This window comes from Colius striatus, chromosome W (genome assembly GCF_028858725.1).
Source record: "Colius striatus isolate bColStr4 chromosome W, bColStr4.1.hap1, whole genome shotgun sequence".
Lineage (NCBI taxonomy): Eukaryota > Metazoa > Chordata > Aves > Coliiformes > Coliidae > Colius > Colius striatus.
Window position 1 is genome coordinate 9,157,604 of NC_084789.1, and position 141,521 is coordinate 9,299,124.

Here is a 141,521-nt window from a genome sequence, read left to right on the forward strand (position 1 = left end):
TTTTTCAGGCTTCGAGCCTGGGTTTTTCAGACTTTGAGTCTGGTTCATTTTTCAGGCTCAAAGCCTGGTTTCAGGCTTTGAGCCTGGTTTGCAGACTTCGAGTCTGGTTCATTTTTCAGGCTTCGAGCCTGGTTTCAGTCTTCGAGCCTGGTTGGCAGACTTCGAGTCTGGTTTTTCAGGCCAAGAGCCGAAAACTTCGCGGCACCTGATCATCTTGGTGGCCCTGCGCTGGACTCTCTCCAGCACTTCCCTATCCCTCTTGAGCTGATGAGCCCAGAACTGGACACAGGGCTCCAGATGAGGCCTCACCAGGGCAGAGTAGAGGGAGAGAAGAACCTCCCTTGACCTGCTGGCCACACTCTTCTTGATGCATCCCAGGATGCCAATGGCCTTCTTGGCCACGAGGCCACACTGCTGGCTAATATTTAGTTTATTATCAATCAGGACTCCCAGGTCTCTCTCTGCAGAGCTGCTCTTCAGCAGATAAACCGCTAGCCTGTCTTGGTGCATGGAGTTGTTCCTCCCCAGATGCAGGATTCTGCACTTGTCCTTATTGAACCTCATGAGGTTCCTCTCTGCCCAACTCTCAAGTTGGTCAAGATCCCGCTGAATGGCAGCATAGCCTTCTGGGGAAACAGCCAGTCCTCCCAGTTTTGTGTCATCAGGGAACTTGCTGAGGGTACACTCTGTCCCCTCATCCAGGTCCTTGATGAAGGTATTGAACAAGACTGGCCCCAGAACTGATCCCCGTAGAACTTCACTGGCCAGAGGCCTCCAACTTCATTCTGTGCCATTGATTACCACCCTCTGGGCTCTGTCATTTAGCCAGCTCTCGATCTACCTCACCGTCCACTCAGCCAAGCCACACTGCCTGAGCTTTCTGAGGAGGATGTTATGGGAGACAGTGTCAAAAGCCTTGCTGAAGTCAAGGTAGATGACATCTGCTACTCTCCCCTCATCTAGCCATTCGGTTATGCACTCATAGAAGGATATCAGGTTAGTCAAACAGGATTTCCCCTTGGTGAAGCCATGTTGACTCCCCCTGATAAACACCTTATCCTTCATATGTTCAGTGATAACATTCAGGATGAGTTTTTCCATCCCCTTTCCAGGGATGGAGGTGAGGCTGATCAGCCTGTAATTTTCTGGGTCATTCTTCCTGCCCTTTTTGAAGACTGGCGTGACATTGGCCTTTCTCCAGTCCTCAGGCACCTCACCTGTCCTCCATGGTTGTTCAAAAATGATGGAGAGAGGCTTAGCAATCATATCAGCCAGCTCTCTCAGCACTCTAGGATGCATCCCATCAGGACCCATTGACTTACGAGCCTTAAGCTTGGCCAACAAGTCTTTAACCTCTTCCACCCAGGGCAAGTCCTCTGCTGTCCTGGCCATCCTTTTATCCTTGCTGGACTGGGCTTCCCGAGGGTCAGCCTTGGCCGTAAAGACTGTAGCAAAGAAGGCATTCAGTACTTCAGCCTTCTCTGCATCCTCAGACACCAGGGCACCCTCAGCATTTACCAGCAGGCCCACATTATCCCTTGCCATCCTTCTGCTGCTAATGTACTTGAAAAATGCCTTATTACTGTTCTTAGCATCACTGGCTAAATTTAGTTCTAGAAGGGCTCTAGCCTTTCTAGTTGCACCCCTGCATGCCCTGGCAATGTTCCTGTACTCTTCCCAAGAAGTCAGCCCCTGTTTCCACCTCTCATAGATGGCTGCTTTCTGCCTGTGTTGTCCCAGCAGATCCTTGCTCATCCATGGAGGCCTCCTACCTCCTTTTCCTCCTTTCTTGTGTGTTGGGACACACTGATCCTGGGCTTGGAGGAAGTGGTGCTTGAAGATTGACCAGCTCTCTTGGGAACTTCTACCTTCTAGGATCTTATCCCATGAGATCTGTCCAAGCAGGTCTTTGAAGAGGTCAAAGTCAGCTCGCCTGAAATCCAGAGTCACGGTCCTGCTTTGTGTCCTGCCTCTTCCACATGGCATCTTGAACTCTACCATCTTATGGTCACTGCAGCCGAGGTTGCCTCCAACCTTCACATCCCAAACCAGGCCCTCTCTATTCGTCAGTACCAGGTCCAGCAGCACACCCCTCCCTGTTGGTTCCTCGATCATCTGTGACAGGAAGGTGTCGTCAACAATCTGTAGGAACCTCCTGGACTGCATGTGCTTGGCTGTGTGGCTATCCCTGCAAATATCAGGGTGGTTGAAGTCCCCCATGAGGACCAGGGACTGTGATCGTGAGGCAGCTCTTAGCTGTTTGTAGAAGGCCTCATCCACTTCCCCCTCCTGATCAGGTGGTCTGTAGCAGACTCCTACAACAATATCACCTGCCTTGCCCTGCCCATTAATTTTTACTCATAAGCACTCTACTCTCTCCTCATTCCCACCCAGGTACAGTTCAGTACACATTAATTGCTTCCTCACATAGAGAGCAACTCCACCTCCTCACCTTGTCAGTCTGTCTTTCCTGAACAATCCATAGCTCTCCATGTCTGTGCTCCAGTCATGGCAGCTGTCCCACCACGTCTCTGTGACTGCAATGAGGTCGTAGCCCCGCATTCGCATCCGCATCACCAGTTCCTCCTGCTTGTTCCCCAGGCTGCGTGCATTGGTGTAGAGGCAGTGCAGGGGCTTACTCAAACACACAGGTTTCCCTGGGTGGGTGCAGGAGGTTCCTCCTCAGTTTGGCTCTTTCTCAGGGTGGTCAACCTTCCGTATCTCAGCCCAGTGTGCAGATGAAGGGCACTTATCATTGCATTCCCTGTCCTGCCCTGTTTCCCAGCTAGAGGGGACAGCGTGTTCTGTTTTGCTTCTCCCCCCACCCCCAAAGTCCCTTAAAGACCTCTTCATTAAAGTTACTAATCTACTGCCAAATATTCCAGTGCCTTTACGGGAGAGATGAATCCCATCTCGTCCTATGAAGCTGTAGTCCCCAAGGAAGGATCCATTGTCAAAGTACCCAAAGCCTTCCTGCTGGCACCAGCCTCTCAGCCAGGCGTTCACTTGGCTGATTTTTCCATTACAAACTCCTCCTTTATCACCAGTGAACAGGATAGAGGAGAAAATAACCTGAGCCCCTCTACCTTTTACCTGCTCCCATAAGGATTTAAAATCCATCTGAATCCTGGAGATGTCATGCCTCATGACATCATTCATACCTACATGGAACACAAGTAGGGGATTGTGGAGAAAAAATGAGGGAGCATGGACTTGGATCCCGGGGTATAATGTTAGGCCTGATGGGGCAATGCAATCTGAGTTCTAGTTATATGAATTTAATGCACAATCAAGACCAGAGTCGGAGCCATGGTTAAAGCAGTTGCTGTCACGTAGTCAGCGCAGATAGCAGGCCACTTTCTGCTCCTTCAAGGTCGGGCTGTTTTCAGCTAACGAGCTAACAGCTCAAGGTGGAAAACAACTTCGGAGAAAAACAAGATGGGAAAATGTGAGGGAGCTTGCTTATTGCAGAAACCGCAAGTAGGATGAACATGAGAATGTAATCTATTAGCTGCTGTTGCTGAGCTAGCTTTGAAGCTGCTGGGTATATAAGTTAGAGCCTGCTCTCAATAAAGAAGAAGATTTCTGCTATCACTCACATTGAGTAGGACTGATTTCTTCCCACCCAGCTGAGAATCGGACCCTGGGTTGATCGCCGCATGAAGTAGACTTGGAGCTGGTTTTTCAGGCTTCGAGTCTGGCTCATTTTTCAGGCTTCGAGCCTGGTTTCAGGCTTTGAGCCTGGTTTTCAGACTTCGAGTCTGGTTCATTTTTCAGGCTTCGAGCCTGGTTTCAGGCTTTGAGCCTGGTTTGCAGACTTCGAGTCTGGTTATTTCAGGCCAAGAGCCGAAAACATCGCGGCAGGGGATAGTAGCCTGCATCCCTAATGAGCCGTGGCACTCTCTTGGCCACATCCCTGATCTTGGCCCCAGGCAGGTGACGTGCGGAACGAACTCTATAACATGGTTAAAGGTTATAAAGCAGGTATGTATTGTGCTGGCGGGTGCGAGGGAGATAATTCTGCCCAGCTCGCACACACTATTGTCTAACAAAGGGCTACTTATAGGGTACAGGTAGGAGTGTGCATAAGTGCCTATTGCATATTCATGACCTATCCCCGCTCTGCATTGTAGTAAGTCCTCTTCTTCCTCTTCTACCAGTGTCTCTCGTAGATTTCCGTGCCATGGAGCAGGATGCAAACAATTCTGTTTTCCACATTCCAACTCCTTCTTATCTGCAGCTGTCTGCACACCAGCTTCTTAGTTATCTGCTTTCAGGGTCTTCAAGGCCTTTACTAACAAGCGGTTCGAATTCCAGTGAGATGAGGTTTCTTATCATGGTGTTAGTTTACAGTGAATCGCGTCTTTCTTTCTCAGGCCTTTCCCTTCTGTATGTCTGCTTTTGCTCATCACAGGCAGCACACCTCTCTTGACTCCCTACCTGCTCCACAGATGGGTCTCTCAGTGCCCCTTAGCAGCGAGTCACCCACAAGCACCCTTCGCCTCTTCCTGCAATGTCCATTACCTACTGCAGGTGGAGCAGCTGATGGGTTGTTTAGTGGGTTTTCCCCTTTTGGAGCTTGCTCGTCGAAGTCCCTTGTCGCCAGTGCCTCATACTTATTTGTAGTGGACACTCTGGAAGGAGGGCTTTGAAGACGAGCCTTTGCCTTTCTTTCTTTTGTAACCAGGGTCCATGACTTATTGGATTCACTGGAGGCTTGCACATGATTGTTGATGTCTCCATCTATCTCCACTTCTTCTCCTCTAATACTACAGAGCCTACTCACAGTTTCCTGCAGCTCTTTCACCAGGCACTGCAGTTCTTGAACTTGAGGGCACCTATGACACATTGTTGCCTCTGAGGCGTAGGTCCCTAAGCAGCCTAAACACTCCCTGCATTCCACTTAGACCGAAGCTTCTCTACTAACCGGCTCTGTCTGGGTGGATGCATTGACCTTCACCTGAGTTTTGTCCACCTGAGCCCTGGCTTTAGTCCTTAGGCGAGTGCTCACCATTTTGCTAGGTTGAAGCTGAAGCTGGGGCACTTCTCTGACTTCTGCTTCTCTAAAAGGGCCGCGGGGTTGTTCCCTGCTCGCCTTGCCTGCACAAACTGCCGCATCACTCCCTAGTCGCTCTCGTTCCCTGGGGGACGATTAAATCCCCCGCGGTTGCTGCGGCTCCGCCTCCCGGCAAGACCGTCCCCCTCACGAGAGCTGCCTGGTCCTGGCGACTTTCCTCGCTTATCCTCTACTCCCCGTGCTCCAGGAACCCCCGGATTACCTCAATCGGCCGCACAGCCGCGAATAAACGAGCCTTGCCTCCGCTTTGTTTACCGCTGTTAAAAAAAAAAAAAAAAAATTGACAGAACTTACTCTCGTTTATCTAGGTACTGCATAACATCCAGAATATTCCTGTGCAAAGTAATCTTTAACCACTGCTGGCAAGTCATACTTTGCTTATTTGAAGAAGGAAGCATTCTGTGGCAGCATGGGCACCTGTATACAGTTTAGAGGTTTTCAGGAATTAAAGCACAGTACCCAGGTTCTCTACCAGCAGTCTGGGCTTTTTTTTTTTTTTTTTTTTCAGACATTCTTCAATTTATTAGAAGACTGCAAACCTAATTAAACAAAGATGACTACCTGGGTTGGTTTTAGTCCTGTGTGTTTGATCTGTCTTTTTTGCAGCTGTAAACAAGTAACAGTTTTGTGATAATGACATATTTTCCAAAATTAAAAGGTTTTGCAAAGTGTAAAACATCACCCCTTGTAGCCAAGATGATGGGTGCTTTGGACACCACTGTGTACTGGTTTGGGTTTGGACTGACTTGCCAAGGAGTTACAGAGGGGAACACCTGTGGGTTGCAGCTTCCTTAACAGATGTGACTGGTCTTTCTCTGAGCAAAAGGGAAGGGAAATCAGTCGAGTAGGACATTATTTGAAGTGCCTTAGAGCCCTGCAAGAGCAAAGCATGACTGAGAGATTATGAAGAGATTCCATCTTCCTCCGTGCTGCGTCTTGCTGGCTCCGGAGGCGCAGCCCTGCGGCCGGTTGCCAACAGGGGGAACTCGCGGTCCAGTCGCGTTCCAGGAGAATAAGGAGGAAAATAACAAAAAGCAGCACCTCTTCAATTAACTGTAACTGTACTAGAGTCTCTGTGCCTACAGCACAAACGTAACGTGGAAATTGAAGTCTTCCTGTGGTTTTATTCTGATCAATTTTTTCTAATGACTGGCAGAGACCACATGAAAGGGAAGTCGTTAGAAGCTTTAAGGCAATCATTGTCTCTTCATTACTAAGAGCAGGAGTACAAACAAGTATGTGCACACCTCCATGGTTTGAGCTAAGATAGAGTTAATTCCCATGAGGAACCAGGAAAGGGTACTGCCTGAACAGCTGACCCAGGCTGGCCAGCAGGTATTCGATACCATCCTATCGTCATGCCCAGTATATAAGTGGGGAGCCAGCCGGAAGAAGCTCTCTGCCGGGGTCGTGGTTTCTCAGTTGCAGGTCTGGAGCGGTCGCTTAGGTCGGGTCCCGGGTGGTGAGCAACTGCATCACTCACCAGTTTTCTTTGTAATATTCCCTTGTCTTTGTTATAGTTGTTTCTCTTCAATTTTCCCTAGTAAATTGTTCTTATTTCAACTTACACGGGCTCTTTTAATTTTTTTTTTTCCTCTCTGATCCCCTCCACGTTCCGCCAGGAGGGAGAGGAGTCGTGGATTTTTTATTCCCTTTGCTCCGGCTGGGCAAAACCACAACATTAATTGACGCCCAACGTGGGGCCCATGAGGTTGAAATAGAACAGAGTGGGTTTAAACAAACTCCTTGTGTACACTCCTAACACTAATTAACTGATTGCTGGTCGCAATGTTGGTTGATATGCTTGTATGGTGGTATTACATGTCCTCTTATCTGCATCATGTATGTCCTGTGATAGTATTTCTTGTCTGTGGAAAATGTATGAAAATTCTCATGCTACTGCACTGGATGGGATTGGCTTATGATATGATTGTGTCATGAGTTATTAAGTTGGGTTGGAATGTGTACATATCTTTTTTGTCTCTTCTGCATTTTCTCCCAGAACTTAATAATGGCACTCAATTTATGGGAAAAAACGAAATGTATAATTCTTCCCACTATGTTACTTACCCTCATTTCTTCAAGGTGCTTCTAATGGATTCTAACAATAATATTTGGAATGTTCTAATTACTGTGTTTGTATTATTTTCCCTCATTTTCACCTCAGCTTGGATTGTAAAAATTGTCTTTTGGAGAATTTTGAGGTTGGGTAGCTATGTGAGGAGAGGCATATGGAATATGGGCAGGTGTCCAAGGAGCTGTAAAGATTTGGAGAACACATGAACCCACTCCTAACTCATCTGTGCCAGAACCAGTTGCTGTTCCAACTCCAGCAGTGGATGTCCCTGTTGCAGCTGTGAACACTCACACCTGTAGAGAAGTTTCTTACTGATGCAGGGCATGGAGTTTTGTTAAAAGCATATTTGCACAATCCAAGCTTTCACACAGATAGCGAGCTCAGCTTGACTTTGGGCACATGCCAGGAGGAGACTGCCTGAAAACAGTGAGCAGCTGAGAAGAAGTAAAAGCAGGATATTTTTAACCACAGCTATGCTGAGATTTTGCTTAAACTAAGTGTTGAGCTTTAGCAATTAACCAATTAACTTGTGCCATAGCATATTGCTTTGCAGATGTAACCAATTAATGTTATGTTACTATCACCTGAATTCTGTACTAATGTATAAATATCAGTGTGTATTACTAATAAACGAGCACTGACTCTACCTCCATGAGGATACGTCTTTGACTCCGGAAAGCTCCTGTGCAACAATTGGCGCCTGAACAGGGACCCAGATTGCCTGGATGCAAATCGCCTGAACATGGATCACCTAAACGTGGACAGATGCAAACAGCCTGTTGATTCCACGGCTGCACCACAGAGGAAGGCTGAAGGGGAGCTGGACAATGGAACTTGGCACCAGGGTCTTCTGTCCGAGGTAGGAAGGGCTGCTACCTTCCCCCAGTCTGTGTCGTGTAAAAATGGAAGATGAATATTCAGCGGCACAAACGCTGCTACTTCATATACTCTCTAAGAGAGGGAAAGTAGTTGCCGAAAAGGCGGTGACAAAGCTCGTTAAATGACCTAGGGAGCAGGGTTTCTTTAAAGATCCCTCACTGCTTTTTATGACAGACGAATGGCACCTGGTTGGGAATTAAATGTGGGAACGCACTATCTCGGGGAAAGATAAGGATTGCCGCTCTCTCGGGGATACGTGGCGGACAATTATTAATGCCTTAAAACAGATGAAAACAGGATCACAGGTTGCCAAGGTTGCTATGCAGGCACTATCTGGGTCTGATCAGACTGATATGGGTGAACAGGCAGTGTGGCCAAAAACCAGTCGGCTCAGAATGTTTGTCAGAACTGACCAGTCACGCCTGATTAAAGGAATAAAGGGACAGACTTGTCAATCGCTGAAGGAGTTGGTGGTACAAGAGAAAGATTTGACTCAAGAGAAAGTTTTAACTGACCACTTGAAAACAATTAAGTCTGTGATAGAATCTGACCCAAAAATTCAGCAAATTGAAACCATTCAAGGAGGATCCATCTGTAAGCCACTAGAGCTGGTTCTGACCTCACCCATGCAGCTGCTCCTGGCTCTCCTAGTGCCGACCCCACCGGTGCAACCAGCCCCGGTTCTCCCGGTTCCAACTCCACCCGTGCAACTGGCCCCGGCTCTCTCAGTTCCGATTCCACCTGTGCAACTGGCCCTGACTCTCCCCCTAGAGGTGATCCCACTTCCAGATAATGATAGTGAGTCAGAATTAGAGAAGAATGTTTCCGAAATGATTAAGCAAGTTAGAGATTTGTTGCAAGCTTTGGAGCGATGCATGGAGGCATCTGTATCAAATGTTGAAAAATCCTTACCGAAAAATTCATCTGAAAGATCCATTCAACAAATGTTAACAGGGATGGGTCAAAACCATTCCTCTGCAGAGCTGCCTGCCCCCCCACTGGAGACAATGCAATCTGAAGCCCCGAGATCAGAATCTTTCAAATGGTGGTCAGGGATAATTCGTGATGTGATAGTCGAGGGGGATTGGCACCAGGCAGGAGTAATAGCATGCCCGGTGGTGCAAGGGCCTGCCGGACCACACTACGAGCAGCATGAGTGGAAAGTTTTGAAACAAGTAAAAGAGACAATTCAAAAGAATGAGTTGAGATCTGAGACTGCTCAGGCTGCTTTAGATTGGATTTACATTGCTGATCTGAACTCTCCCAAAGACTGTCAAAACCTGGCAAAGCTATTTTTAATGACAGCCCAATATATCGTGTGGCTCAAGGAATGGAATAGGCTGGCAGAGCTTGAAGCTGCTAGGCCAAGGGACCCAAATGACCCTCTGTATGGGCTTAGGCCAGAAATAATCACTGGGAGTGGTCCTTTTTCAAATATGACTATGCAAATAAACTACCTGATGAGCCTTTTCCATCTCTCAGCTTCAACAGCTCATCAGGCTTTTTATGGGGTCCCAGACAAAAACCCCACTCCATCGTTTACTAGCATTAAGCAGGGCCTAATGGAGAACCATGCTCATTTTATTAACCGGCTTTCTGAAGCCATTGGTGCCCAAGGGGATATGGAGGAAGCAGCAAAGCAGACTATGTTTAAAATGCTGGCTTTCAAAAATGCCAATCCAAAAGCAAGGCAAATATTAACAACTTTCCCTAGATCTGCCAAAGTTGTGGACATGATAGAAATGATGGACCGGGCATCACAGAATCAACAAGGGAAAACTTTAGCCTCAGCGTTTGCAGCAGCCATGCACCCATCTACTGATCTCCTTGCCGCAGCTGTCCAAAAATTAGACAGACCAACATACCAAAGAAGACAAGACAATAATTTGGCCCTGATTCCCTCCGGATTCTGTTATCGTTGTGGAGGAAAAGGACATTTTAAAAGAGCATGCACAGTAGCAGTTTGGTGTGATCGTTGCCAGAAGGATAATCATGTTGGCATCGTTTGAAGAATGGGAAAAAAATGGAAGCAGAACGCGAGAAACCGCCGCACTCTGATACAAATTGCGGCTCCTGTTTCACCCAGCAGCTACAGTCTCCAGCCCCCAGCTACCGTTTCGCCCAACAGCTACAGTCTCCAGCCACCAGAGGGAGCTTGGGATTCGATCTGGCAACAACAATAGACATAACACACTGATAACCGAGTGGTAAAAATTCCAACAGGGATTAACGGACCTATAACTGAGAGTAAAGACTTGATAGGTGCATTGCTGTTGGGGAGATCATCTGCTGGGACTGCAGGATTGATTATATTACCGGGGGTTATTGATGCTGATTTTACTGGTGAAATAATGATTACAGCGTATACTATTGCTCCCCCACTAGTTATACTTAAAGGAACACGAATTGCCCAGTTGATTTTATACAAAAGGGTCATGTTGACGGGGAAAAGATTAATAGAGGTCCTGTTCGAGGAGACAGAGGTTTTGGTTCTACTGGAGGAACTTTGGTTACCTTAGTCCAACAGATGAAATACAGGCCTCATAGTAGTCCAAATGGCTTGGAACGGGAATTCAGGTCAGATTGATGGCTGACACTGGTGCTGATCTAGCTATTATAAACAGATCAGCTTGGCCCAAGAAGTGGCCTACTGTAAAAAGTTGTGATTCAGTCCTAGGGGTGGGAGGAGGCACTGTACAGGTCTGCTAGCTGCCAGATCTGTAACATTTACGTTCCCAGAAGATAAAAAAGCTGCAGTGCTTCCTTATGTGATGCCATTGCCTGGGGACTTGGAAGGTCTCTTAGGCAGAGACGTGCTGACTCAATTGGGAGCCACCATTAATATACCAGTTCAGAATAAAGTTTTTTAACGCAGGTCACTGCTGAGCAGCCACCAACTCCACCAATTCAGTGGAAGACGGATGATCCTGTATGGGTTGAGCAGTGGCCATTGTCAAAAGACAAGCTGCAACACACTAGACAGCTTATACAAGAACAGTTACAGGCAGGTCATATAAAGCCCTCAATAAGCCCTTGGAATAGTCCAATTTTTGTCATTCAGAAAAAATCGGGCAAGTGGCATCTTTTGCATGACTTACAGAAAGTGAATGATCAAATGTGGGCCATGGGAGCTTTGCAACCAGACTTACCCTTACCCACTATGCTTCCAGCTGATTGGCACATATTGGTCATAGACCTGAAAGATTGGTTTTTCACCATCCCATTACAACCACAGGATACTGTAAGATTTGCGTTCATAGTGCCCTCTATAAATAAACAAAGCCCTGCAAATCGGTATGAATGGACAGTTTTGCCTCAAGGCATGAAAAACTCTCCTACGATGTGTCAAATGTTTGTAGCCTGGACACTGCAACCCCTACGAGAAAAACTGACCGAGACACTCATATATCACTACATGGATGACATACTCTTTTGCCAACAGAAACCATTTGGGAATACCATTGTCCACCAAATTACAGCTGTTTTGAATACAAAAGGCCTTGTAGTGGCCCCAGAAAAAGTTCAAACTAAAGATCCCTGGATATATCTGGGGTGGAAGCTTTCTTCCGCCACGGTGTGACCGCTAACTGCTGAGTTAAAACTTGGGGGGCAAACATTGCATGATGTTCAAAAATTAGTAGGAGAAATTCAGTGGATTGGAAATATAGTTGGGATTCACAATGATGAACTTTGGCCCCTTTTAACCCTCTTGCGGGGGACTGATCCTGCGGCACCAGTAGCCTGGGGTAGAGAACAAGATCAGTGTTTGACTTCCATTCGTCATATATTGATTATAGCAATGGATGATTGCTGGAATCCTGAACTGCCGTTATCTTTAACAATTGTTAATCACTCTACGGCACCTTTTGCTCTCCTGAGTCAGATTGCTCGGCAAAAAGAAAAAGGGGGAAGACAGAGTTGTTTCACCCAGGAATATGCCGAGCAACAACCAGTGAAAGAGACGTGTAAACAAGTGGTAAGAATATTGGAATGGGTTTTTCCACCTGCCACACCCATAAAGAGTATTTGGCAGAGGACAGAGGTGGTAGGATATTTGATCCAAAAAGGGCGTATGTGTGTGGCAAGAAGAGGGTCAATGGAAAAGTCATGTATTTCAGGGAACAATCAGAGATAGCTTACAAACATTAGAACTAGCTAGTATTGTCTGGGCATTGTTAAATTGGAAAAATTAAAAGCTTAACATTGTTTCAATTCATTGTATGCTGTTGGAGTAACTCAACAGATAGAGCAAGCATTAATTAAGCCTCCAATTAACCCTAGGCTATATGAAATATTTTTACAGTTGCAGAGGGCACCTTTGTTAAAGTCCGTAATAGTCATGAAATGTTTCACCAGTCTGTGAAGGTTTTAAAGTGACAATTTGATCTATCTTGAATTGATGCTCAGAATATAGTAAAATCATGCTCACAATGTAGTCAACATGGAGTGCCATTGGGATTGGGAGTAAATCCTAAAGTTTTGCAAGCCTGTGAATTATGGCAAATGGATGTTACCCACATGCCTGACTTTGGGAGACTAAAATATGTGCATATAACCATTGACACCTTTTCACATTATATCTGGGCCACTGCGCAAACAGGTGAAAAAGGTACACACGTGATCAGACATTTAAATGTTTGTTTTGCAGTCATGGGAATTCCACAATGTATCAAAACAGATAATGGCCCAGCTTATGTTGGTGCAAAAGTTGCACGTTTTTTGCAGAAATGGGGAGTTAAACATATAACAGGAATCCCTCATAACCCTACTGGCCAGGCTATAGTTGAAAGAGTGAATAGAACCTTGAAAGAATATTTAAAGAATCGAAAGGACATATCTGATCTTGATCCTCACAACAGATTAAATAAGGTACTATTTACTCTGAATTTTTTAAGCCTGGCTAATAATGCAGAACAACCTCCTGTTGCGATTCATCATGGCCAGGTAAAAATGCAAGCATCACCTAATGTTAAGGTGATGTACAAAGATCCATGTTCTGGGGAATGGAAAGGCCTGCAAGAATTACTGTTCATGGGTCAGGGATATAGTTGTGTTTCCACAGACTGCAGACCACAGTGGATACCTAGTAAATGGACACAGCCTGTAGTCAAGAAGACACAAGCCCTGCAGAGGAGTGCAGACGAAGAGTCATAGAAGTACTGTCACGTGAGGTAGCTCGACAGGCTAATGTATCCGGCCTAACTCAAGTCTCTCCTTATTCTGTAACCAGAAATGTTTTGGATGATATTGGTCCAGGAGGAGTGTGGGAATTGAATGAGCAGTTGTATATAAATAGAAATTTAAGATGTCCATTGTGTAATCTAATAGAGCTTAGATTGTTATTGAAGTGTGGTAAATGTAATTGTTTATTCGAAGATCTTGGTCCATTGTTCTCGCTGGAGGTTTATGTGATCTTTGTTACAGAACTAACTTTGATGACTTTAGGCGAGATGCGGAGATCATCTATGGACCAAATGTAGAAGCTACTGTGTCTGAAGATCCATGAGCATTCGCACAAGCTTGTCAAATTTGTAGCTTGAAGTGAGCAATACGCTAAATCCAAAATGTAAAATGACCGTTGTGCTAAGTGCATCATGTGGACTTTGTGGGGTTTTATGTCCATTGTTATCTGCTTAAGTAACTGTATAATTGATGTAAGAGAGAATGTATGGGTCTCTTTAGCTCGTAGCTTGAATACCACCACCTCTTGTGCCAGCCTTGCTACACCTAGTACCCCTTTTATGACATGTTCCTGTTAACATTACCACATGGGGAGCTTTTGCTCAGGCAGCAAACAAAATTAAACCCAAAATTATTAATATAGCCTTAAATGCATCCAGCGCAGCTGATGCTTTTTACAGGTATGATGTCTGGGACGACAGGCTGCCTATTGGTCCTGAACCTCAACAGATCGAATTATTAGATTCTTTGAATGCTTCTTTTTGTGTTTTTATTAATGCATCACAACCATATTGTAATGAAGGCCAAGGGCACCATTGTAGCTATAATTTTCCAACATTTTTGTATCCTACTGGGAATCTAAGTAAGTGAGAATCATGGTGTAAAACCATAAGTAGAAGTAAGTTTGATCCTGCCCCAGGTACAAATTTTCCTAGACAACTTCCCCCAGGGTATTTTTTAATGTGGCAATCGAGCATGGGCTGGGACTCCCTCACATCCAGTCAGAGGACCATGTACTATTGGGCAACTGAGTCTTGACTTACCCCATCATCATCCTAATGTCATTCATCCTACCCGATGGAAAAGAAATCTGGTGCAAACAATTACTCCTGGTTGTGATGATGATATGGAATTGTGGAATAGGTGGAAGGTCATCTTTTTGTCTATTTTTGTGCCAGGTGTGGCTGCAGCTAAAGCCCATCGAAATCTAGAAAAATTATCCTGCTGGATTGTAAAGCAAGCTAATGGCACTAGTAAGATTTTGTCAGAATTAGTAGAAGATTTAGCAAGTACACAATACGTTGTTTCAAAACAGAGCTGCTATAGATTTTTTTACTTCTGGCCCATGGTCATGGTTGTGAAGATTTGAAGGCATGTGCTGTATGGATCTAAATGATCATTCAAAAGCAATTCACAAACAAATACAGCAACTTATGGACCACACTTCTAATATCAAGCAAGATGTGGGATTTTTCGGCCTAGATGGTTTAATGTCCTGGATGGGCCTTGAAGGATGGATACGAAGTTTGTTGAAAACTGGATTGCTTATATTGATCCTAATAATTGCAGGCTTATATGTATTTAGCTGTGTGCTCTCTTGCGTAAAGAAACTAATTTTGCGGATAACCAGTGAAGCATGGATTGTGCAAAAAGAAAAAGGGGGAATTGTAGAGAAGTTTCTTTACTGATGCAGGGCATGGAGTTTTGTTAGAAGCATGTTTGCACAATCCAAGCTTTCAAAAAGATAGCCAGGTCAGCTTGACCTTGGGCGCATGCCAGGAGGAGACTGCCTGAAAACAGTGAGCAGCTGAGAAGTAAAAGCAGGATATTTTTAACCACAGCTGTACTGAGATTTTGCTTAAACTAAGAGTGTGAGCTTTAGCAATTAACCAATTAGCTTGTGCCAAGTAGCATATTGCTTTGCAGATGTAACCAATAAATGTTATGTTACTATCACCTGAATTCTGTACTAATGTATAAATATCAGTATGTATTACTAATAAATGAGCACTGACTCTACCTCCATGAGGATATGTCTTTGACTCTGGAAAGCTCCCGTGCAACACACACCCAGACAGCAGACTCCATTGCTGTTACCACTGTTGACACTCATACCCAGACATCAGACACTGTTGCTGTGTCCACTCAAACTCAGACTGCTGCTGCTACAACTGTGGATGCTCAAACCCAGACAGTTGCTGTTACAACTGCAGCTACTCAAACACAGACAACTGATACAATTGCTGTTGAATCAGAGTATCATTTTGTGCCACTATCATTTGCTCCTGTACAGAAAAGGAAATACACAAAAAAATCAGTTCGCAGGATGAAGGATGAAGATGAACAAGGGATATCACAGAGGGAAGAAGAGTTGGAGTCAGAGATAAGGCCAATGGCATCCTACATCACAACATCCTACCCCTACCATTCTATGATTCTAAGATAATCAACTGATCCTTGTCCCTGAGTGAATTGCGAGATGTGCGGAAAGATTACAGCTGTCACCCGGGTGAGCACATTATCACCTGGATGCTCCAATGCTGGGAAAATGGAGCCCACAGTTTGGACTTAGAGGGCAAGAAAGCCAGGCAATTGGGCTCCTTGTCCCAGGACAGGGGCATTGATAAGGCTATGGGAAGGCCGTCACAAACCCTCAGCCTCTGGAGACGACTTCTGTTGTGGAAAGAAACCCCTTCAAGGAAGATATTGCAAACCCCCAAGAAAGTGGACCACCATGGAGAAAGGTATCCAGTATTTGAAGGAGTTAGCTGTGCTGGAGATTATTTATAATGACTATGTGCCCACAGACCCAGAAGTTCAATGCACATGAGTTATGTGGTGAAAGTTCCTACGAAGTGCACCACCAAACTATGCCAGTTCGTTGGCAGTTGTCTCCTGGAAAGAAGATGAGAGGCAAACAGTGGAACAACTAGCTGCTCAATTTCAGCAATATGAAGAAAATGTGTCTTTTCCCCTACAGGCTGTTGTTTCAGCTGTAGAGAAAATGTCACAGAAGATTGACCAATTCATGTCTTGTTCTCCACCTGCCAGTACTCCAGCTGTTAAGAATAAGCGTCCCCATGCTCAAGAGCAGGAACGTAAGGAGTATACACCCCAGGATGTTTCATGGTCCCATCCACAAGACCAAGGAGAGAATATGAGCAAGTAGGATAGGTCACCTACCCCATCTACTCCAAGATCACCCACTCCAAAAGCACAGGCTCAGGAGTTGCGGAAAGGAAGGGTTAAAAGAAGTAACTTTCCTTGGAGGAATTCCGCTACAGTTTCCAGTGAGAAACCCCCTAGACAAGCTAGGAGGGTTGATCTCAATTTTGATTCCCTCGTGGGGACCTCTGGTGTTTCCTGGGAAACAGTAAATGATGACTGCGATGACCAGTATTAGGGGGGCCCTGCCTCCAGCCAGGTGAAGGAAAGGGATCACATGGGTGATCACATGGGCAGAAGCAACATATAAGGAGGTAGCTAGCAAAGGAAGGGTGGCTTTGAGTCAACTTCGAGTTGGTTGTGCTACGTTGCCCGTGTACGTCACTGCACGTGCATTACCTAGATTCTCTACGTCTTTGAATGAATATTGCTTGCACCACTACAACAGGGATAATCGAGTTTATTGGACTGTGTGGATTCGTTGGCCTGGCACATCAGATGCACAAGAATACAAGGCTTTAGTGGACACCGGTGCACAATGTACTCTGATGCCATCAAATTTTAAAGGGACAGAATCCATTTGTATTTCTGGAGTGACAGGGGGATCTCAACAGCTAAATGTATTAGAAGCTGAAGCGAGTCTGACTGGCACAAATTGGCACAAGCATCCCATTGCAACAGGCCCCAAAGCTCCATGCATTTTAGGCATAGATTATCTTAAGAGAGAGTATTTTAAGGACCCTAAAGGATACCGGTGGGCCTTTGGTGTGGCTGCAGTGGAGGCAGAAGAGACTGAACAATTACCCACCATGCTCAGTCTCTCAGAGGATCCTTCTGTTGTGGGGTTGCTGAAGGTTGAGGAGCAACAGGTACCAATTGCAGCCACAATAGTGCACTGTCGGCAATACCACACCAACAGAGATTCTGTGATTTCCATTCATAAGTTGATTCGCCAATTGGAGAGCCAAGGGGTGATCAGCAAAACTCACTCACCCTTTAACAGCCCCATATGGCCAGTACAAAAGTCGAGTGGAGAGTGGAGACTGACAGTAGACTATTGTGGCCTGAATGAAGTCACGCCACCGCTGAGCGTGGCTGTGCCAGACATGTTGGAACTCCAATACAAATTGGAGTCCAAGGCAGCCAAATGGTATGCCACCATTGATATTGCCAATGCATTCTTCTCAATCCCTTTAGCAAAAGAGTGCAGGCCTCAGTTTGCTTTCACTTGGAGAGGAGTGCAGTATACTTGGAATCGACTGCCCCAGGGGTGGAAACACAGCCCCACCATTTGCCATGAGCTGATCCAGGCCACACTGGAGGAGGGTGAGTGCCCAGAACAACTGCAATACATAGATGATATTGTGGTGTGGGGTGACTCAGCAATGGAAGTCCCTGATATTTGCTGGGATAGCCATACAGCCAACCACACGCAGTGCAGGAGGTTCCTACAATTTATTGATGACAACTTCCTGTCGCAGGTGATAGAGGAACCAACAAAGAGGGGTGTGCTGCTGGACCTGGTACTGACGAATAAGGAGGGCCTGGTTGGGGATGTGAAGGTTGGAGGCAACCTTGGCTGCAGCGACCATGAGATGGTAGAGTTCAAGACCCTGTGTGGAAGAGGCAGGACACAAAGCAGGACTGTGACCTTGGATTTCAGGTGAGTCAACTTTGGCCTCTTCAAAGATCTACTTGGATGGATCTTATGGGATATGATTCTAGAAGACAGAAGTGCCAATGAGAGCTGGTCAATCTTCAAGCACCACTTCCTCCAAGCCCAGGATCAGTGTGTCCCCAGATGTAGGAAAGCAGGAAAAGGAGGCAGGAGGCCTCTATGGATGAGAAAAGATCTGCTGGAACAACTCAGGCAGAAAGCAGCCATCTATGAGAGGTGGAAACAGGGGCTGGCTTCTTGGGAAGAGTATAGGAACATTGCCAGAGCATGCAGGGGTGCAACTAGGAAGGCTAGAGCCCTTCTAGAATTAAATTTAGCCAGGGACGTTAAGGCATTTTTCAGCCTGATAGCCTTCTATGAGTGCATAACCGGCTGAGTAGATGAGGGGAGAGCAGCGGATGTCATCTACCTTGACTTCAGCAAGGCTTTTGACACTGTCTCCCACAACATCCTCATCAGAAAACTCAGGCAGTGTGGCTTGGATGAGTGGACAGTGAGGTGAATCGAGGGGTGGCTGAATGACAGAGCCCAGAGGGTGGTAATCAGTGACAAAGAATCAAGTTGGAGGCCTGTGGCCAGTGGAGTTCCACAGGGATCGGTTCTGAGGCCACTCTCGTTCAACATCTTCATCAATGACCTGGATGAGGGGACAGAGTGTGCCCTCAGCAAGTTCCCTGATGACACCTGTGGTAGTTTGAGCCTGGCTGGATGCCAGGTGCCCACCACACCGCTCTATCACCCACCTCCTCAGCAAGCCAGGGAAGGGGAGAAAATAAGATGAGAGTCTCGTGGGTTGAGATAAAAGCAGTTTAATAAAGAAATAGCAAAGGTGTGTGCGCAGGAAGCAAAGCAAAAGCAGATAAAGCTGTTACTCTCTACTTCCCATCAGCAGCGATGTCCGGCCACCTCCCGAGAAGAAGGGCTGCGGTATGTGTAGCGGTTGCTTTGGGAAGGCCAGAAATGAATCTCGCCTCCCCTTCCTGCTCCTCTCCCCCAGTTTATATTATTGAGCTGATGCCGTATGATGTGGAATATCTCCTTTGTCAGTCTGTGTCAGCTGTTCTGGCCGTGGTCCCTCCCAAGATTGCACCCAGCCACAGCTATTGGTGAAGGTGGAGGAAGGAATGCTGGAGGGACAGCCCTGATGCTGTGCGAGCAGTAGTCATAATATTGATACCAACAGTAAGCACAGCACTGCAAGAGCTGCTGTGGAAAATCACTACCATCCCAGACCCACTACACACCAAACTGGGAGGACTGACTGATTCCCCAGAAGACTGTGCTGCCATTCAGCGGGATCTCAATCGGCTTGAGAGTTGGGCAGAGAGGAATCTCATGAGGTTCAATAAGGACAAGTGCAGAGTCCTGCATCTGGGAAGGAACAACCCCATGCACCAGGACAGGCTGGGGGTGACCTGCTGAAGAGCAGCTCTGCAGAGAGACCTGGGAGTCCTGATTGATAATAAGCGACCCATGAGCCAGCAATGTGGCCTTGTGGCCAAAAAGGCCAATGGCATCCTGGGATGCATCAAGAAGAATGTGGCCAGCAGGTCGAGGGAGGTTCTTTTCCCCCTCTACTCTGCCCTGGTGAGGCCTCATCTGGAGTCCTGTGTCCGGTTCTGGGCTCCTCAGCTCAAGAGGGACAAGGAAGTGCTGGAGAGAGTCCAGCGCAGGGCCACCAAGATGATCAGGGGACTGGAACATCTTTCATATGAGGAAAGACTGCGGGAACTGGGGCTGTTTAGTCTGGAGAAGAAGAGATTGAGGGGTGATCTTATTAACATTTATAAATATCTAAAGGGTGGGTGTCAGGAGGTTGGGACATCCGTCTTTTCTATAGTAGAAAGAAACAGAACAAGGGGTAATGGGATGAAGCTGGAACACAAAAAGTTCCACTTAAACATAAAAAAAAATATTTCCCCGTGAGAGTGATGGAGCAGTGGCACAAGCTGCCCAAGGAGGCTGTGGAGTCTCCTTCCTTGGAGGTCTTCAAGACCCGCCTGGATATGTTCCTATGTGAACTGATCTAGGTGACCCTGCTTCTGCAGGGGGTTTGGACTAGATGATCTCTAAAGGTCCCTTCCAACCCTACCATTCTATGATTCTATGATTCTAAGATGAGAAGCAGTGTGCCCTGTTTACCGATGGGTCCTGCTGCCTTGTGGGAAGGCATTGGAGATGGAAGGCAGCTGTATGGAGTCCCCTATGCAAAATTTCAGAAGCTGCAGAAGGAGAGGGTGAATCGAGTCAGTTTGCAGAGGTAAAAGTCATCCAATTGGCTTTATTCATTGCTGAATGGTGTTGTGGTTTGGCCCAGCTAGCACAGCAGCACCACAACAGTCTCTCGCTCAGTGCCCCCATTCATCCCCCACCATCGTTAGGATGGCCGAGGCCCCAGCAAAATGGGAGTAAAAAGATAAACAAGGTTGTTGTGGATTGAGACAAGGACAGGGAGGGCTCACTGCCAATTATGGTTCCAGACAAAACAGACTCCAGTACTCAACTTAGAAAGGAAAGTGGGAAAGTTTATTCTACAAGAAACAGAACGGAATAAAAGCAAAAAAGGGAGTAGGATGATGAGAAAATTACAACCAGCACTTTAAGATCTCCCTCCCCCATCCCTCCTTTCTTCTCAGGCCCACTTCACTGCTCCCGATATCTCTACCTCCTTCCCCCTCAACAGCTCAGAGGGGCAGGGAGTGGGGGATGTGGTCAGTCTCTCACAGATGGGCTCTGCCGCTTCTGTCTTCTCAGATGAGGATGACTCCTGGCATTCTTCCCCTGCTCCAACACGGGGTTCCTTCCCCGGAACACAGTCCTTAACAAACTTCTCTGGTGTGGGTTGTTCCCAGCAGCTGCGACTTCTGCCGATACAGGGTCCCTCACATGGGACACAGTCCTTGGTGAATATCTCAGGCGTGGATTCTTCACTACAGTTGCAGTTTCTGGAGGTACAAGGTCCCTCTCTCGGGACAAGGCCTCTTCTGGGCATAAGTTTAATGAGCTGCTTTGTTCTGGGTTCCTCCCCAAAGTTACAGCTGTGGATATTGGGTCCCTCCTTCAGGACACAGCCTCTTCCGGCCATATTCACTGTCCCTGACTTGGGGCCTTTAATGAAGTAAATCACTGCCCCTGGTCTGGGGCCAGCTTTAGCAGAATGAGTGTCTGCCTCTGATATGGGCTCATTATCAAAATGAGTCTCTACCATTGATGCAGGGTCTTTAAAGAAATTAAAATAAATCTCAGCTTCACCAGTTCTCTCTGTAGAATGCAGGGGAGTCTCTGCTCCAGCACACCTCCTCCTCTCTTTCATCACTGACCTTGGAGTCCACATGGTTGTTTCTCTCACTGTTCCTACTCCTTGCACCACCACCAGCCAGAAGGAAAAGAAGGGGCAGAAGAAGAAAGAAGGTGGAGGAAGATGGAAGAAGAAACCTCCTCTTCTGTGTTCTTCTTCAAAAGTGATTGTGGAGGCGTCTAATTGGCTCAGCCCCAGAAGTGGGTCTGACTCTGAGCTGGGGAGAGTTGTGAGCAACTTCTTACAGGAGCCATCTTTATAGCCCCTTCCCCCTTACCAGAAAAGGCTATCATGTCAAGCCATGACATTGGGAAAAACAGCCAAGGATCTACCTCTACACTGATTCGTGGATGGTGGCAAATGCTCTGTGGGGATGGCTACAGCAGTGGAGACAGAACAACTGGTAACAACAGGGCAAACCCGTCTGGGCTGCTCCACTATGGAACGACATTGCTGCTTGAGTGGAGAAACTAGTTGTGAAGGTGCGCCATGTAGATGCTCACGTACCCAAAAAGCGGGCCACGGAAGAACATCTGCATAACCAGCAAGTTGACAAGGCTGCTAAGATTTCTCAGATAGATCTGGATTGGCAACATAAGGGGGAGTTATTTTTAGCTCGATGGGCCCATGATACCTCAGGTCATCAAGGCAGAGATGCTACCTATAAATGAGCTCGTGATCGAGGGGTGGACTTAACCTTGGACACTATTGCACAGATTATCCATGAGTGTGAGACGTGCTACAATTAAACAAGCAAAACGGTTGAAGCCCATATGGTATGGAGGACGATGGCAGAAATATAAATACGGAGAGGCCTGGCAGATTGATTACATCACACTGCCACAGACTCACCAAGGCAAACACCATGTGCTCACAATGGTGGAGGCAACCACAGGATGGTTGGAAACATATCCTGTGGCTCATGCCACCGCCCGGAACACTATTCAGGGCCTTGAAAGGAAAGTCCTCTGGCGACATGACACCCCAGAAAGAATTGAATCAGACAATGGGACACACTTCAGAAACAACTTCATAGATGCCTGGGCCAAAGAGCATGGCACTGAATGGGTTTATCATATTCCCTATCATGCACCAGCCTCGGGAAAAGTCAAGCGATACAATGGGTTATTGAAAACCACACTGAAAGCAATGGGAGATGGAACTTTTAAGTATTGGGATACACACTTGGAAAAGGCCACCTGGTTAGTCAACTCCAGAGGATCTGTCAATCGAGCTGGCCCTGCCCAATCAGAACCCTTACATATTGTAGAAGGTGACAAAGTCCCTGTGGTACATATAAAAGACATGTTAGGGAAGGCAGTCTGGGTGTGTCCTGCCTCAGGTAAAGGCAAACCCATCCATGGGATTATTTTTGCTCAGGGACCTGGGTGCACTTGGTGGGTGATGTGCAAGGATGGGGAGACTTAATGTGTGCCTCAAGGGAATATGATTCTGGGTGAGAATAACCCGTGAATTAAATTGTATAATGATAGCTGTTGAATGTCATTATTCCTATAGTTGCTCTACGCTATGTATGTGTAGATGATTATGATGTGTAAACCTAGACATGACGTGTAGATGGTATAGAATAAGGGGTGGAATGTCCTGGTTTGAGCTAGGATAGAGTTAATTCCCGTGAGGAACCAGGAAAGGGTACCGCCTGAACAGCTGACCCAGGCTGGCCAGCAGGTATTCGTTACCATCCTAACGTCATGCCCAGGGTATAGGTGGGGAGCCAGCCGGAAGGAGCTCTCTGCCAGGGTCGTGATTTCTCGGTCGCGGGCCCGGAGCGGTCGCTTAGGTCGGGTCCTGTCTAGTAAGCAACTGTGTCACTCATCAGTTTTCTTTGTAATATCCCCTTGTCTTTGTTATAGTTGTTTCTCTTCAATTTTTCCCTAGTAAATTGTTCTTATTTCAACTTATGCGGGCTCTTTTTTTTTTCCTCTCTGATCCCCTCCGCGTTCTGCCGGGAGGGGGAGGAGTCGCGGGTTTTTTTTTTTTCTTTGCTCCGGCTGGGCAAAACCACGACACCAGGATAGTAAAGACTTGTGCTCAAATGACAGCAGTTTAAGGGATAAGGAAGTTATTGTTACTGCTTGGAAATGAATTGCTAGTCTTGAAGGTACCACTTTAAAAAAACAATCCCCAATGGTCATTCTTCAAGAACAAGTAGGATTCATGCTGTAGGATTATCCTGTGGGATTCCACACTCTCTTGCAAAGGAAATAGGAATTCTTGTCAGATACCATGGACTGAAAAGTACATGAGAATCAAAATAGCACCTGTTGGGGAAGATATGTGCTAGCTTTAGAGTCCCACTTCAGCATATAGTAAGTTTATGCTGACTAGCAGTAGGAAGTTTGTAAGGCTTATACAATAAACAATTTCACACTTCAATTTACAGTTCATAACTAATAGAAATTCAGCAACAGTGAGCCAAGGATGCATCTGCCTCAGACTGAAATTGAGACAGCTGGATGTCACACTGCAATAACTTATTGAAGGTTTTAAATATTTTAAGGGGAAGAAAATAAGATGAAAACTGCATTTAAGTCTTCAGAATTAAATTAGCAAAAAATGGTCAATATGGTGTGTGAGCCGATGCAGGAACAACCACAGAACCACAAATAAAATGCCAAGAGCAAATTTATTCTCATACCTCATGATCCAGGGGCTCTGTGAAACTGCACCCAGGCAGAGGCATGTAAGCGGGGACGCAGCAACACAGAGCTTGGTCCTGACAGTAGCAGAGCAGAAAAGCAAAGACTTTGAACCTGCTGCTTTTTCCTATAAATCAGGGACTGGTTTTCAGGTGTAATTTTCCACTGTGCTTTGATCCTTCCCACAGCAAGACAGGAATCTTGAGAATGTCTGATAGGCGCCTCTGAGTCCATCATAGGTCTGAGTTATCTAAACAAGGATGTTCTACTTGCCAAGCACACAGGGCTAAGCAACAATTAGCATCATTGATATATGTGCTTTTTGACACTCCAGCTGCAGGTCACTTGAGTGTGTTTACAATCCTCTTCACTGATCTTTTATGTTCCCACATATGGCTTTTCCTTTTCTCTTGCTATGCTTTTCTGCAGTGCTTGCAATGTCACTTTCATCCTTTTTTAATTTATGCACATACAGGATCCTTTTTTAAAAGAAAAAAAAACCAGTCCTGTTCAGAAGACAGTGTGGTTTTCATAGTTAGGACTTGTTGAAATGTTGACTCATTCAGTAGGGGCGTTTTGGGAGGAGAAAGAAAAAAAAAAAAAGACTGCCAGAGACAGTGGACTCTGTTTCTCCCTGGAGTGTTCAGGTTATTTTTCTGGGCCTTCAGCTTCCCCAAGAGCAGCACTGTAGTGGGTCTGGGATGGTAATGATTTTCCACAGCAGCTCCTGCAGTGCTGTGCTTACTGTTGATATCAATATTATGACTACCGCTTGCACAGCATCAGGGCTGTCCCTCCAGCATTCCTTCCTCCACCTTCACCAATAGCTGTGGCTGGGTGCAATCTTGGGAGGGACCACGGCCAGGACAGCTGACCCAGGCTGACCAAGGAAATATTCCATACCATATGACGTCAGCTCAGTAATATAAACTGGGGGAGAGGAGCAGGAAGGGGAGGCGAGATTCATTTCTGGCCTTCCCAAAGCAACCGCTACGCGTACTGAAGCCCTGCTTCTCGGGAGGTGGCCGGACATCGCTGCTGATGGGAAGTAGAGAGTAACAGCTTTATCTGCTTTTGCTTTGCTTCCCGCGCGCGCGGCTTTGCTGCTTCTTTATTAAACTGCTTTTATCTCAACCCACGAGACTCCCATCTTATTTTCTCCCCTTCCCTGGCTTGCTGAGGAGGTGGGGGATAAAGCGGTGTGGTGGGCATCTGGCATCCAGCCAGGCTCAAACTACCACAGGGCCACTAGAGGAAGACTACTGACTTCATCCCAGCGACCACCCTACGACCACCAGGAGGCAGAAGAAGACCCCTTAGTAACAAGACAGGCACATGCGCAGAGTGCACCAGGGAGCGATGCACCCGACCTATAAGGACTGTATAAAAGGACTGTGATACGGGGGGAGTCGTGAGCCGTTGGTGGAGCAGAGTCTCCCGGCTGCCCAGTGCAGTTTTGCTTATTTGCCGCTTGCTTAATAAATTTGATCTATGAGTCACTTAAATTGGCCTGTGAACTTTTTCACAGCAACTTATAACAATTTGGTGCCGTGACTCAGATACAGGTAGATTTGGTATTGGATTCCCGGACTAGGGGGGCGCCCCATCTGCGGATGGTCCTGGTGTGGGAAATTCCCTTGCCAAACTCTGTATTCCGAACCCCCTCAAAATTTGGCAAATAAGCAAATAAACCTGCAGTACCCCATAATTTTTGTGCACGAAGATCCAAACGAAGACTCTGGATTAGGTAAGTATTTGCGTGGTTCTGTTCAGTTCGGGTGGGTATCCTAGAGTGCGGGTGACTGAGAGGTCTCAAGGAGACCAAGTGAGTGCAGACCCTCCAGTAGTGCAGTTCCCATTGCCCGCGAGGGCGTGGGTCACGACCGAGGGGAACGATTGTGAGAATGAGTCAAGGGCACTCTGGAAGATGGGACAGAGGAAGAGCAAGCCCTCTGACCCCATGGGTGGCATAAGGATAGGCTGCCAGATATTCCCCCAGAAAGTCCTCTGGGGATGATAAAATTTTTGAATGATTCTCCCCGTAGAAGACAAAAGAGTAAGGAAAAGATGGTACATTACTGTATGGAAGTTTGGGGGGGAAGAGTCATTAGGAAATCCCCGTATTATTTGGCCCATATTTGGGTCTTTTGAGGACTGGTTATGAGCAGACCTCAATTTGTGGGTAAATGATAAGAAGACCGTTACCCAAGAGGAGATTGAATATGCGAGTCTCTGGATACCCCAACCTTCTGATAAGGTGTCCTTGTTCACTCTTAAGGAAAAGAAAGCTAAGAGCCCACCCGAAGAGGAGATTTGGTGGAGAATCCTCTGGGTGTGTCTGAGAGATTAGATCAGTTCTTAGGGCCGAATCTCTATACCTGGGATGAACTATATTATTCACAATGGAGGAAAAGGGAAATGACTCGAAGAGCAGGAATGAGAATCTGGGATCAACAGCACCAGGCAGGACCAGACGCAGATGTGAAATGGCCCTTGCAAAGGCCCAATTGGAATAATCAGATGGCGGAGCACAGAGCCCATATGGCAGACCTCCGAGCCATCATTGTCCAGGGAATCAGAGAGTCTGTTCCCCGAGGACAGAATATTAACAAAGCATTCAATGAGAGACAGAGAAAAGACGAAACCCCGACTGATTGGCTTGAGAGATTATGTAAAAGCCTCCAACTGTATTCTGGAGTAGATCCAGCAGCTCCAGTGGGACAGGCATTATTAAAAACCCAGTTTGTAGCAAAATCATGGGTAGATATCCAAAAGAAACTAGAAAAATTAGAAGATTGGCAAGAAAAAGGGCTAGAAAGGGAAACAAAAGCCTGGGAGACAGGTGCATTCATCAGAGAAAAAAAAAAAAGAATCAAAGGACGATGGAATGTTTTTATTGTAAACAGAAGGGACACCTAAAAAGGAATTGTAGAAGGAGATTCCAGGATGAACAGATGTTTAAGGAAGAATAGGAGGAGTCAGGGGCTCTATTTGCTGAGGACCACAAGAGTAACCGAGCCCTTGATAAACCTGAAGTTAGGTCCTCAGCGTCAGGAAGTAGAATTTTTAGTGGACTCTGGGGCTGAGAGATCTACAATCCAGCGATTGCCCCAGGGGTGTAAGATATCTTCAGAGAAAACACAAGTCGTAGGGGCAAAAGGGGAAACATTTAAAGTACCTCTTGTGAAGGAGGTACTGATAGAATCTGAAGCAGCAAAAATATGCTGTAGGATGGTTTTTGTTAGTTCCAGAGGCTGATCATAATTTATTAGGGAGAGACTTAATTATAGACTTAGGAAAAACCCTGGGCTGCCGGTAAGGGTAAAGCAGTACCCCTTGTCACAAGAAGGTAGACAAGGATTAACCAGACTAATATCTAAGGGACTACTTGAGCCCTGTATGCCCCCTTACAATACTCCCATATTACCAGTAAAGAAATTTGATGGGACATAAAGATTAGTACATGACCTCCGGGAGATAAACAAGAGAACTATTACTAGGTTCCCTGTGGTAGCTAACCCGCACACCTTATTGAGTCAATTGAGTCCAGAGTACCAGTGGTATAGTGTGATAGACCTTAAGGATGCCTTTTGGGCATGTTCCCTGAAAGAGGAGTGCAGGGATTATTTTACTTTTGAATGGGAAGATCCTGACACACATAGAAAACAACAGTTGAGATGGACTGTATTACCACAGGGATTTACAGAGTCCCCCAATCTTTTTGGACAAGCACTAGAACAGATCTTGAGAAATTATGAGTTAGGCAAACAAGCTATTTTAGTTCAATATGTGGACGATTTATCATTAGCAGGGAGAGATGAAGAAGCTGTTAGACAGGAAAGTATTAAATTGCTTAATTTCCTGAGTTTACAAGGGTTGAAAGTGTCTAAATCTAAATTACTGTTTGCTGAAGAAAAGGTAAAATATTTGGGACACTGTTTTATAAAGGGAAGTAAGAAACTTGATCCAGATTGAGTAAATGGGATACTGTCCCTACAAGCTCCAAAGAGTGAGACAAGTTAGACAGCTTTTAGGTCTATTGGGATATTGCAGGCAATGGATTGAAAATTTTAGTAAGAAAGTAAAGTTTTTGTACCAGAAATTAACTCGAGATGGATTAGTTAAATGGATCGAAGAAGATGAAAGAGACTTTGAGAATTTAAAAGTGGATTTGATTAATGCTCCTGTGCTTAGCCTGCCTGATGTTAGAAAACCTTTTATTTGTTACCTTTGGAGAGGAGTTAAAAGTGTTTTCTCCCCATAACATTCGGGGGGGTATTACAACAAAAGGCAGAAAAATGGATAACTGATGCTAGGCTCTTAAAATATGAAGGTATATTAATCCACTCTCCGAAATTAGAAATAGAAACCACTAGTATGGGGAGCCAAATGATACCATACACCGTGGCATCCCCAAAGTTCCGGAAGAGTGGAGAGAATGAATGGAGAAATTAAGAAACAGCTAATGAAATTAATGTTAGAAACAAAAATGTCCTGGATTAAAGGTTTCTGTTGTAAAAAGGGAATGGTGGTACAGAGACCACACTTAGATATTGCTATCCACATGGTTAATCCTTGGGACAAAGTCTTGACCAATTTCCCAGGATCAGTGGGAAGCTGCAGAGGTCCCAGGAGTACTGAAACTTAAGCTGTGTAAAAAGTGACATGTTGACTGAGGAGCGGAGTGGAGTGATTTCCTTTTTGTAAAATATTGGAGTTTAATGTTTAAATTGTGATCATCAGAAAGGTGTAAGATAATTGGTGGGGCTGTAATACCTATTTTAAAGTAACAGATCGTGGAACAGAAATACCTTAGAAGCATAAAGCAATCTGAGTCAAGTGGGGATTGTAATTTAAGTTTATAAAAGGGTGCTTTATACGCAGAAGGCCCGTAGAACTGAGACCTGGATGTGAAAGCCAGTGTTTCAGGCACCCCGTGGGTGCTGGAGGAAAAGGCAAAAGGAAAGAGGCCTATAAGGAGACAGAGAATACCCTTGAAGATTACGACTGCTGCCGAGAAGATCATAAACCTCACTGCTCTAAGCAACAGAGTAGGTGAAGGAGGCAGAGGCGTTCTGGGAGTGGGGTATAGAGTCTCTCAAAGCCTCAAATTGGGAATCCTAAGATCCCAAGCCTACCTCTAAGAGGGGCAAAAACGTTGCACCTAAAAGAATGTGGGGTGAAAAACTAAAAAGGAAAGTACCATTTTATTTGATAAAGGCCCCACCCATTATCCGGGGATGGTATGTTGTTATCTGGCAGATGTTATCCTGCTGCTGGCTATGTTATAGCATGAACTCCTCATTTTATGAGGCAATCGGACTGAACCAATCAGACCTGTGAACGGCTCCAAGTGGGTTTGTTCGAGAATCGGTGTAACCCCATGCCTCTCTTTAAAGGTATTTAATGCTAGCAGTGAATACTGTATTCAGGTAACCATTGTTCCATACATTTTATATCACCCTGAAGAGTTTGTCTATAATCATTGGAATACCAGGGTGCTCTGGCACAAGCCGGAGCCTTTCACAGCCCTAACTATAGCTACCTTGATGGCAATTGGGGCAGCGGGAGCAGGGATCGGGATTACATCTCTAGTGCAGCAGAACCAGAAATTCCAAGCTTTATAAAATTACCGGGGGTTGGATCTGCTGTTTTTACAACAAGAGGAACTGTGTCTAGCCCTAGGGGAAGAATGCTGTTTTTATGCAGATGATACCAGTATAGTGAGAGACACGATGACAAAATTACGGGAGGGCTTGGAGAAATGAAAACAAGAAAGGGAACAGCAATAAGTTTGGTATAAGTCATGGTTCAACTATTCTCCTTGGCTCACGAGACGTTATTGTCAGCTATAGCTGGGCACATCATTCTACTGGTATTAGTGCTGACGACTGGGCCTTGTGTATTCAATGAGATAATTGAGATTGTAAAAACCAGGCTAGAAGCAGCCCACTTAAGGCTGGTTAGGAAGCAATACAAGCAGTTAGCCAACAGAGAGGATTAAATAAGTGAAACACCTATTTTGGAAATGGCTAAAGATGTTATTAGGAGATTTGATGAACGAAATGAGGAAAAGAAAATGGGGGATTGTAATGGAAAAGGTCCTGTTCGTTAATCAAATCATGAAAGAATAGTTGTGCAAGGAACCGTTTAAAGTCATTATAAAAGTCTTGCTTACTTTAACCGTAAAGTTTCTACAATAGGCACAGGTGCAGTTGGCTAAGATGCTTATAGCAGGTATAATAGGTTGCACATGAGCTGATAAGAGCCAAGAGAAGAGTTCATGAGCGGGCCACTAGTGGAAGACTACTGACTTCATCCCAGCGACCACCCTACGATCACCAGGAGGCAGAAGAAGACCCCTTAGTAACAAGACAGGCACATGTGCAGAGTGCACCAGGGAGCGATGCACCCAACCAATAAGGACTGTATAAAAGGACTGTGATACGGGGGGAGTCGCGAGCCGTTGGTGGAGCAGAGTCTCCCGGCCACTCAGTGCAGTTTTGCTTATTTGCCGCTTGCTTAATAAATTTGATCTATGAGTCACTTAAATTGGCCTGTGAACTTTTTCACAGCAACTTATAACAGGGGCTACAGGGGTGGCTTCTTTAAACAAAGAGTTGCCAGAAGCTTCCCCTGTAGCTCATAGGGTTAGGGCCAGTCAATTCTAAGCTGGACTCTTCACTTGACCCATGCCTAGCCAATTAGTGATGGAGGTAACGCCTCTGTGGATAATATATTTGAGAAGAAGAAGTTGTTGCACAGTTGCTAAACTGCAGCAGCAACAGGGAGTGAGAATGTGAAAACATCTCTGCAGACACCAAGGTCAGTGGAGAAGGATGGGGAGGAGGGTGCTTAGGACCTGGAAGAAAGGCTCCCCTGTGATATGTGGTGAGGACCATGGTAAAGCAGGTTGTCCCCCTGCAGTCCATGGAGGACCACCGGGAAGTAGAGAACCCCTCACAGCCCATGGAGGAGCCCACGCCGGAGCGGGCGGATGCCTGAAGGAGGCTGTGACTCTGTGGAAAGTCCACCCTGGAGCAAGTTCCTGGCAGGACCTGGTAATCTGGGGAGAGAGGAGCCCACATCAGAGCAGATTTTCTGTCAGGACTTGTGATCCTGTGAGGGACTCACGCAGGAGCAGTCTGTCCCTGAAGGACTGTTGTCCCTGTGGATGACTCACTTTGGGGCAGGGTGTGAGGAGCTGCCCCCGTGGGAGGCCCCATGCTGGAGCGGTTCGTGAGGAGCTGCAGCCCATGGGTAGGACCCACGCTGGAGAAGTTTGTGAGGGACTGTCTCCCATGGGGAGGGACCCCACAGTGTAGCAGTGGGAAGTGTGAGAAGGCCTCACCGTGAAAAGAAGTAGCAGCAAAGTCCATCTGTAATGAACTGACCGTAACTCCCATCTCCCATCCCCTGTGCTGCTGGGGGGGAAGGAAGGAGAGTACTGGGAAGAGGAGGGGTGGGGGAGGTGTTTTTAAGACAGTTTTATTTCTCATCTCCCTGCTCTTATTGTTCCTTTAATAAATCAAACCTTTTTCTCCCTAAGTTGAGTCTGTTTTGCCCGTGATGCTAATTGTTGAGTGATCTCTCCGTCCTTATCTTGGCTCACAATAACCGTTTGTTATATTTCTCTCTCTCTCCTGTCCAGTTTAGGAGGGGGAGTGATTTTATGACTTGGTGGACACTGGGCTAAACCACCACAGGTGTAAAAATAAGTTTCTAGGAGAAATGTTTAGTCAGAACAGGAACTCTAATACCAACACTTTACTTCCCAAGCAGCCGTTTTATGGCATTTCTTCATTACAATGCAGCATTACTTGCTATTTTGTCACCATGGGCAGCAGTTTGTGAAGAGGGAACGAAGTGGGGTCCAAGAATAGGTCATGACTTTGAAGAGATACTTGCCAGGAAAACCCAGAATACTGCAGAAGAAGTTAGCAATAAAAGAGGCAATATTCACTGAGTCAGTAGCAGACAAGTGTGGCAGCTGAGTGTACAGGACCAATTGTGCTGTGAGAATGAGCATTTTTCATCTGAGAAAGTGCGATATGAGATAAAAAGAGTTTGCATCTTTCATTTTAAAAAGTGTAGCTGTGATAGGTATTGTGTAACCTGACTAATTTGTCTGTTGGAATGTTTGCATGTAATTGTGTTAATTCACTATAACACGAGACTCAAACTGGCAGGAAAGAAAGAATCATAGAATCACAGAATGGTAGGGGTTGGAAGGGACCTTTAGAGATCATCTAGTCCAACCCCCCTGCAGAAGCAGGTTCACCTAGATCAGGTCACACAGGAATGTGTGCAGGTTGGTTTTGAAAACCTCCAGAAAAGGAGCCTCCATATTCTCCCTGGGCAGTCTGGGGCAGGGCTCCCTCACCTCAACAGTGAAATAGTTTTTCCTTGTGTTTAAATGGAACTTTTTGTGTTCCCACTTCTTTCCATTACCCCTTGCCCCATCCCCGGTTACAACACCCCACCATTTAGATATCTGTAAATATTAAGGAGATCCCTCCTCAGTCTCCTCTTAACCATATTAAACAGCCCCAGTTCCCGCAGCATTTCATAGAATCATAGAATGGTAGGGGTTGGAAGGGACCTTTAGAAATCATCTAGTCCAATACTCCTGCAGAAGTAGGGTCACCTAGATCAGGTCACATAGGAACATGTCCAGGCGGGTCTTGAAGACCTCCAAGGAAGGAGACTCCACAACCCCTCTGGGCAGCCTGTTCCACTGCTCTGTCACTCTCACAGTGAAATAGTTTTTTCTTATGTTTAAATGGAACTTTTTGTGTTCCAGCTTCATCCCATTACCCCTTGTTCTGTTACTATCTACTATAGAAAAGAGGGATGTCCCAACCTCCTGACACCCACCCTTTAGATATTTATAAATGTTAATAAGATCATCCCTCAGTCTCCTCTTCTCCAGACTAAACAGCCCCAGTTCCCGCAGCCTTTCCTCATATGAAAGATGTTCTATACCCTTGAACATCTTGGTGACCCTGCACTGGATTGTCTCCAGACGTTCTCTGTCCCTCTTGAGCTGAGGAGCCCAGAACTGGACACGGGACTCCAGATGAGGCCTCACCAGAAAAGAGCAGAGGAGGAGAAGAACCTCCCTCGACCTGCTGGCCACACTCTTCTTGATGCAACCCAGGATGCCATTGGCCTTCTTGGCCACGAGGCCACATTGCTGGCTCATATTTAGCTTATTATCAACCAGGACTCCCACATTTCTCTCTGCAGAGCTGCTCTCCAGCAGATCAACCCCCAGCCTGTCCTGGTGCATGGGGTTGTTCCTTCCCAGATGCAGGACTCTGCACTTGTCCTTATTGAACCTCATGAGGTTCTTCTCTGCCCAACTCTCAAGCTGGTCAAGATCACGCTAAATTGCACAGCCTTCTGGGGGATCAGACAGTCCTCTCATTTTGGTGTCATCAGCAAACTTGCTGAGGGTACACTCTGTCCCCTCATCCGGGTCATTGATGAAGATGTTGAACATGACTGGCCCCAGAACCGATCCCTGTGGAACTCCACTGGCCACAGGCCTCCAACTTGATTCTGTGCCATTGATTACCACCCTCTGGGCTCTGCCATTCAGCCAGCTCTCAATCCACCTCACCGTCCAGTCATCCAAGCCACACTGCTTGAGCTTTCTGGCGAGGATGTTATGGGAGACAGTGTCAAAAGCCTTGCTAAAGTCAAGGTAGATGACATCCACTGCTCTCTGCTCATCTAGCCAGCCGGTTATGAACTCATAGAAGGTTATCAGGCTGGTCAAACAGGATTTCCCCTTGGTGAATCCAGGCTGACTCCCCCTGATAGCCATCTTTTCCTTCATATGTTTAGTGACAACATTCAGGATGAGTTTTTCCATCACCTTTCCAGGGATGGAAGTGAGGCTGATCGACCTGTAGTACTTCACTCTTATCTGCATCCTCTGTCACCGTGGCACCCTCTGTGTTCAGCAGTGGGCCCATATTCTCCCTCATCTTCCTTCTGCTGCTGATGTACCTGAAAAATAGATACCTGCTGCTGATGTACCTGAAAAAGAATAACTCTGGATAAACTTCTTCACAAACATTTAAGTAATTAGTGACTATTAGGAATGAAAATATTTCTTCCTCTGGTTGCAAACTGTAGGCACAAATGTGGCTTGGACCAGCCAGCTTGAATAAAGATGGTAGGGACAAGTTAATGCAGCTGAAAAGCTACTTCCAATTATCAGAAACAGGTGCTGCAAGTTAATCAATTGGACTCTGGGTGATCACATGGGCAGAAGCAGCATATAAGGAAGTAGCTAGCAAAGGAAGGGTAGCTTCAAGTCAACTCTGTTGGTTTTACTATGTTTCTTGTGTATGTCTCTGTATGTTCATTACCTAGAGTCTCTACATTTTTGAATGAATATAGCTTGCACTGCTACAACGTAAACCATTACAAATTAGAAGATAAGACTCATACATAGATGAGATTTTTATATTACAGGATAATTTGAGTTGGAAGGGACTTTAGGTTGTTATCTGGTCCAACCTGTGCAAAGAAGGGTTACCTGTGAGATCTGATAAGTTTGCCAAAACTTTATTTAATCAAGCCCTAAGATCTACTGATCTACAGTCATGCTGAAAAAAAGTTTAACATCCAGTCTCGATCTTTTGGTTTTACTTTAGTTTCTCATTCTCCTGTCATGTACCACTATGAAGTGTCTGCTCCGCTTGCTTGATAATGACTTTGTAGGTACTGAGTGGTCTGTAAGGTCTCCTTTCTTTAAGCATTTGATCTAGACCCCTGAATGACTGACATAAAGCATATTTGCTTTACTGTTCTTACTCAAAAGGTTAAAATAAATGCTGTGCTTTGATAAAAACCTCACCAATCACACTCAAACTTGGCAAGAAATTTCCATTGTGCACAGTGTGGGGAGCTATTCTTCAGAAGCACTGGTGACCCTCACACGGAAGTGACCTACAACCCATCCTGAAGTGGAGAAAGGAGAACTGTTTGCATTTTTCTCTGTGTGACATTAAGCCCAATCCTAAAAGGAATCGAGAGACCCGGGTATACAACCACAGCAAGATAAACATACACCCTCTCACCTCTCCTAACACATCCTCCTTGGGTGAAGGAGGTGTTCATTTTTGGCCCCTCACTACAAGAAAGACATTGAGGTGCTGCAGTGTGTCCAGAGATAGGCAGTGAAGCTGGTGAAGGGTCTGAAGCACAAATCTGATGAGGAGCAGCTGAGGGAACTGGAGGTATTTATTTAGCCTGAAGGAAGCTGACAGGAGACATGCTCACTCTCTATAGCGGCCTGAAAGGTTGTAGTGAGGTGGAGGTCTCTTCTCCCCAGTAATGAGTGATAGGACAAGAGGAAATGGGATCAATTTGCACCAGGGGAGGTTTAGATTGGAAATGAGGAAGAACTTTTTCACTGAGAGGGTTGTTGGACACCAAAACAGGCTGCCCAGGGAGGTAGGGGACTCCTAATTTCTGAAGGTATTGAAAAGATGCATAGATGAGTTGCTGAGAGACACAGGTTAGTGATTACAGTGTGAGGTTAGTGGCTGGATTTAATGATCTTAAAAGTCTTTTATAACCAAAATGATTCTAAGGGATTGAAAAATAAAACCTGCAGCAGCAGCGCGGCATCACCCCAGGCGGTCTTTTCCCACCCGCGCCATGAGACAGCAACCACGGCCGAACACACACTCCCTCTCTCGACGCCTTTCGTGCCTTTTCGCCCGCCTCCCCGGCGCAGGCGCAGGCGCAGTGCCGCGCCCCAGCTCCCGTGGCGACGGGGCGGATGTTGTGGCGAGCCCGGATGTGTCAGTGTAGGGCGGTGTGAGGAGACCGCACAGGCAGCGCGGGCAGCGGTAGCCTTCTCAGGTGAGGTGGGAGGGGCTGTGCGGGGTAAAGAAGCAAAAGGAATTGGGCGAGGACCGCCAGCCTCCGCAGGGACGGGGGGAAGGTAGCATCGTCGTCTCCCCCGCCGCTTGCCTCTACGAGGTGTATGTGGGGCAGGTCTGCTCTATTCCTGTGGCGGCCCTGCCACACGACTGGAAAGTGAAAAACCCACATGGGCCTGTCCCCTTCCTCCGGCGGCTGTTTCAATGGCACTGCGACAGGAGTAGCTCTTTGCCAAAAAGTGAACTACGACCCTTGAGGGGGCCCCGAGGCACAAGGCGCATGCTCCACAGCGCTGACAGAAATTGAGCAAGCGGGCGGGGCCGAGCGCGCATGCGCACGGGAGGGATGCTCGGAGGCAGCGGCGCATGCGCAGCAGCCGGGCTGGCGGCAGAGGGCGCCTGCACAAGAGGGGAGGGAGATGGAGGCGGCGGGTGGGCCTTGAGTGAAGGGCTATGCGCGTGCGGACTGGGGAGGCGGTGTCAGGGGCGCGCTGCGCGTGCGCGGCCCGGAGGGGAGCGCTGGGAACAGCCATATCCTGTCTGTTTGTCATCTTAGCGCTTGCGTAGAGTGCTGTTGCGGGGGACTTGCGGGATAATGAGCTTCTGCATCGGCTTTGGGGGAATCGGAGCAGGAGGACATGCTGCCAAATAGTGGTCTCCAGCTGCTGGTGTTCTTATAGAGGGTCCGCCTGCGTAGTAGGGGACAGAGTCTGGGGCGCCATCCCCACCTGCCGCACCTGACAGGGGCTTTTCGGGCGTCCCAGCCTCCCACTGAGCGGGGCTTCCTCACTCGTCGGGCCGGGAGGTAAGAGCTGTAGGGAGAGGGTCAAGAGTTGAGAGAGGGATCAGTGTCTCGGCCGGAGAGACGGGTGCGAGGGAGGGAGCAAGGAGAGATGCGGTGGGGAGAAGTTGGGGGGAGGCCTGGTTATGGGATTCCTGGAGATAGGTACCCAGTCAGGGGTAGGGATTCAACGGGGCGTCTGGAACTGAGTATGGAAACACGAGTGGGAGAAAGGAAACGAGGGCTGGAGTGGTAAAGTTGAGATGACTGACAGCATAACCAAATAAGGGATGATAGGTTGTGGCCTTGCCACCGAGGACCGTGAGGCACATTGCTAAATCAAGAGGGAACTTGGTCTCTGTATGAATTAGACCTCGGGGTGTCTGGGGTCAGTGCTGGCATTTCTTACTTGTGTCTCAGGCCTGTAGTGATGTTTAAAGGAAATGGTGCATCATCATGTAGTATGGAAAGGCAAAAGGATTCCCTTTCACAGTTAAGTGTGTCATTAATGCAATTTGATAGGGGAGTGCGAGTACTAGTGCATGCTACAAACATTGTCTTGATTAGTGATAGATGGTGTTATAAAGGTAAAATATAATTCCTGTAGTGTTTCCTAAGCTACTTGTGAAAGGAAATTGTCTTTTATATGACAGGAGGTTTTAGAGGGGAGAAAAATGTAGAAGGTAACATTATTTGTTGTCATTTTTGTGTAACTTGGCCTTATTAAATGTGTTTACATTTGTGATTGTAGAGCATCATTGTGGCATCATGTGAAAGAGTACTCTTTCTTGATTTCTTTTTTTTTTTTTTTTCCTTTGCCCTTAGAGTTCTCAGTGATGATGTTTGGGGTGGCTTGATGTGAAGCCCTATAAAAGTCTGAAGAATTACGCTACTCTTTATGCTTTATAAAATAGAACTCTGACTATAAAAAAATCCCTCAATTAGCTAAGTAAAACATATCACTGGCTTCTTTTTCAGTGACATTTTCTAACCAGATGCCCAGAATGATTTGGTTTCATTATGTCACTTGTTTCATTGTGACCTAGAGGAAAAACAGTTTATTATTTTTTTTCCTTAATGATACTTTTTCATGAATTGACATCAAGATCAAAACAAGATCATGACAGAAGTACACTGCAAGCTGTCATCCTGTCACTGTATCAGTAGAGAATAGTAATACAAAGTTGTACCTACCTAGTAGATCTTAAAAACTACTATAAAATCTGGTATCCTGATTTACTTGTGTATAGGTACCACTATTATAAAACTAATTGTGTTTCCTGCCTGAAACTTCCTAGATTTACACATAGGTACAGATCAGGGTGGGAGTTAAAATGGAAAGGATTTTGGTTTGACATACGATCTCATTGAGCAGCACCATCACTGATGGCACAGAACACAGTGAAGTACTTAAAAAATACCATTTCATGTCTAATTTGACTGGAACATCTTTCATACGAGGAAAGGCTGCGGGAACTGGGGCTGTTTAGTCTAGAAAAGAGGAGACTGAGGGGAGATCTCATTAATATTTACAAATATCTAAATGGTAGGTATCAGGAGGTTGAGGCATCCCTTTTTTTTATAGTAGCTAGCAACAGGACAAAGGGTAATGGGATGAAGCTGGAACACAAAAAGTTCCATTTAAATATAAGAAAAAACTATTTCACTGTAAGGATGATGGAGCAGTGGCACAGGCTGCCCAGAGGGGTTGTGGAGTCTCCTTCCTTGGAGGTCTTCAAGACCCGTCTGGACATGTTCCTATGTGACCTGATCTAGGTGGACCTGCTTCTGCAGGGGATTTGGACTAGATGATCTCTAAAGGTCCCTTCCAACCCCTACCATTCTATGATTCTAATTGATCTTTCAGTTTGCTGACGGAGAGAGTACCAGTGCTGACAATAGTTTTAGATTGATAGACCTGATAAATGTTAAAAACATTTCCATTCACCAGAGTTCTCTCTCAGTTTCCACTGAGCCAGCCTGAGCAATGTAGGGGAAGTTTTAGGGTTAATCTCTGAACTGTAGTTAAGCCTCTAGATGGACCTAGTATTCAGTATGTACTGTGAACTGAATTTGTTGCCCTATGTGATTTTTTTTTTTTTGTCCTAGTTACCAGTCCAGTTTACAATAAGATGGACTTACCAGCTTTATTCTTGGCACACTCTTTTTTTCAGCTTTTTACTCATAGGATTTCATTGCTGTCCCACTGCCTTGCTCACTATGGACCTGTAAACTTGAAATCATCTTGCTTTATTTCTTCCTGGACATTATTTTTGCAAAATTTGACATAAAGCTGGTAGACTTATCTATTTCTTGTATGATCAGGAGCTGCTGCTATGTTATTGATGGCATTCTTAGTTCCATGCTCAGAAATATCCACAGTAGTTTTGTAAAATTCTTTCTCCCCTCCTGACTTTGGCTCGATTTTCTACACAATTGGAGTATTACGTAAGATTTTGCTGTATTCCTCCAACCTCTGACTGCTCATGTTTCCTACTTGACACAGAGAGGAAATACAAGAAAAACGTGGGGTTTTTTTGTTTTGTTTTTGTTTTGTTTTTTTTTTAAAGCAAATGCAAACCAACAAACAAAACTCCCCCCAAAAAATCTTTATTGAAAGTGTTGCTGATTGATTCTCAGTCCATAAGCTGCTACTGTATTCTGCCTTGTACTTTGTACTTGAGACACCTCTTAAAGCATGTGTCCCAAGTTCCAGAAATGCACAACAAGAAACTAGAGTGACACTAAAGTATTTATACTTTTGAGAAGGCAAAGAAGCTGTTGTTTTTCAGAAACTATATCTCTAAATATATTAGAACCTCTTTCCTCAGTGTCATGTTGTTAAGTGTCCCTCTACTGAACTCTGTAGCAGTGTTTTGGGAGGAAGGAGTTGAGTGATTCTGGAGGTCTCTTCCTTTTTGCTGATGTGCATAGCTGAGAATTCAAGAAAATATGTAGCACACATGGAATGTAACTCGTAGGGGTTTTGTTTGGTTTTACCAAAAGAATGCAGAACCACTGACTGTGTAGCAAATGCCTGGAAAAGGCTTGTGATTTCATTTTTATACCGTGAGTAAATCCTTTGGCTGCAGTCAGGAGTTGCACTGTTGTGTTCTGTGAGGTATAGCTGGCCTGACAACTCCATGGATCATTAGACATCCACAGAGATAGTGAAGTCAGGATCATGGGAGGGATTAAACACTCTAACAATAAATCTGTTAACTGGAGTCAGTAGGATACTGGTGACTTTAGATACACTGACTAGAGAAAATAGTGTTAAAATTTTCATATTGAAATCAAATTTCAACCCTTGGCCTGCATTACAAGTCTTATTCAGTAGGGTATATTGTATGACTGTTGACTTGAAAAATGGCTTTTGCTAGAAATATATATGTTGTGCATTTGGGCTGTGAATCATATACAGCAATGTTAATGCTTTAAAAAATGGATTGAACTTCTGATAACAGAAATAATTTCCCAGCAAAAAAGGATGCCCTTGCACAAACCTTTAAGAGACAGACCTACATAAAAAGTCAGAATATAAATTTGAAAGCATGCTAATTTTTAGTAGGAATCTCATAAATAATCTCAGTAACATTGCTTATGAAAACTACTGCAAGGTTTAAAATTTTAAACAATTCTTACATATTCAGAAATATTTCATGTCGTATCGTGTGAACTTACAGGGTGTGGTTGGACAGTAGGGTATTTAAATTGCTGACTGATAGTTTAAGGTACCCTGAATCACTATTTTTGTTTTGGAGTTAGCAAGCCACCCTTTGAGTTAATAGAGCTAGAGTTGACACCCTTTCATATCCGTGACATCAGACATGCCATTGACATCTATATAGCATCAATCTGAAAAAGTTGATGTGGTATTCTAAAAATGAAGATGTCTTCTGATGTCAAACAGAACTTAAAGAATTACACTTCTTAAACTAAGAATATGCAGGAATGGTACTTGTAGAGGTCACAAGATGATAAACATGGAACAGGGCTTAAACAGCACTGTGTAGTTCAGGTTTTTTTCTTCCTTTCCATAAAGTCTGAGTCCTCGTATTTACCAATAAACAGCTATCATCAAAATGAGTATAAAGTGGCAATATCTCTGTTAGGGCTGTGACAAGAATGGATGCTTAGGCAAAATAGCATTGGGCAGAGAAGATGGTCTATAAAAACTTGCTGGTTTGGGGTTTTTTTTCAAACAAGTAGGAGTTTGCATACGGGACTTGATCAGATGAGGAAGTAATTTTATAGAATCATAGAACGGTAGGGGTTGGAAGGGACCTTTAGAGATCATCTAGTCCAACCGCCCTGCAGAAGCAGGTCCACCTAGATCGGGAACTTTTTGTGCTCCAGCTTCATCCCGTTACTCCTTGTCCTGTTGCTAGCTACTATAGAAAAAAGGGATGCCCCAACCTCTTGATACCCACCATTTAGATATTTGTAAATATTAATGAGATCCCCCCTCAGTCTCCTCTTTTCTAGACTAAACAGCCCCGGTTCCCGCATCCTTTCCTCGTATGAAAGATGTTCCAGTCCCCTGATCATCTTGGTGGCTCTGCACTAGACCCTCTCCAGAAGTTCTCTGTCCCTCTTGAGCTGAGGAGCCCAGAACTGAACACAGGACTCCAGATGAGGCCTCACCAGGGCAGAGTAGAGGGGGAGAAGAACCTCCCTTGACCTGCTGGCCACACCCTTCTTGATGCATCCCAGGATACCATTGGCCACAAGGGCACATTGCTGGCTTATAGTTAGTGTATTATCAACCAGGACTCCCAGGTCTCTCTCTGCAGAGCTGCTCTTCAGCAGTTCAACCCCCAGCCTGTATTGGTGCATGGGGTCGTTCCTTCCCAGATGCAGATGATTATAGCCCAAAGCAATGTGCTAGGCACCACTACTTTCCTTTGTGGTGTTGTAGCCCAACCATTTTTCTCTGTTTTCCCCCCTAAATCTTTAATCAATTTTTGATCTTCTTTCAAATAGTTGGGAATTTGATTGATTGGGATTTTTCCATCTGGAATCAAAGACTGTATCTCTGCCGTACCTTTTTTAGCTGCCCTCTTTGCTTCCTGTTCTGCCATGGAATTGCCTACCTCTTGTGCAGTTGTTCCCTTTTGGTGAGCTTTGCAGTGCATAATCGCTACTTCTTTTGGTAACTGTACAGCTTCTAACAGTTTGAGTATTTCCTCTGCATGTTTTATGTGCTTCCCTTGGGTGGATAAGAGTCCTCTTTCTCTCCAGATCGCTCCATGGGCATGAAACACTCCAAAGGCATATTTGGAATCTGTCCAAACATTAATCTTCCTGTCTTTAGCAAGCTCTAGCAAGTTAAAGCTATTATTTCAGCCTTTTGTGCAGAGGTGCCTGAGGCGAGGGGCCCAGACTCTATTACCTTGTCTGTAGCGGTCACTGCGTACCCTGCTTTGCGCTGTCCATTTTTGTCAAAGGTGCTGCTGTCTGTATACCATGTGTCCTCAGCATCATCCAGCGGTTGTTCCTTCAGATCTGGTCAGCTGGAGTAGACTGCCTCAATGGTTTCCAGGCAATCGTGAGTCACTGGTTCCCCTGTCACTTCACCAAGGAAATGCTGGGTTGACAATGTTAGTTACTGTTATCTGGACATCATCCTGTTCTACCATAATGGCCTGATATTTGAGGAATCTTTGTGGGGATAACCAGTGCCCCCCTTTTGCCTCCAGTACGGTGGACACTGTATGAGACACCAACACTGTGATCTGCTGACCCATCGTGAATTCACGAGCTTCCTGGATTAATTACTACTGCTGCCACTGCTCTTAGGCAGCTCGGCCATCCTCTGCTTACTTCATCCAATTGTTTTGAGAAGTATGCCACTGCCTTTCGGTCTGGGCCAAGCTCCTGAGCCAGTATTCCCAGCGCAATTCCTTGCTTTTCATGAGAGAATAACCAAAAGGGTTTTGTAGGGTCTGGCAGGCCCAAGGCCGGTGCCTGCATTAGCTCTCGCTTTAATTTGTAAAAAGCCTGAGCGGCTTCCCCAGTCCAGGTGAGATTCTTTGAGTCACTCTTTAAAAGTTCATAGAGTGGCTTCACCAATAGTCCATAATTATGAATCCATAATCGACACCAACCTGTCATTCCCAGGGAAGTATGGAGCTCCTTAACTGTCTGTAGTCTGGGAGTCTCCTTCCGTGCTGCTCCCAGGGTCCGTTCGCCAGCCATGACTTCATATCCTAGATATGTCACCTTTTGCCGGGCTATTTGAGCTTTCTGTGGAGAAACTCAATAACCACTTAGTCTGAGAAAATTCAATAACCTTACAGTCCATGCTATATTTTGCTCCTCTGTTTCTGTGGCTACCAAGATGTCATCCACATACTGCAACAGTGCTCCAACCCCCGATGGTTGCTCCCATTGCTCTAAGTCTTTAGCCAACTGGTTGCAAAAGAGACTTGGGTTGTTTTTAAAGCCTTGTGGGAGTACAGTCCATGTAAGTGTCATGGTTTGGCCCAGCTAGCACAGCAGCACCACGACAGTCTCTCGCTCTGTGCCCCCATTCACCCCCACCCTCGTTAGGAAGGTGGAGGCCCCAGCAAAATGGGAGTAAAAAGATAAGCAAGATTGTTATAGATTAAGACAAGGGCAGGGGGGGCTCGCTGCCAATTACAGTTCTGGGCAAAACAGACTCCAGTACTTGATTTAGAGAGGAAAGTAGGAAAGTTTATTCTACAAGAAACAGAACGGAATAAAAACAGAAAGGGAGTAGAATGATGAGAAAATTACAACCAGCACTTTAAGATCTCCCTCCCCCACCCCTCCTTTCTTCTCGGGCCCAGCTCACTGCTCCTGATATCTCTACCTCCTCCCCCCTCAACGGCTCAGAGGGGCAAGGAGTGGGGGATATGGTCAGTCTCTCACAGATGGGCTCTGCCGCTTCTGTCTTCTCAGATGAGGATGACTCCTGGCATTCTTCCCCTGCTCCAACATGGGATTCCTCCCCCGGAACACAGTCCTTAAACTTCTCTGCTGTGGGTTGTTCCCAACAGCTGCGGCTTCAGCCAATACAGGTTCCCTCACATGGGACGCAGTCCTTGGTGAATATCTCTGGCTTGGATTCTTCACCGCGGTTGCAGTTTCTGGAGTTACAGGGTCCCTTTCTTGGGACAAGGCATAAGTTTAGTGAGCTGCTTTGTCATGGGTTCCTCCCCACAGTTACAGCTGTGGATATTGGGTCCCTTCCTCGGGACACGACCTGCTCCGGCCATAGTGATAAAGGGTCCCTCCTTTGGGACATGGCCTCTTCCGGCCATAGTTTTAAAGGAGAAAATCACTGCCCCTGGCTCGGGGTCTGCAGTGAAGTGGTTGGATCTCCCCCACAGGACATGGTCTCCTCTGGCCATGGTCAACGTCCCTGGCTCGGGGCCTTTAATGAAGTGAATCGCTGCCCCTGGTCTGGGGCCAGCTTTAGCAAAATGAGCCCCTGATATGGGCTCATTATCAAAATGAGTCTCTACCGCTGATGCAGGGTCTTTAAAGAAATTAAAATAAATCTCAGCTTCACCAGTTCTCTCCATAGAATGCAGGGGAGTCTATGCTCCAGCACACCTCCTCCTCTCTTTCATCACTGACCTTGGAGTCCACATGGTTGTTTCTCTCACTGTTCCTACTCCTTGCACCACCACCAGCCAGAAGGAAAAGAAGGGGCAGAAGAAGAAAGAAGATGGAGAAAGATGGAAGAAGAAACCTCCTCTTCCGAGTTCTTCTTCAAAAGTGATTGTGGAGGTGTCTAATTGGCTCAGCCCCAGAAGTGGGTTTGGCTCAGAGCTGGGGAGAGTTGTGAGCAACTTCTTACAGGAGCCATCTTTACAGCCCCTTCCCACTTACCAGAAAAGGCTATCATGTCAAACCATGACAAAGTTGTGTCCTTCTCCCACTCAAAGGCAAACAGCAGTTGACTCTCAGGGCTCAAAGGTAGGCATCTTTTAAATCCAGTACAGTAAACCCGGCCAATTCAGGTTTCAGTTTTGTCAGCAAAGTATATGAGTTGGCCACCACAGGGTATAAATTCTCAGTTATTTTGTTCATGACCCTATGGTCCTGAACTGTTCTGTAATTCCCATCGGCTTCTTTGCTGGTAATGTGGGAGTGTTGTATTCAGATTCACATTCTACTAGTAATCCATATTCCAAAAATTGTTCCATGATCCGGCAGATCCTTTTTCTATCTTCCAACCTCAAAGGATATTGCTTCACTCTTACCGGTTTGGTTCTTGGTTTGATTTTAACTGTTACAGGTAAAGCTGTTTTGCCTTGCCAGGCATTTCAGTGGCCTGTACCCCAGGGAATGCCTGGTTCACCACTCCTTTGGCACTCTCATCTCTTCAGAGGGACTTATCAGGGCTAAATTTAAAAGTTCAACTAACTGGTCACCTCCCACTTTAATTTCTATTACGTCTTTTCCAAATTTTTACTTCTGCTTCCAATTTTCTCACCCCAATAGTGGCTTGGGGGGAGTTTGGCATATAAAGAAACTTATGGATCCCCAATTGTTTTCCAATTGAAACTTTAAAGGTTGGAGAAAATATGCCTTTTCACTTTGGCCAGTAGCTCTCTTTACCGTTACAAAATCATCATCTACAGGCATCAAAGCTTGATTCAATACTGAAAACGTGGCACCAGTATCCACTAAAAATTCAACCCCTTATTGTTGTTCCCCTGGACCCCCAGCCAATTCCTTCCAGTGTCTCAATATGCTTCCTAAGGGGCTTGCTTGGGGAAATTCCGTGCTCAGTTTTGCTCCCATTATACCTCCCATTCTACCTTTCTCTAACTTCCACGGAAACCGTTTTTACCAACCTTACAACTAGTGACAACAACAGCTCCTGTCCAGGGGTTAAAAGCACTCAGGGCAATAAAGTGTTTTAGCTTAACCGAATAACATAACAAAGCCTTATAATAATCCAAACACCGAAACCTGATCCCGTCCTGCAGTCTGCAGAAGCCTGACTCCCCCTGTCTGCGGAGCAACACTGCGTCCCTCCCTTTTCAGAGTGATCAGACGGTCTTGCGTAGTTCTATTTGCTTGGTGCAACGGGCTCACGCACCTGGCTGGCAACCCCAAGGTGGGCGGCTCAAGTCCTCCCCTGCCTGCACCCCCCCCCCCCCCCCCATCATCTCTGCTTTCTCCCTGCGGAGAAACTACTCACAAAGCACAAAACAAATTTCCAACATACAACAATGATCTCTCACTCTGTTCGTCTCTGGCTGCTTCTCTCTTGGGAGAACAGAAACACGGATTAGAACTCCACAGTCATGCTGTGAGTCACACACTCGCACACAAACACTCTGCAACACAAGTTAAGCTTAAAATCAGCTCTTAGCGATGATAAAATATGCATGGTACTGGTATGGAAATTTTACATTACATTTACAATATATACGATGATAGCTACCACACACAGTGCTCCTGCTATCCCAGCAAGGATTGTCCAAGTTACCATACCAGCGAACTCTCTAATTCCCCAGGGGCGAGCAGTATCGCTCCCTCACCAGGTGCAAGAGGTACTTATACCCACCTTACAACTTACAGGGTCTTGGTAAGCTCCACTACTCCTCGTCACAGCGTGAGGCGTCCCATACACAGCTTATAGACTCGTCCCCTGTACCCCCTGCAGGTTTCCCCAATTTACATACCTGGTCCACTGGCGGGTCCCGTCTCTTCCCCTGCAGCGATCGGATGGGGATAGGAGACTCTGGAGAATGTCCCACACCCACACGGTCCAGCAGCCGGGCAGAGAGGGTCTCCTGGCTGGCTCACCAATTGACGTGCGGAACAAACTCTATAACACAGTTAAGGGTTATAAAGCAGGTATGTATTGCGCCAGCCAGTTCGAGGGAGATAATTCTGCCCAACTCACACACCTTATTGTCTAACAAGGGGCTACTTATAGTGTACAGGTAGGGGTGTGCATAAGCACCTATTACATATTCATGACCTATCCCCGCTTTGTATTGTAATAAATCCTCATCGAGCTTGTGCTTGTACAGTGTCTCCTGGTAAATTTCCATGCCACAGAGCAGGATGCAAACAATTCTGTTTTCCACATTCCAACTCCTTATTATCTGCAACTGTCTGCACACCAGCTTCTTCATTATCAGCATTCAGGGTCTTCAAGGCTTTCACTGATGAAAGGGTTCGAATTCCAGTGAGCTGAGTTATGGTGTTAGTTTACAGTGAACTGAGTCCTTCTAATTTCTTAGGTTTTTACCTTCTGCATGTGTGCTTTTGCTCATCAGTACCCTCTGTGTTTAGTAGTGGGTCCACATTCCCCCTGGTCTTCCTTCTGCTGCTGATGTACTTGAAAAACCACCTTCCTTAACTTTCCTGGTGTCCTGATTTAGGCCCATCAGGGAACAAAAGACCATGATTAGCCTCAAGTACCAAAGACCTGAGAATTGCCAAAGGGCAGGGAGAGCTTAATTGCCGCTTAAGGTCCAGGACAAAACAGAGCAGGCTACTCGGCTTGGGGAAGAAAACAGAAAATAATTTAATGCAACACCAACTAAAGCATAACCATAAAACCCCAAAACACAACCAAAATAAAACAAAACAGAGTGGTACAACAATGAAGAGCTCAACCAACCCTTTAAGACCACCTTCTCTCCACTCCTCCCCTCTTCCTGGGCTCAGAGTCCTGCTCCCGGTGTTTTTACCTCCTCCCCCACTAAACGGCCCAGGGAGGCAGGGAGTGGCAGTTTCAGTCAGTCTATTCCTGATGGCTTCTGCTGTTTGTCTCTCCTCAGGGTAGGTGGGCTCTGCACCAGTTCTCTCTGCACATCTGTGGGGTACCCTGCACACACGACAGCCCTGCACGGGCTGGTCTGATGCGCATTTATCCCAAAAGCTGCAGCTCCTTTCTGCCTCTTGTGTGGGTCTCCAGCACGGCCTGCACCATGGCCACCTCCTCACACAGTCTCACCCGTCCGGATGCACTCACACGGAGCTGCTGGTGGCTCTCAGCCCTGCCATTGCCCTCCATGGTTTGCAGGGATACAGCCTGCGTTCTCACCACAGGTTGCAGAGGGGTCTCTGGTCTGGTGCTCCTCCTTCCTTACTCCTCTGACTGTGGGGTCTGCGTGGTTGCCTCCATCTTGTATCACTCTTACACCTTTTCCCAGCACTTCAAATTCCCGTCCCCTAAATAGTGATCACAGAGGCACCAGATTGGCCCAGCCGGGCCGGAGGTGGGTCTGAACCCAGGAGCCGGGGGAGAGTCCAAAAACTTTTTACTGGGTCTTTACTGCAACCCCCTCCCCCTGTTACCAAGCAAAAGCTGCCCCTTGCTAAACCATGACACCTGACTAAATTTATTTCTAGAAGGGCTCTAGCCCTTCTCGTTGCATCTCTGCATGCTCTGGCAATGTTCCTGTACTCTTCCCAAGAAGTCAGCCCCTGTTTCCACCTCTCATAGATGGCTGCTTTCTACCTGAGTTGTCCCAGCAGATCCTTGCTCATCCATGGAGGCCTCCTACTTCCTTTTCCTCCTTTCTTGCACATTGGGACACACTGATCCCGGGCTTGGAGGAGGTGATGCTTGAAGATTGACCAGCTCTCTTGGGCACTTCTACCTTCTAGAATCTTATCCCATGATATTTGTCCAAGCAGATCTTTGAAGGCCAAAGTCAGCTCGCCTGAAATCCAGAGTCATGGTCCGGCTTTGTGTCCTGCCTCTTCCACACAGGGTCTTGAACTCTACCATCTCATGGTCACTGCAGCTAAAGTTGCCTCCAACCTTCACATCCCCAACCAGGCCCTCTCTATTCGTCAGCACCAGGTCCAGCAGCACATGCCTCCTCATTGGTTCCTCAATCACCTGTGACAGGAAGTTGTCATCAGTAATCTGTAGGAACTTCCTGGACTGTGTGCGCTTGGCTGTGTAGCTTTGCCAACAAATATCAGGGTGGTTGAAGTCCCCCATGAGGACCAGGGATTGTGATCGTGAGGCAGCTCTCAGCTGTTTGTAGAAGGCCTCATCCACTTCCTCTTCCTGATCAGGTGGCCTGTAGCAAACTCCTACAAATTTAATTTAAGAATATGTATATTCTGTAAACTGTGGCCCACATTCTTTTCTCATTTCTGCAGAAATTTGCTCAACAAATCATGAGATTATAATTGTGTATAGCAACTTTAATAGCAGTGATTTACTAGTTGGAGACTTCCCAAGATTATTAAGGTTTTTTTCTTCAGCTTAAATTTTAAAGCTAGTGAGGCCTCACTTTCTTCTTAAAAATAAATACCTTTTTTTTAATCTAAAATAGTATATTTGCCTTTGTGTCAGGGAAAATAAGCTCAGATGACAGCCCTGGTTTTAGAGACATGCTTATAGCAGTGAGAGTGGAGAGCTAGTGAAGACATATACAGCAAGTCATCTGAAGCTGCTGTATAGCAATGCAGAGAAGCTGCCTGGCTGCCTCCTAAGTGCTGCTGCATAAAGAGGCCAGAACAGACACTGACTGCATCAATGGAAAAGTTTTCAGTCAGCATGGCCAGAATCATGGCTACAGATTAACTATGTTGACTGTTAAAGAGTGTTGTCATATCCACTCCCCTGCTTGAAGGATCCATTATCTTATGGTGAAGCCATCATACGGTACCTTCCTCAGATGCATAGAAGGCAGGTTATTGTAGGCTGGGTGTAATTTCAAAATTATCTTAAATGACCACTATATTAGTGCCTTCATTTCTTCAGCTGCTTTTTTTTTGTAGAAGTATGCAACCTCAACAAGTTGTGCTTAAAGACCACATGTATCAGTTTGATGAATTTCTTAGAAGCAGTTACGGGCAGTAAATGAAATTCAGAGAACAGTATTTCACTACTGCATTTGAGAGGCAAACGATTTTCTTATTTCCTGTGAGTTTGTAATTTTGTTCATGCTGCTTCTTGGGGAGAAGGACGGGGTGTCAGTATAGGTGTTTGAGTCCAGAAGTTTTGAAAATTGCTGTTCCATGTTGTGTTCAGCCTTACAGAACTCTGCATTCCAGCAAGTGAGATTACAGTGAAATGTCTGTCATTTAAACTCCATCATTTTAATCAAGGAGCACAAGCATTAGTCAATTATCTTCAGCTGTATCCTGGAAATGTTTTGCAATGTCCTTGCTTTACATTGGTGCCAAGCTCACCAAACCTGCAAGTGCGATAAAAGTTCTAGTGTTCCTTGGCAGTAAAGATTCATCACTTGTGTGATTTAGAGTTGTTTCTTGGTTAGCAGATAATTGATATTTCTCTTTAGATAATACTGCCCTGTATCTTATTGACTTTTACTATTCATGGGAAAAATAGTAAGAAGATTTTTTAAGTGTTTTTGTAAGAAAAGAAGAGTTAACAGGAAGAAATAAAAAGCAACAAGAACTGGTTTCTTCTTTGAGGCTGGACAGGGCTTATGGATGTGATTTGTTGGTGTAAATAAGGAAACAAATGTGGAAATCTTCTGGGAATTTATTTTCCTGTACTTTTACATTTCCCTCTGCTTTTTAAAGATTCAGTAAATAACTTACAAACAACAGCTTAGAATATATCATTAAAATGAAAAGTCAGCAAATCAGTTCCCTGTGTCCAAGATACTTCCTTTGAGGATTTTTTCACTTATAACACAAGTTACAATGTTACTGCTGAGAGCAGCAGAATGCACCTTGCTGTCCTGCTTCCAAAGTCCCAGAGTGAACTTTCTGTTGGAATGAAGCAAGCGGTTGATTTCTTCTCATGCTGTTCCAGGAGCCTGCGTTTGCATGCTGACTGTGAGAGTGGATAATTTGGCAATCATATGATCTTTAAATTTAGCAGATTAAACTAATTCTCATCACCATTTTGAAGACATGCTGCAATTGTGAGTAGGTGAAAGAACTCAGTACTTTGATGTCTAGCTTTGGCCATGCATTGTAATCTCCAAATTGATTATTTGGAGGCTTCATTTCCAGAGTAATAGTGGCAGAGGCTCCAGAGGGGACTCTTGGTGGTTTGCCAAGGGTCAGATCTGTGATCCCATTGGAGTGCTTTAGCAGTGCTTGGGACCAGGGCTCACTGCAGTGGATTGAAAAATGCAGTCCTACTTAATTTTCAGTTTTTGCTTCCTCTCTGATTAGACATCATACCACTTAAGCATTTTCTTCCAGTTATTTTCCAGGAATCTGTTGGGATTTTAGAGGTGTGAGGTATTTCTAGCAGTATGTCGCTCTTAGAAGAGAGACAGAGGGGAGAAGAACCACTGCAGCTGCCAGCCTGCTTTGAGGGTGAGAGGCTTCCTCAGGGTGTTAAAAAGTTTTCTGGGAATGAGTGATTTTCATGGCTTTATCTTTTAATTTGGAAAATGACTTAGCATTCCATGAAAGTGCAAATATTTTGCTTTAGAAACAAAAATCGCTAACATGGCAACTGAGTAATTTGACAAGCAATGGGTAACAATTTACCCTACAAGTAGAAACTGAAGCTGTAAAAAAAGAAATGAAAAGGGGAATTTGGAGAAAAAGAAGTGGAGAGTTTATTTTTAACATGCTTATGATCTGAATTCAGACCTTCCATTGTCCTTTCCAAGCCTTTGAAGAATGCAGGAAGATAATGGTATTTTCCTGTGCTTCCATATCTCATTCCCTTGTTTTATTGCTCCAGTTATCTTTGTCCTGCTCCTTTCCTCTGCACTTTCTATTGTTCTTGGATAGTCTTTGATATGTTGCTGGTCCAAGAAGCAACCACCCCAGTTTTTGAAACATTTAATTAAAAATATACTTCTTTTACAGACTTCTGTAATCTGACTTTTGCAGAGTAAAACTTACCGAGAACTAATATGCTTGGAAATTTCTGATGTAAACTGATGATTTCTTAAAAGGTAGTTGATTTATCTTGAGATATAAAAATTGACAGACTGTCTAACAAAATTCTAGTCATTTTGAGGCCTCTTACAGAATTATTTGTTGAACTGATATTCGCCACCACTCTCAGGTCAAGTCTCAGGTGCTTGTAGAATAGTTTTGACTGTTGGTTCCTACAGTAGATTAAGTGCTGCTAAGTCAGGAGGTAATGATAAGAACATGGTGGAAAGGGAACATTTGCTGTACTTCAAAAGGTCTGATCTGGCTCTGGTTCTTAGATAAAATGCCTTCATTGGAAGTGGTCATGAATCAGGTGAGAAATATTCTTTTTCTTAACTGTAATCTTAACTATGTCCAGAGACAAGTCCTGGTTTTATTTATATCCAAGGAAGTAAGAGATTCACAGACTGTTGTCATGGTTTGACATGACAGTCTTTTCTGGTAAGGGGGAAGGGGCTGTAAAGATGGCTTCTATAAGAAGTTCTTAAAACTCTCCCCAGCTCTGAGCCAGACCCACTTCTGGGGCTGAGCCAATTAGATGCCTCCACAATCACTTTTTAAGAAGAAGCTGGAAGAGGAGGTTTCTTCCAACCAAGCTAAAATTAGCAGACACTAGTTTTGAATACTTGGCTAACTGCCCTTCCATGAGCAACACTCAGTCTTGCCTCTGCTTCAGTGTCTACAGTGACACATCTTTGGGGGACAGATAAAACCTGAAATTCTATCACAAGTGGCAAGAAACACCTTCTCTCCATGTCTGGGGGAGTGATGCCTTTTTGCTGATTTCACCTGGGCAGGAGATACCCAAGCTTTTCCCTTCCCTTCAGGGTTCACAGAAGCTCTGCTCAACCCCACCCAGGCTGCTACATTGTTCTGTTCACAGCTACTGTTAATCCACATTGTGACCTGTTTTGTGTCACAATGTTTTGCGTCTGTGCTATAAACTTGTGAGAGGAGACTAACCATCCAGGGATAGGATGAAGTTTCTTAAGCTCATCTCTTCACCAAATACAACCTCTCTGCATGCTGAGCAACAAGATGCTAAACTTAATGGAAAGGTTTGACCAGGAGAAAGCATAACAAAGAAATCAAATATGGGTGAGGCATGATTTTTTTTTAGATTTTATTGTTGTTAAAATTGCAATCGGTTTCAGTGATTTTTTTTGTTTTTAACTAGCACCTTTGAACTCAAACTACTTGCACCACAGAACTATTCCAGTCTCTTTAAAATACTTCCTTATGCAGAGTGAGAAATAATGCAACTTCTATTTAAGAAGCAACAAGAAGGAAAAGATGCAAAAATAGCTTAACTTGGAATAACTTTTGAATTCTCTGAACCAGCAACACTATCGCCCTCCATAGACCTCTCCAGATACCTGGCCAAGACAGAACTGTGAATTAAACCTCAAGCCACAACCACCTACTTGGTCTTCCTCCTACCAGGGATTCTGGGCACAGCCCACCACTGCAAGACACCCTAAAGCTCCAAGTGAGGAATGGCCAGAAGGTCAGAAACAGCTCCCATCAGCATCTTCACATGACTGAGAGGCCACAACACTCTTTTCCTTGCCTGGCTTTGAAGTAATTCAGGGCACAAATCCAGAACAGTTTAGATAAATACCTTATGTGGAAATTGGTTCCTTATCAATAATATGAAGGTTTTTTTATAGGAGTTCTACCTCCAGGTAAACTGAAGCAATTAAGCGTCTCTACATACACATATTAGAGAAGTGGTTTAATGCTAAAGATAATTACACATCTGAAAGACTGCAATGGGTCTTTCTTTAGGACAAATTGGTAAATTTAGTGGTAACACCTTCCCTTATGGCATGAAAAAGAGGGATTGATGAGGAGAGGACAAAAGAGGCAACAACTACTTAGGTTACAATGGTACATTTATCCAGCCCATGGAAACACCAGGAGCACCTAAAGAGTATCCCGAATGGAGGGCAGAAATTAATCCTGAATTCCTTCACCTTTCACTGGAGAAAACCCCAGAAGTCTGTAGTCATCAATCATATAATGGGGGAAGAAAATAGATGATCACATGATGCAAAAACTGAAACTTCAACACCAACTTCCTGTATTTCAACAAGATCTTAAGATGCACCTAAATATTACCTCCATCTTACATAGGCAAAGAAGTTCTAGAAAGCTTCTGTGGTCTCAAGGCAAGATAGACAAGACAAACATTTGAGCTTGAAATACTCAGGGAATATTAAACAGTCCTGTGTAACTTTTGCTTTTATATTTTCTATCCTTTCCTCTGAAATGGCTTGGATAGGCAGGTGGTAATAAAAGTTATGACAAGATCATAGAATCATAGAATGGTAGGGATTAGAAGGGACCTTTAGAGATCATCTAGTCCAAACCCCCTGCAGAAGCAGCTTCACCTAGATCAGGTCGCATAGGAACATGTCCAGGCGGGTCTTGAAGACCTCCAAGGAAGGAGACTCCACAACCCCTCTGGGCAGCCTGTTCCACTACTTCGTCACCCTCACAGTGAAATAGTTTTTTCTTATATTTAAGTGGAACTTTTTGTTTTCCAGCTTCATCTCATTACCCCTTGTCCTGTTACTATCTACTATAGAAAAGAGGAATGTTCCAACCTCCTGACACTCACTCTTTAGATATTTATAAATTCCAGAGATGGAGGTGAGGCTGACCCGGCCTGTAGTTTCTTGGGTCATTCTTCTTGCCCTTTTTGAAGACTGGAGTGACATTGGCCTTTCTCCAGTCCTCAGGCACCTCACCTGTCCTCCATGATTGTTCAAAAATGATGGAGAGAGGCTTAGCAATCACATCAGCCAGCTCTCTCAGCACTCTAGGATGCTCGTCAGTACCAGGTCCAGCAGCACACCCCTCCTTGTTGGTTCCTTGATCATCTGCGACAGGAAGCTGTCGTTAACAATCTGTAGGAACCTCCTGGACTGCATGTGCTTGGCTGTGTGGCTATCCCTGCAAATATCAGGGTGGTTGAAGTCCCCCATGAGGACCAGGGACTGTGATCGTGAGGCAGCTCTCAGCTGTTCATAGAAGGCCTCATCCACATCCTCCTCCTGATCAGGTGGCCTGAAGCAGACTCCTACAAAAATATCACCTGCCTTGCCCTGCCCATTAATTTTTACCCATAAGCACTCTACCCGCTCCTCATCCCCACCCAGGCACAGTTCAGTACACATTAATTGCTCCCTCACATAGAGAGCAACTCCACCTCCACACCTTGTCAGTCTGTCTTTCCTGAACAATACATAACCCTCCATGGCTGTGCTCCAGTCATGGCAGCTGTCCCACCATATCTCTGTGACTGCAATGAGGTCGTAGCCCAGCATCTGCACCCACATCTCCAGTTCCTCCTGCTTATTCCCCAGGCTGTGTGCATTGGTGTAGAGACAGTGTAGGGGCTTACTCAAACACACAGGTTTCCCTGGGCGGGTGCAGGAGGTTCCTCCCTGGTTTGGCTCTCTCTCAGGGTGGTCAGCCTTCCATATCTCAGCCCAGTGTGCAGATGAAGGGCACTTATCATTGCATTCCCTGTCCTGTCCCGTTTCCCAGCTAGAGAGGATAGCTTGTTCTATTTTGCTTCTCCCCCCACCCCCAAAGTCCCTTAGTTTAAAGACCTCTTTATTAAGTTTGCTAGTCTACTCCCAAATATTCCAGTGCCCTTATGGGAGAGATGAATCCCATCCCGTCCTATGAAGCTGTAGTCCCCAAGGAAGGATCCAAAGTACCCAAAGCCTTCTCGCTGGCACCGGCCTCTCAGCCAGGAGTTCACTTGGCTGATTTTTCCATTACAAACTCCTCCTTTATCACCAGTGTACAGGATAGAGGAGAAAATAATCTGAGCCCCTCTACCTTTTACCTGCTCCCCCAAGGATTTAAAATCCATCTGGATCCTGTAGATGTCTTGCCTCATGACATCATTCATACCTACATGGAACACAAGTAAAGGGTAGTAGCCTGCATCCCTGATGAGCCGTGGCACTCTCTTGGCCACATCCCTGATCTTGGCTCCAGGCAGGCAGCACACCTCTCTTGACTCCCTAGTTAATCCATTTTATAAATTCCAAAGAAACATAATCTATGTTGATGGAAGGAACTCATGCTGGGCAAAAAGGATGAATTTCCTGTGCCTGAACTGATGTTTTTCACTTTTCAATTGCAGTTTCAGATTCTTTTTTTCGCATTCTTATTAGGCTGTCGGAGATATCTTGTTCATCTATGAAAACACATTGCTTTTGCTTCCATTTTTCCATTGGCAGTCTTGTTAAGTTCTTCGGTTCTCCTGTTGAGATACAGATTGTTGGGAGAATTTACAACAACATGTGTGGTGCCACAGTTGACAGGTTTTACATTTTGATGGGGTGATGGATTGAGGGTGGATCAATTGTTTTTTTCCTCAGGGTTATTTTTTCCATTGTTCTTACAGTCATGCAGTCCTTTAGGTTGATCCATTTTGCTGGAATCCACTGGGGACTTTGATATTTAACGACACAAGTGTAACCTCTTCCCCATGTTAACAGATCTGCAGGTCCTTGCCACTCTGCAGTAGTGGGATTCTTATACCATATTTCAGGTTTATTAGTAAAATCCAGATCCTGACTCATTTGGGCAAAATGTGTTAATGCCAGTGGTTCATTCCAGGTTGCCACGATTCTTAAATGATTCATCGCATAAATGACCTTCATAAGTCTATCTTGAGGGTTCACCCCCTCTTCCCCCGTTTTTTGTTTTTCTAGCAACCCTTTTAGATGTATGTTCAATAATGGCTTGTCCAGTAGAGTTACCTGGGATCCCAGTACTATGTTTGACACCCCACAAATTCAGAAACTTACGTGTTCTACTAACTATATATCCAGAACCATTATCAGTTTTTATCTCCTGTGGGATGCCAAGGACTGCGAAACAACTCCTCCAATGACTTATAACATCTCAAGCACTGTCACTCGTTAAAGCTGTGGCCCATATCATTGTTGAAAAGGTATCAATGATTACATGTATTCATTTAAAGCATCCAAAAGGAGCATAGACTGTGACATCAGACTGCCATATTCCTAATGGCGCCAGACCCCTGGGATTGACTCCTACTCCTAGGTGATTTGATTCTGGCAAGCAGGTTATGTAGAAACAATACCTTGAGCATTCGATATTATAAGGTCAAATTGCTTCACAAGCATCTTTGCACCTTGATGAAAAAAGTCATGAGATCTGCGAGCTTGATAAAATTTGTCAATTATTGGCCCCATAGGTAACAATAACAGAGCTGCTACTGTCTTGTCAACAATTTCATTGCCAACTGATACGTCATCTTTTAAGCCCGAATGGCTTTGAATATGTCCAATATAATAGGCAGTTTGACATTCATTTATCTGATGCCAGAGCCATACAAATAAGTTATACAGATTCAGATTAGAGATTTTTCAACATCATTCTAATCAAGTGATGGCATTGACCACATATAGGGATTCAGAGATGATGTTTAATGGAACATCAGGCCATTTCTCAAAAGCTGTAACCACAGCCATTAACTCCAACAGTTGAACTGAGCTGCCTGGGGAATGAACAGTTAGGTTTTGCCATTGTCCATTCTCCCACCAAACCACTCCTGCTTTGGCTTGTATCTTACTGGCGTCGGTAAAAACAGTCAGGCCTTTAACGGGTACTGCTGATCTCAATGGCTGGTCTTCCCTTTGAAATTTACAGAAAACAATTTATGGGCCGAATAATGATTATTTATAGTCCCTGGATATGACAATAAGGCCCACTGTAATTCATCAGATTGTTGCAGTGCCCAGTTCAAGAATTCATCTGTGAGAGGAACAAAAATGACGTCTGCCTCAATCCCTGCTATTTCCAGCAGACGTTTCCTGGCCTTAACTATTATTTTTGCAATTGCCTCTAGTCTTGTGGTAATTGTTTTTTGCAAATTATATGGCAAAAATATCCACTCCAGGATCCTCAATGGGTCTTTTGCTACTGAGTCCCATTGCATCAAGACTTGCCATTACATGCTGGTTTTGACTTATCACAGCAATGTTAATAGACAAATCAGGATCATATCGATGACTGTAGTTATTGACTCTCTTGTTTCCTATCTTTTCTATTGCTTGTATTTGCTGCCGGGACAGTTTCTGCCCACTGTCAGCCTTTAACAAAGGCATTAGTGGTGCAAGATCCTAATTTGTGATACCACATATGGTTTGTACCCATTGGATATCATCTATTAGCTTTTGAACGTCTGTTAAATTAGCAATTTCTGTTTTAATTGCCACCTTCTGAGGATAAATGCACACACTGGTGATAATATTATCTAAATATTTCCTAGAGGCGTGCATTTGTACCTTTTCTGGCACGATCACTAACCCGGAGATGCCCAACTGTTGCTTCACTTCTTCCAGTATTCGATGCTGATCCAGATCTTTTCCTGCAATTAGTGTATCATCCATATAATGGTAAAATAAGACAGAGGGATATTTTTTGCATAGTGGTGTCAGCGCCCAGGTGACATATGCTTGACAGTAGGAGAATTTTTCATTCCCTGAGGTAAGACTGTCCATTGATACCGTTTTGCCAGCTCTTGTTTATTAACAGATAGCACTGTAAAGGCAAACTTTTCACTCTCGTCCTCATGTAGAGTAATTGTGAAAAGCAATCCTTTAGGTCGATAACTAATAGGGGCCACTCTTTCGGAATCATTGCAGGAGAGGGTAATCTTGGTTGTAAAGCATCCATATCCTGTATTACTGCATTAACAGCTCTTAAATCATGTAATAGTCGCCATTTCCCTGATTTTTTAAGGAGAGTGAAAATTGGTGTGTTCCAAGGGCTAGTAGATGGCTTAATATGTCCTTTTTCTAGTTGTTCGTCTACTAGTTCATGAATCTGGGTGAGCTTCTCTTTACTCAGTGGCCATTGATCAATCCATACTGGTTTATCTGTGAGCCAGGTTAACTTTGGGATTGGTCACCCATCAATGGCTGCCACTAAAAAGTTTAATTTGATAGATGGTAGCCTATTTGGCTTAAGGAATCTCTACCTAAAAGTCAGACTGAAGTGTTCATGATATAAGGTCAAATTTGCACACGTCTATTTTCTTCACCTTGTAAACACAACAAAATTAAGTCTCTACTAATTTTTGTCATCTGCGTGTCCCCTACCCCAACAGCAGGGGTCTCTAAACTCTCTAAAGGCCAGTTTTCTGGTCAACAGGATAACGGCACAATAGTTATGCCTGCTCCTGTATAAAATAACACATTATGATCAACCATTTGTTCGCCATTTGAACGTTGGAATACAACCATTTGAGTAGGTTTTGCCTGTGAGAGTGGCATTACAAGTCTTACCTCAGGTATACCGGTGGATCCAAAACCACCATCTCGACGCTCACGAATACCTGCAAGTGGAACTTTAGCCCTGAAAGGAACTAATTGAGCTATTTTAGTTCCCTTAGCTATATAAACTGGTAGTTGCCACATCTTCACCATAATTCCAATGCTTCCTTGAAAATCAGCGTTGATAACACCAGGAAGCACAAAAATACCTTGATGAGAAACTGACAACTGTCCTAAAAGTAAAGCACTCAGGCCATGACCCAGGGGTCCATTAGCATTGGAAGGGATAACTGTAATGTCTGTGTTGTTGATAGTTACATCTATTGCTGTTTCCACATCCACTCCTGCGCTTCCTGTAGTGGCTGATCTGAGGCCATCCAGGCAGCCACTGGTGTCGAAGGGTGTTTTTGTGTTGTTGCGTTCACCCTTTTTGCTCTCGTTAATCCATTTCCCTTATGTGTGTTGTGTCTGGCCACTCGAGAATGGCACTCAGTGGCTCTATGTCCAAACTTGCCACAGTTATAGCAATTACCGTTGAATCTGCCATTGGACCTCAATATTTTGGTTGAGCTATTTGTCCATACCAATAGTCTAGAATGACATTGGTTTTTCACATGTCCCAATTTTCCACAATTGAAACATTTTGGCCTCCGATGTCCCCTGCCTTGTTGAACTAATGGTTTGAATGCCGTTGCTATAGGTTCAGCCAGATGTGCTGCTTTGTATTCTGATGATCCTACTCGAGAGCAGGCCTCTATCATATCTACTAAGGTTGCGGTGAGCAGGAGAGTCTGCAGGATCCTTTTACAATCAAGGTTAGCATTAGTGACTGCTAAGTGCAGTCCCAATTCAGATTTTAGTTCAGTCAACATACCTGGTATGCAATCCAGTGCTGCTCTTAAATGGTCCAAGAACGTCATAAAGGTTCATCGGACGGGGGAACTGGCACCCCCATGTCAGGGACGGCCTTAAATACCTGTCGAGCCAATGTTTGTGTTTGTTGTAAAATGGCTTCATGTAGACGAGCCTGAACCTGGGAGTCAGCAAATTGTCCTTTGCCCAACATCATGTCAACTGTGACAACCTGTCATGGATCCCCCTGCTGTAACTCTAGATTTTCTACTACTACTACCGCCACTCTTTTCTCCCATTCAGATTCCCATAGTAATACCTGAGTGAGCTTCAAGAAGGTTTCCTCTAGCTTCCGGCAGTCAAATGGGGTCATTTATCCACTGGTAAAGATATGGTCTAATAATGTTTGAACGTATGGATTAGACAAACCATATTGCATTACCACCTTTTGCCCTTCCCTGAGCAACTTCCAATCCAGAGACATCCACTGTTGTTGTGCAGGGTTGTCAGCTACTGGTGTCACTGGGAAGGCTTGTGGAACAAATTCACCTTCTATTACCACGGCCTCACCACTTCTCAGCCGGATCATAGTCACCTGACTGGGAGTCTCTGACTATCAGCGGAGCCAAAACCTTAACATTGGGTTCGATTAATTTGTGAAGCCAATTGAATAGTTGGTTAGCTGTTGCTTTTGGGTTTTCTATCAGTTCCTCCAAGTGGGCCAACATCCGTTTCATATTGTCTCTGTGCCTTATTAATTCTTCCTGTAACAACTTTCTTTGTTGATCTTTGTTGACCACAAAATCGAGTTGGAGGCCTGTGGGCAGTGGGGTTCCATAGGGGTCGGTTCTGGGGCCAGTCTTGTTCAACATTTTCATCAACGACCTGGATGAGGGGACAGAGTGTACTCTCAGCAAGTTCCCTGATGACACCAAACCGGGAGCACTGGCTGATTCACCAGAAGGCTGTGCTGCCATTCAGCGGGATCTCAACCGGCTTGAGAGTTGGGCAGAGAGGAATCTCATGAGGTTCAACAAGGACAAGTGCAGAGTCCTGCATCTGGGAAGGAACAACCCCATGCACCAGTACAGGCTGGGGGTCAAACTGCTGGAGAGCAACTCTGCAGAGAGAGACCTGGGAGTCCTGAATGATAATAAGCTAACCATGTGTCAACAATGTGGCCTTGTGGCCAAGAAGGCCAATGGCATCCTGGGATACATCAAGAAGAGTGTGGCCAGCAGGTCGAGGGAGGTTCTTCTCCCCCTCTACTCTGCCCTGGTGAGGCCTCATCTGGAGTTCTGTGTCCGGTTCTGGGCTCCTAAGCTCAAGAGGGACAGGGAAGGGCTGGAGAGAGTCCAGCGCAGGGCCACCAAGATGATCAGGGGACTGGAACATCTTTCATATGAGGAAAGGCTGCGGGAACTGGGGCTGTTTATTCTGGAGAAGAGGAGACTGAGGGGAGATCTTATTAACATTTATAAATATCTAAAGGGTGGGTGTCAGGAGGTTGGGACATCCCTCCTTTCCATAGTAGCTAGCAACAGGACAAGGGGTAATGGGATGAAGTTGGAACACAAAAAGTTCCACTTAAACATAAGTAAAAGCTATTTCACCGTGAGGGTGACAGAGCAGTGGAACAGGCTTCCCAGAGGGGTTGTGGAGTCTCCTTCCTTGGAGGTCTTCAAGACTCGCCTGGACATGTTCCTATGCGACCTGATCTAGGTGAACCTGCATCTGCAGGGGGGTTGGACTAGATGATCTCTAAAGGTCCCTTTCAACCCCTACCATTCTATGATTCTATGATCTTCTCCTTCACTAGATGTTCAAGGTGATGATGGAAGAGGAGTATACTCAGGGAGTGATGATCTCAGGGGCAGTGGCACATCAGTAACGTCATTAGCAAAGTGTACCTTCCATTCACTGCCAGATGCTCCCTCAGGCATGACGGCAGAATGGGACAGGACAGGGGAGGGTGGGTGGGAGGGGAGGAGAAACAATACGCATGTTCAGCTCCCGGATCGGTGGCCCTGATACTTGTCCCTGTACCATCGCTGGTGCTTCTGGCGGTGGCCTAGGGGGTCCTGGGGGTGAGTGGAGGGTGTGGGCTCACTTCCATACTTTCCTCCTCTAGAGGTGGAGCCGATGGAATTACAAAGTTATCACCTCCAAAGAATCTCCTGGTATTTTTCTCTACAGATGGAGCCGATGGTACTATAAAGTCACCATCTCCAAAAAATCTCTTAGCATCTACTGGGAACGCAGAGGGTGTGGTATACTCTGTGTTTGTACCAACCACTGCATGGGTGGTCATAGCCTGTTCTTCCTGCAGTTGCTTTAAGATAGTTAGTATTACTTTACATAATTTAATGGAGTCCCACAAAGTACTCCTTAATCTTTCCCAATATTCTAACTCAAGTATATTCTGTGGGGAGGAGATAAAGCCTGTATCCTGTCCCCATTTCACTAGCCTCTGTAGTGTCTCTGTTGTAATTTAATCCTCTCTCAGAGAGGATATGCTGCAGGATGTCCGTGGGAGACATTTCTTTTCTGCTTAAAGCCTTTCCTATTTTTTCCCATCTCAGATGTTTCTGTCACAGTGATCCAAGCATTTCTTCTGAAAGTTTTGATCTGACAAGTTTGGCATATCACATCAGGGTCACCAAGTGTTGTAATGGTGCAAGTAATGCTCATCCAAAGATGTAGAGAAGCTAGGAAATGCACATACAAAGACACACACGGGCAACATAGTAACCAGCAAGATTGACTCAAAGCCATCCTTAATTTGCTAGCTACTTCCTTATATGCTGCTTCCGCCCATGTCAGCACACAGGGCTCAACTTATTAACATGCAGCACTTGTTCCTAATAATTGGAGGTAGCTTGCCAACTGCATCAACTTGTCCCTGCCATCTTTATTCACACTGAGGAAGTATCTGGCTGGTCCAAGTCATATTCATATCCATAGGGGCCCAAAACTGGACACAGGATTCCAGGTGTGGCCTCACCAAAGCCAAGGAAAGGGGAAGGATCACCTCCCTGCTCCTGCTGACAACACTATTCCTGATACAGGCCAGGATGTCATTGGCCTGCTTGGCCACCTGGGCACACTGCTGGCTCACGTTCAGCTGCTGTCAACCAACACTGTCAGGTCCCTCTCTGCCTGGCAGATTTCCAGCCACTCCTCCCCAAGCCTGTAGCACTGCTGGGGGTTGTTGTGGCCCAAGTGCAGGACCTGGCACTTGGCCTTATTGAAACTCATGGCATCGACCTTGGCCCAGCCATCCAGCCTATCTAGATCTCTCTGTAAAACTTCCCTACCCTCAAGCAGATCGACACTTCCACCCAGCTTGGTGTCATCTGCAAACTTACTAAGGGTGCACTCTATCCCCTCATCCAGATCATTAATAAAGATGATATTAAACAGGAGTGGCCCCAGTACTGAGCCCTGGGGGACACCACTCCTGACCAGTCGCCAACTGGATTTCACTCCATTGACCACAACTCATTGGACCTGTCCATCTAACCAGTTTTTCACCCAGGAAAGTGTCTGCCCATCCAAGCCAAGAACAGCCAATTTCCCTAAGAGAATGCTGTGGGAAACAGTGTCAAATGCCTTACTACAGTCAAGGTAGACAACATCCACAGCCTTTCCTTCAGCACACAAGTGGGTCACCTTGTCATAGGAGATCAGGTTTGTTGAACAAGACCTGCCCTTCATAAACCTATGCTGACTGGGCCTGATCACCTGGTTGTCCTGCATAATAGAACTTGGGATGATCTGCTCCATCAGCTTCCTGGCCACTGAAGTCAAACTGACAGGCCTGTAATTTCCCGGGTCATCCTTCTGTCCTTTCTTATACATGGATGTTACATTGGCTGACTTCCAATCAGATGAGACCACCCCAGTCAGCCAGGACTCCTGCTAAATGATGGACAGTGGCTTGGCAAGCACCCCTGCCAGTTCCCTCAGCACTCTAGGATGTACCCCATGCGGCCACATAGATTTGTGTACATCTGTGTGGAGCAGCAGGTCACTGACAATCTCCTCCTGAATTGTAGAAGGGACATTTTGCTCCTCATCCCTGTCTCCTGGCTTGGGGGGCTGTCTTTCCCCATTGGAAATGCTCCTATTACTAAAATGACTGAGGCAAAGGAGGCATTAAGCTCCTCAGGCTTATCTTTTAATACAGGAGTGATATAGAACTGTGAGGCAGTTAAATACAGTTTTAAAAGATGTTAAACTCCAGCATAGCCATAGCTCAAAACAGCAATCAACCATCAAATGCTTGTCATCAAGTAACATCACTGGTTCTTCTACTGCTGTAGCAAGTCATAATGGGAATAAACAGGTAATAACTATCACTGCCTTTTGCAAAGATTACCAGTAAGGAAAAACTTGCTGCTTGCCTTGTTTAGCAAGCACAATAAGAGGGGAGGCACATAAAAGGTCATTTAAATATATCCTCAGAAGCATGTCTTAGACCCCAGTGAGTCCATGTACAGTTGTCATGGTTTGGCCCAACTAGCACAGAAGCACCATGACAGTTTCTTGCTCAGTGCCCCCCATTCACGCCCACCCTCGTTAGGATGGTGGAGGCCCCAGTGAGATGGAAGGAAAAAGATAACCAAGGAAAAAGATAACAAAGCAAGCTCCAAAAGGGGAAAACCCACTAAACAACCCGTCAGCTGCTACACCTGCAGTAGGCAATGGACATCACAGGAAGAGGCGAAGGGTGCTTGTTGTGGGTGACTCAATGCTAAAGGGCACTGAGAGACCCATCTGTGGAGCAGGTAGGGAGTCAAGAGAGGTGTGCTTCCTACCTGGGGCCAAGATCAGGGATGTGGCTGAGAGAGTGCCACGGCTCATCAGGGATGCAGGCTACTACCCTTTACTTGTGTTCCATGTAGGTATGAATGATGTCATGAGGCAAGACATCTACAGGATCCAGATGGATTTTAAATCCTTGGGGGAGCAGGTAAAAGGTAGAGGGGCTCAGATTATTTTCTCCTCTATTCTGTTCACTGGTGATAAAGGAGGAGTTTGTAATGGAAAAATCAGCCAAGTGAACTCCTGACTGAGAGGCTGGTGCCAGCGAGAAGGCTTTGGGTACTTTGACAATGGATCCTTCCTTGGGGACTACAGCTTCATAGGATGGGATGGGATTCATCTCTCCCATAAGGGCACTGGAATATTTGGGAGTAGACTAGCAAACTTAATAAAGAGGTCTTTAAACTAAGGGACTTTGGGGGTGGGGGGAGAAGCAAAATAGAACAAGCTATCCTCTCTAGCTGGGAAACGGGACAGGACAGGGAATGCAATGATAAGTGCCCTTCATCTGCACACTGGGCTGAGATATGGAAGGCTGACCACCCTGAGAGAGAGCCAAACCAGGGAGGAACCTCCTGCACCCGCCCAGGGAAACCTGTGTGTTTGAGTAAGCCCCTGCGCTGTCTCTACACCAATGCACACAGCCTGGGGAATAAGCAGGAGGAACTGGAGATGTGGGTGCAGATGCTGGGCTACGACCTCATTGCGGTCACAGAGATATGGTGGGACAGCTGCCATGACTGGAGCACAGCCATGGAGGGTTATGTATTGTTCAGGAAAGACAGACTGACAAGGTGTGGAGGTGGAGTTGCTCTCTATGTGAGGGAGCAATTAATGTGTACTGAACTGTGCCTGGGTGGGGATGAGGAGCGGGTAGAGTGCTTATGGGTAAAAATTAATGGGCAGGGCAAGGCAGGTGATATTTTTGTAGGAGTCTGCTTCAGGCCACCTGATCAGGAGGAGGATGTGGATGAGGCCTTCTATGAACAGCTGAGAGCTGCCTCACGATCACAGTCCCTGGTCCTCATGGGGGACTTCAACCACCCTGATATTTGCAGGGATAGCCACACAGCCAAGCACATGCAGTCCAGGAGGTTCCTACAGATTGTTAACGACAGCTTCCTGTCGCAGATGATCAAGGAACCAACAAGGAGGGGTGTGCTGCTGGACCTGGTACTGATGAGCATCCTAGAGTGCTGAGAGAGCTGGCTGATGTGCTCATGATGAAGACATGGCTTCACCAAGGGGAAATCCTGTTTGACTAACCTGATATCCTTCTATGAGTGCATAGCCGGCTGGCTGGATGAGGGGAGAGCAGCGGATGTGTCGTGGTTTTGCCCAGCCGGGAACAAAGAGCCACGAGGGTGCTCGCTCACTCGTTCCCCTCCCGGTGGAGTGGGAAGGGGAACCAGAGAAAAAGGGGGAAAACCCGCGTAGGTTGAAATAAGAACGGTTTAATAGAACAACAATAAGAATGAACAGGTTCAGGGGGAAAAAGGAACAGTTTTAACAGTACACGAGGGGAATATACAAAAGGAATGGCGCGTGCCGCGGCTGCTCACCACCCGGGACCGGACGCGACTCCCCATCCGACCGGTAGCCCCGCCCCCGACTAGCTCCCTGCTTCTAGGTACTGGGCATGATGTCAGTATGGTATCGAATACCTGTTGGCCAGCCCAGGTCAGCTGCCCATGCTGTGCCCCTTCCTACTTCCTCATCAAAGTTAACTCTATCCTAGCCAAAACCAGGACAGGATGTCATCTACCTTGACTTCAGGAAGGCTTTTGACACTGTCTCCCACAACATCCTCATCAGACAGCTCAGGCAGTGTGGCTTGGATGAGTGGAGGGTGAGGTGGATCGAGAGCTGGCTGAATGACAGAGCCCAGAGGGGGGTGATCAATGGCAGAGTCGAGTTGGAGGCCTGTGGCCAGTGGAGTTCCACAGGGATCGGTTCTGGGGCCAGTCTTGTTCAAAATCTTCATCAAATCTTCATAATGCGAGCCTTGCTTGGGAGAGGTCTGGTCTGCAGCTGGAGCCTGTACTCAAATCCAGACCTGCCCTGCAACTGTACTTCAAAACTTCAAGTTGTGTTGATAGAGGTTTCAGGGAATTACATGCATATATGTTGATGTGCTTATTGTGAACATTCTCCCGTTGACTTGAGGTGTGGGTTTTTTAGGTATGTACTCTCTGTGCTTTCCACCATTTCCTTTCAACAACTAATGACTTGGCCTTCCTCAAGAGCATGAGCCTGTGCTTTACTTTTCTCCCCAACAAACCTCAGTATCATCCTTTGTATCTAAAGCAATTTGTATTACAAGGTAACAGTTTTCTTTTAGTCACCCTTTTTATCAATTTCAACTTCACAACTAACAGCAATGGAGTTCTTGTGATTCAGTGGCTGTCCTGTGCAGCAAGAGGAAGGCAGATAAATATCACCTGTGAAATAAAAAGTGTTTAGCAGAAGGCTAAACAGTAAGGCATGTGATGCTTTTCTATCTGCCAAAGTTATGAATCCTAGTTTGGAGACTCATCTTTGAAGACGTTTTGTATATCTGCCTTGGGGATCAGAAGTCAGAGATGGGTTGATTATTTTGTTTTGTTTTAAAACCTCCCTTCTGGTAACAAGATGCCTGTTTTCTCAGTTTTGCCTGTGTGTTCATGCAGATGTATTGCAGTGGTTTTAACCCTGTGTATTCTCTGCAGATGGCAATTTGACTTGGCATTAGAAGTTGGGAACTTCACTAGCATATAAAGGCAGTGGGAATTTCCCTTTGGCCAAAGGGATTCAGTGTGAAATACAGAAGTCATTATCAACAGCTTCCCTAATAGTAAGACTTGAAGAGAAATTTTAAGATATAGAAAATAATTCTGTTGATGTTGTCAGAGTCACACTGAACCTAAGATTTTGTTCTGCTGTTGAATTTGGGTAGCATGTTGCTATCTGTAGGTTTTTCAGAAGAACTTCATTTGTCAAATCAGATCTCTAATAGTCTGAGACTCTCAAAATGAAAATAGAGTGTAAGTAGTGAGTTGAAATGGTAACCTCAGGGTAAAGTAGTAAATCCCAAGTCAAGTGGGGAGTCTCCTGCTTGAGTCTTGGACTCTTTAAAGGAAATTATATGCTAAGATGATTCCTATTAGGAGCTGCATATTGAAAGAATGAGTGAAGGTGTTATATCCTGTTTTCAGAAAAAATACAGTAACACTTAAAAATGTTTAAATATAACACCATATTTTGAAGGTACTAGGGGGGAGGGAGAAAGCATTCTGGCTTTAACTTGTGTCCCACGAGATTTAACAGCAGTCCTGAAGATTTTCTTTGTTCTTACTTTTGGGTTTGGTTTTTTTTTTTTTTCTTCTTTCTAGGGGCTAACAAAGTGAAGATCACTTCTAAATTTCTTCTTCTGAGTTGTGAAGTTCTGTTTAATCTTCAAACTGGCGATGTCAAGGGTGCCGAGTCCTCCTCCTCCGGCAGAAATGTCGAGTGGACCTGTAGCAGAGAGCTGGTGCTATACTCAGGTAAATCCACGCTGTGCTGAGATATTATTGACATAACATGATTAGAATCTGTGGTAAGAAGTTTATACAAAACAAGTGTTCACCAGTACAGGCTGGGGATTGACCTGCTGGAGAGCAGCTCTGCAGAGAGAGACCTGGGAGTCCTGGTTGATAATAAACAAACCATTGGCCAGCAATGTGCCCTTGTGGACTGTCGTGGTTTAGGCCCATCAGGGAACAAAGGCCACGATTAGCCTCGAGTACCGAAGAGGCTGAGGATTGCTCGAGGGCAGGGAGGGCTTAATTGCCGCTTAAGGTTCAGGACAAAACAGACCAGACTACTCGGTTTGGGGAAGAAAACAGAAAATAATTTAATGCAAAATCAACCAAAACATAACCAAAATGAAACAACCCAGAGTAATACATCAATGGAGAGTCCAACCAGCCTTTTTAAGAACACCTTCTTGCCACCCCTCCCCTCTTCCCGGGTTCAGAGCCCTGATCCCAGTGTTTTCACCTTGCCCCCCCCTGAACGGTTCGGGGGGGCAGCCAGGGGGGGGTTTCAGTTAGTCGGTTTTCCGAGAGCTTCTGCCATTTGTCCCTCCTCAGGACGGGTGAACTCCACGCCAGTCCTCCCTGCAAGTCCGTGGGGTAACTCACAAGCATGGCAGATCTGCACGGGCTGCTCTGCGGCGCGCAGGCTCTCCAACACGGCCTGGGCCATGGCCATCTCCCCGCACAGTCCCCCGCCCGTCCGGGCTCACCCACACGGAGCTGTTGGTGGCTCTCAGTCTTGCCACGAATCTCCATAGGTTTCAGGGGCACAGCTTGTATTCTCGCCACGGCTTGCAGAGGGGTCTCCGGTCTACTGCTTCTCGTTCCTTCCTCCTTCTCTGGCTGAAGGGTCCGCGTGGTGGCCTCCATCTTGTATCACTCTCCACCTCCCGACTCGCATTTCAAATTCCCGTCCCCTAAATAGTGATCGCAGAGGCGCCAGATTGGCCCAGCCGGGCCGGAGGTGGGTCTGAACCTAGGAGCCGGGGGAGGGTCTTCACTGCAACCCGCTCCCCCTGTTACCAAGCCAAAAGCTGCTCCTGGCTAAACCAGGACATGGACAAGAAGGCCAATGGCATCCTGGGATGCATCAAGAAAAGTGTGGGCAGCAGGTCAAGGGAGGTTCTTCTCCCCCTCTACTCTGCCCTGGTGAGGCCTCATCTGGAGTACTGTGTCCAGTTCTGGGCTCCTCAGTTCAAGAGGGACAGGGAACTGCTGGAGTGCAGAGCTACCAAGATGATCAGGGGACTGGAGCATTTTCCTTATGAGGAAAGGCTGTGGGAACTGAGACTGTTTAGTCTGGTGGAGAGGAGACTGAGGGGAGATCTTATTAACATTTACAAATATCTAAAGGGTGGGTGTCAGGAGGTTGGGACATCCCTTTTTTCTGTTGTGTCCAGTTACAGGACAAGGGGTAATGGAAAGAAGGTGGAACACAAAAAGTTCCATTTAAACATAAAGAAAAACTATTTCACTGTTGATGTGAGGGAGCCCTGGCCCAGGCTGCCCAGCGAGGATGTGGAGGCTCCTTCTCTCTGGAGGTTTTCAAAACCCTCCTGGACACGTTCCTATGTGACCTGATCTAGGTGGACCTGCTTCTGCAGGAGGTTTTGACTAGATGATCTCTAAAGGTCCCTTCCAACCCCTACCATTCTATGATTCTCTACCATTCTATGATTCTATAAAGAGTAGAGTCTGGATTGGAGGTGATGTCGTGCTTGCTAACAGTGAGCATTCACCATGACAACATGTTACTCTCTGGTGGAATTCTGGAGGAGGTAGTTGGAGTTCCAGACTGTTGTCTTGTGCTTGGGGGTTATTTGTCATGCAGGTGACTCAGTAAAATTTCCTAATGTTTCAGTTTTTGCCTTTAAGATGACCAGGGTGAATGGATATGATCCTAAACTGCCTATTATCATCTCTTTTAAGATCAAGGTGGTGAAATTTTCCTACATGTGGACCATAAACAATTTCAGCTTCTGCCGAGAAGAAATGGGTGAGGTTATCAAAAGTTCAACCTTTTCATCTGGGGCCAATGATAAACTCAAATGGTAAGAAATAGAGCAGAGAGTTTCTTCCTGTTTGTACAACTGTGAAAGAGTTTGCAGTTGTGTAACAGGGAAAATATATAAAAATATACCTGTACTGCACACAAGTTCTTGTTTCTTTTGGATGTATAACATATGCACAGGGAGAAATTATGGTTGCTTCAGTATGATGTTTGGACACCCAAAACAAGTGTGAGGATCTGGCTGTTTGCAGTGTTTCTCTGATAATGGAAAACATCACAAGTAATAGAAGCCATAGATGAAAGGGAGACTTATCTCCTGCCTTGAATCAGAGACCTGCCATGAAGGATTATTAATGTCTTAAAGATGGGATTTTTTGACTGATTTTTATCTTAACAAGTTCTTAGAAGCCAACGAGAGTCCACAGCCAGTGTTTTCAAGCTTTATTTCAGCCTCTCAGTTTCAGTCCCTAGCACTCCATGTTGTTAAAAAAGACAATTTTTGCTTGCATTCTAAATCCTGCAATTTAAGACTATTGCTACTGTATTACCTTTCTCTTTATGGCAGCTTTTTGTGAATTCAGAGACTTAACACAGAGGTGATCAAAGTAATGATGTTCTATAACTCCTCCTGCCCAGGAGTTTTTACTTCTTAAAGATTACATTATTTTTGCCCTTTTCCTTGCTTTCGAATTATCTTCCTTGAGTTTTCAAATAATTTCTAGTAACTCAGAAATGTGTCAGAATGTGTAGCTACTGTGAGTCATGTCTGGCCTAGTAGACCCATGGACACCTGGTGCCTTATTTTCTCCTTTGTTGCTGATGTGAAATGTTTTAGCATTTTTCTTTAAACCACCTTAATATAGATTGTGGCAAATCAGCCACTAAATTTAGTGCATGTGATACAGTTTGTATTCCCTTCCTTTGAGTGGCAGACCTGTGCTTTCCTTTGACTGCTTTTTGTTATTGAATTACTTACCTTTATAATAACTTTTGCTAATCAGTTCTTGTTCTAATGTCTAGATCTTTCTGATTTTCATGGTTTTATTTGTCCTTGTGTGTTTGAGCTGTTAGTCATTTGGTCTAGCTTTTGCTTCTTGTTAGCTTCTGTGTCAAGTTTCAGGTCATGGAAGTGCTTATGAGTTACCCTCTTCTTGCACTTACTGCCTTTTCCTCACACAGGAGTAGTTTTCTCTTTTTGCCCTCGTATTATGTTTTTGAAAAAGTACCAGCCTTTCAGAAGTGTGGGGTTTTTTTCATTCATTTGCTTCCTGTGGAATTTTACCTACCATTTCTCTGGATTTGTTGTACTTCCTCAAATCCATTGCCTCCATTCTACTATTTCTTTCACTTTCCTTTTGTGAAAGTTGGCATCCAGTGTGCTTTTCAGTAATTTAAACTGTACCCTGCTTCTCTTTGGCCCCATGGGTTTTTTTAATTGGTTTGCCCATAGTTACTGCCTGCATATTATTACCTGTCTTGAAGATGTAGCATGAGGCTGTCTGTGACACGTGGTACCACTCTGTTTACCCATCTGTTATTTCCTTGTGGTTCAGTGGCTATTAAACAGAACTTGTTTGCTGTACATTTTATTGTGAAAGTTCTGCAATGCCCTTTCTTTATGAAAGCTATGAATGACCTGCCAAAAACTGTTCCTGCATCTCATTCAGATGCCTGCTTCTACAGGTGTTTACGTGTGAACCCTAAAGGCTTGGATGAAGAAAGTAAAGATTATCTCTCCCTCTATCTGTTGCTGGTGAGCTGTCCAAAAAGTGAAGTTCGAGCAAAGTTCAAATTCTCCATCCTGAATGCTAAAGGAGAAGAAACAAAAGCAATGGGTGTGTAAAAACCTCTTTCTGTCTGATCGGATCAGCTGTTTGTCTTTTATTGTTTGATCAAGCAAGTCACTCAGCTGGTGTTTGAAGCACTGTATCTTTCTTTCCAGAGAGCCAGCGAGCATATCGATTTGTACAAGGCAAGGACTGGGGATTCAAAAAATTTATTAGAAGAGACTTTCTTTTGGATGAGGCCAATGGACTTCTTCCAGATGACAAACTCACTCTCTTCTGTGAGGTAAGTCTTTCTGTGCAGCTGAAAGAATAGCAGTTACATTAGCTTAAGGTAGATGTGATCTTTTTTTTCATCATTGCTTTTAAGGAGTCAGAGATGTCTGAAGAAACACTGGGTATTTATATGACACTCAGATTTTATTTGTGTGCACCTGTGTGGCCAGGGGCTTTTCCTTTGTGTGATTCATTGTGTTTCACTTCTATTTATATTTTTTGTTACTTTATATTTGTTTTTTACCTGTAATGATGATAGGAATTAAGCATGTTTGATTATTGTTTCACTCTGGCTTAACATTATCATCCATCTGTTTGTACTCCTTAATTCAAAACTCACTTGGGATAATAACCAGCACTATTTCTCTAGTGGAAGCTGGCCTGCCTATTACTTGCCTACTGAATAAAGAAGAGTTTTCTTTATTTTCTGAAGTGTGTCTATACAGCCAACTAAAAGAAAAATTTAAGAAAAATGAAATTTATAGTAACCACAATTTTTTGTTCATTATGTTTGTATTTTTGTACTTTAAAAGTTATTTCACTAATACTGGTTTCAGACAAAGATGCAGACAGTTATTTCTAAAACTAGATATTTAAGGTTTAGAAACCTTAATGAGCAAATTTAAAATCTCTGATTTAGTGTCCTCAGCTCTTCTGCTATCTTATTTCCATTGTCCTTTTAACCACAAAATACCTCCCATAGCCATGATTTTTGCCAGAAGACAGGTAGAACAAGTTGATCTGTCTTTGGATCTCCTGCAGTGTTTTTCATGGGAGCCTTTTCTTTTGCTGTGTTTTCTTTCAGGAGAGAAAGAAATGCTTCAGTGAAAGTTGTTTGACAGCTGAGGGGTTTTGTTGTGGTGGTTTTGCTTTGGGGTTTTCTTTGCAGTTTTGTTTGGCCATGTTTAACAAACATGTTTTGCACATGTTTAACAAACATCCTCTGAATGATGTGCATTCAGTCAGTAGCATAAATTATTACTGTCATGGAAGAAGCCCTTCCTTCAACCTTTATATTGTTATGGGAGGAGAAGAGGACAGTGTCTTGGATGACACCTCTCTAGTTCTGTCAGTGGTCTTTCCTTTGTGATGAAAGAGCTGCAAAAACCTCTAGTTGTGTGGTGAAACTCAAGAATTAATGTCTGAGAAGGGAATTTGTGAGGTACAATGTAGATAAACCTGAGATCCACCAGTAGTCTTGGCAACTTGCACTAATTCAAGTCACTCCACTCTTTACTGAATTACTCCCTTCAAAAGCTTCATCTTCTGGATGAAGAACAAACTCACTGCTGGCTTCACCTGATCTTGCTATCTTCTGTTTTCTCTTTCCGTTTGTTCTGCAGTCTAGTATGTTAGAAATCTTAAGTTTATTGATATTGGAGGGGAAAGTTTTGCTTTCTGGAAACAGTTTGGTGAGAACTTTCAACAGCTTGGTTTGGGGGGTTTTCCCCCTCTTTCTCCTGAGCTTGTAAGTCTCTTATATGGCAGGGCAGCTTACATGCTGTTCTCCTAATGCTTTCCTGCTGGCCACAGGTGCCAAGTGATGCTGCTCACATCTATACTTTCAGCAAGCATGTTTTGTATGTAGAAACTCTCTAAGGAGTTAGCAATACTGGATGTTGAGGTGCTTGTTATGTGGAGATATGTTGGAGTTTTCTGTAGACCAGGAGGTTGCTGAGTGTCTCTGCTGCACCTTGTCATTGCTTTATTAAAGTTAAAAGGAAAAGCCTTTTGCTCTCTGCTCATGTCTGGTGTTGAACACAGATAATGTCTTGTTGAAAATGCTGTAAAGGCTGAGAAGTATGCTCTATGTCAAGCATTTCAAATCAGACCTCATTTGGTTGTCACTTGGGGGATTTTTCAGCCTCTGTCTTGCAGGTGGGGTTGATTGCTCATATCCTGATTGCATTACGTTTTTGCTTTTAAAATTATATTCCAATATCATAGGTAAATATAATTCCGGTAAATCTCCAAAAAGAACAGTGCTCCCAAAGTTATGGTAATAGCTGTCCTCTGAGCTAGGTAGCATTGGTTCCCTTCCTAAGATGTGGAAAATAGCTTAAGCAAAACCTTAGCTATTTTAACCTGTAAAGCTGGTCACCACTTGGAATCTAATCAAATAAGCTCCTTATGTAAAAAGCCATGTAATAGATTTTCATGCTAGTAACCAACTTTCTTCCACATACAAAGATTTATTTGTTGATTTGAGACACAACTCATATCTTTCTTGATTTGTCATCAGTATTGGACTTCAGCAAGGGTTCTACATCTTAGAATTCCTTTTTAATGAATCTGATGAGTTTTCATCCGTTCTTGCGTCCACGTTGCTAGTTTAGGTGTTCCAGGGCAAAAAGATGATGTATCTGTCTAATTAAAAGACAAAGAATATTCACTTTTGCTCACATTTGCTCTGGTTAATTGTTAGTGTCCTTTGGCAAGCAACATCTGATACTTGTTTGATTTTGAGTGTTGTATAGTTGTATAGATGTATCTGCCATCAGAAACCCACTGGAGGTTTCTCAAGAGCTGGAGTATATGCTGTCTACAGGTTTTTTCCTTTAAAAAAAGCTTTTGTCATCTCTAATTTCATAATTAACTTTTCCTTTTACATAGCTGTGAAACTTCCTTTGCTGTCCATTGTTCTTCTTTGGCCATTGGTTATTAACAGAACTGAAACGTAACTTGGACTTGATGGCAAATCTGGGAAGTCATCTCACATATGCTTCCCTTTCAGTCAGCTACTTCCTTTATTCTTTGCTGTAGTGGGCTAGTATTAGTCACTCAGATCTTTTCTAATTGGAGTCTGCTGTAGAAGGCATATCATGGAATCATAGAATGGTAGGGGTTGGAAGGGACCTTTAGAGATCATCTAGTCCAACCCCCCTGCAGAAGCAGATTCACCGAGATCAGGTTGCAGATTTACTTTGTGTTTAACAATAATGTTTTGGTGCTGAACAAGCTTTTAACAGTTCCCTTTGTGTAGGTTATTCGTTAGCCAGTATGGCTATGTAGGGTCTCTGCTGAACCATGCATACTTTAGAGCAGGCAATAAGGAATCTGTCTGCCAGATCCTCCTAATTACTTGACATGAAGGTTTATTTGTAAACTTACTTTTTAGGGGGTTTTTAAATTTTATTTTGTAAGTGATGGAAGCGTTGAACTTTCTCACTCTCTACAACTCCCTGACAGGAGATTGTGGTGAGGTGGGAGTCAGTCTCTTCTCTCAAGTAACAAGGTACAGGACAAGAGGAAACAGCCTCAGGTTACAGCAGGGAAGGTTTAGATTGGAGATTAGGGAAAATTTCTTCACCAAAATTGTTATCAAGCATTGGAACAGACTTCCCAGAGAAGTGGTGGAGTCACCATCCCTGGAGGGATTCAAAAGACGTGTAACTATGGTGCTTAGTGCTGGAGGTTAGTTTAGTAAAGGAGGTGGCAGTGCTGGGTTAATGGTTGGACTCAGTCTTAAGGATCTTTTCCAACCAAAACAATTCTGTGATTTTTTTTGAAGTCTCGAAGAATTTAAGAACCAGAAGCAGCAAAACATTTGAGTGGATATAGTGATTTATTACAGAAACTCACTTTATACTTTGTTTTCATTTGTGCTGCTGTCTATATCACATTATTGATTGGGGATGGTTTCAAAGTGTTGATAGAAAAAAATAGATCAGGTACGGTGTCTGTAAAAGCAGAAAAATAAGGTTCCACTTCCTTAAGAAACCATCTAATAAAGATATATTAAATTGCATAGACGTGCTGTTAATTTGGGGTGGAGAAGAAAACCTGCTGGTGTAATTCAGGACTCGGGATAGACACTCTGGAGGAGAACAGTTAAGACAATGTAGAAAGGATGCTTTTATTTAAGTGGAACTTTTTGTGTTCCAGCTTCATCCCATTACCCCTTGTCCTGTTGCTAGCTGCTATAGAAAAAAGGGATGCCCCAACCTCCTGACACCCACCCTTTAGATATTTATAAATGTTAATAAGATCTCCCCTCAGTCTCCTTGTGGTAGGGAGGACTGGAGTGCAGCTCGGTAGGCAGAGGCTAGGCCCCAGTATAGTGCCTGAACCTGATGGGCCTCATTAGGGTAGGTAAGACACCCTTCTATCAGGTGGCGTGCCAGTAAAGCAGGGTTTTTTATCTGTTCAGCTGTAAAATCCCAGGTTACAGGAGGTGATAACCGTCCTAGGAATTTGCCCAAATTCATCTACACACCCTGCCACCCAGGGACTGGCCGCTTCAGGGGGCATTTTAACATGTTTCCATCACAAATTTGTCCTCTCTGATACTCAGATGAGTCCAGATTCCACAAAATATGTAATATATCAGCCATGTTAATTAGTAATATTAAAACTCTCATATAAGAGTGACTAAGGACCTGGGAAGTCTGTATAACAAAATTGTCTAGATCAGTCCGAGCTGAGGGGAAAGAGGTGCTTTGCCCCATGACCTCCACAAGATAGCTCCCACAGCACAGTAAATCCATCAGTAACAGAATGAGACTTGCTATTATTATTTGGACCATCATGTTCCCAGGCCCTTTCATCCTTTTCACAAAATCATATAGCCAACTTAGCAAAGCTATTAAGGTTAAAGCACAGCACAGAGTCGGTGTTAGTAGCATCGTGTTCCCAAACATTAGAAAGTGTAAGATAAGCTGCATAACAGCAAGGCTCCGTGACCAGCACAGGAACTTTGCACTCGTGTGCTTACTGTAATTGCAATGCAGTTAATGTAAAACTGCTATTATCATGCCCCACGTTGGGCGCCAAAAAGGCTGTGGTAGTTTGAGCCTGGCTGGATGCCAGGTGCCCACCACACCGCTTTATCCCCCACCTCCTCAGCAAGCCAGGGAAGGGGAGAAAAATAAGATGGGAGTCTCGTGGGTTGAGATAAAAGCACTTTAATAAAGAAGCAGCAAAGCCGCGTGCGTGGGAAGCAAAAGCAGATAAAGCTGTTATTCTCTACTTCCCATCAGCAGCGATGTCCGGCCACCTCCCGAGAAGCAGGGCTGCGGTACGCGTAGCGGTTGCTTTTGGAAGGCCAGAAATGAATCTCGCCTCCCCTTCCTGCTCCTCTCCCCCAGTTTATATTACTGAGCTGACGTCATATGGTATGGAATATCTCCTTGGTCAACCTGGGTCAGCTGTCCTGGCCATGGTCCTTCCCAAGATCATGCCCACCCACAGCTATTGGTGAAGGTGGGGGAAGGAATGCTGGAGGGACAGCCCTGATGCTGTGTGAGCAGTAGTCATAATATTGATATCAGCAGTAAGCACAGCACTGCAGGAGCTGCTGTGGAAAATCACTACCATCCCAGACCCACTACACTTCTCTTTTCTAGACTAAACAGCCCCAATTCCCACAGCCTTTCCTTGTATGAAAGATGTTCCAGTCCCCTGATCATCTTGGTGGCCCTGCGCTGGACTCTCTCCAGAAGTTCTCTGTCCCTCTTGAGCTGAGGAGCCCAGAACTGGACACAGTACTATGATTCTATGCAGAGATTCTGTATGAGAAGTGTGGGGATTGCTTTGCATCTCCTTTCACCTGCCCTGGAAATCAAAACTTTCCATAGGGAGATTGAGATTTTTCTTTTCCTCTCTAGGTGAGTGTGGTCCAGGACTCTGTCAATATCTCTGGCCAGAACACAATGAACATGGTGAAGGTTCCAGAGTGCCGTTTGGCAGATGAGCTGGGAGGGCTCTGGGAGAACTCACGCTTCACGGACTGCTGTCTATGCGTGGCGGGCCAGGAGTTCCAGGCTCACAAAGCCATACTGGCAGGTTGGTATTGACTTGGATGGGCCTTAGTAGGATACAAGACAACAACGTGATGGCAAGTGATTTTTTTTTTTTAGTTACTTGGTCCTTAAAAAAGGGCTCCTGCAGCTCTTCTAACTGCAGAGCTCTAGTAGAAGATAATTTGATGAACCGTTACAGGGAGAGGAAATATCAGCTTAACTTTTTTTAATTGCCTACCTCCTGCCAGGCAAGGATGGTAGAGGAATCATTTGTGTCTGTAATGTACTACAATGTATTCCTAAAACATTTGTAAGGTGAAGTTAGCACATTTCCAGAGGAATACTTTCTTGTAAAGTCAAATAACATGTACCCATGTAGACTTCAGCCTTGGTTGAAAGGACAAAATCCATTCTCCCGTACCCAGTTTAAAGCTATGTTGGCTGCATTGCATTATGTCACGCCCTATACTACTTTATCAGTTGTGCCCAATTTTCCCTATCTGCTGTAGGAGAATTTTTCCTGCATTAAGTAGTGGGACAGTTGTTGAGGTGTTGGCAGGCTGCACTTAGCTCCTCCTGAAGAGCAGAAGAGCATCTCTAACTGTGTTTTGTTTTCCCCACTGCCATAGCACGTTCCCCGGTTTTCAGCGCTATGTTTGAGCATGAGATGGAAGAGAGTAAAAAGGTAAGTTCCTGAGGAAAGAAGAACTCCAGATAGGCGAATATCTCTCTATAGTCAACTCTTATCACCACTGGTCAGATAACCTTCTTAGCTAGTGCTTGTGACTATTGTCACCTTTTAACCGTCTTTCTCACATTAGATGCAGATTTCTGCTTCAACTGTCCTGAAGGGAGGAAGAAAGGGATCAAGGAGGCAATTGTTATCTTTGTTACTCTTGGGGAAAGGGTCTGAGGTGGGATAGGGAGAAGAAAATGTGAAATACAACATAGACTTGCTCCATCCACATCTTTTTTTTTTTTTTGAGTCATGTGCATTCTAAATAGCTTGTAGCAAATTTCTGAATACTGAAAGAGCTTGGGTAGAAGGAGGCCTTTAGCCTGTTGTCAGGTTCTTAATAAACTTCACTTTTCTGATGCAGAATCGGGTTGAAATCAATGATGTGGAGCCTGAAGTTTTTAAGGAAATGATGTGCTTTATTTACACGGGGAAGGCACCAAATCTCGACAAAATGGCTGATGACTTGCTGGCAGCTGCTGACAAGGTACAGTTGGGATTTATGAGTGGTCAGAGAACCAGGAATGACTTGCACCTTGCTTTACACAATGCTCCTTGGAGATGGCTGCAGTAAGCTTTTCATGTGATGATTGTGGTTAGGCAGTTTCTTTGGATTGGTTGTGGCTTATAGGTAAACCTGTAAACCAGGATAAGCTACCTGTAAGATAGGATATACATTCAAGATACCTATAGCTGTATGGATACATATCTTAACATATAACAATCAGGAATTTCTATCTCTACTGCTCATTTTTAAGCATTTTTTTTTAAATTTCAGAGGACATCTCTATTCAGCATAATCTAGCCTAAGAGCTCGGGGTGAGAAGAAAATGTCAAGGTGGACCTCTAGATTTTTTTTTTAATGTGATTATTACCAAATCTGAAAAGTAGTTTTGTCTTGGCAAACAGGGCCTGCTCCTCCTTCTAGTCTAGCTGGTAGCAACAACCTCAAGAGATGCTCTAAAGTGCCGAATAGACGAGAGTGAGAAGGTCCTGTTGTTTACTTTTCTTTTGCAGTGACAGTCCCTGCTGTTTATGGATAGGAGGGATGCACTGGAGGAAGCCCTGTTGCCTAACCCATCTGTGGTCTTGCAGGATCCTTGCCAGGGAGGTGTCAGGGATGATCTGACTGGAAGGCTGCTAATAGTCCCTGTGCAGTGCTGTGGCCTTGCCAGCCAGGCAGCCGCTGCCTCCTTCCCTTGCAGCACCAAGGACAGAAGAGAGAGCTCTAACCAGTGGAAATTCATAATATATGACCAAAATTTTATTTCCTTTTTCTTTTTTTTTTTCCTCTTAAAAGTAAACTTAGTGCTGGTGAAAGATGCAAGTTTGACAGCATTGGAGACTAAAGTCCTGAATTTATCCATTGAACAGGTTCAGCCCAGGTAGCAGCAGTGTAACATTCTCCACACTGCCCTGCCAATGTGCCTCAACTCTGACCTGGATGGACCATAGTTCAGTCTCCATGCTTCTTCAGTCCTTGAATTCTCTTGTGGATGCCAGTTAGGGTGGTGGATTTTAAGATGTGGATACATGTAACCTTGTTCTATGCAACCACCACACAGCCATCAAATTCCCTGTCACTGTGGACCTGGACTTCATAAAAAATGCCAATTTTAGAGGTGAAATGCTCCATATGCCATTATATGCCTCTTGTGTGGATCTGCTCTGCGGCGCGCAGGCTCTCCAGCACGGCCTGCACCATGGCCGCCTCCTCACACAGTCTCTTGCCAGTCCGGATGCACTCACACGGAGCTGTTGGTAGCTCTCAGTCCTGCCATTGCCCTCCATGGGTTGCAGGGGCACAGCTGTGTTCTCACTACAGCTTGCAGAGGAGTCTCTGGTCTGGTGCTCCTCCTTCCTTCCTCCTTCTCTGACTGTGGAGTCCACGTGGTCGCCTCCATCTTGTACCACTCTTACACCTCCTCCCAAGCACTTCAAATTCCTGTCCCTAAATATTGATGGCAGAGGCGCCAGATTGGCCCAATCTGAACCCAGGAGCTGGGGGAGAGTCCGAGAACTTTTTACCGGGTCTTCACTGCAACCCCCTCCCCCTGTTACCAAGAAAAAGCTGCTCCTTGCTAAACCATGACAGCTTTAACTTTGAGTTTCTTGGCCTTTAATGTAGGGATTTTTTTCCTTTTAAATTCATTGTGTGTGTTTTAAAAGTAGAAATAAAAAATCTTTCATGAAAGCACATAAACTATCTAATATTTACTCAAAAGACTGAAACAGCTTCTTCAGAGTTCCTCCTATCTCTTGAGGAAAACATGTAATTAGACCAAAACCAAAACAAAGCACATCTTCTCAACCCAGGAGATACTATTTCAGCCTCTTGGGTAAGGATGCTATTAGGTAGGGTAGTTTTTTTTAAGGTGTAATTAAGAGATGGGAAGGGGAAATCTTGGTACCTGGGAGACCAGAATGGCTACTTTTGTCTGACTGTGTAATTTAGAAGCTGAGATATTGGTAGCAAATATCAAAATAAAAATTTTACATGCATAGAGCAGAATATTCCATTTACAAAAGGAATGGTTTTAAGTTTCGTTTGCTGCATTGTAAGCTGCCGACAGACAATAATATAAACTAATGACTTGCCTCTCTTTTGAAACTGTTTTAGTTATTGATACAGATTAAGCAAGTAAATTTGATTTACCTTCTCAGATGTTCTGGTGGGAGAAAACTGTCCTGGTTATGAGTGCCATACCTCAATTGAAGTAATTATTACCACTGAGTATTAAGTGGAAAAAAAATGTAATCTAAAATTATTCATTTACATCTAATCACACTGGCATGGAAACATCAATCAGAATATAAAATTAATTTATAGTAATAGTGCTTATCATATGACAGGCACTGCTGTCGTCACGCCAAGGAGCTTGTAGCCAGCTCTCCGTTCAGATTGACAGAGCAGTCCTTCCAAATCTGGTGTCTCTTCTGAATGCAGCCTCACATACTGAAGAACTTGCATGCCTTGTCATCTCCAAGTTGTCCAAAAAAAGCCATATAAACAATATGAATGATACTCTCAAATGCAATTAAAAAAAAAAAAGGCTCTTAAAGATGTTTTTTTTTAGAAATGTCACTCAATTTGAAGTAATAATGTGAGGAAGATTTAACTGTATTTAATCTTTAGGAGAATGTATGCAGTACTAATGTTATTACTGTTCTAAGAACTGCATTAAAATTGACTACTCTCCTAACCCCTGTGAAATGTCATCATGGGATCTACAATCCTAGAATCATAGAATGGTAGGGGTTGGAAGGGACCTTTAGAGATCATCTAGTCCAATCCCCCTGCAGAAGCAGATCCAACTAGATCAGGTCGCACAGGAACATGTCCAGACGGGTCTTGAAGACCTCCAAGGAAGGAGACTCCACACCCTCCCTGGGCAGCCTGGGCCAGGGATCCCTCAACTCAACAGTGAAATAGTTTTTTCTTATATTTAAATGGAACTTTTTGTGTTCCAGCTTCTTTCCATTACCCCTTGTCCTGTAACTGTACACAACAGAAATAAATGATGCCCCAACCTCCTGACATCCACCATTTATATATTTGTAAATATTAATGAGATCCCCCCTCAGTCTCCTCTCCACCAGACTAAACAGCCCATGTTCCCATAGCCTTTCCTCATAAAGAAGATGCTCCAGTCCCCTGATCATCTTGGTGGCTCTGTGCTTGGACTCTCTCCAGAAGGAGAGTTTTGAAGACGAGCCTTTCTTTTTTTTTGTTACCAGGGTCCAAGGCATATCAGATTCACTGGCGGCTTGTACCTGATTGTGGAAGCCTCTGTTGATCTCCACCTTTGCCTCTCTAATACTACAGAGTCTACTAACGATTTCCTGCAGCTCTTTCACCAGGTGCTGCAGTTCTTGAACTTGAGGGCACCTATGACACGTAGTGACCTCAGCAGCATAGGTCCCTAAACATCCTAAACATCCCCTGCACTCCACCTGGACTGAAGCGTGCGTGCTAACCGGCTCTGTCTGGGTGGATGCATGGACCTTCACCAGGGTGTTGTCCACCTGATCCTTGGCTTTAGCCCTCAGGCGAGTGCCCACCATCTTGCTAGATTGAAGCAGGAGCACTTCTCTGACTTCTGTCTGTGTGGGCTGTGGGGTCGTTCCCTGCCTGTCCTCCCTGCTAAAACTGCCTGCGTGAACTGCCGCGCCACACCTGGCTGTCACACCAGACCATGTTTGCCCATCCTGTTTGCCCCACTCCTGGTTGCTCGCATTCCCTGGGGAACATTTAAATCCCCCACAGTTGCTGCGGCTCTGCCTTCTGGCAAGACTGTCCTCCTCACAAGAGTTGCCTTCACCTGGTGGCTCTTCTTGTTCCTCCTCCACTCCCCGTGCTCCAGGAACCCCTGGATTACCTCAGTCGGCCTCTCAGCCGCAAATAAATGAGCCTTGCCTCCGCCATGTGTCCTGCTGATTAAATCCCATCAGGATCCATTGTCTTATGAGCGTTAAGCTTGGCCAACAAGTCTGTAACCTCTTCCACCCAGGGCATGTCCTCTACTGTCCAGGCCATCCTACTATCCTTGCTGGACTGGGCTTCCTGAGGGCCATAAAGACTGAAGCAAAGAAGGCATTCAGTACTTCGGTCTTCTCTGCATCCTCGGTCACCAGGGCACCCTCAGTGTTTAGCAGCAGGCCCACATTCCCCCTCATCTTCCTTTTACTGCCAATGTACCTGAAAAACGTTTTATTACTTTCCTTAACTTTCCTGGCTAGATTTAATTCTAGAAGGCTTTAGCCTTCCTGGTTGCACCTCTGCATGCTCTGGGAAAGTTCCTATACTCTTCCCAAGAAGTCACCCCTGTTTCCACCTCTCATAGATGTCTACTTTCTGCCTGAGTTGACCCAGCAGATCCTTGCTCATCCATGAAGGCCTCCTACTTCCTTTTCCTCCTTTCTTGTGTGTTGGGACACACTGATCCTGGGCTTGGAGGAAGTGGTGCTTGAAGATTGACCAGCTCTCTTGGGAACTTCTACCTTCTAGAATCTTATCCCATGAGATCTGTCCAAGCAGATCTTTGAAGAGGTCAAAGTCAGCTCGCCTGAAATCCAGAGTCACAGTCCTGCTTTGTGTCCTGCCTCTTCCACATAGCATCTTGAACTCTACCATCTCATGGTCACTGCAGCCGAGGTTGCCTCCAACCTTCACATCCCCAACCAGGCCCTCCTTATTCATCATTACCAGGTCCAGCAGTACACCCCTCCTCGTTTGTTCCTCGATCATCTGCGACAGGAAGTTGTCATCAACAATCTGCAGGAACCTCCTGGACTACGTGTGCTTGGCTGTGTGGCTATCCCAGCAAATATCAGGGTGATTGAAGTCCCCCATGAGGACCAGGGACTGTGATCGTGAGGCAGCTCCCAGCTGTTTGTCGAAGGCCTCATCCACTTCCTCCTCCTGATCAGGTGGCCTGTAGCAAACTCCTACAACAATATCACCTGCCTTGCCCTGCCCATTAATTTTTACCCATAAGTACTCTACTCTCTCCTCATCCCCACCCAGGCACAGTTCAGTACACATTAATTGCTCTCTCACATAGAGAGCAACTCCACCTCCACGCCTTGTCAGCCTTGTCAGAATATTCAGAACAATATTCAGAACTACTCAGTTTGTTTCATTCCAAGAGCCACAAACTCCATAATCAGATCACACACCCCAAGATTTTCAAATGTATCTCAGTCTCACATTTCCAAATGATGATATTCTAAAAGATAGAGGTTTGGGGTTGAGGTTTTGTTTCTTGGTAACAGGTGGCTTACACTTTCCTGGGCATTGACCTTTTTGAAGTCTGCCCAAGACCACTGCATTGCTTTTGAAAATCTTGTTTATATCTGCATGTTTCAATACTGACTGAAGAGCTACAGAAAGCAGAGTGTGAAATTTCTTAGACAGCGCTCTTCTTCTAAGCGTATCTTCTGAATTTTGCGAGCCATTGATATGGCTCAGCCCCATGGATCTAAAAAATGTTGAAGCAAATGCACAATTGAAACACTTAGACTGAGAATGTGAAGTCAGAACAGAGCTTTTGACAGGGCATTACAGACATGCTGTGATGTTTCATTTCCAGATGGATAGCTGCAATAAATCAGGGACATTTGTTTAACATTGTAGTATTAAACTAATAGCATGTACTTGAGTAAAGCTGATCTTAATGTGCAGATCATTAATGGCAAGGAAATTGAGTGCAAACTGCCTAAACATCAGTAGAATACCTATGGAGCATTCACTGTTAGATAGGTCTTCCCACTGAACCTGGTGTTATGCAGTAATAGAGTGAGTATAAAGATTTGGCTTTATCATTCTGCACCTTGAAGTAACTGAGACAGTATTACAGGTGACCTGAAAGTCTCATTTCAAAGCATGAACACAGCACCAGTAATCCTGTAACTCAAGAAGGCTGGGATGAGAGTTATGGTGGGTATGTTTCCTCTCCATTGCTTTCCTCAGGGTGGATACATCATGATTCTCCTTTTTTTGTTGTTTTTATTTGCTGGTTACTACTTCTTTTGAATACAGTTCAGATGCATACAGCAAAGCAAAGAGATCTGTTCAGCATACTAGAGTAGTACTTGTTACTACTACTACTACTTCAGTACTTGTTACTGAAGACTGAAGGAGCACAAGTAAGGCTTCACATCAGACCTGGTGGAATGTTTTCTTCTTTGTAACTGTACTTTGGCTTGTATTTTGCAGTATGCTCTAGAACGTCTGAAGGTGATGTGTGAGGATGCACTGTGCAGTAACCTGTCTGTGGAAAATGCAGCAGAGATTCTCATTCTAGCTGACCTACATAGTGCTGATCAACTGAAAACTCAAGCAGTGGACTTCATTAACTAGTGAGTTTACTTTTGTTCCAGAGTGCAACAAACCTAGAGGAATGTGGTGTTTCTTAGCAATAAGGTTCACAATTTGTGAGGTGTTACATGCAGGGGACATTCCTCTCTGTTGTTTTTCAGTTGTAGTGTGATCCTTCATCCCAGAAGTGGCATTGCCCTCAGAGTGCATTAGTCTTGTTCCTGCTGGAACTTCACTTGGAAGTGTACAGCAGGACTGTCTCTGTGAGCTATTATGGATCTCTTCCTAAGATCACAAGGACTTTTAGGTAGTAAAGTATTGGGTAATCCCTGATACTGAGGGACTATTTGCAACTCATAACAGACTTTTTGGTAGATGGAAAAATATTACCAACTTCTTTCGTATCTGGAAACATTTTTAGTCCTATTTATCTGTTAATACAGTATTTCTCAGTACTTTCTATGCTGATTTAAAATACTTCCATGCTGAGTGACCAGAGTAGACGAGCATTGTGTTCCTGCTCTCCTCCACCTGGGTTCATGTATTTTTGAGCTTTACATCCTTAAGTTGAAGGACCGTCCAGCACACAGTGGTGCCAGCAGAGCCAAAGCTCACAATCGTCACACAAGACACATACATCCAGAGTGATGCTAAAACAGCACGCTCATGATGTTGGGTTTCTTGGATAGGTAGAAAAAATCTCTTTAGGTAGTCCCTTTTTATCCCCAGTTGATAACCTCAGATATATTCTCTTTTATTTCTAGTCATGCTTCTGACGTCATGGAGACATCAGGCTGGAAGTCTATGGTTGTATCGCATCCCCATTTGGTGGCTGAGGCGTATCGCTCTTTGGCCTCCGCACAGTGTCCCTTTCTGGGACCCCCACGTAAGCGACTGAAGCAATCCTAAAGCCCTATCTCACACCACCCCATGTTTTTCTGGAAGCAGCATCAGCTGTTGCTGCTATAACCTTGACCACCAGGTAGAAAGCGAAATCTGTGGAGCTTTTACTCTGTTGTTGGGAGGAAGAGACTGCTTTGTGACACCCAGACTTTTTAAAACAGCACCAAGTAACTTGGGGAGAGGGGGGAGGGTGGGCCTGGGGCTCTGGGGCTGTTCAACCTAATGAATCCCTGTTGCTGCATTGTCTGTGTGTTCCCTTCAACTTGGCTGAGTCAATTAAGTACAGGGTTTGGTTTGGGCACCGACCCAAGTTGGAATAACCCAGCAATAGTACTGGGAAAAACAACGTCTCTGCATCTGGCAGCACAGAACAAATCGTCAGATGCCTGGAGCAAGAGGACATTTTAGCTTTGGAGAGCATTGAATGGTTAAAAAGAATTTCCACTGAGGTTCTGGAAAGGAAATACCTGATGGAAGCTCCAGTAGTATTTATATATTTAAAAAAAAAAAAAAATTCAGTCCATCCAGCTGAGCTTAAAAACTGGACATTTGTGTAACTCATTGCCATCCAGCAACAAGATGAGTTTTCTCTGTTAGTAGCACTTATATGTTAATTGCAAAAAAAAAAAAAAAAAAGAACCCCCCCCACCTTTTATAAAATGACAGGTTGAAGTGAAAGGGGACAGTGAAAGGCTACATGTTCTGGAGGATGTGAATAGAGTGAAGGCAGCCTTTGGCAAGTCTGTATTGCTTTTGAAAGGACTAGAAAATCCTCAGTCTGGAGCGTACTGTCTGACAAGTACAATGGTTACTGTTTTTAGATATTGTGGGAAATGTTTTTGGCATTTTTCCCTGCTTTATTTCCCTCCTCTCTCTTTTTTAAAAAGAAAAAGAAAAGAAATTTTATTGTTCATGAATGCAGAGTCAAAAGTCCCTGTCCTGAGTTGCTAAATGATTCTTAACAACTGTTTGTACCTGACTTGCCGACTGTGTAGGAGTCAGTCCTGTTCCTTTCTATTAGTCACTCTTCTTACAGGGAAGAAGTTTCAAAGCAACTGGTAACTTTTTTTTTCCTTTTTGAAAATATAAATAATTACTATTTTGTACTGTGTGGTATCTGGTGTCTTTTTTTTTGTTTCTTGGTTTGTTTGATTTTTAAGACTTGCCAGTTTTCAGTCTGCTGCCATGTCCTGTTGATGCGCCGTTCCTTGAGCTCGAGTGGGATTTGTTAAGGAGTGTTGCACACAATTGTAGTACAAACTTGCATCATTTCTTGTAGTGGGTATTGCCAAAATACTAGAGAGCATTGATTTTAGGGCTAGCTGTGACCCATGATCCTACCTGTGTAGGTCTGGGACAGAACAGTACAAGCTGCCACCTGGTTTATGGCATTGTGGTGCATTCTGGATGTCTGGGTAGGATGGATATCATCCATTTATGTCATCATTAGCCCTGGATTTCTAGGGAGATTGGATTGACATATAGAGTGGCAAAATGACCTGACCTTAAGTTGATCAGGTAGGGCACATAGTGGATTACAGAGAATAAGTCTGGTTTGTCTAGAAAATAGATGAGATATCTGTTGTCTCTGATTTTTCATTCTGTTCTCATATGTTCTCTCACAGCCTCTAGTCCCTCCTGTGAAAGAGAATTCCATTCATAGGTGTAGCGGTTTAGGCCCATCAGAGAACAAAAGACCATGATTAGCCTCAAGTACCAAAGAACTGAGAATTGCCAAAGGGCAGAGAGGGCTTAATTGCCGCTTATGGTCCAGGACAAAACAGAGCAGACTACTCAGTTTGGGGAAGAAAACAGAAAATAATTTAATCCAATACCAGCCAAAACATAACCATAAAACCCCAAAACATAACCAACACAAAACAACACAGAGTGATACAATGATGAAGAGCACAACCAGCCCCTTAAAACCACTTTCTCCCCACTCCTTCCCTCTTCCCGGGCTCAGAGCCCTGATCCCAGTGTCTTTATCTCCTCCCCTGCTAAACAGGCCAGGGGGGCAGGGAATGGGGGTTTCAGTCAGTCTATTTCCGATGGCTTCTGCTGTTTGTCTCTCCTCAGGGCAGGCGGGCTCCGTGCCAGTACTCCCTGCACCTCCACGGGGTCCCTCACACACCCAGCAGCCCTGCACGGGCTCCTCCAACGTGTGTTCATCCCAAAGGCTGCAGCTCCTTTCTGCCTCTCGTGTGGATCTGCTCTGTGGCGCGCAGGCTCTCCAGCACAACCTGCGCCATGGCCGTCTCCTCACACAGTCTCTTGCCCGTCCAGGCACACTCACATGGAGCTACTGGTGGCTCTCAGTCCTGCCGTTGACCTCCATGGATTGCAGGGGCACAGCCTGCGTTCTCACCACGGCTTTCAGAGGAATCTCTGGTCTGGTGCTCCTCCTTCTGACTGTGGAGTCCACGTGGTCGCCTCCATCTTGTACCACTCTTACACCTCCTCCCAAGCACTTCAAATTCCCGTCCCTAAATAGTGATCGCAGGGACGCCAGTGATGTAGACCTTTATACTAACATGTACTAATAAACCTTATACTAACTTATTGCAGTAGTATAAAGCTTATTTGTTAAAGCTTCTGTTTCAGACAGACAAAATTATCCACACACACACAAGCTGTAAAAGGGTCATGCTAATCCCCTTACACAATACCTCCGGGGTCCTCCAACTTCCTTGAAGACAGAGACCGGTTCTGAGGGCCCAAGTGATATCTGAAGTTGCACAAAGATCAGGGGTGAGAAAGACTCAAGTCTATCAGCCTTTGTACCCCACAGCCCCAAAGATCATCACCAACTATCACTGGGAGACATCACGTAAATGCAAGGAAGTGGAGACCTAATTTACATGCGAAAACTGGGACAGGTTGTGTCTTTGTCTAGGTGGATAATGTCATCATATGATTTTGTAACTTTGTAGCAAATATAAGTCAAGCAAGTTGCCGAGTCGGGTGCGCACGTTTGTGGTGGAGCGATCCCCTGTGCGCCCAGCGCCAAATAAACATACCTTCTTTATAACTCTTCGAGTTATGGAGTCTGTTTCCACAAGTCACCCCAGATGGGACGCGCTCTGCTCGGCTGCAGGAGCGACTGAGGAACGGATGTCCTAGCTGCGGCCCAAGTCTTTTTCTCGGAGGAACTCTGCTCCCAGCCGCTCACTGCGGGAGCAGACAACGACCATCTATTCTGTGGACGAGGTATGTGAAAGAGGGAAACAGGACAATGGTCGGGGCGATCAGTAAGTCATGCAGAGACATCTGGCACATGAAAAAGTCCCCGTATAGGTATAAGTTGGGAAGAATCTTGGCATTGGTGGCGGGGGTTACTTGGTATTCAGAACTCAGAGGCCCCAGTTGAGATTTGGTGAGGGGCATGTTGATTGCAGGGAGTGATCCAATAACCCAGTGGCCCCAGTATCCGGATGATTATAGGGTGAATTCGCATGACATCTTGGTTTAATTTGCAGCTGCTTAAGGGATAATAACTGGTATAATAATAATAGTATTGTGTTGGAAGTAGCCGGCTTATTTTTGTTTGTAAGATTAACGGATATTTTTGATATGGTGGTTAAAGTTGTGGTGTGTTTGTGAATTGAGTGTTTGAATAAATGAGACGCAGTCTGATTGTGAAGTGAGTGCTGAGCCCTTATCCGTGGTTCCATATCTCTGCGAGGAGACCAGCCAGAGATGGACGAAGCATGTGAAGTAACTGTAGTGTTTGTTAACTAGTCTACATGTTTAATGCAAATCAAGGGGGTCAACAAATATATTTTAATAGCACTATTTTACACTATCAAGGTAGAGATAAGGAATGAGAACGAGAAGTTTGCCGGTGGTTTCAGCTTCCCAGTGTTAAAGCATTAACGAGAACTTTATAGTCCCCTTGGAGGGAAAGAATCTCGCCCCAAACAGGAGGATCGGGACTATATAAATATCAGGAAATATACTTAACTTTTGTGTGTGAGCTACACAGTGGAGAAGAAAGAACTCTGTCCACTGCCCCATTAGAGGTTCCCTGTTTAAAACACACCCATTTGGAACACGCTGGGTGGGTAAAATTGAAGTGTACTTCTTGCCAACATATATATAACTGTAATAGCGTCAGAAGGAATAGTGACTACGATAAGCATCTATACTGGTGTCCCGAGTGTGAAGAACACATAGCTGAGATTACAATAGTGTTTTGTGGTTGGGAGTTGGGATTAACTATTTTGAGAAACGTTTCAGAGAAAGAATTACAGAGAGTAATTCAGGAATATAGGAAAATAATGGGAAGCACTCAGAGTGTGAGAGTCAAGAAAAGTCCATTAGGATGCATATTGGCATATTGGAAAGATCTTGTGGGGACTAGGGGTATGGAAAGTAAAAAAACACTTATAAAATACTGCAACCAATGGTGGCCGCTCTATAAATTAGATGGAGAGAATTGGCCTCAAAATGGAACTCTGAATTATAATACCCTCCTACAGTTAATGTTGTTTTTAAGGAGGGAAGGAAAATGGGATGAGGCTAAGAAGCAGATATGTTTTTCACTCTGAGAAATCACCCAGAGTGGCAGCGGGATTGTGGGTTAACTCCTCCTCAAGATCCTCTGAGGATCTTGACCCTGGAATGAGAAAACAAAAACAGGAAACGGGAAAACTAAAAAGGTGCTGTTCGTCCTGTAGTGTTGGACAACGCTGCACCAATAGAGATAAGGTGTATCAGGCAAATGATTTAGCCTTGAAGGCTATATACTTCCCTCCATGCCCCCTCCTAATGAAAGAGGGGCAGAAGTGATAAAACAGGAAATGAGAATGGGAAATATGGGTCCTCGTGGAACAATAAACATGGAGAGTGTGTTTCGCCCAGTGCCTACTGGCAACCAAGGCCCTCCTCCAATGATGAGTATAAATATGAACGACAGAGGAACTTTACTTGGCCCTGCAATGGGTCCTGGTCCTTCCATGGGACCAGAAGGGGCTGTAAATATGGGAACACCACTGATACCAGATAAAGGAACAGTGGAAAAGGAAACAGAGCCATAAGGCTTTGGATTCAGCCCCATTATATCAAGGACTCGGGAGTAAAGTGGATCCAATAATTCAAGCCCTGCTGAGACAGGCAATGAGCCCAGTGGGACCTGCCAAAATAAAGGTTCCTTTTACCATTAATTACTTAGATTCCTGGAAGGAAACAGTAAGAGAGTACCAAGAGGACCCTATAGGTATCACTATATACATATGACTTTGTAACTCTGTAGCAAATATAAGTCAAGCAAGTCGCTTAGTCAGGTACGCACGTTTGTGGTGGAGCGATCCCCCATGCGCCCGGCGCCGAATAAATATACCTTCTTTATAATTCTTCGAGTTATGGAGTCTGTTTCCACACATCACCAGATTGGCCCAGCTGGGCTGGAGGTGGGTCTGAACCCAAGAGCTGGGGGAAGTCCAAGAACTCTTTACTGGGTCTGCACTGCAACCCACTCCCCCTGTTACCAAGCAAAAGTGGCTCCTTGCTAAACCATGACAATACGCCTGTATTTAATCTGGCTGTTGTCTATTTTTATCAAATGGTGACTCATGAGAGGATCCCTGTCCCTTTCTGTGTTCCCCACTGAGGCTCTCTTTATGGGTGGTGAAGCCTTCCTTGTGCGTGGGTCACAAATGCCCACATTCCACCTATTGCCGCAATGCCACCAATTGTCCAGGCGGATCTTGAAGACCTCCAAGGAAGTCTTCCTTGGAGAAAGTCTTCTTACAGAAGTAATTTTTACAGCCCCTTCCCCATTACCAGAAATGACTCCATGTCAAACCATGACAGTAAGCAAAGCATTTTGTCATAACAAGATTCTTCCCACCACCCTGTCAGAGCTCAAATCCAGCATTTCCAGCTTATATAATTGCATACAGACAGGAGAAGTTCATTGCCAGGTAATTGCAGAAGTTGTCTGTGTGGCATAGAGATGTTTAATTGCTGCATTGTTTACCTGAACAAGACCTTTTACCCTCCTCATGTTAGTGACCAACTGTCCAAGGAGTGTCCCTAGCTCAGCAGACATGCCTAGAGAAAGTAAACGGGTGTTCATATGTCCTGTCCTCATCCTTTTTTGGGGAGATATTTCCAGGAAAATAATACAGATTTAGCAGCCCAGAGGATGGGGAGATACCTGCAGGAAAAGAATGTTCTGGGGCTTGTCTGTCCCAGCCCTGCCACCGAGCCAGGTACAGCTCCAGAACACACTATTGTAGAAGGGCTGAAATGAGATCCATGAGGACAGCGACTCGCTCAGATTCTTCCAGTTGCAGGTGAATAAATGATTTGTCAACTTCCATTTGTGTATGTGTGTGTGTGTTTTTTATTGTAAATGATACAGCTGAAGCCATCTGGTTGTAACAACATCAGAGCTAGAGCATACTGTTCATAAACCTCCCACTGACATCTTCCCCTCCTCAGATCTGAAATGTGTTGTTACTGCAGAGATGTCCATGCCAGTTGAACAGTTGGAGATTTGAATTCCACAAGGAGATGACATATTTATCAAGACAGTATTTTAGAGAGACATTTTTACCAGGTCTTCTGAACCACAGTGTTGCTGCCATAGATGAGCATTCAGAACATGGGTTGGACCCTGCACTCGCGCTTTTAATTTCTTCTCTTCCCCCTCCTCTGTCTTGCAGAGTGACATTTCATCTCTATGTGCAATCTTTCATCTGCTTCCTTCTTCCTAATATCTCCTTGCTTCTGCTTCTTCTGCTCACTTGTGTGCTGACCTGTGAGGGCTGCAGCCTTCATCTGAGTGAGGGGAGGAAGGATGGGAAGGAGAATAACCTCGGTGGATGCCCTGACCTCCTCCAGCAGTGATGGGACGTACCCATGCCCTGTACTCAGAAGCAGTCAACTCTCTCTGAGGATCTAAACACCAAATATTTTTTACTGGCTGAAAGAGTTTTTTCTTTCTGACTGCCCCTTAGGCTTTGTTGTTACAGACTCAGCTTCTATTGAGATATTTTTCGTATTGTGTGAGTTTTTCCAGATGAAGGGAAACAGCTTATCTGCTTATGAGCAGAACAAACAGCAGAGTGGGGAGAGCTACTGTGCTTTGAAACTCCTTAGCTTTGTTCTGGTTCTCAAACTGCTGTTAAGGACACAATACTTTTCCCTTTTTTTATTTCCCCCTCCCTCCACTTCCTTGAAGCAACCAAAGATTTTTTTAAAAAAAACCCAAAACCTTTGTTTCAGAAGTTTCTCAACTTCTGTGCAATTTATTTAGCAAAAGGCTTTACTAAAATAATTATCTTGCTCAGTCAGCTTGGGCCATGCATTTTTTCTTTCTCTCATGACTGCCATTTAACTTATGTTGCAAAATTACTTAACTCATTTATTTCTAATGACTTTTTTTTTGTTAATCTAATATGAAGACATTTAATTATTGTAATGGAAAAGGTCATGTTCGTTAATCAAATCATGAAAGAATAGTTGTGCAAGGAACCGTTTAAAGTCATTGTAAAAGTCTTGTAAAACTTTAACCGTAAAGTTTCTACAATGTGCACAGGTGCAGTTGGCTGAGATGCTTATAGGAGGTACAATAGGTTGCGCATGAGCTCATAAGAGCCAAGAGTTCATGAGCGGGCCACTAGAGGCTTCATCCCAGCGACCACCCTACGACCACCAGGAGGCAGAAGAAGACCCCCTAGTAACAAGACGGGCACATGCGCAGAGTACACCAGGGAGCGATGCACCCGACCGATAAGGATTGTATAAAAGGACTGTGCTACGGAGGGAGTCGCGCGCCGTTGGTGGAGCAGTCTCCCGGCCGCCCAGCGCTGTTTTGCTTATTTGCCGCTTGCTTAATAAATTTGATCCATGAGTCACTTAAATTAGCTAGTGAACTTTATCACAGCAATTTATAACATTATGGAGAGTATATTCTTTTTTTTCCTGACCTAATGCTCACTTCAGTCTTTGGCTGCAATTTCAGACACATGGCTGCAGCGAATTTTGCCTTGGCAATTCCAGTTTCTTGTGTGTGTTACATTGAAAGTTAACTTTAAAGCTGCTGGCAGTGGCACTGATGGGTGCACAGTGAGAGGGTTACAGCAGGTGAATGTATCTGGAACAGCACAGGAAGACAACAGGCAAAAGAAACTGGGAGACAACAGGGAAAAAAACCCCAACAGCACATGAAATAGTTGGGGAAATAAATGACGGTGACCTGGAAGGCTTTTGGAAAATATATCCGATACATAAAGCAGGAGTGTTTCATTGTAGGAGGTGGCCTTTGAATCCAGTTGGAGTTTGTTGGGCAGAACGTGGGCAAGAAAAAACAGCTGCGTTTTGGGTTGGGTTTGAGGTTGGATTTTTGCATCTTGCTCCTACTTGATACATGAGACTTAGAGACTGAATTATTAAAATGACTTGAGGAAGTTAATCGATAGGGTAAATTAGGAAGGGATGGAGAAAAGATTGCAATTATTCCATCAAATTACAAAAAATCATAGGCAGGAGAGGTATAAAATGTAGGGCTCCTCTTTAAATAATTGAAAAGTTTCAATGGCCAGTAAAAAAACAAAATAGTTGTTAATCGAGATGGTGGCTGATAAACTGGATGGAGACTGGAATACTTCCCCCAGCCCTCCGGAAGGGAAATAAAGCCTCGTCTTATGCTGGAGTATTTTTCTCTGATCTGAATGCAGGAGCGATACCTTGAGCCCTGCCATAGGGAAATCGAGCTGGGACTGAAGAGAGAATCATTGACTCCTGCCACGAGGGGAGGGGAAGCAGTGCTGGGGACAGGAACTCTTCAGATGTTTGTACTGAGCCGCTAATGAAGCTTTCTGAGCCTTGAAATAGCCAGAGGTTGCGCATCTCGGAGTAAATGGGATGAAAACCCTTTTCAAACTGCTTTTCAAACTTCTGGAAGGCTCCTGACAGAGGTTATCCCTGAGCATTTTGAGTCATTTAAAACCTACAAGAGAAAGCTCTTTGTCAGAGGGGGCCCTGGTTCCTCCAGGGGGAGGTGGGTGTGCTGGTCCTCATGGCCTCCTGGAGAGTGATGTCCTTGCATTGATGTCTGCAGACCTCCACCCTGCCACCTCTAATGCCACAGCTGGAAGGCTTCTTACCTGCTTTTTTTTTTTTTTTTTTTTTTAGTCTTAGCATGGTGATACAAAGCAGTCCAACTGTTAATTCTTTCGATTGTTGCACCCCATAGCTGAGATGGGTCCTTTTTTCCTGCTCACACCTACTTCAGTTTTATGCCAGGACTGTGAGGTTTTGGATGCTTTTTTGTTTTGCATTAGGATGAGATTTTCCCGCTATTGATTCTGGTTGTTGCTGCATTGCAGTTTGTCCACGCCTCCTTTCTTTCCCACTAACTTTTTTTCCATTCCTCTAGGCAGGTGATGTTAGCAAAATTATTGCTTATTATTGAATTTTTGCAAAAAAAACAAAACTCTGGACAGAAATAGATAAATAGGATGTTGAATTTTTAGTCTGTGGCCAGGATACAGCTCACAGCCAGCTCTGGCAGTGATTGGAGGCTCATCAGGGGTTTCACCCCATTGCAAGAACAATTGGCCAGTGCTTTTTGTGGCCAGCCATGAGGATGTTTTTATGTTGTCTATGGATTTAGGGAGTTGGCTTTTTGTCCTGTGTGCTGTACAGCAAGGAGATAACAGAAGAGAATTATTGTGCATTGATGTCCCAGTGTGCTTAGTGAAATAAAAGTGTTGTGGTAATGGTGTGCTCACCCAACAGCAGCCTCAAAGTCTGTCTGTCTTAGGATAGGACAGGAGAGAACATTTTCAGTTGGAGGAGACCTACATGATCATCTCATCTGACTGCCTGTGTCTCTGTGCTGCTGAGATGAGAGCGTTGCCTTGTCTGTGGGCTGCTGGGAAGTGAGTTCATGTGCCGCACATGCCCTTTGTGTTGGCTTTGCGGGGCAGCATAGAAACATAGAATGGTGGGGGTTGGGAGGGACCTCTAGAGATCATCCAGCTCAGAGATCAACCCCCTGCTGAAGCAGGTCCACCTAGATCTACAGTAACTCCAGTGCTTGCAGTTGTCTCTCAGAACTCTACAATATTTAGCCATAACTGAGCGAGAGATCCTCTGATGGGTTGTAATAATTTCTCTTTCTAGAAAGCAAATAAAAGAATTTAAAAAAAATAAACCACCTTTCAAATTTGATTCCTAATGTGATGTGCCAGACGATAAAACTTGAGTTAGGTAGCAGGCATTGCTTAGCTGGGGCCTGTAAACAAAACTGATCTACGAAATAGTCCTTAATGAGCTAGATTTATTTCTAGGTGCTGAAGCCTAAATAGGCAAGGGAGAGAGAGGCATTCCACATACTGTAAATGCTTAAATAAGCATTTTCCTTCCTTTCAGCACCACAAGCTCTACTTGTGTTTCTTCTCTTTGCCTCCAGCACTGACACCTCATGCTGCTCAATCAGCACCAAGATCTTTGCCTGCAGCATGTGGAAAGGAACTTCTTGAGTTTTTTATATGAGCAGACTTGTCCTATTGGTGATCAGTCACTAGATATTTAAAATATGTGTTGTTACCTTCTGACTGATATTTGAAACCTCTGGCTGTAGATTGGTGCTGTGCAAAAAGCACGTGTGTGGAGAAAAAAATGAGGGAGCATGGACAGGGATCCCGGGGTATAATGCTAGGCCCATTGGGGCAAGGCAGCCTGGGCTCTAGTTATATGGATTTGGTGCACAATCAAGACCAGAGTCAGAGCCATGGTTAAAGCAGTTGCTGTCATGTAGACAGCAGGCCGCTTTCTGTTCCCTCAAGGTCAGACTGTTCTTGGCTAAAAGTGGTAAACAACTTTGAGGAAAAACAAGATGGGAAAACGTGAGGGAGCTTGCTTATTGTAGAAACCGCAAGTAGGATGAACATGAGAATGTAATCTATTAGCTGCTGTTGCTGAGCTAGCTTTGAAGCTGCTGTGTATATAAGTTAGAGCCTGCTTTCAATAAAGAGAAGATTTCTGCTATCACTCACACAGAGTAGGATTGATTTCTTCCCACCCAGCTGAGAATCGGACTCTAGGCTGAGAGCCACATGAAGTAGACTTAGAGCTGGTTTCTTAGACTTCGAACTGGTTTTTTAGGCTACGAGCTGTTTTTTTAGGCTTCGAGCTGTTTTTTTTAGGCCAAGAGCCGAAAACTTCGCGGTACACGTGGGTGTATGGTCCTGTAAAATGGCAACATGAGGAGAGAAGAGGTTTTAGAAGCAGTGGAAGGAGAGCTTGATGCCTCAGCAAATACGCAGTCTGTGTTTAAGTGGAGATAATGCATACAATAATACTTTTTTTTTTCAGAGTTCCAGTTATTTTCAAAAAAACAACAACAAACCAGCCCAAAACTTCAAATCTTTGCTATCTTTTGGCTCTTGGTATTTTACCAGAAATGCTTTTCTTCAGTAGGCAGAGGTTCATAGACAGAGGTCTCCAAGCACAGTCAGTTTTGGTGCTCATGGGTCTCACCATTGGCTGTCTCAGCAGAGCTGTTCCTCACCTGGCTCTTTGTGTTAATTCCCCATTTGTTAGCATGGGAGAGCTCGGGATGCTCATGTTGCCACTCCCTCTGCTCCTGTTGTTCTTGGCAATGGCTGCATGGCTAGAGGGCTGCCAGGAAAAAATTGGACCAGTACCTTGTTTTCACAGATTTATTGGATGTTGCAAGCGTGCTGTAATGCCATGTCTTGTGGTCAAAGAGTTTTAAGTAATTTTAAGTGCTGCTTCCACCTGTTTTCCAAGCTTCATTCCCAAAATAGAAATTAAAAAAACTGACAAGAATGCCAAGCCCACCCTTTAGCTCATAAAAGCGTCGATGGGAAGTCATGTCTTCTGAGAGCTGCTCATGCTCTTCTGGTGCTCTGGGGATGAAATAACCCTCTTCCAACCAGATGAAGAGCAGTGTTTTTCCAAAATTCTGTTCCATCTATAGGCACAAACAACCTTGTGCAACAGAAACAGGCCTCAAGATGAGGAGTTTTCTCAAAATAGTAACTGTGGGGAAGATTTCTTCCATCAGCACTTATTAACCATGAGTTTGTCCTCATGGTCTCAGGTCAGCTGTACAGAGAGATCTCAGCTAGTATTTATTTAGGTAGAGCTTTTCTTAAAGAAAAATTTTCAAAGTGACCAGAAGGAATTATCTGTCACATCCTTGTGTCCCAAGACAAGATTATTTTAAAATCAAGTTCAGACCTCCCTACTGGCAGGTTATAATCTGTAAAGCAAAACCACCTGGCTCTCCTTCAGGTTTCTTGCAGTAGCTAGAGCTGTCGCAGGGTAGTATACAGGCATCTGCTTTTCCAACTGATTTGCTTGTCTGTGTTTCCACTTCAGAGCTTGCTTCTGTTTATTTTCAGTACATAAGGAGAGATCAGGCAAAATTTGTAGATAAAGTTCATCTGGTTTTAGGGCTGAGGAAAGAGAGTAGGAAAAAATATCTCAACAGCATTTATTGCTTATTGATGAGTGTATGTTTGGATTGATAGCCGCTCAGAAAACCTTTCATTTGTGTCCATTTTTTTAAGTCCTACTATAATAGGTAATTAAAGTATACTAATTGAATTAAGGTCCCATCTGTCTGAGATCAGCAAGCCAACAAGTCCCTTAATTAAGATCTTGTTTGCTGTAACAGAGGCTGCAAACAGAGCTGGCCCCAATGGTAGAAGCAAATGTCTTTCTTCCCGTGACAAAGTGCCAGAGCATCCAGTGGGATGAGGAGATCAGAATCAAATCTGCAAGGTAAGCAGCACATGCTAGTGGGATAGCAATAAATGCAGGAATAGTTATGTGTCCTCTGGTAGCTGAGAAAAAGGCCAGTTGGAGCTGGGTGCACACATCATGAAGCACTCTGAGACAGACAGCAGCGATAGGAACTGAAAGCCTCCATAGTGGGTATCTCAGCAACTGATCACCCTCTCAGTGGGGCAACATCTAATGTTGGAGGCAAGAAGGACACAGTCATTAAAATCAGAGTATTTAGAGTGATTTATAAAGCACAAGTGTAGCCTCAAATTGATTTGCAGACACAGTAGGTTCCTGAGCTGCTTCACTCATTTAACCCACATCTGTGTATAGGAATTTCCGCTTAGATGTCCCATCTTCACTTGCATCTTCACTGCTTTTGTAGCTGAGATTGTAGTTTTCTGAACAAACATAAAAATTAAGAAGAAAATGTTAAGAAATTTAATCAGGAAGAACTTTTTCGCTGAGAGGGTTGTTAAGCACTAGCACAGGGTGCCCAGGGCGGTGCTGGAGTCACCATCCCTGGAGATATTTAAAAGCTGTGTGGATGAGGTTAATGGTGGGCTTGGCAGCATGAGGTTAGAGGTTGGATTTGATGATCTTAAAGGTCTTTTCCAGGGTTAAGAGCCTCTATGCCTGAAACAGGATTTCCTTATAGTCTGGGCCGCTGTGCCTATAACACTGGTCTCTGAACAGGACTCTTCTCAGGGAGATGGTTTTAGCCAAGGAATTTGTCTTTGCATTTCCTTCAGTAACTTCAGTCTCATTGAAGTGTGTTAGGATGAGTTACAACTCCAGAGGAAAGTTGTGCAGGTGAATGTAGGTGGCCCTTTGCAGCTGAGGGATGTGGCTGTGCCAGCAGTGCTTGAGAGCTCGTCCTGATGCATGTAGTTCAAATTGAGATGGGACCTGGAGGCAGGAGAGGAGCAGGGAGCTGAAGGGTGATGTGGTGATGGAACCAGCTACATCCCACCTGTGGCAACTTGCTCCTGGGCATTCAGCCTTTGCCCCTAGGGCTGTTTTGGACAAGAAAAATGTATTTTTTTGCTGCTCGTAAAGGAATTTCCCTTGATAGAGGGTTTGGGAGTAGCACAGGAGGGCCTGTATCCCTGTTGAGTGTGTGGGGAGCTTTCTGGAGGAGCAGATGCCATCAGGGGATCACCCCATGATCTGCCCAGGGCACTGGGGATATCACAGCAGGCATGGGCAGAAGTAGGGGGAGCAGGAGAGCCACTGGTTCAGGACAAAGACCTCCAGATCTGTGCTGAAGGTGCAGGTGTGTGTCCTTGGACTGGGCCACGGAAAAGATTTTTTTTTTTTCCCCTCTGATGGGAAAATTTCCCAGTGAGGAGGCAAGATGAAAGTGAATGCTTCTTGCTGCAGTTTGAAAGCAGAGAGACATCTGCCACAGATCAGAAAAGCCTGGCAGGTGGAAAACACACCAGCCCTCCCTTCTCCCTGCCTTCATCCTGTGTGTGACACATCTCTGTCCCCGTGTGTGGCAGCCACCATGCTGACACGGGCTCTGCACCACTCCATGAAGAGCAGCAGCCCCAGAAACCAGAGCTCTCCTGTCCCACCCAGAGCGTGGTGGTGGGGAGAACTCCCTTCCCTCAGTCACAGATGGTTTGTACCTTCCCCCTAAAATAACACAAAGCTCCTGGAGCTGGGAGGATTCTGCAGCTTGAGAGCACACGAGTAAAGACTGAATTATTTAGCATATTTTTTAGTGCAAGCAAGTGTGGGGTTTGAGGCAATTTTGAGTTGGGAATCCTCTTCAGAGGAGTTAAGGTCTGGTGGGATTTGAAAGAGCTGGACAGGTTTTCCATTTCTGTCGTCCTCTTGCTGCCTCTTAACAGCCTTCCCTTTTTTTTCAGGTCTGAATTCTTGTTCTCTTTCTTGTGCTTTCCATCCCACCCCTCTCCCCCCCCCAATTCCCCCTCTCCCTTTATTTCGCATCTCCCCACCTCCCTCCCCCCCGGCAGCGCCCGCGGATGCTGCCGTAACGATCCGCTGAGCACTGACAGCGCTCGGGGCCGCGTTTCGGCACACGCCCCGCGGCGCGGCCCCCTGTCCCGGAGGACTTGGCAACCTCCGGCACACATTGACAGTGTGGCTCACACCAGATGCTGGTTCAGCTGGAAATGAGCCGCTGAAGCTTGCCCGAAGACTTGGCAGGAGACGAGGACTGGCTTGGAGGTGCTTTTGTTAGGGTCGATAGGGGGGAGGGGAGGTCGCTTTGTGTATGCATGGGTTTTGGTGCGTTTATTCAGGAGTTTGGGTTTTTTATTTATTTATTGCTTTTCAAAGGCAAAGGTGGTTTGCAAAGCTGTGTGAGCACTGGAGCAGTGTGCCCTTCATCTTGAAGGGACAGGGATGGACACACAGGGGTGGCTCAAGGAGTTCCACCTTGAGCCACATCTGAGTGCTTTTGGATCAGTGTTCCCCTAAAACCTCTTCCTCTCCCCATCTGTTTTGTTCAGGCATTTGGGGCCATCTGTGTGTGAGCATTTGACACTCTTCTCCTCCATGATATGCTCAACTCTCTCTCATCCAGATTTTTCGTGCAGCCTTTGGTGCTGGTTAATCCCTGACTTTGCTCATAGGGAGGACTCCTGAGTGCCCCAGCTCAGCGCTGTGACACAGACTGCCCCAGCTCTGCCATCCCTGGGGAAAGGCAAAACGCCAGTTCAGTGCTGCACATGGAGCCAAGAGCTGTGCTCACAGCTGCCCTCATACCCCAACACACTGGGGTCATTTTGTGGAGCCCAAGTGAGTCTGAATTATCCATACAGCACTTCAATGGGAATATTTTTATCTTGTCTCTTTGTTTGCAATCTAACAAGACATATGAGGAAACCCTCACCACGATCTGTATGGTAACAGATGTTCTCCAACATGGAAAACAGCAAACCACGCCATGAACAGTGACCTTGTGGGGGGAGGCTGGAGGAGAGGGATTATTGCATCACCTCTCCCTCCTACTCCTCAGGCAGAAGCCTTTAGGGAAACAAGACATCTGGGTAGCAGATTGGTGCTCTGGTAGGTCTGGAAACCTCTCAGGCAAAAGTAAATCCTTCCTTCCCATCAGGAGGTTCAGGCCTTACTCTGCAGAACAGCGTGTTCGGGCTGAGCTCCCTGTGGGAGCAGATTGCCCTGTTCCTCAGGCGCTTGGCTGGGTACCTCCTGTCCAGCACGTGAAGCAGCGAAGCAGACGGTTGCTCAGCCCTCAAGCCCTGTCCCTTGAGCCCAAAAGCAGCATTTGATACTCTCAGGTAGGTGAGGGTTTGGGGGGATGGCAAGGGGTGCTTCTTTCAGCCACCCACTCGGCATGGCTCCCTCTTGGGCAAGAAAAAGGCTCCGATGGGCGAGCAGTTGTTGTGATGCAGCATTACACGTTGCAGCTTCTTTCTGGGAGAGTCGCGCACTCTGCCATTAATTGGAGGGAAAACAATGAGAGACCTGCTGCTTTTGGGGTTTGTTGAAAGCACAGGAAGATGGGGAAATGGTGTTTATGAAACAGCAACTGGTGCTAAACTCTGGCAGGGGAGCGGGAGGAAGAGGGAAGCAATTGTATTTGGGTTCTGGGTCTAATTGGCAAAACTGTAATCATTCTTAGATCAAATACATGATGCATTCATCCCACTTGCATTTTTAGTCTGCTGTGTGTAATAATGAGTCATAACACTGGGGATTTCATGAATAATCATTTCTGCTTGCCTTGCTGTTGTGGTTTGGCCCAGCTAGCACAGCAGCACCACGACAGTCTCTCGATGGATCGATGCCCCCATTCACCCCCACCCTCGTTAGGATGGTGGAGGCCCCAGCAAAATGGGAGTAAAAAGATAAGCAAGGTTGTTGTGGATTGAGACAAGGGCAGGGAGGGCTCGCTGCCAATTACAGTTCTGGGCAAAACAGACTCCGGTACTCGACTTAGAAAGTAGGAAAGTTTATTCTACAAGAAATAGAATGGAATAAAAGCAAAAAGGGAGTAGGATGATGAGAAAATTACAACCAGCACTTTAAGATCTCCCTCACACATCCCTCCTTTCTCTACCTCCTCCCCCCTCAATGGCTCAGGGGGGCAGGGAGCGGGAGATGTGGTCAGTCTCTCACAGATGGGCTCTGATGCTTCTGTCTTCTCAGATGAGGAGGACTCCTGGCATTCTTCCCCTGCTCCAACACGGGGTTCCTCCCCCAAGACACAGTCCTTAACAAACTTCTCTGGTGTGGGTTGTTCCGAACAGCTGCGGCTTCTGCCGATACAGGGTCCCTCACACGGGACACAGTCCTTGGTGAATATCTCTGGCGTGGATTCTTCACCACGGTTGCAGTTTCTGGAGTTGCAGGGTCCCTCTCTCGGGACAAGGCCTCTTCTGGGTATAAGTTTAATGAGCTGCTTTGTCATGGGTTCCTCCCTACAGTTACAGCTGTGGATATTGGGTCCCTTCCTCGGGACACGGCCTCTTCCGGCCATAGTTTTAATGAAGAAAATCACTGCCCCTGGCTCGGGGTCTGCAGTGAAGTGGTTTTGAGTTCTCCCACAGGACATGGCCTCCTCCGGCCATAGTCACTGTCCCTGGCTCGGGGCCTTTAATGAAGTAAATCGCTGCCCCTGGTCTGGGGCCAGCTTTAGCAAAATGAGTCTCTGCCCCTGATATGGGCTCATTATCAAAATGAGTCTCTACCACTGATGCAGGGTCTTTAAAGAAATGAAAATAAATCTCAGCTTCACCAGTTCTCTCTGTAGAATGCAGGGGAGTCTCTGCTCCAGCACACCTCCTCCTCTCTTTCATCACTGACCTTGGAGTCCGCATGGTTGTTTCTCTCACTGTTCCTGCTCCTTGCACCACCACCAGCCAGAAGAAGAAGAAGGGGCAGAAGAAGGAAAGAAGATGGAGGAAGAAACCTCTTCCCAGAAGTGGGTCTGGCTCAGAGCTGGAGAGAGTTGCGAGCAACTTCTTACAGGAGCCATCTTTACAGCCCCTTCCCCCTTACCAGAAAAGGCTGTCATGTCAAACCATGACACTTCCCTTTCAGTGGAGGATTTCCAGGGTGCAGTCTCACTCCATCCCCAGAAGGCAAATGAATATTATCTTTACAAAGAGAGATAAGGCAGACCAGACAAAGGCCTGGGATAACTTGGTTAGGTTCATCAGAAAAGCAAATAGCATGATCAGGATTTATGCCCAGGAATTAAGATTCTTGAACCACTCAGAGAGGGAGATGCCTGGCCTCAGCACAGCTTTTGTTGGCCTGCAAAGGGGAGAAACTTCCCTTAGCAAAGGAAGGATGACCCAGAGCAGCAGTGAAGAGACTTCAAGAGGACTTGAGAGTCAGTGAAGAGATTTCAAGGGGACCCAGCTTGTGGGGGCAGTGGAGGCCATGGGCTGGAGCAGGACCCTGGACACCCTGCTATGTCAGGCAAGCACTGTGGCTCTGTGTTCAGTGTGGTGCTGGCCTGGCACTGGCCATAATGACAAAATTGCATCTAAAGTGGCTTTTATGCATCCCAGAAAAGCCAGAGAACCACCGATGGTAATGCACCCAGAAGCTACCTGTGACTATTGAAATGGGGGATTGCAAGCTTAAAGGCTTGTCTGGCTCCCTAGATATCATCAAAGTCTAATAATCTCTGTCAAGGCACAGCATTGCACAGACACAGCAGCCCAGGCCCATCCAAGAGAAAGCTCAGCAAATGCTCTATTAGCCATTTGATAGTTTGGGCATGAAACTATAGTTTGGGCATGAAACTAAAGGACTTGGGAGACAGGGGGAGAAGTAACATAGAACAAGATATCCTCTTTAGCAGGGAAGCAGGGCAGGACAGGGAATGCCATGATGTGTCCCTCATCTGCACACCAAGATGAGACGCAGAAGGCTGATCACCCTGAGGAAAAGCCAAACAAGGGAGGATCCTCCTGCATCTGTCCAGGAAAACCTGTGTGTTTGAGTAAGCCCCTATGTTGCCTCCACATCAATGCACACAGCCTGGGGAATAAGCAGGAGGAACTGGAGATATGGGTGCGGATGCGGGGCTACGACCTCATTGCGGTCACAGAGACGTGGTGGGACAGCTGCCATGACTGGAGCACAGCCATGGAGGGCTATGGATTGTTTAGGAAGGACAGGCTGACAAGGTGTGGAGGTGGAGTTGCTCTCTATGTGAGGGAGCAATTAATGTGTACTAAACTGTGCCTGGGTGGGGATGAGAGGCAGGTTGAGTGCTTATGGGTGAAAATTAAAGGGCAGGGCAAGGTAGGTGATACTGATGTAGGAGCTTACTACAGGCCACCTGATCAGGAGGAGGAAGTGGATGAGGCTTCTACAAACAGCTGAGAGCTGCCTCACGATCACAATTCCTGGTCCTCATGGGGGACTTCAACCACCCTGATATTTGTTGGCAAAGCCACACAGCCAAGTGCACACAGTCCAGGAGATTCCTACAGCATGTTGACAACAACTTCCTGTCACAGATGATTGAGGAACCAATGAGGAGAGGTGTGCTGCTGGACCTGGTACTGACAAATAAGGAGGGTCTGGATGGGGATGTGAAGGTTGGAGGCAACCTTGGCTGCAGCGACCATGAGATGGTAGAGTTCAAGATCCTGTGTGAAAGAGGCAGGACACAAAGCAGGACCATGACCCTGGATTTCAGGCGAGCTGACTTTGGCCTTGTGGTGGTTTAGCCCTCACTGAACAATAACCAAACCACACAGTTACTCACTCCTCCCTAACTTAGCAGGATGGGGAGGAGAATCAAGAGAGTTCTAGAACTTTATGGGTTGAGATAAGGACAATTTATTAGAACATCAACAAGAGTAGGCAGTTACAATGATGGTCAAGGGACATAGGAAAATGAGCAACGCTTCGTGTAACTGCTCACTGCCGACAGCCCGGCGCTCAGTATGTCCCAATGTGCAAGAAAGGAGGAAAAGGAGGTAGGAGGACTCCATGGATGAGCAAGCATCTGCTGGGACAACTCAGGCAGAAAGCAGACATCTATGAGAGGTGGAAACAGGGGCTGGCTTCTTGGGAAGAGTATAGGAACATTGCCAGGGCATGCAGGGGTGCAACTAGGAAGGCTAGAGCCCTTCTAGAATTAAATTTAGCCAGGGATGTTAAGGACAGTAATAAGGCATTTTTCAAGTACATCAGCAGCAGAAGGATAGCGAGGGGGAATGTGAGCCCACTGCTAAACACTGAGGATGCCCTGGTGTCTGAGGATGCAGAGTACTGAAGTACCGAAGTACTGAATGCCTTCTTTGCTTCAGTCTTTACGGCCAAGGCTGACCCTCGGGAAGTCCAGTCCAGCAAGGATAACAGGATGGCCAGGACAGCAAAGGACTTGCCCTGGGTGGATGAGGAAGAGGTTAAAGACTTGCTGGCCAAGCTTAAGGCTCATAAGTCAATGGGCCCTGATGGGATACATCAAAGAGTGCTGAGGGAGCTGGCTGATGTGATTGCTAAGCCTCTCTCCATCATTTTTGAACAATCATGGAGGACAGGCAAGGTGCCTGAGGACTGGAGAAAGGCCAATGTCACTCCAGTCTTCAAAAAAGGCAGGAAGGACAACTCAGGAAACTACAGGCCAGTCAGCCTCACCTCCATCCCTGGAAAGGTGATGGAACAGCTCATCCTGAATGTTATCACTGAACATATGAAGGATAAGGTGTTTATCAGGGGGAGTCAACATGGCTTCACCAAGGGGAAATCCTGTTTGACCAACCTGACAGCCTTCTATGAGTGCATAACCGGCTGGCTAGGTGAGGGGAGAGCAGTGATGTCATCTACCTTGACTTCAGGAAGGCTTTTGACACTGTCTCCCACAACATCCTTGCCAGAAAGCTCAGGCAATGTGGCTTGGATGAGTGGACATTGAGATGTATCGAGAGCTGGCTGAATGGCAGAGCCCAGAGGGAGATCAATGGCACAGAATCGAGTTGGAGGTCTGTGGCCAGTGGAGTTCCACAAGGATCGGTTCTGGGACCAGTCTTATCCAACATCTTCATCAACGACCTGGATGAGGGGACAGAGTGTACCCTCAGCAAGTTCCCTGATGACAGCAAACTGGGAGTACTGGCTGATTCCCCAGAAGTCTGTGCTGCCATTCAGCAGGATCTCGACCAGCTTGAGAGTTGGGCAGAGAGGAACCTCATGAGGTTCAACAAGGACAAGTGCAGAGTCCTGCATGTGGGGAGGAACAACCCCATGCACCAGGACAGGCTGGGGATTGACCTGCTGGAGACCAGATCTGCAGAAAGAGATCTAGGAGTCCTGATTGATAATAAATTAACTATGAGCCAACAATGTGCCCTTGTGGCCAAGAAAGCCAATGGCATTCTGGGATGCATCAAGAAGAGTGTGGCCAGAAGATGGAGGGAGGTTCTGGTCCTCCTCTACTCTGCCCTGGTTAGGCCTTATCTGGGTTACTGTGTCCAGTTCTGGGCTCCCCAGCTCAAGAGGCACAGAGAACTTCTGGAGATAGTCCAGCGCAGGGCCACCAAGATGATCAGGGGACTGGAGCATCTTCTTTATGAGGAAAGGCTATGGGAACTTGGGCTGTTTAGTCTGGTGGAGAGGAGACTGAAGGGGGAATCTCATTAATATTTACAAGTATCTAAATGGTGGATGTTAGGAGGTTGGGGCATCCCTTTTTTCTATGATATCTAGCAAAAGGAGAAAGGATAATGGGATGAAGCTGAAACACAAAAAGTTCCATTTAAACATAAGAAAAAACTATTTCACTGTGAGGGTGACAAAGCAGTGGAACAGGCTGCCCAGGGAGAGTGTGGAGTCTCCTTCCTTGGAGGTCTTCAGGACCCACCTGGACACATTCCTATGCAACCTGATCTAGGTGGACCTGCTTCTGCAGGGGGGGGGGTTGGACTAGATGATCTCTAAAGGTCCCTTCCAACCCCTACCATTCTGTGTTTCTATGAAACCATAAAATGTGTATGTTTGTGTTGTGAAAGCACTTAGGTCAAGGCTCCCTCCGTGGGGCTCAACCTCAGCAGCGTGGTTTGGGAACAAAAGGGCCAGACTGGTCCCAGCAAGGGATGTTAAGGGAGCTGTGGTGTTGCCAGTGGAGTGGAGTGGGGTGGTGGGTGCAAAAAAACAGGAGCAACAAAAATGTTAATACTCTGAGCTTCCAGTACCCTCTGAGCAAACGTTAGATGCTCCTCCATTTGCTGGAACCTCGGTGCCACCAGCTTGACAGCTTCATAGAAAAGTGAGAACTAGAGAACTGGAGATGGACTATGAAGCCAGATAGGTGTAGGAGTTGTGACATCCAACACAGATGGAGGGTTGTGTTTGACATTTCCAGCAATGCCATTTTCTTGGGGTTTTCTGTTATTAAGGCAATTGTTTTTTTCTGGAAGTTCTTGAGTAACCAAGTGACTATGATCACCACTGCTCCAGGAACTCCTCCAAATATGCCAAATTCTGGTGAAAACCTCAAGGTTGGCACGTCCGCAATGGTGATGCCTTTAAAGGAATGCCCACGTCAAGGAGAGCTCTTGTGACAAGAACCTTTTGCTGCTCATTAGTTTGTCTGGAGGCTTTTAATGAACAAACTTTCTTCTTGTTCGAGATCTTGGCATCTGGCTGCTAAAAAATGTTTGGGAAAAACCTGACTGGCCCTGAGTTGAGGAAAATTGATGCCTTAAAGCTGTTGTAGCAGTGAGAAGGATCTGTATTAAATCCTATCTTCCTGTGAAACTGTCCTTTCCAAAATCCTGGAGTAATGCATGAGCACATTTTGGAGGTGGTAGCTGGCCATGAGAGGTGAGTTTGGATCTGAGGCCGCTGCTGGGGTTTTTGGATGTGGTAAATAAGAAACGGTAGGAAGACAAAGTCTGATTGACTGGAAGATTACAAAGGAAGAGGAGGATCCCAATTACCTACAGAGAGATGGATTTAGATTTATTTGAGGTTGATTAGTCCTAATTATTTTTTATAATAAAGGGCAAAAGTACTGAAGGAGCACTTGGACTGTGTAGAGTCAAGAAAATGATCTTAATGGTAGAATTAACTCAAATATTATAAACACCATTTTAAGGAATCAGATAATCATTTACATTGGAAAAGACCTTTAAGATCATCAAGTCCAACCTTAGACCTGACACTGCCACCACTAAACCAGGTGCTTCATCACTTCAGTCCTTAAAATCAGAGGATGCAGAAGTGACAGGAGGGACCGGGATGGAGAGCAGCATCAGGACTGGGGGATGTTGGGGTGATTGTGTCCCTGCAGCACATCCATCGGCTCCTGATTTTTATTCTGATTCATCCCAGTGCTAGGGAGCCCGGATCAACTGGTCCCCACCAGCTGTAATGAGTGCAATTAATGGCTGTCACTGCTGATTGAGTTTGGTGGGAGGGTGGAGCGGGCTGTTCTGGGAAGGCAGTTTCTAAATGTGCAGAAGCACGGGTTAGCTGTGGGCTGGGAGACTCATGAATTTTAAATTAGGAGGATTTTGTGGGGAAGAAGAAAAAGTATTAACAAACTAAAGAGAGCTAATTACTGGAGATGGAGAACATTCACTGTGTAGTTGCAGAAGACAACAGTAAGTAGTTCCCATCAGGGCTTTTCCTGCTGCAGAGACAAAGAGATCATCTGTCCACTGAGTTATGGGGGATGATGAGGGGCTGCATTTCATAAATGGAGATAGGCTCTAATTGCAGAAACGTCTGCAAATTCTGAAGCACTTTGCTGAACTCTGGTGTCATGGAGGGTTTTTGAAGTCTATTTTCCACAGTCATTACACACTGCTTCATTTGTAATGGAGTTTGCAACTCGTGGAACTTAATTTGGATAAATTTTATCTCCCTCCCTCAATCTATTTTATGTCCAGCTACTAATGGATAAAGGAATTAAACCCTGGTTCCTTGTGTAATACTGCAGCAGAGGCAGTTGCAGGGATTCAACTCCTCCACTCGAGAAGCAGAACCAGCTCTGGCCAAGCTCCACTGTGCAGCAACACCCCACAAACACGTCTTGCCTCTCCCTTGCATCTCATTGGAGCCGGTGCATTTAGGGTGTGGGGGTTTTTTTTCTCTTGTATTGTTTGCCCTCCAGCTCAGTGAAATCCTCCTTTTCTGAGCAGGGGTTGTGAATCCACTAGCAGGAATCCTCCCAAGCTTGAATAATGGCTCATCCTGGTCTCCTAGTAACTGTGGCTGCCACATCACTTTTGAAAATGGTGCATCCTTTGGAGCCTGCTCTTGAGGTCTGCTCTGTTCCTTCAAATGGCAATTGTCTGAAATTTCTTCAAGTGAGCAATTTCGGGGGGAGGGGAAGGGGTGTGTTTGTTTTGTCTGTGTTGGCAGAAAGGGCTTTAACATGTCTTTTTGTGTTCCTGCCTTAAAGCAAGTGTGAACCCTTGGGGAACATACTTGAGTATGTAAGAGCTACTCACTTTAGAGCCCCCCCACCAGCCCCAAAACCAAATATTGCTCCTTTTCTTTTCTGAAATTCTATTCTCAAAGCATTTTAAACTTTCTGTTCTTGGAGTAAAAGTCTATTCTGATTATTGCACTAAAAGGCTTTCTTTGCTCACTGTCCTTTGAAACTGGCCTCTGTCTAGATGTAAAAGTGCACATAATGAAACTCTGCCAGCAGCCAGCAAGCCTCTCTCCAAGCTGCAGAGAAGGAATTTGACTTGTGAAGGCTGAAGTATAAAACCTGCTCTGGTAGCAATATCTGCCTCAGAGCTCTGCCAGGCGTAAGGGGATTTTTGGAGCTGGCCTGATGCTCTGGATGGGGGAGTTCTGAGGGAAAAAGAAGAGCTGAGAAGGAGGGGAAAGATTTTAATTTTTTGGTCTTCTCTGTGGGAGGAAACGTGTCCACATAAGTGGGAGCCTGAAGTTTGAATGTATGGGGGAGGGGAGGAGGCTGGAAATACCCATCAGGATGCAGAATGAGCCCCTGGCATGAGCGATGCCATGAGTATCCTGGTGAAAGTTGAGTTACTGGAAGAAGTTACTGGTTACTGGAAGAGATGAGTTCAGATACATCTGAATGGAGCTGATTTTGGGCCCAGGCTGGGGCAAAGCCCTGGGCCTTGTTCACAGCCCCACCCATTCATTTTCCTTCTCTCCTGAGGAGACTGAGATAAGATTGCTTTCAGTAAAAACACTTGACTTGCCTCCTGCCACCATGAAAACTTTATTCTCTCAAGGACAACATTGTGGGTTTGGATTTGTGTTTTGTGGGGTTTTTTTCTCTTCAAATTAAATGCCATAGTCAGAGCTCTACTTCACCCACCCAGACCCTTTTCCCCAAGGAAGGGCAGCACTGGGAGCTGAGCAGGGCTGTGCAGGGAGGCACAGGTGCTGGGGATCTGAAGCAGGGAGGTGAAGGGGAAACACATGAATCATCTAATTGCATCAGCAGGTTTGACAGCTTCCACCAGGACTTCTCTGCCTGCAGATCCACAGTTTCAAGCTCCCAACCTGCTCCCCATGACCTAGTGTGAGCCATGGTGGGGTGGCAGCCTGAGAAGGTCCATCCCACCCACACTGGCTCCCCCTTTACATCCCTGCAGCCCTTTGCACCCCAATGTGGAACAACTCAGTTCCAGCTCCTGCTGCTGCAGAACTCGGAGGTGGGGAGATGATGGGGCTACCCATCAATGTCTGACAGCCATTGAGGGCATCAGGGACTGTGCTCCCCCTGAGGTCCTCCCTGGCTCCAGGTTGTGTAAGCTGGCTTCTGGAGCCCTCTTCCCCTGTTCCCTGACCTTTGAGGACTATGTAGCCTAGATCCAGGCAAACCTGTTATTAAACCGAGAAACACAAGTCCTGATTGTGGCTTTATGTCCTGTTTTCTGTATCTTAAATTCAGACCCTGCCCTCACGTACCAGTCTCTACAGACCACAGATCCAGGCCAGGCTGAGCAATGCCCATACCCCATAGTCTAAAATTCATCCTCTTGACATTGGAGCTTTAGGGGAAAATGAAAAGTCCTCCTCTTCCTTCCTTGCTTCTGGTTTCTAGGGATCACCATGCTCCCTCCCTCACTTACAAAACCACCCCCATCATCTCTCCCCCCCATCCCCATCACCCACTCATCATCAGGACCTCCTGCGCTGGGCAGAGCTTGTCATCCCGAGGGGTAGTAGGGAACGTCACTGTGATAGTTGCGTGGGCACGATCCACCTTCTTGTACTCCATGCAGCAGTTGAAGATTTTGGATTCTTTGGCCTCGATGAAGATCTGGTGTTCCAGGTCAAACTCCACTGCCTTGGTGGGAGGGACGAGGCTGACAGATGTTCCCTTGCCCAGTAGAGTTGTGTCGGAAGAAGACATTGACTGTGCCATTGTTGTGATCAACCACCTTTCCGGTGATCAAGAGATTTAACTTCACTGTCTTAATATTGGAATAGAAATCTCCCCAGCCAAAAATTTTCTTCAGCTTGCCTGAGGCTGGCCCCAAGTCCCTCTGTCCTCTGGGGCGTGAAGCGTGGTCCTGCTTGGACAGGTTTTCCAGGATGTCCCATACCTCCCATGAGCTGATCACCAGTTCCAGGAGGGTCATATTCTTCAGCAAGGTTGGAGTTAATAAGGACTTGGGAGGCAGTAGCCCTCTGGTCTTCTGCACTTGAGCTCTCTCCTGGGTCTCGGGTTCATGTTGCTCTGCAGTTTTCCCCGGTCCTTCTTGGCCACAGACCACCTGAATGTAGCAATGGTGGAGAGTGAGAGATGAGTGGTGGGTGCCTGCCCCTTCTCTTGCCCAGTCCCTCTCTCTTCAGTCACTCCCCTTCTCCAGACATGACCTAGACATCCTTTTTCCCATCCTTGCTTTCCTTGTCTCCCTTTTCTCTCCCCTTTACTTTTCTCTGTAGTTCACATTTCCCTTCAGGTAGCAATGTTCCCCTGCTCTTGCTTTCCTCTCATGGTTTCTCAGGGCATGGGTGAAAGAAGCCGAGACGGGTGCATTGGGCTCATTGCTGGTGCAGCCTGGCAGTGGCATCTCTCAGGGCAGAGCACCTGCACCTGGGATCTCTGCAGATGCCAGGGAGAGGGTGCTATGGAGGAGGATGCCACACCCCTCTCACTGCTGACAGCAGTGCTGACCTCCAAACTGTCCGTGATCTGAGGAGCCACGGAGCTGGGAGCAGCGAGGCAGCATGAGACAACAGCACAGAGGTGAGTTCTCACCCCGGGGAGATGCCCTTCACCTCTAACAGCTGTGCACGGGCTCCTCTGCACACTCCTCTCCTGCCGGCATGAGAGCTCTGCCTACCGCCAGCCATGGGCCCCAAATCCAGCACGGATGGGGCTGAGGGGCTTCCGCGGCTGCCTTGCTCCCAGGCTGCGGGGAAACCAGCAGGTACCCAGCAGGCTGGGAGGGTGTCCGGGCGGGAGGTGGATGCTGCAGCCCCATCGCCCTCGGTGCTGGGCTGCCGAGCAACGCCCGCCGCGCTGCCAGGGGTGCGAAGGGCTCGGCGGGCAGAGGCGGCAGCCGGGGAGCCGCGGTCGAGCCGGCCTGTCGGGCTGCGCCGGAGCTCTGCCCAGCCCCGGCCGGGGATGCGGGCGAATGGCCCCCAGCCGCTGTACCAGGGCTGCTGTGCTGGGCGGGGGGGGCTGCAGATATTTCAGGTGATCAGGAGGTACCTTTATCAGCAGCCCTGCCCGCTGCCCACCCCGCTACCTGCTGCAAACAACAGAAGTTTTAGGACGCTTGTTTTTTTCAGGGGATGGGGTGCAGGGGACGGACCTGAGGGGGATATATTCATTTGGGAAATGTTCTTGGCTGTCAACCCCCCCCTCCCCGTTCCTTTGGTAGCACGACCCCGTCACACCTCTCCCCCCCAGTCCCCCTTCCCCATCCCCAGCGCTCACCAGCAGAGAGATTCTCCCCTGGATAAGGAGGACGATGCAGCTCCGAGGGAAATGCATTTTCCAGCCGGTGCCGCCCGCCTTCGCCATGTCTTGAATTTACGGAGGGTTTGTGTTTTTTTTTCTTTTCAGGTCTCTTTTCCCTCCGTTCTTTTTAAGCGAGGGACGTCAGTGAGGGGAAGGGGGTGGCCCCCTTGATAAGCCTGTTCCTAGGCACCCCCCGGCCCATGGTGGCTCTGGCAGCTCCCACCCCGCTGTGCCGGACCGGGAGGCAGAGGCGGCTTCACCTGTCCCCACTTGCCGGCCCCCTCGCCTGCCTGTTTCCCTACCTGCCCCACACGTTGTCCCATTGCCTGTCCCCTCCGCTTGCTCCTCGCTGCCTCGTCAGAGCCACAATGAAACTCCACTCCATCTCCTCCTTGCAGCCTTTCTGTTTCGGTCAGTGCATCCAACATAGCATCTGTGTCTCTCCAGTCTGGATCTAAAGTTTTAAGAATTATATCAAACCTTTTAGCAATGCCTATAGGGTCCTCTCGGTAATCTCTTACTGTTTCCTTCCAGGAATCTAAGTCATTAATGGTAAAAGGAACCTTTATTTTTGCGGGCCCCATTGGGCTCATCTCCTGTCTCAGCGGGGCTTGAATTATTGGACCCACTTTACTCCGAGTCCTTGATGTAATGGGGCTGAATCCAGGGCCCCGTGGCTCATTTTTCACTGTTCCTTTGTCTGGTATCGGTGGTGTTCCCGTATTTACAGTCCTGTCTGGTCCCACAGAAGGACCAGGACCCATTGCAGGGCCAGGTAAAGTTCCTCTGTCATTCATATTTATACTCATCGTTGGAGGAGGGCCCTGGTTGCCAGTAGGCATGCCCATATTCACTGTCCCCTGAGGACCCATATATTCCATTCTCATTTTCTCTTTTATTACTTCTGCCCCTCTTTCATTAGGAGGGGGCATGGAAGGAGGTATATAGCCTTCCAGGCTTTCTAAATCATTTGCCTGATACACCTTATCTCTATTGGTGCAGCGTTGTCCAACACTACAGGACGAACAGCACCTTTTTAGTTTTCCCCTGTTTTCTTGTTCTAGGGTCGGTACCAGGGGATCTTGGGGAGGAGTTAACCCACAAGCCTGCTGCCACTCTGGGTAATTTCTCAGAGTGAAAAACATATCCACATAAGAAGCCTCATCCCATTTTCCTTCCCTCCTTAAAAACAACATTGACTGTAGGAGGGTATTGTAATTCAGAGTTCCATTTTGAGGCCACTTCTCCCCATCGTCTAATTTATAGAGCGGCCACCATTGGTTGCAGTATTTCATAAGTGTTTTTTTACTTTCTGTACCCCTAGTCCCCACAAGATCTTTCCAATGTGCCAATATGCATCCTAATGGACTTTTCTCGGCTCTCACACTCTGAGAGTTTCCCATTATTTTCCTATATTCTCAAATTACTCTTTGTAACTCTTTCTCTGAAATGTTTCTCAAAATAGGTAATCCCAACCCCCAACCACAAAACACGGTTGTAATCTCAGCTATGTGTTCTTCACACTCTGGACACCAGCACCAATGCTTATCGTAGTCACCACCCCTTCCAATGCTATTACAGTTATATATTCTAGCAAAAAGTACGCTTCAGTTTTACCCACCCAGCATGTTCCAAAAGGGGCGTTTCAAACAGGGAATTTCGAATGGGGGCAGAGGATGGAGTTCTTTCTTCTCCGCTGTATAATTTACACACAAAAGTTAAGTATATTCCCTGATATTTATATACTCCGGATCCTCCTGTTTGGGGCGGGATCCTCTCCCCAACCCCCCCAGGGCACTATAAAGTTTTCGTTAATGCATTAACACCGGGAAGCTGAAACCACCGGCAAACTCGTTCACGTTCCTTATCTTCTACCTTGATAGTGTAAAACAGTACTATTAAAATATTTCTTGGCTCCCTTAGTTCACATAAAACATATGTAGACAAGTTAACACGCTTCATCCGTCTCCGGCCAGTCTCCTCGCGGAGATACGGAACCGCGGATAAGGACTCCACACTCGCTTCGCAGTCAGACTGCGTCTCATTCATTTAACACTCAATACACACACACATCACAACTTTACAATAACCGTTTATCTTAAATACAAATAAGCCCGGGTACTTCCAACGCCACAATACTATTATTATTATTATACCAGTTGTTATCCCTTCCGCAGCTGCAAACCAAAACCAAGACGTTGTGAGAAACAAAACAAGCTTTCTCACGAAAGACTCAGGTCAGACTCTGCAGTGAAGCACTTTTATTAAGCGTTCTTGCAAGAGCGGGTGTCCTAGCTAGTAGGCACACCCGATGGATACAACATTTGGCTTTTTATTCCCTATCCCGGCCGCAAGGTCCCTCCCTTGTTTCCCCATTGATTAGGTACTCCAAGATTTACAACTTCTCGAGGCGCCTAAAATCCTCCTCAGAGGATGTCTGGTTTTTGTATCTTATCGTGGATTCCCCCACAATCCTAAGATTTAAACTCTAATTACAAACAAACAGATAACAGTCTCATGGTTAATCCACTGATTTACACTACACAAGAGGCAGATAACAGTCATGGTTAGACCACTGATTTATATTACACAGAGGCAGACAGCCGTCAAAATTCCTTGTCTTAATTTCTTTTGGATTCTGCAAAAGCAACATCAATATTTCTCACAATGTCATGCGAATTCGCCCTGTAACCATCTGAATCTCGACTGGGGCCTCTGAGTTACGAATACCAAGTAACTCCCCCCCAATGTCGGCTGGGGCCTCTGAGTTACAAAAACCGGGTAACCCCCCCAATGCCAGTTGGGGTCTCTGAGTTACGAAAAACCAAGTAACCCCCCCCCAATGCCAGTTGGGGTCTCTGAGTTACGAAAAACCAAGTAATCTCCCCCCCCCCCAATGCCGAGATTCTTCCCAACTTACACCTACACGGGGACTCTGTCGTGCGCCAGACTTCTCTGCGCGACTTACCGATCGCCCCGACCACGGTCCCTTTCCCTCTTTCACATACCTTGTCCGCAGGATAGACGGTCGTTGTCTGTTCCCGCAGTGAGCGGCTGGGAGCAGAGTTCCTCCGAAGAAAAAGACTCGGGCCGCGGCTAGGACGTCCGTCCCTCAGTCGCTCCTGCAGCCGAGCAGAGCGCGTCCCACCTGGGTCGCCAAAATGACTTGCGGAATCAAACTCTATAACTCAAAGAGTTATAAAGAAGGTATGTTTATTCGGCGCGGGGCGCACGGGGGGGGGGGGGGGGGGGGATGGCTCCACCACAAACGTGCGCACCCGACTCGGCAACTTGCTTGACTTATATTTGTTACAAAGTTACAAAAGCATATGATGACATTATCCGCTTAGACAAAGACACAACCTGTTCCCGATTTCACATGTAAATTAGGTCTTTTCTTCCTTTCACTTGTGCGGTGTCTCCAGGTGATGGCCGGTGATGGTCTTTGGGGCCTTGGGAGATGAAGGCTGATAAGTCCTGAGGCTTTCTCACCCCTGATCTTTGCACAACTTTAAGATATCACTTGGTCCCTTGCAGAACCGGTTTCTGCCCTCAAGGAAGTTGGAGGACCCCGGAGGTATTGTGTGAGGAGATAAGCGTGACCTTTTACAGCTTGTGTGAATTTTGTCCTGTCTGAAAAATAAGCTTTATACTATTGCGATAAGTTAGTATAAGGTTTATTAGCACATGTTAGTATAAAGCTCTACATCAGCGTGACTGATCAGTTCCGAAAAACATTCTGAGCCGACTGGTTTTTGGCCGCGCTGCCTGTTCACCCATATCAGTCTGATCAGACCCAGATAGTGCCTGCATAGCAACCTTGGCAACCTGTGATTCTGTTTTCATCTGTTTTAAGGCATTAATAATTGTCCGCCACGTATCCCCGAGAGAGTGCGTTCCCACATTTCATTCTCGACCAGGTGCCATTCGTCTGTCATAAAAAGCAGCAAGGGTTCTTTAAAAAAACCCTGCTCCCTAGCTCATTTAACGAGCTTTGCCACCGCCTTTTTGGCAACTACTTCCCCTCTCTTAGAGAGTATATGAAGTAGCAGCGTTTGTGCCGCTGAATATTCATCTTCCATTTTTCCACGACACAGACAGGGGGAAGGTAGTGACCCTTCCTACCTCGGTCCGACGTCCACTGGTGCCGAGCTCCTCTGTCCGGCTCCCCTTCAGCCTTCCTCCGTGGTGCAGCCGTGGAATCAACAGACTATTCGCGTCCATCCGCGTTTAAGCGATTCGCATTCAAGCACTGTCCCGGTCCCTGTTCGGGCGCCAATTGATGTGCGGGAGCTTTCCGGAGTCAAAGACATATCCTCATGGAGGTAGAGTCAGTGCTCATTTATTAGTAATACACACTGATATTTATACAATAGTACACAATTCAGGTGATAGTAACATAACATTTATTGGTTACATCTGCAAAGCAATATGCTACTTGGCACAAGCTAATTGGTTAATTGTTAAAGCTCACACTCTTAGTTTAAGCAAAATCTCAGTACAGCTGTGGTTAAAAATATCCTGCTTTTACTTCTTCTCAGCTGCTCACTTTTCAGGCAGTCTCCTCCTGGCATGTGCCCAAGGTCAAGCTGATCTGGCTATCTGTGTGAAAGCTTGTGCAAACATGCTTCTAACAAAACTCCATATCCTATATTAGAAAGAAATTTCACTACAAGCAGCTCCGTTGGCTTCTGGAGAGCAAAGGTGTGCTGATTTGCTCCATCCATCATCCATCCATCCTCTCTATCAGTGACCGTGGCTCGCTAACACGAATATCTCCTTTCCTCTTGGCAGAGGTCCCAGCCTGGGGAGTAAAGACAGAGAAAGGACAGATGGGACAACAATATGGGAATGTCTGATATGTAAATCACAACACGTGTGCTGTATGACCTCAGAGGAGCACATCTCTCCTGTCCAGTGACACAGACATCCCGTCCAGTGTGGCAATACGGCAAAACACTCAGCACCGTCACCCACTCACCTCCAAGATCGACCCAGGAGCCTGGGCTGGGCTGAAGCTCTGCAGACCTGGCTTGGGGCCAGCCACACTGCTCCTGAAGAGTTAACACAGACATTGGGAGGCCAAACCAGAATGCAGGATCAGCAATAAATGTGCCTGCCCCTGGCAGGGAGCAGAGCACAAAGAGAGATTAAAGGAAGTAGCCCAGACCTCTGCTTCCATCAATAAACAAGAAAACAACAACAAAACAGCTCCAGGCTGAACATGGCAAAAGGAAATCTGCCCACAGGGCTGCTGGGAGCTGGAGCCCACCGAGTCACGCTCACACACATGCTCAGGATGTGCCCCTTTGCTTCAGCCTTCTGGAGAGATGCAACAACCAGAAGCAACTGTGGATCCCACGCAGTGATGGCAACCCCCGGAAAAATGAGAGTCCCTGCGGGATCATTTGCTATCTCCAACCAACTGAAGATCCTGAGAAGATGTGAGAAATCTATATTCTCCCAGCACAGTCTTCTCTCCCCATCCCTTCCTTCTTTGTCCTCTTGCTGCCCGTTCCCGAAGGGAAACACAAAACAACCGAGGTCGTTTTATGCGGTGCTTTATTGAGGGCCCTAGGGACCTGAGGACTAGTGTCCAAAGTCAGAGCCCCCCACTAACAGAAAATTTCACAGAGTTTATATACTTTCCACAAATGATTACTTCATCAGGTCCCCGTGATGTTTACCAGTTTTCTTAGACTTTAGGATTATGTTGTGCTCTTTCATGTAGTTACTTGAGACTATGCTTATCTGAATTCACAACCAGAAATTTCCATAGATAACAAACAGGTAAACATTCGAGATAACGATTTCTTTGAGAAAAACAAGATTCAGCGTTCAGTATTCTTCACTAATCTCTTTGCTTTGTTTAAGCAAGAATGCACAAGCTCAGCATGCCCCACTAGTTCCCTAGACTGCTAGGTTACATCAACATCCCACACTGCTCACTAGGCCTCGATACAGACCTTAGCCTAACTACTTCTAACTTTCCATATACAGTAATGCTAACACTCTGGGCTTTGGTTTCCTCCATTAGTTTGCTTGTTTTGCAGCAGCCAATAAGGGCCCCAGACCCGGGATGGCAGTGGGAACCCAACCCCTCCACAGATCCTGTGTCTGCTCCAACATCTGCAGTGCACGAGGTTTATTTTAACAGGGGAGAAAGGAGGATAAAAAGGGTAAAAGAAGACTGAGAATAATTGAACAAGTGAGAAGTTCATAGCAAAAAATAAGAGACAACCATGACCTGTGTCACGTGGGATTTTTCACATCTTATCCTGGAAAAATGTAATGATGTTGAAGGGGTTTTGGCCCTTGGGTCTCAAAAGCTTGTACTGAGCAGAAAGGGCTTTCTCAGAGCACTTCAGAAAGTGTTACACAAGCCAGTGGCTGCAGAGCATCAGGGCTGGGTTTATATTCAGGTTACGAGCACTTAACACATTTTGGTTGTCTTTGCAAAGCAAACCAAAGAGCAGAGCTCTGCTCTGGATCCCTGCTCTGCACCCCATGAAATGAGGGGCAACCTGCAGGGAGAAAGCAGCTCACAGGAGCCCACACTTTAATTCCCCAGGGGAAAGCAGCCCTGGTCCAGATCTTGCCAAGAAAGGGACGAGGAGTGGCTGCTCTCAGAACCACCAGCCTCACACTGAGAAAGCTTTGAGCTGAATTGATTCTGTTCCTGTATCACATTTGTGGTTTCCTCATCATTAGGGCAGCTGGAGGGGCTCTGAAGCCGAGCAGGGGCCATGGGGCTCCTCGGCTGGCGAGCTGCTCCCACCTGCCCTGTGGCATCGTGATTAGCCACAGTGGTAATGGCTGTGATGTCAGAGCAGGAGGATTATGACTTCCAAAGGAGGAATAAGCAGGAGCAACAAATGACATCCTTCTCCCAACATGAGGGATGCCCAAATGTGTGGGTCATGGTGCTAATTAAGGAACAGAGAAGGAGCTGGCAACGGTCCTGGCCACTGATACTGTGGTTTGCCAGGACTGACAGCCCTGGCTTTGGACAAGGACCATCTAGTGACAAGACCTCCAGGCAGCCCTCAGGATGCCCAGATGGTCTCAAGACAGGACTTCATGCCATATCCAACCATGTGCAGCTCTCCAGGGTCTCTGGAAGCAGACAGTACCCAAAGACACCTAATTTACAGGGCAAAGACATCAGCCAAGCAGCCCCACAGCCCGACTTGTCCCAAGTCTATTCTCTGCCAGCAACCAGCCTTGTGTGTTTTATCTGGTAAGGATGAGAGTGCTTCCAGAGAGAAACACTGCAGCCCCACAGCCAAGGTCAGAGCCAGACCTCCCAAATGACAGCCCATTCTTAATTAACTCGATCTCAGCCTCTCCTCCAGGGCTCTTTCTGTGAAAGTGAAGCACAGCCAAGCCTCCAAGCACTCATGTAAACACTCAGTTCCCCCAGAAAGAGCCAGTAACTCATTTGACTCACACTATTTATTTTTGTAAAGACCAGTTATCCTACCTTGGCACTGCAGATTGTGCTTTTGACACTGACTTTCTCTTGGAGACCAAGAGGCACGAGCCCTGGGTGTTTGGCCTCCCCACACCCAGGCTGGGGTCAGGCTGCCTGCACAAGCATAGGACTAAACATGGAGGGATGGGCATCCTATAAGTACCCTTAATTATCCTCTACCTCCTTGCTGCATCTTTCCAGCAGCCCTGCCTCTTGCATGCCTTCCCCAGCCTTGTTAGTTGCTTCTCCCTTCTGGTCCCAACCTCCCAAAGGCGTTGGGACTCCATCCTCCTACAGCTTATCCTGAGTAAGAGACGCGGGGGGGGGGGGGTTCAGAGGAGACCCAGGCATTTCGCCACCAACGTGTGTTATTGTTAGGATCTGCTGCCCGCAGATAGCGAGGCCTGGGGGCCAGGCTGGTGGCAGGAGCAGATGCTGGGAACTAAACAGCCTGAAATCACAGAACATCTGGCTGGGCCCAGCCACAGCCATCTGGGCACAGTGGCCAAATGCCAGCCCAACTTGCCAGTGTGCTCCTGCAATATACAGCTGTGTGAACGGGGCCAGAGCAGGACTCCTGCTCCTTCCTCTGCTCTGAAACAAAAATCTCTCCTACTTTTCCCATCTCACTGGGCCATGAGACCAAAGCATCCAATGCCAGGCTGCCAAGAGCAAGCTGGGCTCTCTTAGCAGAGCCTGGGATGAGAATACTCTTAATCCACTCTCCTGGCAAAGCCTCAGCTCCCATCAGGAATCACTGAGCAAAAAGGGACACTGGACACTTTTCTTGTAAAATGGTATCAAGAGGAACCTCATACCTGATGTCACAGGGCAGCATTATGTTGGACCTATAAACACCAGCGATCCCACTTTGCAAATTTTCCTTCTCCCAAAGCCCCCATTCCCTGAGGAGTCCATGAAGCTGCAACAGCAGAAGCATGGGGAGGGATCTGGTCCCCCATGATTGGCATCCCTGGAGGCACTCACCTAGGGGGCCATTTGCCCCCAAGGGTTTGGGGAAAGGAGGAATGTAAAGCATTTCCCTCTCCCCCTCATTCCCAGAAAGGCTTTTTTAGCTGGGAAGGAAATGGTTACATGTGCTCAGCCACAGCAGGAGCCAAGCTTGGTGAGAAGGTCACAAGAGGTGACCCACTTATTATGCTCCAGCCAAGGGAGGCTGAAAGCCCCAGCTCCAGACAGACACACATGGAGACGAGCCACAAAAGACTTCCATGGCCAAGCCAGGATGCCCACTGAGCCCTACACTACACTTGGGGGCCCAGGGGAGCTGCTAGTAGTGGCCATAGTCCTTGAGCAACAAGAGGTGGCAGCCCTCAGCCAGTCCAAACACCAGGCATTTGGCTTCTCTTCCCGCTGAGGGGCTTAGGACTGAGCAAAGACAGAAAAGAAAGGATAAAGCCATCAATTGAGGCAGAAGACTCGCCTCAGCCCTTGCACCTCTGCACAGGGGCACGGCCAGCCCTTGACTCACATCTCCAAACACTTCAAAGGGCTCTTTGTCTCCCACTAGTGCCAGCCTGCTTCCCCGGGAGGATGGCAGAAGCATTGGCCCACAAGGATGCTGTGAGCCCTGCTGACAGGAAGGAGCCACATGCAGCCAGGGATGCTCTGCTCTTCCCTCTGCCATGGAGTGGTAAAGCCTCAAGGCAGCTCTGCTCACCCAAACCAGGCTTAAACCCATTTGGAGGGAGCTTGAGCCAGAGCCTTTTTCACCCCTGTGTTTGGGGCACCGGCTGTGCAGCCCTGATCCCTCCAAGCCTGGGAGCTGATCCCTCCAAAGGAACCTGCTGCTCTCCCAGTCCCAGCCTGTGATTTATTTAATCGATCTTTGGATAAAGTCCTACATATGTTTCCAGTTTCTCTGGGAGGTTTGGATTTTTTCTTCCCCTCCTTTGGCATCAGCCATGCTCTCCTTGCAGGGACAGAGGAGGGGGGAGCAAGGAACACAGCCGGAATGGGATTGCAACCTTCACACATCTCCAGGCTTTTGGAGCCGTGTTTTCCACCAAGCAAGCTGGAAACCTCAATCTGTCAGGCCACCTAAACAGAAACACATGGTCATAGCTCAACTTGCCAGCTAGCAACGTAAAGTGAGGAACCACTTTACCACCACGTAAAGTGAGGAGAAATAAAAGGGCTGACCCAGAGGAGTGGGTTGGGCAGAGCCAGCACCCAGCAGCTGGCTGGGGACTCAGGCAATTTGGTGGCTCTCGTTAAGGAGGTGAAAAATGTTCAGAGCTGGGAAAGAGAAGAGGAATTTGAAACCTGAGGGCAGAGAGGATATGAATGCCACACAAGCCTGGGGAGCCCTGCCTGTGGGGGATGGGGAAGAGCATGACTGAGCTACAGCCACTGCAACTGGGGGAAAGTCATGAAATTTCCATTGGAAGAGGAGCTCCTACTCACGTGGGCTGTGCAGCTAAATGCACTGTTCTGGGGGAAAAAAATCCCACAGAAGCTGTTCTGGTTTAGCAAGGAGCAGCTTTTGGCTTAGTAACAGGGGGAGTGGGTTGCAGTGAAGACCCGGTAAAGAGTTTGCGGACTCTCCCCCGGCTCCTGGGTTCAGACCCACCTCCGGCCCGGCTGGGCCAATCTGGCGCCTCTGCCATCACTATTTAGGGGACGGGAATTTGAGATGCGAGGCGGAAGGTGTAAGAGTGATACAAGGTGGAGGCGGCTATGCGGACCTTTCAGCCAGAGAAGGAGGAAGGAAGGAGAAGCAATAGACCAGAGGCCCCTCTGCAAGCCGTGGCAAAAATGCAAGCTGTGCCCCTGTAACCTATGGAGATCCATGGCAGGATTGAGAGTTACCAGCAGCTCCATGTGAGTGAGCCCGGACGGGCGAGGGACTGTGTGAGGAGACGGCCATGGCCCAGGCCGTGCTGGAGAGCCTGCACGCCGCAGAGCAGCCCCACACGAGAGGCAGAGAGGAGCTGCAGTCTTTGGAATAAGTGCGCGTCGGAGCAGCCCGTGCAGGGCTGCCATGCGTGTGAGTTACCCCACGGACTCGCAGGGAGGACTGGTGTGGAGTTCACCCGTCCTGAGGAGGGACAAACGGCAGAAGCTATCGGGAACAGACTAACTGAAACCCCCACTGCCCGCCCCCCCGCGAACCGTTCAGGGGGGGACAGGGTAAAAACACCGGGATCAGGGCTCTGAGCCCGGGAAGAGGGGAGGGGGTGGGGGTGGCAAGAAGGTGTTCTTAAAAAGGCTGGTTGGACTCTTCACTGTTGTATTACTCTGTTGTTTTATCTTGGTTATGTTTTGGGGGTATGTTTTAGTTGATGTTGCATTCAATTATTTTTCTGTTTTCTTCCCCAAACCGAGTGGCCTGGTCTGTTTTGTCCTGAACCTTAAGTGGCAATTAAGCTCTCCCTGCCCTCGAGCAGTTCTCAGCCACTTCGGTACTCAAGCCTAATCGTGGTCTTTGTTCCCTGATGGGCTTAAACCACGACAGAAGCACTTAAAATATTTCCATTAAATATCCAACAAGCCTATCAAGATTAATAGCATTACAGTAAATTCCAGACAAATTAATAACCATTAGGCCTTCATGTAAAAGCACTCCTGGAGCTGGCTGGCCTGAGCCTCCCTGTAAATCACTTTATTCTCTATAGCCAATCCTCTGCTCACAAACCAAGAGCTCATTTTGCCAGCAGTGCCTCATGATACAAATAAAAACATCCCCACAGTATTGTGCAGCAGCACCAGTGGTCACCACAGCCTGAGGATGAAGTGCCTTTTCATGTTACCACAAACAAAAGCCACCAAGGCTCTCCCCAAAAATTGCACATCACTTGTTTTGACTGATAATATTTCTTGTGATCCAAAAGCACTGGTATAAAAGGGTTTGGGAGCTCACCTCTTACCTATGTGCTGTTATGTACACGACAAAGTGCTCAGAAAGGTGCCCAGGGAGGAAGAAGGATGCTTTGGGGTTAATGGAGCACTGGAGAGGATGCATCTGATTTCCAGCTGCCATAAAATCACTGCATAATCTTAGCCAATTAATCCATCACCCTGACTCGGTTCCTTTCCCACCCAGCAAAGTGATTTTTGCATCCCGGGGTTTGCAGCCCTGCCAGCCTGTCGGCTGCACACAGCTGGCCCCAGACCCCATCTGATGTGCCCACCCCAGCCCTGTGGGCATGGGAAGGGAGGAGGGTTTGTCTATGCCACTGCCATCACCAACACACACCCCCTCAGTGTGCCTCAGATGGCAATTCCACAACTCCCTTTATTCTCTCTGGATTCATTCTGTGTTTCCCTTCACAAATAAAATGTCCAAAATATCTAACTTCCTTTTTGACAGATTGCAATTTGGATTTTGATACTTCTTGCTCTCCTAAAAAGTTTAATAATCCACAAAACAAACAAACAAACAAAAAATCTGTGGCTTCTTTTACCACACTGTTTTCTTTGCCCAAAATTAAAAAGTCAACAATATACTGAAGTAAAATAACATCAGAAGAAGGACTCTCAGATTTATTTGTTCTTATATTCTTTCTTAATCTTAATAACATCAGTTTAAACATAAGGAAAGAAAATCTCTCTCCTTTAATTCCCGAGAGTTTTATTTGTTGATAACTTTGCCCCATAGAGTATAAAGTTTAATGAGATTCTGGCAGTTCCCATGCCAACCAAGAGGACCACCTCTTCTTCCTGGGATCCCACCTTTAGATTTATCAAGGGCTCCCAATGGGACTTCTAATTACGAAACCCCAGACCTCTCCATTCAGTATCTTCAAAAGCCAGTAATGACATCACCTTTTCTTTTTCCTTCGACTTGGGGCATTCTGTCTCAAAGTGCCCCGCTTCCTCACACTTAAAACATCCCGCTGGGGAGGAAACATCTACATTGCCTGCCCAGGCTGTCCTTTACCTTCCCCCAACATTTCTTCCCCTGACTCCTTTCGGGCCTCTTTCTTTGTTCCATTCAATACACTCCCGTCTTCCTTCACATTCCAATCACACATATCAAATTTCCAACCATTATCCGACAAGCTCTATCCATTTGCCATAATCCCAGCCTAAAGTCATTCTGAGGCTAAATTAAAATTTCATCCCACATTCCTGTGAATTATCTTTTCTTTCTCTTCAAACAAAATAAGTTTCACATACATTTTAACATCAACTTTAGATTATACCCTGAACATCCAAAAAAAATAACACACACTGACTTCCTCACACACACATAGTATATCAAGGGGTCAAAAATCTTCCACAGAAACTCACTCACTGATTGCAAAACATTTTACACAAACACACTCCTCGTACATACAGTGCAGAGACCAGCTCTGCAGGCGCCTTTAGTTAAGAGCACACACACAATTCCTGCAGCTTAATTTTTTCTTTTTCCTCTAATATTTATAGTATACAACCTGAACTGCAGCTTTTTTGGTTACAGTCTGATAAGTGTTTAACTTATCAGAAAACAATTTGTTTTGAGATTGCGATATTACAATTTGACTTTACAAATCTCATTGTCATTCTATATGAGTGTTTTAATAACACCTTCTCCTTTTGTTGGAGCTGGTTTCACTATGCTGTTAACAAAATCAATTCCTGTCTTCCTCAGCCCACAAGATCCTTTTCTATTTCAATAGACAATTTTAATTTTTCTTTTTTTTCCTCATTCAGGAACGTTACGTTGAACTGATGCGTTTAGTTTATAAAACAATCCTCTCTGTGACACTACATTTGTTTTGTCAAATGACAGGGACAATGAGAAAGACGCAGACATCAACAAAAAGACCAGTCCCACTTTACTCTCTAGTCAAAATGTCACAGAAAACAAGACAATGCATTCAGCCACCACAAAAAGTCCACTACACTCTGAGCAACAACAACAACAAAAAACAAAACAAAACAACACATGTAATCATTTATATATTATGCAAGTTTTCAGGTGAGCTCACTCGATGTCAATAATTGGATGCTTGGAGGCAACAAGATCTAAGGTCCACAAACACTCATGCTGCCAAAACTTGTTTCCTCATCTCTTTAGACCACATAAAACAACAGTACTGTATCCCGAGTACCCGACATGTCTTCTCAGCTTTCAACATCCTCCCAACGGACTATCTGGAGGAATGTTCCCGGGACCCTTTTCCTCGTCCCTTTTATTTTCTTCAGGCCTGGCACTTCTATTTCCCATTCTGACTTCCCGAGACTTTTACTGTCACTCTGTGCTTTCGCTTCGTCCTTTTCCGGCTGTTTTCCTCGCGGAACAACAGAACCGCGGATCCGGACTCCGCACTCACTTCGTACCTGTGGTACGTCTCAAGCACACACACGCACACAGAAAGTCTCTCAGAATGCCCCATCCAGGTAATACTTAATAGTCAATTTTCTTACCCTGGATACCCGACCACCAAAGTAATACTTAATAGTCAATTTTCTTACCCTGGATACCCGACCACCAAAGTAATACTTAATAGTCAATTTTCTTACCTTGGTCTGTGCACAGAGTTTCCTGGTCGATATGATTGTGCCTACTATTCCTATCCTTCCCCCCTGTGGTTCACTGGGTCTGCCTTTAAAACTTGGTCTCAGGATCCGGTCAGTCTCCTCTGGAACCCCTGTCGATGATTCACGGGACCGTTGAAATCAACGGGACGCGTCTTCCCATCCTTCAGCAACAGAGGTCCCCCAGGAAGACGACTTGATATCCCGGACGAGCCCCCAACTGTGAGAAACAAAACAAGCTTTCTCGCGAAAGACTCAGGTCAGACTCTGCAGTGAAGCACTTTTATTAAGCGTTCTTGCAAGAGCGGGTGTCCTAGCTAGTAGGCACACCTGATGGATACAACATTTGGCTTTTTATTCCCTGTCCCGGCCACAAGGTCCCTCCCTTGTTTCCCCATTGATTAGGTACTCCAAGATTTACAACTTCTAAAGTTGAGGCGCCTAAAATCCTCCTCAGAGGATGTCTGGTTTTTGTATCTTATCGTGGATTCCCCCACAATCCTAAGATTTAAACTCTAATTACAAACAAACAGATAACAGTCTCATGGTTAATCCACTGATTTACACTACACAGAGGCAGATAACAGTCATGGTTAGACCACTGATTTATATTACACAGAGGCAGACAGCCGTCAAAATTCCTTGTCTTAATTTCTTTTGGATTCTGCAAAAGCGACATCAATATTTCTCACACAGCTCCTAGAAAGTAGAAAAGATGAGTAAAAAGCTTCCCAAACTGTAAAAGATGAGGAGTGGATATGGGGGGGCAGATGGGGTGAATTAATATCTCCAAGGCAATTACATCACCACATTTCCTGACCGGTTTTGACAATATTGACCTCTGCCACCTTCAGTCCCTGGATTAATTACCCGGGTTAATCACAGCTGCAGTAACTGGCTTAGCATCAAGCACTCTCATCCTTACCAGGTAAAACAGCCCCTGGCTCTTCCCCAGCTCATTTGACAGGATTGGGGTGGAGGGAGGTCCTGCCTTCCTGGAAGGCTTTCTTTCATCCAGCATTTATCTCCTCTTTTCATGCAATCCTGATTTTCACCCTGCCCTCCCATCACTGTTCTGTGCAAGGAGGCTCTCAAAAGGAGCAGGAAAGCTTCAAAGGCAGAGAATAGAAAAGCAGCACCTAAAAAAAGGCAGAAATTTCCCCAAAGCCCTTGAACAAGCAAAGCTGCAAGGCCAAGGCCCAGAGGGCAGGGAAGTGTCTCATCAGTCACAGAATCCAGCCCCACATACCCCTGGGAGCCAGGACCTGCTGCCCACCTGCCCCAGCCCCTGTAGGGACACGACTGGGCTTGAAGTGTGGGTGTCGAGGAGATTTGCAGCTTTTTGGCTGGATTTGTTGCTTTTCAGTGGGGATAAGGCAGCCAGAGGGTCAAGGGGTAAGCAGAGCTGGGGAGCAGTGGGGCACATGCAACTGTTGCAGTATTTTAACTTGGGGTTCCAGATAGTGCCTCATTTTGGGGGAAGAAGCCAAGTCTAACCCTGAGCTACATCTCAGCATGTGGGTCTGAGGTGAACATACAAACCCATCTGGCTGCTCTCAGCCTGCATCTCCCACGAGGAACTGAACTGAAGGAGCTTCATGCTCTGGGCTGAGCTCCCCGGTAATCAGGAGCCCCCTGATGCCATCTCTGAGCCTTCAGCCATGATCTGGCAAATGGGACTGGGCTGGAAAAGCTCAGGTCAGTCTTCCATCACTGCTGAGATGGCTGGGGCATGAAGATCAGAGCCAGGATAGGCACCTGAGGTGAAGCCTGGGGCTGAGAAGGCAAAGCCCCCAGGGAAAGCACAGGGTCTGATGTGGGGAGCCCCATGAGGAGTCCCAAAGGCAGAGGTGAGTGCAGGGCAGGGGTTGATGTTGCTCTAGCCTCACAGCACACAGAGCATGATGCAGAGATGTCGCTTGCAAAGACTTGTGCAATGTAACATGTGGCTACCTCCTTATTTTACAGCACTGAGCACCTGCCCCGTTTGCCCCCAGCCCACACACTGCTCAGCCCAACAGTCAAATCCCTCCATAAGTCCCACCCCACCTCCACCCCAAAACAAGCCCAGGACACCTGGCCCAGGTGTCTTTCTGTGGGCAATCTGATCCCCTGGATGGAAGGCAGCTCCATGGGCCAGGGGGGCCACGCTGGGCTGCCACCAGCCACCCCCGCCTTGGACCTGGCCCAAGCTGCTGATGGAGTGCAAGTGCTGGAAACACAAAGAGTTCTGCCCTCCCCCTCGCCTCCTGGCCCTTTGCCACCATCCCCTCCACCCAGGCTGATGAAAAAAAACCATTTTTAGTTATTACAAGGGAATTTTGGGGTGTATGTGGGTTATTAGCCAAGCCCAGGTGTTGTAGTGGTACAAGCAATATTCATTCAAAGATGTAGAAAATCTAGGTAACGTACATGCAGAGACATACACAAGCAACACACTACAGCCAACAGAGTTGACTCAAAGCCACCCTTCCTTTGCTAGCTACTTCTTTATATGCTGCTTCTGCCCATGTGATCACCCAGGGCCCAATTGATTACCTTGCAGCACCTGTTTCTGATAATTGGAAGTAGCTTGCCAGCTGCATTAACTTGTCCCTACCATCTTTATTCAAGCTGGCTGGTCCAAGCCACATTTGTGCCTACAATTCCCCCCTTTTTCTTTTTGGACCAGCCAGCCTTCAGCAACACATTTCAAAATTAAAGGTACATGAAGAAAACATAAATATTTTTATCCATGGCCATGAGTTTACAACAAAAGGTCAATAACAGCTACATTGCTGAAAAATATAATACAAAAATCCACAAACTCAAAATAAACATAATCTGATATATGTTGCTGGGAGGGACGCACACTGGCAGGAAGGGATGAGTTCTCTGTAACTCCACTGATATTTCAGTTTCCTGAATGTAGTTTCGGACTTTTCTTCAACCTCTTTAGCATGCTGATCTGTGAGCATTATCTGTAAGATGGAAGTATCTCTTCATCTGTAGAAAACACACCAGTTTTGCTTTCAAGTTTCCAGTGGCTGTCTTGTTAAGTTCTTCAATTCTTTTAATGCAATACAGATTGCTGGAGGAATTTACAGCAGCATACGTGGTGCCACAGTTGACAGGGTTTACATTTTAATAGGGTGATGGATTGAGGGTGGATCACTTGGTTCTTTCCTCAAGATTGTTTTTTCCATTGGTCTTACAGGTTGATGTGGCTTGATCCATTTTGCCGGAATCTGTAGAGAAGTTTCTTGCTGATACAGGACATGGAGTTTTGTTAGAAGCATGTTTGCACAATCAAAGCTTTCACACAGATTTAAAATGCTTAATACGTAATCAGTTAGAAGTTAGGCTGATGTTAAGGTGTGGTAAATGTAATTGTTTTTTAGAGGATCTTGGACTATTGTTATATTGGAGGCTTATGCAATTTTTGCTATAGGAGCAATTTCGATGACTTCAGGTGGGACACTGAGATCATCTACCGACGTAACGCAGAAGTCGCTGTATTTGAAGATCCGCAAGCATTTGCACAAGCTTGTCAGATCTAGAGTCTGAAGAGAGCAATACAACAAATCCAAGACATAAAGAAGACTGCTGTGCTAAACGCATCATGTGGACTCTGGGGTTTTTTGTCCATTGTTATCAGCTTAAGTAACTGTATAATTGATGAAAGAGAGAATGTATGGGTCTCTTTAGCTCGTAGTTTGAATACCACCACCATTTGTGCCAACCTTGCTACACCTAGTACCCCTTTTATGACATGTTTGGTAGGAGTCCCCGTAAACACCACCACATGGGGAGCTTTTGTTCGGGCAGTGAGAAAATTAGGAATCAAATTCCCTGAAACATGTTTGCATGAAAATGAGGCCAAGCATGATTTTGATTACTATGATGTCTGGGACGACAGGCTGCTTTCTTGCTCCTGAGCCTCAACAGATCGAGTTATTAGACTCTTTGAATGCCTCTTTTTGTGTTTTTATTCATCACAATCAGACTGTAATGAAGGCACAGGGCGCAATTGTATGGCTAACTATACTATTCCAACACCCCTGTATCCTATTGGGAATTTAAGGAAGTGGGAATCATGGTGTAAAATCATAAACATAAATAAGTTTGATCCTGCCCCAGGTACAAATTTTCCTAGGCAATGTCCCCCAGGGTATTTTTTAATATGTGGCAATCGAGCATGGGCTGGGATTCCCTCACACCCAGTCAGAGGACCGTGTACTATTGGACAACTGAGTCTTGCCTTACCCCATCATCATCCTAATGCCACTCATCCTACATGGTGGAAAAGATGTGATGCAAACAATTACTTCTGATTGTGATGACGATGTAGAATTGTGGAATAGGTGGGAGGTCATCTTTTCGTCTATTTTTGCACCAGATGTTGCTGCAGCTAGAGCCCATTGAAACTTAGAAAAATTATCCTGCTGGATTGTAAAACAAGCTAATGGCATGTGGTAGTTTGAGCCTGGCTGGATGCCAGGTGCCCACCACACCACTTTATCCCCCACCTCCTCAGCAAGCCAGGGAAGGGGAGAAAATAAGATGGGAGTCTCGTGGGTTGAGATAAAAGCAGTTTAATAAATAAGCAGCAAAGCCGCGTGCGCGGGAAGCAAAGCAAAAGCAGATAAAGCTGTTACTCTCTACTTCCCATCAGCAGCGATGTCCGGCCACCTCCCGAGAAGCAGGGCTGCGGTACGCGTAGCGGTTGCTTTGGGAAGGCCAGAAATGAATCTCGCCTCCCCTTCCTGCTCCTCTCCCCCAGTTTATATTACTGAGCTGACGTCATATGGTATGGAATATCTCCTTGGTCAGCTTGGGTCAGCTGTCCTGGCCATAGTCCCTCCCAAGATCATGCCCACTCACAGCTATTGGTGAAGGTGGGGGAAGGAATGCTGGAGGGACAGCCCTGATGCTGTGCAAGCGGTAGTCATAATATTGATATCAACAGTAAGCACAGCACTGCAGGAGCTGCTGTGGAAAATCACTACCGTCCCAGACCCACTACATGGCACTAGTAGTGTTTTGTCAGAATTAGCAGAAGGTTTAGCAAATACATGACATGCTATGCTTCAAAATAGAGCTGCTATAGATTTTTTTTTACTTTTGGCTCATGGTCATGGTTGTGAAGATATTGAAGGCATGTGCTGTATGGATCTAAATAATCATTCAAAAGCAATTCACAAACAAATACAGCAACTTATGGACCACACTTCTAATATCAAGCAAGATGTGGGATTTTTCAGCCTAAATGGTTTAATGGCCTGGATGGGCCTTGAAGGATGGGTACGAAGTTTGTTGAAAACTGGATTGCTTATGTTTATCCTAATAATTGCAGGCTTATATGTATTTAGCTGTGTGCTCTCTTGCGTAAAAAAACTAATTTTGCGGATAACCAGTGAAGCATGGATTGTGCAAAAAGAAAAAGGGGGAATTGTAGAGAAGTTTCTTTCTGATACAAGATATGGAGTTTTGTTAGAAGCATGTTTGCACAATCCAAGCTTTCACACAGATAGCCAGGTCAGCTTGACCTTGGGCACATGCCAGGAAGAGGCTGCCTGAAAACAGGGAGCACCTGAGAAGTAAAAAGCAGGATATTTTTAACCACAGCTGTGCTGAGATTTTGCTTAAACTAAGAGTGTGTGCTTTAGCAATTAACCAATTAGCTTGTGCCGAGTAGCATATTGCTTTGCAGATGTAACCAATTAACATTATGTTGCTAACACCTGAATTCTGTACTATTGTATCAATATCAGTGTGTATTACTAATAAATGGGTTTTTTGGGCATTGACTCTACCTCCATGAGGATACATCTCTGACTCCAGAAGCTCCCATGCTTTTCAATTGCTTCAGGAATCCACCGGGGACCTTGATCTGTAATGACACAAGCATAACCTCTTCCCCACATTAACAGATCTGCAGGTCTTTACCACTCTCCAGTAACGGGATTCTTAAACTTTAGGTTTGTCAGTAAAATCCAAATCCCGACTCATTTGGGCAAAATGTGCTAATGCCGGTGGTTCATTCCAGTTTGCCACAATTCTGAGATGATTCATTGTATAAAGGGCTTTCATTAGTCTATCTTGAGGACTCACCCCCTCTTTCCCCATTTTTTGTTTTTCTAGCAGTCCTTTTAAGGTTTGATGTGTACGTTCGATAATGGCTTGACCGGTGGAATTTCCTGGGATTCCAGTAGTATGTTTAACACCCCATAAGTTCAGAAACTTACGTGTTCTACTGGCTGTGTATCCCGAGCCATTATCAATTTTTATCTCTCTTGGAACATCAAGGACTGCAAAGCAAGTCCTCCAATGTCTTATGACGTCTCGAGAACTGTCACTGGTTAAGGCTGTGGCCCAAACCATGGCTGAATAAGTATCAAGAGACATGTATACATTTAAATCGTCCAAAGGGAGCATAGACAGTGATATCCAATTGCCATATTCCTAATGGTGCCAGACCCCTGGGATTGACTCCTACTCCTAGGCCGATTTGATTCTGGCAAGCAGGGTATGTGGAAACAATACCCTGAGCGTCCGATGTGGTCAGGTCAATCTGCTTTGCCAGCATTTTCTCACTTTGGTGAAAAAAATCGTGCGATCTTTGAGCTTGAGAAAATTTGTCAATTATTGGCCCCAGAGGTATCAATAAAGGAGCTGCTACTATCTTGTCAACAATTTCATTGCCAACTGATAGGCCATCTTTTAAGCCCGAATGGCTTCGATTATGTTCAATATAATAAGCAGTTTGACGTTCATTTATCTGATGCCAGAGCCGCAGAAATAAGTGATACAGATTCTGATTAGAGATTTCTTTCAACAACGCTCTCTCTAATCGAGTGACGGCATCGACCACATAGAGGGAATCAGAGATGATGGTTAATGCGATGTCTGACCATTTCTCGAAGGTTTTAACTACAGCCATCAGCTCCAGCAGTTGAACTGAGCTGCCTGGGGAGTGAACAGTTAGGTTTTGCCATTGTCCATTCTCCCACCAAACCACTCCTGCTTTGGCTTGGATCTTACTTGTGTCAGGCCTTTAACAGGTACTGCTGATCTCAACGGCCGGTCTTCCATTTGAAAGTTAACAGAAAACAATTTATGGGCTGGATAACGATTATTTATAGTCCCTGAATATGACAATAATGCCCACTGTAATTCATCAGATTGTTGCAGTGCCCAGTTCAAGAATTCATCTTCTCTCATAAAAGGTTCATTGGGTTTCTGTATAATGGTTGTGTACGAGGGAAATGGCACTCCCATGTCAGGGACAATCTTAAACACTTGACAAGCCAGTGTCTATGTTTGCTGCAAAATAGCTTCATGGAGTTGGGCTTGTATCTGATGGTCAGCAAATGGTCCTTTTCCTAACATCATATCCGCTATGACGACTCGCCGGGGATCTCCCTGCTGTAAGTCCATCTTTTCTACTACTGCCACATCGGCTCTTTTTTCCCATTCAGACTCCCATAGTAATACCTGAGCGGGCTTCAGGAAGGTTTCTGCTAGCTTCCGGCAGTCAAAGGGGGTCAGTAACCCACTGGCAAAAATATGATCTAATAAGGTTTGAACATATGGGTTGGTCAAGCCATATTGCATCACAGCTTTCTGGCCTTCTCTTACCAACTTCCAGTCTAAAGGTGCCCATTGTCTTTTTGCATGATTATTATGTGCTGTTATTACTGGAAAGGCTTGTGGAATAAATTCTTCAATTACTGCGTCACATATGAGGCCTCTCCATTTCTCAGTCGGATCATAGTCATCTGGCTGGGGGTCTCCGAGCACCTGTGGGGGTGAAACTTTAATCTCTGGTTTAATTTGTTAAGCCATTTCAACAGTTGCTGTTGCTTTTGGCTTTTCTATCAGTTCCTCCAAGTGGGCCAAAGTCCGTTTCATATCTTCTCCGTGCCTTATTAATTCTTCCTTTAACAACTGTCTTTGTTGATCTTCCCCTTCACTAGATGACAGGGGTGATGATGGAAGAGGAATACACTCAGGGATTTATGAGCTATGGGGCAATGGCAGATCCGTAGTATTGTGGGCAAAGCGTACCTTTTGTTCTCTGCCAGGTACTCCCTCAGGCATAGCAGCAGGATGGGAAGGGGCAGGACAGTGAAGGCTTGGTGGTAGGGAAGGAGAAACAATGCATGCATTTGGCTCCTGAAATGGTGCTCTAGGGGGTTCTAGGGGAAAGGGGGGGTGGGCTCACATCCATACTCTCCTCCTCTAGAGGTGGAGCCGAGGGTATTATGACATTATCACCTCTGAAGAATCTCTTAGTATTTTCTTCTAGAGGTGGAGCTGATGGCACTATAAAGTCACCACCTCCAAAGAACCTCTTAGCATCTACTAGGAACGCAGATGGTATAGCATTTTCTGCATTCATGACAGCAGCTGTAGCACGCTCAGCTTCTAGCTGCTGTAGAATAGATGATACTAGTTTACACAGGCCGATAGCATTATTCAACATATCTCATAGCTGGCAAGCTACTTCCAATTATCAGAAACAGGTGCTGCAAGGTAATCAATTGGGCCCTGGGTGATCACATGGGCAGAAGCAGCATATAAGGAAGTAGCTAGCAAAAAAAACCCAACTCTGTTGGTTGTACTATGTTGCCTGTGTATGGCTCTGCCTGTGCATTACCTAGCTTGTCCACATGCTTGAATGAATATTGCTTGCACTGCTACAACATTTGGTGACCCTGACGTGATCAGCCGAAGTAGGTTTCTTTGTCTCCCCACAGGAAGTATGTGAAAAGGGATCTTGGCAAAATACAGGAGATATGTTGAATAAAACTAAAATAGCTCAGTTCCTTTCAGGGCTAAAGTTCCATTTGCAGGTAGTTGTAAGTGTCGAGATGGTGGTTTTGGATTCACTGGAGTACCTGAGGAAAAGACTTGGACCAGCATCAGATTCTACAAGAAGTGAAGCTACAGTTGAGCATCTCCAGGTTAGTGATCGTGCCAGAGAAGATGAATTCTTGAACTGGGCACTGCAACAATCTGATGAATTACAGTGGGCATTATTGTCATATTCAGGGACTATAAATAATCGTTATCCAGCCCATAAATTGTTTTCTGTTAACTTTCAAATGGAAGACCGGCCGTTGAGATCAGCAGTACCTGTTAAAGGCCTGACACAAGTAAGATCCAAGCCAAAGCAGGAGTGGTTTGGTGGGAGAATGGACAATGGCAAAACCTAACTGTTCACTCCCCAGGCAGCTCAGTTCAACTGCTGGAGCTGATGGCTGTAGTTAAAACCTTCGAGAAATGGTCAGACATCGCATTAACCATCATCTCTGATTCCCTCTATGTGGTCGATGCCGTCACTCGATTAGAGAGAGCGTTGTTGAAAGAAATCTCTAATCAGAATCTGTATCACTTATTTCTGCGGCTCTGGCATCAGATAAATGAACGTCAAACTGCTTATTATATTGAACATAATCGAAGCCATTCGGGCTTAAAAGATGGCCTATCAGTTGGCAATGAAATTGTTGACAAGATAGTAGCAGCTCCTTTATTGATACCTCTGGGGCCAATAATTGACAAATTTTCTCAAGCTCAAAGATCGCACGATTTTTTTCACCAAAGTGAGAAAATGCTGGCAAAGCAGATTGACCTGACCACATCGGACGCTCAGGGTATTGTTTCCACATACCCTGCTTGCCAGAATCAAATCGGCCTAGGAGTAGGAGTCAATCCCAGGGGTCTGGCACCATTAGGAATATGGCAATTGGATATCACTGTCTATGCTCCCTTTGGACGATTTAAATGTATACATGTCTCTTGATACTTATTCAGCCATGGTTTGGGCCACAGCCTTAACCAGTGACAGTTCTCGAGACGTCATAAGACATTGGAGGACTTGCTTTGCAGTCCTTGATGTTCCAAGAGAGATAAAAATTGATAATGGCTCGGGATACACAGCCAGTAGAACACGTAAGTTTCTGAACTTATGGGGTGTTAAACATACTACTGGAATCCCAGGAAATTCCACCGGTCAAGCCATTATCGAACGTACACATCAAACCTTAAAAGGACTGCTAGAAAAACAAAAAATGGGGAAAGAGGGGGTGAGTCCTCAAGATAGACTAATGAAAGCCCTTTATACAATGAATCATCTCAGAATTGTGGCAAACTGGAATGAACCACCGGCATTAGCACATTTTGCCCAAATGAGTCGGGATTTGGATTTTACTGACAAACCTAAAGTTTAAGAATCCCGTTACTGGAGAGTGGTAAAGACCTGCAGATCTGTTAATGTGGGGAAGAGGTTATGCTTGTGTCATTACAGATCAAGGTCCCCGGTGGATTCCTGAAGCAATTGAAAAGCATGGGAGCTTCTGGAGTCAGAGATGTATCCTCATGGAGGTAGAGTCAATGCCCAAAAAACCCATTTATTAGTAATACACACTGATATTGATACAATAGTACAGAATTCAGGTGTTAGCAACATAATGTTAATTGGTTACATCTGCAAAGCAATATGCTACTCGGCACAAGCTAATTGGTTAATTGCTAAAGCACACACTCTTAGTTTAAGCAAAATCTCAGCACAGCTGTGGTTAAAAATATCCTGCTTTTTACTTCTCAGGTGCTCCCTGTTTTCAGGCAGCCTCTTCCTGGCATGTGCCCAAGGTCAAGCTGACCTGGCTATCTGTGTGAAAGCTTGGATTGTGCAAACATGCTTCTAACAAAACTCCATATCTTGTATCAGAAAGAAACTTCTCTACAATTCCCCCTTTTTCTTTTTGCACAATCCATGCTTCACTGGTTATCCGCAAAATTAGTTTTTTTACGCAAGAGAGCACACAGCTAAATACATATAAGCCTGCAATTATTAGGATAAACATAAGCAATCCAGTTTTCAACAAACTTCGTACCCATCCTTCAAGGCCCATCCAGGCCATTAAACCATTTAGGCTGAAAAATCCCACATCTTGCTTGATATTAGAAGTGTGGTCCATAAGTTGCTGTATTTGTTTGTGAATTGCTTTTGAATGATTATTTAGATCCATACAGCACATGCCTTCAATATCTTCACAACCATGACCATGAGCCAAAAGTAAAAAAAAATCTATAGCAGCTCTATTTTGAAGCATAGCATGTCATGTATTTGCTAAACCTTCTGCTAATTCTGACAAAACACTACTAGTGCCATGTAGTGGGTCTGGGACGGTAGTGATTTTCCACAGCAGCTCCTGCAGTGCTGTGCTTACTGTTGATATCAATATTATGACTACCGCTTGCACAGCATCAGGGCTGTCCCTCCAGCATTCCTTCCCCCACCTTCACCAATAGCTGTGAGTGGGCATGATCTTGGGAGGGACTATGGCCAGGACAGCTGACCCAAGCTGACCAAGGAGATATTCCATACCATATGACGTCAGCTCAGTAATATAAACTGGGGGAGAGGAGCAGGAAGGGGAGGCGAGATTCATTTCTGGCCTTCCCAAAGCAACCGCTACGCGTACCGCAGCCCTGCTTCTCGGGAGGTGGCCGGACATCGCTGCTGATGGGAAGTAGAGAGTAACAGCTTTATCTGCTTTTGCTTTGCTTCCCGCGCACGCGGCTTTGCTGCTTATTTATTAAACTGCTTTTATCTCAACCCACGAGACTCCCATCTTATTTTCTCCCCTTCCCTGGCTTGCTGAGGAGGTGGGGGATAAAGTGGTGTGGTGGGCACCTGGCATCCAGCCAGGCTCAAACTACCACATGCCATTAGCTTGTTTTACAATCCAGCAGGATAATTTTTCTAAGTTTCAATGGGCTCTAGCTGCAGCAACATCTGGTGCAAAAATAGACGAAAAGATGACCTCCCACCTATTCCACAATTCTACATCGTCATCACAATCAGAAGTAATTGTTTGCATCACATCTTTTCCACCATGTAGGATGAGTGGCATTAGGATGATGATGGGGTAAGGCAAGACTCAGTTGTCCAATAGTACACGGTCCTCTGACTGGGTGTGAGGGAATCCCAGCCCATGCTCGATTGCCACATATTAAAAAATACCCTGGGGGACATTGCCTAGGAAAATTTGTACCTGGGGCAGGATCAAACTTATTTATGTTTATGATTTTACACCATGATTCCCACTTCCTTAAATTCCCAATAGGATACAGGGGTGTTGGAATAGTATAGTTAGCCATACAATTGCGCCCTGTGCCTTCATTACAGTCTGATTGTGATGAATAAAAACACAAAAAGAGGCATTCAAAGAGTCTAATAACTCGATCTGTTGAGGCTCAGGAGCAAGAAAGCAGCCTGTCGTCCCAGACATCATAGTAATCAAAATCATGCTTGGCCTCATTTTCATGCAAACATGTTTCAGGGAATTTGATTCCTAATTTTCTCACTGCCCGAACAAAAGCTCCCCATGTGGTGGTGTTTACGGGGACTCCTACCAAACATGTCATAAAAGGGGTACTAGGTGTAGCAAGGTTGGCACAAATGGTGGTGGTATTCAAACTACGAGCTAAAGAGACCCATACATTCTCTCTTTCATCAATTATACAGTTACTTAAGCTGATAACAATGGACAAAAAACCCCAGAGTCCACATGATGCGTTTAGCACAGCAGTCTTCTTTATGTCTTGGATTTGTTGTATTGCTCTCTTCAGACTCTAGATCTGACAAGCTTGTGCAAATGCTTGCGGATCTTCAAATACAGCGACTTCTGCGTTACGTCGGTAGATGATCTCAGTGTCCCACCTGAAGTCATCGAAATTGCTCCTATAGCAAAAATTGCATAAGCCTCCAATATAACAATAGTCCAAGATCCTCTAAAAAACAATTACATTTACCACACCTTAACATCAGCCTAACTTCTAACTGATTACGTATTAAGCATTTTAAATCTGTGTGAAAGCTTTGATTGTGCAAACATGCTTCTAACAAAACTCCATGTCCTGTATCAGCAAGAAACTTCTCTACAGATTCCGGCAAAATGGATCAAGCCACATCAACCTGTAAGACCAATGGAAAAAACAATCTTGAGGAAAGAACCAAGTGATCCACCCTCAATCCATCACCCTATTAAAATGTAAACCCTGTCAACTGTGGCACCACGTATGCTGCTGTAAATTCCTCCAGCAATCTGTATTGCATTAAAAGAATTGAAGAACTTAACAAGACAGCCACTGGAAACTTGAAAGCAAAACTGGTGTGTTTTCTACAGATGAAGAGATACTTCCATCTTACAGATAATGCTCACAGATCAGCATGCTAAAGAGGTTGAAGAAAAGTCCGAAACTACATTCAGGAAACTGAAATATCAGTGGAGTTACAGAGAACTCATCCCTTCCTGCCAGTGTGCGTCCCTCCCAGCAACATATATCAGATTATGTTTATTTTGAGTTTGTGGATTTTTGTATTATATTTTTCAGCAATGTAGCTGTTATTGACCTTTTGTTGTAAACTCATGGCCATGGATAAAAATATTTATGTTTTCTTCATGTACCTTTAATTTTGAAATGTGTTGCTGAAGGCTGGCTGGTCCAAAAAGAAAAAGGGGGGAATTGTAGGCACAAA

General features: G+C 45.7%; 2 protein-coding genes across 6 annotated transcripts; one reads left to right on the forward strand and one right to left on the reverse strand.

The window, feature by feature from the left end:
- Positions 1–25,701: 25,701 nt before the first annotated feature.
- On the forward strand, positions 25,702–86,580 carry LOC104558433 (speckle-type POZ protein). 5 transcript variants are annotated; one of them, XM_062016697.1, is made up of 11 exons: positions 35,887–35,901; positions 36,478–36,726; positions 67,925–68,077; positions 70,040–70,161; positions 71,805–71,956; positions 72,064–72,191; positions 77,788–77,965; positions 78,552–78,607; positions 79,023–79,145; positions 85,377–85,519; positions 86,243–86,580. In XM_062016697.1, the coding sequence occupies exons 3-11, from the start codon at positions 68,000–68,002 to the stop codon at positions 86,385–86,387; spliced, it is 1,125 nt and encodes a 374-aa protein (XP_061872681.1). In that variant the 5' UTR covers positions 35,887–35,901; positions 36,478–36,726; positions 67,925–67,999; the 3' UTR covers positions 86,388–86,580. The 5 variants fall into 5 exon arrangements, with proteins under 5 accessions (XP_061872683.1, XP_061872682.1, XP_061872681.1 ...); XM_062016699.1 differs by lacking the exons at positions 35,887–35,901; positions 36,478–36,726 and adding an exon at positions 25,702–25,762; XM_062016698.1 differs by lacking the exon at positions 36,478–36,726 and having other exon boundaries at positions 35,824–35,901.
- A 25,638-nt stretch (positions 86,581–112,218) lies between these two features.
- Positions 112,219–114,060, reverse strand: LOC133628608 (neurexophilin-3-like). Its single transcript, XM_062016991.1, is given in 3 exon segments — positions 112,219–112,429; positions 112,431–112,831; positions 114,004–114,060. Coding segments are annotated over 3 exon segments (669 nt in total).
- Between the last annotated feature and the right edge of the window lie 27,461 nt (positions 114,061–141,521).

Coding starts and splice junctions, on each gene's coding strand:
- LOC104558433 (XM_062016699.1), top strand. CDS start 68,000: ATGTCAAGGGTGCCGAGTCCTCCTCCTCCGGCAGAAATGTCGAGTGGA. Junction 68,078..70,039: donor AGAGCTGGTGCTATACTCAG/GTAAATCCACGC, acceptor ATCTCTTTTAAG/ATCAAGGTGGTGAAATTTTC. Junction 85,520..86,242: donor GCAGTGGACTTCATTAACTA/GTGAGTTTACTT, acceptor TTTTATTTCTAG/TCATGCTTCTGACGTCATGG.